The sequence below is a fragment of the Cryptomeria japonica genome, chromosome 10 (assembly GCF_030272615.1).
Source record: "Cryptomeria japonica chromosome 10, Sugi_1.0, whole genome shotgun sequence".
Classification (NCBI taxonomy): domain Eukaryota; kingdom Viridiplantae; phylum Streptophyta; class Pinopsida; order Cupressales; family Cupressaceae; genus Cryptomeria; species Cryptomeria japonica.
This window is the reverse complement of record NC_081414.1, coordinates 150,122,813-150,266,991: the sequence shown is the minus strand read 5'-3', so window position 1 is coordinate 150,266,991 and position 144,179 is coordinate 150,122,813.

Below are 144,179 nucleotides of genomic sequence, written 5' to 3'. Positions count from 1 at the left end.
AATTCCGAAAGGTTGCAGAAGGATTGAATCATATGTACAAATGATATTCGGAAGTTTCAGAAGGATCTGGTGCTTCGGTATGCAATTTCATAAAAATCATGATAACCGGTTGCTACATTTATTACAGTGGAAAATTAGGTTTTCGAAGGATAAAAGTGCATTTCAAGACTTCAGTTGTCACAATGCAATCAAGTAAATAGAGAAGAGAAGAGAGAAAAGCAATTTGGTGATTTCTACAGTGATTTTATTGACTCCATAGGAAATCTCATTACTCGGTTGTGAAGCAAGCTATTTATCTGTCCAGACTTTCAGTTTTTTGCAAACCCTAGCATTTGAAATGGCTTTAGTTTCTAGTATTGCGACTCCTCTGGTGTTTGAGATTAAGGATAGGACTCATCCAATCTTCAAGAAACACCCTTTTAAGTCAGTTGAGGATGATCTAGAAGATGCATTTCCATCGGTGCCCTACAATGTTCTACATAACGAAGATATCCAGGGCCTACATTCACTATGACCTTGAAGAGCTTGGAAACGCAGACATGTTGGACTTATAAACCAATCATTTGGCTGACGGTTTGGGAAATCTCAAATCTTAATTCAAGGTGCTTCAGGACAAGGGTTTCTCTCAATTCATGCATTTTTCATTGTTTGATGAGGCCGAATGAATCCACTACATTTTTAGTTGTGTTCATGATGAGTTCATATGGCTTGATAGATAACACAAAATCACCAAGCACATGATCTGTGCTATAACTGGTCTAGAAGAAACCGGTGATGTGCCCAGTTTGAGGAAAGTGTCAAATGACACCGTCATAGCTACCACAAGATCCAGATTTGACAGCAAAGCCATGACTGTTATCGATATTTTGGATAATGATGTGAAATTTACATCAATGGTAGTCGGATACAAAGTTTACTAGTCTAGCCGGTACAACTCTATCTCTGGTACTGCTATTTACTCTACGTACTAGATGCTAAAAGGAGATAAAATATATGATTTGTGTGCTGCACTTCTGAATGAATTGTTGAGTAATCTAAAGAAGATCAAGTAGGATAATAAGCACACATTTAAATATGGTACACTCCTTATTTTCCTAGCTTTGTACTTCTTGAATGAGATGCCCGGTATCAAAGGTAAGGTCCAATGGGCCTAAGATAGAGCGATGGCCATGCAGACCAAGGGAGAACTATGGGGAGTCAGGGATGCAACCATGAGGATATCTAGCCTCTAGGGATACTTCAAAACCTTCCAAGCTAAAATGAAGAGCAAAGAAAGGATTCCTAAGAAGGTAGTTGAAAAATATGAGGAAACCATTTGCTTCATGGTAAACAAGGATCAATGTCTAATGGAAGTAGTGGAGCCCCAGATAGTATGGATCATGCCCGTGGGGTATGCAGTTGACTCTGTTACACTTGATCTGTATACTCAACACCTTCTGAGTCAACTAGTGGATCCCAATGAAGGGAGATTTGTCACATACAAAGAAAAAGACCTTAGTTTGCATATGCAATTCACTGCTCTTGCTTGAAAGAGAAAAGTCAATAAGATGGTAGAAGAAAGATCTCCTCAGATGGGTTTCACCTAGGAGGAGGTGAAGAAATCAAGGGATAAATATGCACAAAAGGAGACCAAAGAGGAAACCAAGAAACCCAAGGTTGATCCGGTTCCCTCCAAGGACAAACCTAAAGAGACTAAGTCTCTTCTACTTTGATGGCACAACCTGCAAAACCTAATCCATCCGGAAAAGGTGTGTTGAAGTAGAAAAAAAAGCATAAAAGAATCTATGTTGTAGTATCTCCGGTGACCTCAAAAATTGACTCTAAGGAGGAGGCAGGAAAGGCAAAGAAGGGAAAATTTATCAGAGTGGTAAGGTGTTGGCATTATGGATGAATTGATTATGTGTTGCATTGATGTCAACACTAGCTGTTATGGTTAGTTACCGACAAAAAGTTTTTTGGTTACCGGAAGACAAGTTTTAGTTATTGGTAGAAGATCTAGTGTTACCGACAGAAAGGACTATATGTTGGACACTTCTGACATGTTTGGATCAATCGAGTATGTTTGATTTTAAGTGTTACATGCTTCTGGAGAGTGTTTTGGTCAGTTGGTATTGACCTGGTAATTGGATGCTACCATACACTCTTGTAAACCCTTATAGACATTGGTTTAGGGTTTAACCGGAAGAGATTTCATTGAGAAATCTTGATAGGATGCATAAGTGGTGTTGGTGAGGCTTCTAGATGGATTTCAGGATGCTGAAGATGTTCTTTGATCGTGCCTCAATTGAGTGAAGATATTGTGTCGACATGATGGACCGAGATTAGGTCCGGTGCTTATCTAGGTTATCGACCGGTATCATGTTAATGTGTTCTCTACACATTACCTGTATAGTTTATGGATTGGTTATTGTTATTTTGGTCTTAAGCTGACATGGCATATCATTGTAAAATGAATGTATGTAATGATCTTATTGTAATATCTTTTAGGTGGCCGACCTAATTGGTTTAGGCCTTAGGGTTGGTATAGAATGATGCCAGGTCTCATTGTAGATCAAGGGAAATATGTGTCGTGGTCTTGGAATGCAATATCATATGCAAAGGAGATTTGTTCGATAATAGGTGATCAAATTGGGATTAATGAAGAGGTCAAAGGTCTTTGGTATTGAGCTTAACCAAGACTGTAATCAAGCATGGTAGATGCTATCTCTGGAAATTTATTATTCTAGATTGTTGTCCATTTATCTTGAGGTGGTTATAAACTCTCTATAATTAGTGAGACTCTTTTGTAATGAGAAGTATGCTCTAGGTAGTGTGCCTTCCTACATGTGCAGGCCCCTCATTGTATCACATACTTTCTGCAGAAGTATCATCTATCGATGGGTAGGCTTCCCACCATGGTTTTTCCCTTTTCGGGTTTTCCACGTACAAATCATGGTGTTATGTGGTATGGTTGCATTGTGTTGATTATATGTTTCATTGTTAAGTTTAATTGCTTACCAGTATCTATTTTTGTTATTCTGGTACTTAATGTTTATGCGATCCAATTAAAGGTTATTAAGTGGATTAATTCATATAATCTGTGAACAACTGATTCACCCCCCCCCCCTTCTCATTTGTTCACCAATTATCCTAGCAATTGGTATTAGAGCTTTGGTCCTCTTTTATAGAAGCTGAACCGCTTGAGGTAGATCCTATGGTAGCTAACACTTGAAATCCACCGGCAACTTTTTTCAGAAGAGAAATCCCTAAGATTGATGGAACAAATTATGGGATATGGAAAATTCGAATGGAGACTCATCTTAGATGTCTTGGCAAGGATATTTGGGAGATCACTAAGAAAGGTTACACACCTTATGATTCAACATCTAGGAATCCTGCTCCTGCATACGTAGACAAGAATATTGAAAATGATTGCAGAGCTAGAAAAGCCCTCTTGTGTGCACTTACTGATTAGAAAATCATGGGATTAATTGATAAATAATCAGAAAAGGTTATGTGGGATAAATTGAAAACTTTGATTGAAAGTGATCCTACTGTCAAAATTGCTAAACTTGATGGTTACCGGGTAAGATATGAAAACTTGAAGATGGAAGATAATGAAAGAATTGTTGTGTTTATGGAAAGCCTAAATGAGATTGTCATGGGAATTCAATGTTGTGGAGGATCTCTGAGTGAAGATGAAATAGTTTCCAAAGTATTGAGAGCCCTTACACCATCTTACAAGATGAAGGCAACTGCAATTAATAAGTTGAGAACAATGGCTAACTCTTCAGTTAACAAAGACATTCTGATTGGGAAATTATATGCTTTTGAGCTTGAAGAATTTGGATCTTCTAGAGCTGTAAAATATGAACCTTCTTTTCATGCATCATCATCATCTACTAGTAAAAGTGATTGGAAAGCCCTATATGCAAAAGAATTGGAAGATATGAGAAAAGAAGATGAAGAATTTGAGCAACTTGAAGCCTTATTTGCTAGAAGAGTACCGAAAGGACCAACGTGAAGTAAGTATGAAGGAAAAACACCTTTTAAATGTTTTGCATGTAATAATATTGGTCATTTTGCATCTAGATGTCCTGAAAGGAATGCAAGATTTCAAGAGAGAGTTAAGAAATCATTTAAGCCTAATCAAAACAAATATAGATTCAAGAAAAGCAAACAATTCTACATAGTGGATGAGGAAGGAGTAAGTGATGACTCTGAGGATGAACTGACAACAGACTTTTCTAGTGGATATGACAATGGAAAGGAATGGGTGTTTTATGCTTTAAAGGAAGATGAACCAGAACTAGCTATCATGAATGAAGAAAAGGCCCTGGTAGAAAAAGTTGAAGATAAGGATGAATGGGTAATTGATAGTGGATGCTCACATCATATGATTGGAGATAAAAGATTTTTTTTGTCCCTGCAAGAATATAATGGCGGTCAATTCAGATTTGGAGAGGAAAAAGCATGTATGATCAAAGGTATAGGTATTATTTCTCTAGATGGCAAACATAATACTGATAATGTCTATTATGTAGAAGATTTAAAGAATAATATTTTAAGTGTTGGTCAATTGGTGGACAAGGGTTTTTAGCTTCAGTTTAAAGAGAAAATTCAAAATCATTAACAAAAATGGTTTGGAGATTGCAACCAGTACTCAGACTGGAGGTAATATTGATGAGATTTGGTTATGGCATAAGAGGATGTGTCATGTTAATTTTGATTGTATTTGTAGTCACATAAATCTGTCCACTTAATTAAATGAATACTTAGTATTTATTTGATTATTTAACCATCAATTAATAATTAATTAAATTAATATTTAATTAATTCATCTTAACCCTCTTCTCCTATTAATTAAATAAATTATTCAATTTATTTGATTTAATTCACTTAACCAAATTCAGACCATTAATTAAATAAATAAATCATATTTATTTAATTAAATCTTCTCTCACATTTAAATAAATTAATATTTATTTAAATCCCCCAAAATCCCACCTCTCACATTTAAATAAATAAATCATTTATTTAAATCACCTTTATCCTCCACCCACTTGTATTTTCCTACAAAAGCAAGTTGCACAACTATTTTAAATAAATTATTTATTTAAAATCCTATTTATCCTCACCCACTTGAAACCTTTAATGGTTTCCCTTAAAGTAGTCAAACTTGATGGCTTTAAAGTCTTCAAACTTGATGGCTTCCTTCTATAGTCTTCTTAAGACTTTAATGGTTTTCCTTAAAGTCTTCAAGCCTTTAATGGTTTCCCTCAAAGTCTTCAAGCATTTTAAATGCTTTATCTTCTTTTTCTCATTTAAATAAATTAATATTTATTTAAATATTTATCCAAATTCAACTTACACCATTTAATTGAAATAAATGATTTTATTTTAATTGAAAATACCAAAATTTCTCCCACTTGCATTTTCCTACAAAATCCACTTGTATGCCTAAACCCCTTCTAGATTCTTCTAAACCCTTCCTAATTAGCCTAATTCATCCCTTAAATATTGTCACATTCCTAAGCAAATTGGAGTCACTTCTCAAAGACTCCAAAGTCTTTGAAAAGCAATTAATGCTTTGTGTGTTCAACAAATTAACCCTCAAAGTCTTTGATAACCTTTGAAAGCTTTCAACCTTCAACCACTTAATCCCCAAAGTCTCCAATAACCATTAATGGTTAATTCAACCCTCCCACATGGTTAAAACATTTGTTTTGACTCAACCTCTACCCAACCCAAAGGTCTCATCAGGCCATTAATGCTTTGACCATGATTATCTCTTAAACATTTGCACAAAGGTTTATCCTTGGATTAACTCTTAATCCAATGGGTAATCTTAATTTAGACTTGACCCTTACCTTCTAGATAACCATGAGGTCTTCTCAGGCCTTTAATGCCTCCAACCTCTTCTCTCAACCCAATCCTATGTTGACACTTGTCACCATTTTATTGGTGCCAATTGTGCACATGGATCCCCAACTTTCAAACTTGGCCCTTGATTAAACCACTCAATCTTAACCCTTCATTTCCCCATTTCTTCTATAAATAGAACCCTTCTCCTCAAGCAAAGAAGAAGCATTTAGAGTATTGTTGTTATACTGGCATTAGCATAGAGCTTTTTCATAGCATCACTATCTACTCTTGCATAGTATTTGCTTATCATATTCAACCATCTTGAATCTCCATATGGCATCCATGGCTAGTGCTAAAAGCTGAGAGCTACACTCATTTGGGACTTGGAGAGGAGAGGAACAAGGGAGGAGCAACTATGAGCATCTTGATTAGCTATTTCATTCTATGTTTATATGCTTTCTATTTCATGCTTAATATCTCTCTTGATATGCCTGTTTAGGATAATCTTTTGTTGCTAACACTAACGTTTGTTTCTTGTGCTCTTGTGTGTGTTGCCATCAAACAGATTTTCTAATCCTTTTTGCAGAGCATCATTTGGTGAACCCGACGTGAATCCAAACACCAAAAAGTTCAATTTTTTTTTTAACCAATAACATGTTTGAATGTTGAAAATGTCACACAGGTTGCGATTTTGACACTGTTTTGGTGCGTTTGGCATTATTTTGGCGCTATTCCCCCTGTTTCAGTGCTTTTCCCTTCTCTGTCTTTCCCTTTCTTTTAATACGTTTGTGTTAAATAGTGCCTCTGTTCAAACGCAGACTAGCGCTATTGTAACAAAACGTTGTACAAATCACTTTGTAACCAAAAATAAAATAAAAAACCAAAAAAAATAAAATAAAATAAATTTAGGCTTGTAGAAGCCCACCAAATAGGCGGATTTTACTAACTATTTTTCTCTTTTGTGCAGATTTAAATTAGATTAAAGAGTAGATTTATATTTTTTTTACTAACTTGTTTTTGAAGTTGGTTTTAAAAATGAATTCACTTTTTATTTTGGTTTAAAATTAACTTCACATTTCAAATTTGGGCTTTTGAAAAAGAATCACACATTTGTTTGGGGCTATTAAAAAGAATTTCATTGTTCAAAGGTAAAAAGAACCACAAACTTATACAAAAACAAGTTTATTTTTTTTGCAAGTTAGAAAACAAACTTCGTTTTGGTGCTTAAAATCAACAAGGCAAATTTTATTTCTTGCATCAAGATAAAACTCACAATCCACACTTCCATTTTTGGTGCAAATAAAATTCACAATCAACTTGTCTCATTTTCAAAGCAATTTTACTTCATGCAAACGTGTTTTTCATTAAGTTGACCAGGATTTTCAAATTCTAGTTTACTCAAACAATTGCCTTTGAAAATTAAAAAGAACACCATGATTGTTGGAGCAACATCTCCAAATAGTTAGATCACATTGCAATGATAGATTAAAAAGAACAAGTGTTTTTCGTGCTTGGCACACTTGTGCAAAGAGTTGGTCGAGTGGTCCTACTTCTAACACACACTATCCTCTCCCTTGGCTTTCGTGGTCCTAGGTGCAAGAGAAAAGTGTTAGTAACACTCACATTTTATCTTTTTAAGAGAGGCCTGCCAAGGGATCGATACTCTTGGGAACGACCTCGAGCGGTAAATCCTTCGAGCCGCTATAGAAATCAGGTGAGAGCAAAAGCTGTAGCCTTGGGTATAGCTGTTCCTACAGTGTAACTGGCCGAAAGGACAAATGGGCCCCACCACCAGTTACAAGGCTCTTAAGTGAGTCACTGCAGAATGAACTTATGTCCAAAGCCATCGAACATGACTAAACACCTTTAAGTAGTAGCCCACCTGTTCTATTGATTGAGGATATTTGAGGTATAATTTAGTGCAAGAGCATAGATGGTTTTGCTCCCAAGATACTCACCATACATATTTCCTTGAGTAGAAACATAGCTTTTTGAAAGGTCACTTGTGGCTTGATAAAAGTGGTGACTCCCCCATCATAGGGATCATCTATTTGTTATGCTCGTGCAAGACTTAGTATATCACATCCTTACCTGCCACGGCGGGATTGATAAGGTATGTAGTACCAAAGTCGAAGAAATATCAAGATGTGGGCTAAATTTATCACAACTGGCCATTTGACCTTAGGGATAAAGAGTGTTTGAAGTGTGTTCGTTTTACAGACCTAGTGCAAATTGAGCCGACTTCAGGCTTTGGAATTACACCTTAAAATAAATCTAAAGGAAGGGTCAAAAACAAGTCCAAGGATTGGGTTGATCTAGACCCATACTCATTTGTGCCTTTTGAGGCAACATTCTTGTGTTTGTGTGCTTGCTTTGTTTTCTTGTCAAAGAAAAATCAGAAAATCAATCCCAAAAACAAAGTATTCATCCAACATCTGTCAACACAACCAAAAACATCAAAAACAAGGTACAAACAAACAAAGAATCAAAAATTTATGACCATTCTTCACATCTTGCGAAAGAAGAAGTGTCATCAGAATATTACCTTGAAAAGAAGACCATTAAGCTCAAAGGCTTTGATCAAAAGGAGGAAATTCTTCTATCTCAATAGACAAATCTTTGTCTCACATAGAGTCTTTCTACATCGCATGCGTCTCTATCTTCAAGGTAAAACAAACGAGTTTGATTCCGAATCATTGAACCGCAGAGCTTTTATGCAATATAGAGCTCTGAGTTATCACAAAAATCAAGGAGGAAAGATTAATCCCAACTTCTTCCCAAACATCTGTATCACCTACAACACAGCTCGAGAAGTGCCACCAACGCCCGAAAGGGAAGAAGTAGAGTTTGTCCCATTTGTGACACAGAGTTTTTATTGAAGTTGAAAACAAAAACATCCATCATCTCACTCATACATCATCACTTCATCATCAATCCATCCCAACTCTCAAAACATTAAGAGGTTCTTGTCCCAAGATTCTTTTTTAGATATTGCTTGAAATCAAAACACATCACATCACTTTTTAGATTGTTTCTACATCTAGGATAAGCTCATCCTAAGAGACACATCTACGCAGGTTAAAACTAGTTCATGAGTGAATCCTCTCATTGCTAGGTAGTTAAATCTGTAACACATCTCAGATTTCTCTGCACCTTATCACATCCAAACTTATCAAACAAACAAGCAAATCAAAGAAAGAATTTTGGTTACATCTACCTTAAAGTGCTAGAGATCCCCATACAACACAAATCACCAACCATCAATCTTTCATTTCATCACCAACTCATCATCATCTTCAATCAACTTCAACACAAACTTGCAAACAAAATGGCTCAAACCTGATCGCGATCAAGGCAACGAGAAATAGAAATTGAGGAAGAAGAGGACAACCTCAATGAATTTCAAGAGGCACTTGGAGGAAATGGGAATGACGAAAACCCAAGTAGTCCCACTCCTTCAACAATCGAAAGGGTTCAGCATAACCCTCACTTTAACAGATTATTTGATGAAATTCTCAGGAGCAATGCGGATGCTCACTTCTTAAGACTTTCTCAAGAAGGAGCCAAACTCCCCTCAGACTTTGATCTTGCCCAATTAAGACAAGCATCAGAAAGACAAAGTCGCGATGAGGAGGAAAGACGTAGAGATCCCATCAGATATAACATCCCTCGAGGTAACCCACCACCTCCTCCTCCAAATGAAATGGAGATGTTGCGGCAACAAGTCGCGAATCTCGCCCAACAACTTCATAGTGGTGTTAAGACCAATCAATTTTCACTTAACGACATCTGTCCCTATCCATTTGATAGGAATCTTTATATGCCACCCTTTCCACGCGGGTTTGAAACACCCAAATTTGAAAAATATAGAGGAAAGGGGGATCCCCGTGATCATGTCCGAGAATTTCATTCTGCTTGTCTTGAAGTAGCTTATGAGGACACATACCTAATGCGCCTTTTTCCCCAAAGCTTGGGAGGAACAACCACATCATGGTTTTCCCGACTACCAGGTGGCATAAGAACATTTGAGGAACTCATCCAGAAGTTCCTATCTCATTACTCTTATAATATTGAACGCGACATCACCATGGCTGATCTATGCAACACCAAACAAAAACCAGGTGAATTATTCTCAGTATTCCTGCAACGATGGTGTCAAATGTCTAGCAGACGTTCTCTTCAGTTACCTGAACGAGAACTAGTGGAAATTTTCATTTCCAACTTAAACGAAGAAATGGAATTTCACCTGGATGTCAAAGACACCGATTCTTTTAACGATATGATCACCAAGGGTATAAAATGTGAGCGGGCACTCATCAAAAAAGGACTCATCAAAATCTTTAATGAACCCAAAGATGGTCCTCGCCCGCGCTTCAATAGCGATAAACCGAACTTCTGGAACAAGAATAAGAATATCGTTAACGATGGGGTTGTGGATGCTCGGACTGTCCAAAATGCACAACCTGTGGTTCGGTTTGCAGGACAAAATCCTCCACCTCAAAATAACACAAATGTTCCTCTTAATCAAGGTCGCATCACATCTCATGATGAACCAAGACCTCGTCCACAAAAACAAAAACGCACATACACTCCCTTAGGGGAACCCATTGAAACAGTGATGCGACAACTCATTTCTCAGAATTTGATCACTTTACCTAAGTTATCAAATTATGAGCCTCAAGTCAAACCGGCATGGTGGAGAGATACTGAACATTGTGAGTTCCATCAAGGAAAAGGACATAAGACAAGTAATTGTCATCGATTGAAAGATCTCATTCAGGATCTTATTGACCGAGGAGAAATTGAAATTGAAGGACATGACCCAAAAACAACCAATAATGATCATCAGATGTTCAAGAATCCACTTCCATCACAAGATCAAAGGGGTCCTTCCACTTCCAGACGAGGTCCTGATACCACTGATTATACGCAGGCTGCGTATAATTACACTGTCAATCACCTGTATGATGCCAGTGAACAAATTGCAACTATCACCTTCAAAAATCCCACCTCAAATTGCAATGTTGTTACGCGTCGCGGCAAAGTTACCATCAAGGCAGCTCCACAAGGCACCACCTCCATCCCAAAGCAATACAATCTTGTGGAACAATTAGACAAAACCCCTGCGCTCATATCCATTTTAGAACTACTGCGCCTATCACCATCTCATAAAACTATCTTGGATCAAGCACTCCAAGAGGCGTCAGTCCCTGCAAACTTGAATACGGACCAGTTTCAAGCCATGGTTGGAAATCTAAAGTCATCACCTTGTCTCACTTTTTCCGAAAGTGACAACTCTTCTTTCCAACAACCTCATAATGCTTCGCTACACATTGAAGGCTTTGTCAACCAACACAGGATCAAGCGAGTCTTGATAGATAATGGAGCAGGCCTAAACATTTGTACACTACAGTTGGTCACAGCATTGGGATATGCAATAGAATCAGTGGATCCTCGTAAGAAGATCACCATCAAAGCCTATGATGATGCAGAGCGTTCATCTAAAGGAGCTGTGGTCCTACCAATCCGAGTGGGCCCTGTGGTAAAACACATAATTTGTCAGGTTCTGGACCTTCCTCTGCCATATAATCTATTATTAGGGAGACCTTGGATACATGCCATGCAAGCCGTTCCATCTACCTACCATCAATGTATCAAGTTCCCACATAACGGTACAGAGATCACAATCTTGGGCGATGCAAATCCCTTTGCATTTTGCCATAATATCAGCCATCAACCAGAAATTACTGTTCCTAATAATAGGGAAGCCATTTCCTCCACATCATATGTAAGTCCCGCCTCTCTTGCCAGTTCAAACACCACTATACCGAAGCAAGAAAAGCTTAAGATGAAGATCGCAGAGGAAGGTCCTAGGGAATACAACTTGAGTCAACTCTTTTGTGTGGGACAAATGCCCACTTCTCCTAGAACTCATGGTAAACCACAGCAGTTACTCCAGCAACCACTAATCACGCCTGCATGTGCCCTGACACCTTTTGTTCTTGGAAAGAGTCAAGAGGAAGAAACACAAGATGAGGACCTAACGGACTGGATCTATAAAGATCCCATCACCACTGACAAACCGCAAGTTACACTTCCTATGGAACAATATGGCAAAGGCCTCCTCATTATGCAAAGAATGGGATATGATGGTCAGAGTGCTTTGGGATATTGCAAACAAGGACGACATGAACCTCTGCTACCAGAATTCAAGCCCAAAGGTAATACAGGCCTAGGCTTTGAAAAAGAGATCCTTCCTAAACTCAAATTCAAAGGAAAACCCAGCAAACCATTTTGCCCACCTACTGCAAAGAGGACACCTTTTATAATCAAAGCACCATCAAGAACTATCCCCACTGCCCCCTCAAGGCTCAAAACTCCACCATCACCAATGTCACTCATCCCATCAAACGAACCAGTAATCCTATCAGCAACACCATTTGTAGCAGCAACTATATTGGAACCCGCAGCAGCATCTATGGCACCAGTAGTTCCAGCAGAAGCCACTGAGTCACCATTACCAATACTTCCAGTGACAAATCCATTAAACCCCATCACAATTCCTGCAGCACCTATCACTACAAGGATACATAAACCAATCACACCTGCCGTGTTTAACTCCAAAGACATCCCAGTATGGTATAGCAATCGGATGCTGGAGAGTGATTCAGAGACCGACTCACATGAGTGGGAATTCGATTCAGTGCAACTTAACACTTCAGATGAGGAAGACACATCACCACCTCCACCCCGCAAAGACATCCCTGTTTACGGAGAAGCACAGATAAAGACCACTTGGGTACCTGAGCTGGAAACATCTTCCACAGACCCTACGTCTCATCCTACGCCTGATTCTGACAGGGAGAGTACCATCAACGACCTTCACCACACCGTCTTAACCCTCACTGATACATCTCCCGCACTTAACTTAATCGATGAAGTAATGCCCATTATCCATCCTGAACTCATTGAATGGAACCAACCAAATCCCCCATGTCTTGACCTCTTCCAGAACGATGAGGCTATCATTGACTTTTTGGAATTAAGGGATAATCTACCAAGTGGGGATCACAAAGCTGGATTCGCCATTGAACTTAATAGCGCAGCATACTTCGGGGCGGATGCCAAATCCTTCAGCTGCAAAAATATAACAATAAAACATGGATCTTCCAGTGAAAACCACACTGTGGCACTATTTGATCCGACAAAAGTAAAAAGAAAGAGCGTATCCAATGGTGAAAACCTCTCTGAGGCGCCTGAGGATGAAGGGTTTGACATCCTCCCTGCTAGTACACAACAGGAACGATCAACGATTCTTATCGAGGAAACCAAAGAATACAATGTGGGGACTCCTGAAAACCCTCATATCATACATCTGGCATCTCTTCTCACTCCAGAGGAACAGCCTAAATTTATAGAGTTCTTCCAACAGCGTCAGATCAACTTTGCATGGTCATATGCAGACATGCCTGGGCTTGATCCTGATTTAGTCATGCATCATCTCACAGTAGCAAAAGGAGCCAAACCTGTCAAGCAGAAGCTTCGTAAGATGCATCCTCAGATTGCCGTGCTAGTCAAAACAGAACTCAAGAAACTCCTGGATGTTGGTTTCATTAGACCAATTGATTATGCAGAATGGATCTCCAATATTGTGCCAGTTGGCAAACCAAAAGGGGGCATCCGCATTTGTACAGACTTCAGAGATCTAAATAAAGCATGTCCTAAGGATGACTTCCCTCTACCAAATATTGACATCATAGTAGATTTGACAGCAGGACATGCCATGCTTTCACTCATGGATGGCTTTTCAGGATACAATCAAATAAAGATCGCACCAGAGGACCAACATAAGACAGCCTTCACATGTCCATGGGGCACATACTGCTGGAATGTAATGCCTTTTGGTCTAAAGAATGCAGGAGCAACCTATCAAAGAGCAATGACCACCATCTTCCATGACATGATGCATACTATGATGGAAGATTATGTGGATGATTTACTAGCAAAATCACTTACTAGAGAAGGACATCTTCACATCTTAGATAAAATCTTTGATAGACTGGAACAATACCATGTTCGACTCAACCCAAAGAAATGTGTCTTCGAAGTGACCTCCGGGAAGCTTCTAGGATACATTGTCTCAAGCAAAGGTATTGAGGTCGATCCAGCAAAGGTTAAGGCAATCATGGACATGCCACCTCCAAGGAATATCAGTCAGCTAAGGACACTACAAGGACGGCTTCAATCCATCCGCAGATTCATTGCACAATTGGCTGATAAGTGTCACCCCTTCACACACCTGCTACACAAGAACATCCGCTTTCAGTGGGATGCCCGATGCCAGCAAGCATTTCAGGCGCTTAAAGACTATCTCATGAATCCACCATTGTTGATGCCACCAGATCCAAGTAGACCGTTGTTACTTTATATCTCAGCGACAAGTACAGCATTGGGTGTACTACTGGCACAACATAATGCAGAAGGAAAAGAGTGTGCTATTTACTACATCTCTCGCACACTGGTGGGCTATGAACTCAATTACACACCTATTGAGCGAGCTTGCCTAGCAGTAATCTTGGCAGCCACTAAACTGAGGCACTATCTGTTAACACACAAGGTACAACTCATTGCAAAGATTGATCCACTCAAGTATTTACTTAGCAAAGCAGCATTGACAGGTCGCTTAGCCAAATGGGTGATGATTCTAAGTGAATTTGATATTGAGTATGTGGACTGTAAAGCTATCAAAGGTCAGGTTATTGCAGATCAGTTGGCCGATGCACCTCTCATAGGTGATCATCCTCTCATTTCCAATTTTCCAGATGAAGAGATATTCATGATTACAAAAGCACAGTCATGGAAATTATACTTTGATGGTTCATACACTAGGCACGGCTCGGGGGCAGGCATTCTGTTTATCACACCTCAAGGTGATAGCATCCCGAAGTCTTACAGGCTCACATTTCCATGCACAAACAACATAGCAGAGTATGAGGCCTTGATCACAGGACTCAGATTAGCCATACAATGGAAATTAAAAGAACTGCAAGTATATGGTGATTCCCAACTAGTCATTCGACAAGCAACAGATGAGTATCAGACCAAAGATGATAAACTCATGCCATACAAGCAAATGGTGGACAATCTAAAGACATCATTTACTACTATCACTTTTGAGCAGATACCAAGAGATCAGAATCGAGCTGCTGACGCTATGGCTACCATCGCATCTCTACTAGATCTTCCACAGAATTCAACATGCTACGAGTTCTTGGTAGAACAGCTTTGGATCCCCGCTTATGATATCCCCGAATCTGAAATGATATGTCGCCTTGTTGGTTCCGAATCCCCATGGTACAGTGAGTTCTACACCTATCTTCACGATCATACCCTTCCTCCCAACCAATCGAATAACCAACGAAAAACCTTCATCCGCCAAACTGCTCGATATACCATTATTGCTGAAACCCTATACCGACGTAGTCTTGATGGTACTCTCCTTCGATGTCTGGAACAAGATGAGATAACAAAGGTTTTGGAAGAGGTACATGAAGGAATTTGCGGGACTCACTCAAGTGGTCCATCACTAGCCAAGAAGATCATGCGAGCTGGATACTATTGGCCATCTATGGAAAAGGATTCCTACTACTTTGTCAGGAAATGCAAGAAATTTCAAGTTCACGGTGACCTGATACATGCACCAGCACAGGAACTGCAACCAATCACAACACCATGGCCTTTTTGTCAATGGGGCCTCGACCTTGTGGGTAAGATTCATCCATCTTCATCCAATGGCCATAAATTCATTATTACCGCCACCGAATATTTCACCAAGTGGATCGAAGCTGTTCCACTTACCCAAGTCACCGGCAAGCAGATCGCCTCATTCATCCTCAATTACATCATCTGTCGGTATGGTGTGCCCATGTCCATTGTCACAGATAACGGTCTTCCTTTCAAAAATCAGGATGTCCGTGAGCTTTGTGAGAAATTTCATATCCAACACCGCTTTTCCACTCCCTATTACCCACAAGGCAATGGTCAGGCCGAAGCATCCAATAAAAACATATTGAGAATCCTAAAGAAGACAGTCAATGATGCCGGTCGTGATTGGCATGTTCAATTGAATCCAGCATTATGGGCATATCGAACTAGCATTCGAACCCCTACAGGTGCAACTCCTTATTCATTGGTCTATGGTGCTGAAGCTATCTTACCTATTGAGGTCGAGATACCATCCTTACGAGTTTCCTTGCATAATCTCATCGATGATGAAGCCTACAGAGTATCCCGTCTTCAGGACTTAGAGTTACTTGATGAGAAGCGACAAGCTGCATACAATCACCTCAAAGCCTATCAGCAGCGCATGAGTAGAAGCTACAATCACCGAGTTAGATCTCGTACATTTGAGGTAGGTGATCTTGTTCTTCGAGAAAATCCTCACAACCAACCAAACAGAGAACATCAAGGAAAGTTTGAATCAAACTGGTTGGGCCCATATGTTGTCACTGCTGTATTCGGGTCCGGGGCATATCAATTGGCTACATCAGACGGAGAACCGCTCGCAGATCCAATCAATAGCATGCACCTCAAACGGTTTTATACCTAAGGTGTACAAGGCATCAGGCTCCCCTACATATCAGAAAAATACCAAAAACATTCAGAAAATTCCTGAAGAAAATACAAAAACATTCAAAAAAAGTAAAGAAAAATCATGCATCCAAACGGTGAACAACCACTCCGGTGGCACCTTGGGTAAGTACGATGGTGAAAACCTGGCAAACAGGCGCCACTCGTAAAGGCAATAGCTCCATTATCTTTCAGACTTGTTGCGATCACATTCATGCACACATACATCCATCCATCCAAACCATGGCTTGTTATTTGATCTGCAATTAAGAAAATACTCCATGCGTCTAGCATCCCACCTTTTCATAGTCAGGTCTACAAACTGGGGGCAATACCCTTACCCTCGTGAAGGAAGTGGATTCTACATTGTCTCATATGATTCATTACGCTCTTCATTCAGGCAATCATCAGAAAATATCAAAAACATTCAAAAATGACTCTCAAAATACCAAAAACATTCAAAAATATCTCACAAAAATACCAAAAACATTCAAAACAATTCAAAATCCAAAAACATCGACAAAACCATTGAAAAATCACACAAAAACATGGCAACACCTTGTACATACTCATCCATGCAGATACCAAAACAAACATTGCGACAAACTACTCACACAATGACCATTTACCAAACAACCACACAATCCACATCAACAATCCAAAACTGTCTTTAAAACAAGGATGCATCCTTCCTTACCAAAACAAAGACAAGATGACATTTTCTTTGACACGAAAATTATGTTAAGCTATCAAATACTTGGTTGATTTGTGAGTACAATCGTTCGTTTATCTGTATCGGGATCTTTCAGCATTGTTTTGTATCATTTGCGCATTATTTCCGATGAAGTTCTGGGGCATGTACTAATGGTGTCTATGTGGGAAGTTCACCAAGCTACGTGATCTTATGCCAAATGTAATCATAGATCACTACGGCTTGCTGACTACATCGTATACCTCGACCATATGAGCATGAACCATTACCAAGGATCCCTATTCTTTATTCTTTATGTATATATTGTTTGTTTGCAGGTACAATGCTCTTTCTTTGGTTCCTCCTACCTCATCCAAACTGGATAAAGATTTTATCTCTTATTACGGTATGCACTTGTCTCAGGATATGATCAACCTAAGATCAAGGAGGACGTTCCAAGTCATGCATGAAAGGAGATAATCCTTATCTGTTCCGCAAGCAATACTCAGGTCAACTTGATCCATTATATCAAGTTGCTTGTATTAACTTGCTATATCAAAATCCATGTAAGAAATACTCTGGTCATCTTGAATCTTTATGTCAAGTTGCTTGTATTTTCTTACAACATTTTAAAGCTCAATGATGAAAAATAAAGCACCATGGATCGTCATTCCATCTCATCTATATATATTGCATTTCGTTGCATTCCATCCATCCATACATTCATAATAGCTGCATATCATGCATACGTAGTCATAATAATGCATACTCTATTTTACTCATCTTCTTCCATAGGACTCGGTCCTAGTCCTCCATATCTTCTATCTAACATCAAATCCCCCCTCACCCTCCCTATCTTGATCATCAACATCATCCTAATCCCTTCATCGCTTCCCATCCTCACTCATCCACAAAATTAAGCCAGTTACTCTATCTACACAGATACATCGAGTCCCACACACCTAGACTATCAACAAATACTCTGATCAAGTATCTTCGGGTCTCAACAGGTAATCGATTATGGTAATCCTAGACTACATCAGACATTTATCACAATGACCTAGTCTCAACGGGGTTGCCATGATTCCCCACAACCATCCATCACACGCACACACTATCAATTGATCAACCAATCAAACACAATCCAACGGACAATTACATCAATTGTCTACGTCTCAACGAGTATTTTGCTTCATATACCTTGACTTCATCGGGCAATTACATCAATTGTCTAAGTCACATCAGGTCACTTTGATTCACTTACTCAGACTTTATCATGTTCAAGCGACCAACTGACATCAACTGTCACGCTTTGACTTGACCGGGGCAATTAAACTGATTGCACCAGATTGTCCAAACAATTTTGATCAATTGTATAGCATCAATCCAAACCCCACACTACATCTGCTATGTATCTCTTGCATGACCTCAGGGTACTCGTTGGCTTGTTGTTTCTTCATATTCACTCCATTTTCTCCCATTCTTTCATCATTAGTTCTAATTTCTTCTATTCTACCTCCCCTCCGCTTTTCATTCTTTTTCGAGAGATCGCTCGATTTTTCAAAAAAATTCGGCCCATCTCTCGAGGGGGCATACCACCCATTAAATTTACATTTTATGGGGCATTTCTTCACACCTATTTTTCTTTCTTTGAAACGACGCGATAAACTGCACCGTCTCAAAGAGGGGCAAATGTAGTCACATAAATCTGTCCACTTAATTAAATGAATACTTAGTATTTATTTGATTATTTAACCATCAATTAATAATTAATTAAATTAATATTTAATTAATTCATCTTAACCCTCTTCTCCTATTAATTAAATAAATTATTCAATTTATTTGATTTAATTCACTTAACCAAATTCAGACCATTAATTAAATAAATAAATCATATTTATTTAATTAAATCTTCTCTCACATTTAAATAAATTAATATTTATTTAAATCCCCCAAAATCCCACCTCTCACATTTAAATAAATAAATCATTTATTTAAATCACCTTTATCCTCCACCCACTTGTATTTTCCTACAAAAGCAAGTTGCACAACTATTTTAAATAAATTATTTATTTAAAATCCTATTTATCCTCACCCACTTGAAACCTTTAATGGTTTCCCTTAAAGTAGTCAAACTTGATGGCTTTAAAGTCTTCAAACTTGATGGCTTCCTTCTATAGTCTTCTTAAGACTTTAATGGTTTTCCTTAAAGTCTTCAAGCCTTTAATGGTTTCCCTCAAAGTCTTCAAGCATTTTAAATGCTTTATCTTCTTTTTCTCATTTAAATAAATTAATATTTATTTAAATATTTATCCAAATTCAACTTACACCATTTAATTGAAATAAATGATTTTATTTTAATTGAAAATACCAAAATTTCTCCCACTTGCATTTTCCTACAAAATCCACTTGTATGCCTAAACCCCTTCTAGATTCTTCTAAACCCTTCCTAATTAGCCTAATTCATCCCTTAAATATTGTCACATTCCTAAGCAAATTGGAGTCACTTCTCAAAGACTCCAAAGTCTTTGAAAAGCAATTAATGCTTTGTGTGTTCAACAAATTAACCCTCAAAGTCTTTGATAACCTTTGAAAGCTTTCAACCTTCAACCACTTAATCCCCAAAGTCTCCAATAACCATTAATGGTTAATTCAACCCTCCCACATGGTTAAAACATTTGTTTTGACTCAACCTCTACCCAACCCAAAGGTCTCATCAGGCCATTAATGCTTTGACCATGATTATCTCTTAAACATTTGCACAAAGGTTTATCCTTGGATTAACTCTTAATCCAATGGGTAATCTTAATTTAGACTTGACCCTTACCTTCTAGATAACCATGAGGTCTTCTCAGGCCTTTAATGCCTCCAACCTCTTCTCTCAACCCAATCCTATGTTGACACTTGTCACCATTTTATTGGTGCCAATTGTGCACATGGATCCCCAACTTTCAAACTTGGCCCTTGATTAAACCACTCAATCTTAACCCTTCATTTCCCCATTTCTTCTATAAATAGAACCCTTCTCCTCAAGCAAAGAAGAAGCATTTAGAGTATTGTTGTTATACTGGCATTAGCATAGAGCTTTTTCATAGCATCACTATCTACTCTTGCATAGTATTTGCTTATCATATTCAACCATCTTGAATCTCCATATGGCATCCATGGCTAGTGCTAAAAGCTGAGAGCTACACTCATTTGGGACTTGGAGAGGAGAGGAACAAGGGAGGAGCAACTATGAGCATCTTGATTAGCTATTTCATTCTATGTTTATATGCTTTCTATTTCATGCTTAATATCTCTCTTGATATGCCTGTTTAGGATAATCTTTTGTTGCTAACACTAACGTTTGTTTCTTGTGCTCTTGTGTGTGTTGCCATCAAACAGATTTTCTAATCCTTTTTGCAGAGCATCAGTATTGTTAAGATCAGTTCAACTAAGGCAGTTAGAGATATACCTAAGATTATGAAGCCTCATAATCCAATATGTAAGGAATGTCAATAGGGAAAGCAAGTTAGAACTTATTTTAAGAGCATACATGATAAATCTAAGGATGTACTTGATTTGATTCACACTAACTTATGTGGTCCAGCAAGGACTAGAAGAAGCTTTCAAGGTGATAGGTATTTCATGTTGATTATTGATGACTATTCTAGAATGATGTGGGTGACTTTTCTAAGGGAGAAGTTTGAAGGTTTTGATAAATTCAAGTTCTTTAAAGCAAAGGTTGAAACATAAACTAGATTGAAAATCAAATGTCTAAGATCAGATCAAGGCAGTGAGTTCACTTCTCATGAATTTAACAGTTATTGTGAGACGAATGGAATTAGGAGACAGTTATCTACACCTCAAACTCCTCAGCAGAATGGAGTAGTGGAAAGAAATAACGTAACCATTTTGGATGCAGCAAGATCTACGATGATGCAAGCCAAATTGCCTTACATCTACTGGAGAGAAGCAGTGAGTAGAACTATCTACACATTCAACAGAGTTCACATCAAAGGTGAAACCGGTAAGACCCCTTATGAATTATGGTTTGGACATAAACCTACTGTTAAATATTTTAAAATTTTTAGAAGTAAATTCTATATCAAAAGAGATGATTCAATTGGAAAGTTTGATCCTAGATGTGATGAAGGGATATTTATTGGTTATTCAATTCAAAAAAAAGCATATAGATGTTATAACAAAAGATTGTATAAAATTGTGGAGAGCGCTAATGTGAAAGTGGATGAGCAATACAAAAATCAATATATATCATATGACAGAGAACCGACAGTGGAAATGATCATAACTGAACTAACAATGCCTCAATCGGTATAGGAAACTGAGACAGTTACACCGACACAATCAAAAAATTCAACTGTGACTGATGATCAGAGCAGTGAACTTGAAGTTCAGAAGATACCAAGATATGTAAGATTAAATCATTTTAAAGATCAAATCATTGGAGATAGGAACAAGGGAGTTATGACAAGAAGAAGACTGACAAATGAAGAGGTATGTCTTATTTCTCAAATTGAACTGACCTATTATTGAAGCTTGTAAAGATAGACATTGGTTAAAGGCTATGGAAGATGAATTAGATCAGATAGAGAAGAATGCGACTTGGACTTTAGTTCCCTGACCTAAAAATAAGAATGTTATTGGAACTAAATGGGTTTTTAGGAATATACTAAATGAGGATGGTCAAGTTGTAAGAAACAAGGCTAGATTGCTTTGTAAAGGGTATTCTCAAATGGAACGAATTGATTATGGTGAGACATTTGCACCTATAGCTAGAATTGAAGCTGTTAGACTATTTCTTGCCTATGCAGCTTATAAGAACTATAAGGTTTATCAAATGGATGTTAACTGTGCATTTTTGAATGGTGAACTTGAAGAAGAAGTATACATTAAGCAACCTAATGGATTTTCACTGACAGATGATAAAGATATGCTTTGCAAATTGAAGAAATCTCTATATGGATTGAAACAAGCTCCTAGAGCTTGGTATGCAAGGTTGGATAAATATCTTTTGAAGCTTGGTTTTACTAAAGGCAGTGTTGATAGTAATTTATATTACAAGATCATTGATGATGATATTTTGATTATTGAAGTATTTGTTGATGATATCATTTTTGGAGGAGAAGATAAATTGTGCATGGAATTCTCTAATAATATGAAGAATGAATTTGAAATGTCCATGATTGGTGAGATGAGATTTTTGATAGGTTTGCAGATTACTCAAATTGACAAAGGAATTTTTATCTATCAAACTAAGTATCTGAGGGAATTGTTGAAGATGTTTGGTATGGATAATTTCAAATTGGTAAGTACTCCTATGGTGACAAGTGAGAAATTATCTATCAAGGATACTTCTACACCAGTAAATTTGACAAGGTATAAGTCTATGATTGGTGGTTTGTTATATCTAACTTAGACTAGACTAGATATTATGATTGTAGTAAGTATTGTTTCAAGATATCAAAGTAATCCTTAAGAAAATCATGAATGTGCAGTGAAGAAGATATTTCGGTATTTGCAAGGAACAACAGAATATGGCTTATGGTAATCTAGAGATGACGATTTCACTTTATGTGCATATACTGATTCAGATTGGGTAGGAGATACTGATGACAGGAAGAGCACTTCTGGTGGAGCTTTCTTTCTTGGAAAGAAACTGGTTTCATGGATCAATAAAAACAATCATGCATTTCTTTATCTACTGCAGAAGCTGAGTATGTTGCAATAGCAACTAATTGCACTCAAGTCTTGTGGATGAAGCAAATGTTGAAGGATATCAAGGTAAATTATAGTGAATTGGTAGTTATCTACTATGATAACTCTGTAGATATTGACATACCTAAGAATTTTGTATTTCACTCTAAGACTAAACATATATCAATAAAGTATAATTTTCTGAAGGACAAGGTAGAAGGAAAGGTAGTCAAATTAGTTTATGTGAACACTAAAGAACAAATTACAGATATATTCACTAAACCATTGTCTAAGAAATCATTTGAGTATTTGAGAGACAAGTTAGGGGTTTCTACCCCTTCGGCAAAGACTTGATTTATGCATTTTGTCATCAGCCTGACATGCATTATCAGAGATATTATTCATTTTGGCAGTGATGAGTGGTGCTACTACTCAGGGGGAGTAGTCATCTTTGAGATTCAGAGGTTTATATTCTTGCTTTGATATTTTTGTCAGATTTTTGGCATTGATGTCAAAGGGGGAGAGATAGTGTCATGCCCCACCAAGGAACCCAGTAGGACAAGAACAAAAGTTCCAAAATATGCTACAATATTTTTTTTTAATATAACATACATCTACCCCCTCTAGAAAGTAAACATACTTAATGCCCTTATAGGTTCCCTTTAATGTTCATCAACATAATTGAAAGATATAACCGCTTAACACATAACATAATGTGCATAAAATAAACATACAATGATCTTCTTAATTATGAGCATGATATAATAATTCACAACACATTAACTTTACTATCTATTGAATATGCTACAAATCTTTTATCATTTCACTTGAGACCAAAGTAAAAGTACATAACAATCCCATTTCCCATAATCCCATTCCCACTATAGAATGAATACTATCCTTTGCATCATTTTCCCCTTGATTATTATTTACAACATCCATACAATTAATACTTTTCATTTGATAACAACATATATAATAATGCAATTGCAATTTCTATTAATGCCTTCTACTCAATTTTCATAATAACACAATAAGATCATAAAGGGATAGATTAGGAAGGGTAACATAATTTTTAAAAACATTGTTTCAAATACAAAGTAATCATCCCTTATCATAGTTCCTATAAACTACCCTCCCTTTTACAATGCTTTTCATAAAATTACATGTTTATTATAAGGCCATTCATGGCTTACAAACAATATTTACAATATTTGAATGTACTAGCTCAAAAGAAAGGTCTTCAACATTTTCAATCAAGGATCAAGAAGCATCATCAAAAGAGATCATGAACACACCTCGAAAAAAAATATTTACCACTCAGCCACGTGGAACCACAAAGGTCCACTCCCCCATGCTAGGAGATAAAACCAAGGTCCACACAAGTACTAGGGAAATACTAAGGCCATGAGACATGTTTCCCCAAAACAATAAACAAGAACCACATATCACATAACAACATCAAATAAAATCACAAGAGAGAGAGAGAGAACCAGAACACCTACTAGGTGGGTGTCATCATACAACCTTAATGTTGGGATCCACCCTGCCTACCATGTACCGTGGTCCCCTTTCAAAAGAATCCACCCAGCCTGTAACAATGGTCACGGTACTCCAACAGGCCTATATGGACTAAAATAATCATTTATCTTGTATTAGTGTGTTATATCCTAACCCAACCCAAGTTCATTTTTAAAAAGTTATCACTTGAATTAAACCCATTCATAGGATCTCCTAGAAACCACTTTGGGTCTTGGCAACCTATAGTGAGCCACCCACCTAGGGTATCTAGTTACCCTACTCAAAACATTTATCAAATAAAAATAATAATAATTCATCTCACACAATAAGCATATAAGGTCAAGTACTCTCCCATGTACTTCAAACCATAGGGATGAGTTTGACCCATATCCCTAAGCCACAATCAAGCATGAGAAGGAGGTGGCCAATACATAACATATATAAAACATTTTATTTTATTTTTATCATGAACACCTCACATACATGAATTAGAGTCTTTAAAATAGAGGTACCTACTATAGAAAGCACCCAAACCCCTAAGAAGGAAAATAAACCCAAAGAACAACTCAAAAACCTATTAAAATTGAACCATGTTTCTTGTTGTTTAATAGATATTTATCTTGATAAATGGTTTGAGTGAAGACTGAAATATATTTGAGAAAATAGTATAATGATTTATATTTAATTTTAGCCTCAACCAAAGATTATAATAAAAGTTTAAATAAATTTTATTAAAACTATTTAAAACCCTCTTTGATAAGGTTGAGTAAAAGAGTATGTTCATAAATTAATTTTAAATCATTAAAAGATGATGGATTATTATAATATTTGGAGTGTTATTTCATATCCATTTATTTTATAATCATTTGGTTTTAGTTTGAGGAATATATTTGATGCCCTAGTGACACAAACAATGAATGATTTTTAGTTTTGATTGACAGAAAATAAGTTTTGGGACAGGGAACATAACTTTCAAACTAACTATTGGATTTTCCTAAATTTTGAATATGTTTTAGTACGCCTAGATTTCTACGTTTTCACTGAAGCGATTTTACAAATAATATCCGTAGTGAAAGTTATGAATAACAAAATCAGAACTAGCAAAACTGGGACAATTAAAAATTATAAAAATAAAACTAAAACAAATACAAGAGTTATTACTCCCAACTTGACACTCATTTTCTCCAGGTTGAATTTCCCAGCCAAGCATATCCCTTACACAAACAAAGAAAGAAGCAGAAGAAAGTATTTCAAGAATAACACTCAGATTTTTAAATTTAAATTTTCATCTAATGTTTATTTAAATTATGCAAGCATAGCACAAGCAAGCCACATGGATTCTTCCTGGAATGAGGCCTACCTTGGTTCCTACAGAGAAAATCCTTTGAGAAAGAACAAGCAAAAATCCAACCTCTTCTTGTGCAAATCTCTCTTCCTACTCCTAAACCTTCAAATTCCTTCTGATTACCTTCCCAGAAAATACCAACCCCCTTCTCCAAAAATACAAACTTCAATAAATAATACCAACTTGTATAGTTGGAGAGGTTGTTTTACGGGAAGCAACCGTTCCAGCCTCTATGGTTGGTATTATTTATTAACACTAACTATAATAGTTTATTTAAAATTTAATAGATACCCCACGTAAATAAGCATACTAAATACTAGATAGCTAAAAAAAATCTCAAATAACACATATAGCTCAATGGTAAGTATCAAGACTCATACAATAGAAGTCATAGGTTCAAAACTCATTGACTAATATAACATTATTTTAAACCTCGATCTTTTTATTTTATCCTTTTTTTTTATATATAGAATTAATAAAAAACAAATCTTATTTTACACATACATACAATATATATATATATATATACATATATATATATATATACATATATATATATATATATAGGCATATATGTGTGCACCCATATATGCGAATATATATATATATATATATATATATATATATATGTTCATAAATATAACATAATAAATCTATATTACTTTTGTTTCATCTTTTTAATGCAACATAACATAAACCACTTAAATCATTTAATGTGTAGGTATCCTATCAAAGAAATAATAATAAAAATACGAACAATATAAATCTGAACCAATCAAAATACTCAACCCAATACCCATCATAAACATGACATTGCCCAAACCTCAAGATAGGGTGATCTTTCTAAACAGGAGACCTACGTCCAATAGGTTCACTTGTGGGAACCTTGGTGTTATCTCCGCAACAACAACATTCAAGGATTTAGAGGCATGCTCAGACCTGTGTAGCCAGGTGGAGTCAATGCCCAGTACCTACAATCCTGCATCACCAGAATATATATCCATATACAAATGATAAACAAGGAGGGGGAGTACGACATCATGTGGGTCTCCATAGAGTAACTACGACTACCTCCCCTCATCCTACAGATATCTCATTTAGTAATCTATTCCAAGCATGGTTGGGTTAGCATTGTTAGCTCGAGATAATAAACATAAAATATAGCAGCCATATGAAAAGATTATCATAATGAAATCATGTACATAAACCAATGAAACCCCTAACTCACTAATGCATCAGATAACATACTGAACCATAAAGGTGCAAATATAACTAAATATGTCTCATCATCTACTCTAACAAGGAAATATAGAGTCCAACATCACCAAATATAACAAATAATGTCCATGCCAAGAAAAGTTGCTAGGGTGGGTATTACAGATAGTGATGTGAAATATAAATTCAGAGATATCATTCACAGGGGGAGAGTTATTGATAGTTAGGAGATTATTGGTCGTCTTCCACAGGGGGAGACTTGTTTGGCATTTCTTGGTACTTCCATGTTTTTCACATCTAGTGTTGTCATCAATGCCAAAGGGGGAGATTGTTGGCATTATGAATGAATTGATTATGTGTTGCATTGATGTTTTATCATTGATGTCAACACTAGCTATTATGGTTGGTTATCGACAGACAGGTTTTGGTTATCGATAGAAGATCTAGTGTTACCAACAGAAAAGACTATATGTTGGACACTTCTGGCATGTTTGGATCAATGGAGTATGTTTTATTTTATGTGTTACATGCTTCTAGAGAATGCTTTGGTCAGTTGGTATTGACCTGGTAATTGGATTCTATCATACACTCTTGTAACCCTTACCGACATTGGTTTAAGGTTTAACTGGTAGAGCTTTCACTAAGAAATCTTGACGGGATGCATAAGTGGTGTTTGTGCGGCTTCTAGATGGATTTCAGGATGCTGAAGATGTTATTTGATCATTCCTCAACTGAGTGAAGACATTTCTTTGCCGTGGTGGACCCAGATTAGGTCCGGTGCCTATCTAGGTTATGGACCGGTATCATGTTAATGTGTTCTCTACATGTTACCGGGATGATTTATGGATTGGTTATTGTTTTTTTGGTCTTAAGCCGACATGGCATATCATTGTAAAATGAATGTATGTAATGATCTTATTGTAATATCTTTTAGGTGGCCGACCTAATTGGTTTAGGAATTAGGGCTGATATAAAATGATGTAAGATCTCATTGTTGACCAGGGGAAATATGTGTCTTGGTCTTGGAATGCAATATCATATGCAAAGTAGATTTGGTTTATCATAGGTGATTGAATTGGGATTAAGGAAGAGGTCAAAGGCCTCCGGTAGTGAGCTTAACTGGGAATGTAATCAGGCATGGTATATGCTATCTCTGGCAGTTCATTATTTAGGATTGTTGTCCATTTATCTTGAGGTGGTTATAACCTCTCTGTAGTCAGTGAGACTCTTTTGTAATGAGAAGTTCACTCTACACAGTGTACCTTCCTGCATGTGCAGGCCCCTCATTGTATCACATACTTTCTATATAAGTATCATCTTACTGTGGGTAGGCTTCCCACTATGGGTTTTCCCTTTCCGGGTTTTCCCCGTACAAATCATGGTGTTATGTGGTATGGTTGCATTGTGTTGATTATATGTTTCATTTTTAAGTTTTATTGCTTACCGGTATCTGTTTATGTTATTCTCGTACTTAATATTTATGTGATCCGGTTAAAAGTTATTAAGTGGATTAATTGATATAATCTATCAACAACTGATTCACCCCCCCTCTTAGTTGTTCACCGGTTACCCTAACATAAGGAAGCCACAATCCACTGGAACTCAGTAAAGAAAAAAGGCAAAATCAAATATTGTTCCTACCGCAAGGCCCAAGAGAGGAAGGTAAGTCAAGACTCAATCGGAGTCTAGTGCACAAAAAGGTAAATCTGAATTTGTTCCCTCATTGCCAACAAATCAGTTGATAGATGAAATAATAGTTGGTGGCAATTTAAAGAGTATTGGATTTTGTTATGTAAATTTTGATGGAGATAAGAGGAAAGTTGAGGAAGTAGTTGTATTATATTTACATAATTTTAGTAAAACATTGATTGAATTACAAAATGCCATTCCAAAGGATTTGTATAGTTTGATAGAAGCTAGAAAGATGACTAGAAGCAAGATTGATAGGGAGATGAAGGAGAGAGAATTGATAAATGTTTGCACCTATATTTCACAAAGTGAAGCTAAAAGATTGATTGAAGAGGCAAAGAAAAGGAAATTTAAAAGTATAAAAAAGATTAATAGATAAATGATTGGAAATGTAGAGGAGGTGAGGAAAGAGACAAAGGAGATATGGAGGAAGATAATTGCAAATGACACTCTCTACAAAGATCTATTAAAACCATCTAAGTCAGAAGATAAGCAACGTGTTTCTGAAAGTCAGAACGTTGAGACTCAGTCTAAAGCTCAACTAGAAGAACAAGGTAATATCACACTTGATGCTGAGACCAGTGATGCCCCTCCAGTGGTAGATAGCTCTGCAGCCCCTAAGATTCAATAGGTCAATTTTGCACCAAGTGGCGACACTGGTGCAACAGATAAAGGGGATAAGGGAGAAAAGAAGGATGATAAGAAAACATAGGCTAAGGTTGTTGAGGCTGATAAAGACAAAGGCATAGTTGATCTGGCAATTGTCACTCCTTCGATTACAAGGACCCTGCCTCAGATTCTGATTAATCTTGATGGTTCTATTGATCTTGGGAAGATGTCTCTTACTGAGAAGCTTAAGCTTGCATATGTTGTGCAAGCCCAAGCCAATCAAGATCTAGTGAAATCAGAGACAAAAGATAAAAAGCTAATTTTGATGTGTATAGATGTTTTGCAGAAGGTGGCCCTAGTATATAGTTAGATTCAAATGGGAGCCCCTCCGGTAAATTATTGTAATTGATTAACAATGTAAATACCAATTTTGATTCTTTGGAGAAGATAGCTACACAACAAGTTTTGGATAAGTTTAAGGAGGTTAGAAAACAAACATTTTGGAAGATGATCAAAGATGATAGGGTGACACTGAATAAGAGATTGAAGATTATTTCTAACACATTATCATAAGCTGGTAAATTGTATAAATTTTTTCTTATTTTGCCTAAGTTCATTGTTGATATTGATAAGAAGATAGGTGTTTGCCAGGGCAAGCTTGCTGGCATCTCTCAGTCAATGTAACACTAACCAGAAGTATTGAAGGACACATTATAGCCTTAAATGATCAGATCTCAAGCCTTCAAGAGGATAAGGAGAAAAATTTGAGGAGAGTAGGTGAACTCCAGAACCTGATTGCCACTTAGTTGGACACTATACTAAGTAATAAGGTGGATTGTATGAAGGAGATGGCCTGACCTATATCATCAGATTTAAGAGAGCTAGAAATTCATGCTACTATATTTAATGCATTTATCACAGTTTTGGACAACTTGGAGAGTGGGTGGGATACTCACCTAGGATTTTTTAAGACTGTTTATCTTCAAGTATTTGTAAAGTGTTTGTCATATGTATATATTTGGATAAAACCCCATCTTTGGCATTGCTATCAAAGGGGGAGAGGAATGGTGAAAAACTTACAATATTGGAGAGTGGAATTCTTTGTCTAAGGGGGAGCCTTAGAGATTCTTTTGATTCTTTTGAACTAGTGTTCAGTGTTCAACATTTAGTCATTTTTCATGAGTGTTGTCATCAATGCCAAAGGGGGAGATTGTTGGCAATTGACACTAATTCGATAATTTCTGATGGTTTCCAATAACTGGTTTTTGGTTTAGGGTTGTCATTGATGGCAAATATTCATGGAGATTCGTTCCACTGGTCGTGATTCTTCCTATCAGGAAGTAGGTGTTAACCAATAGCGTGCTAATTGATATTTCAAGAAGAATGGAGCATTTTTTGGTCTGGATGCTTTCTGGTGATTGTGGTGCATTGAATCATGTTCTTGTTGATTGGGCCGACTTAGATACATCATTTTATCATCATTTTTGTGATCTGCATTTATCTTTTTGGATCTGGTCAAGCCGACATGTATCTACATGTTACAACTTCAGGCCGACATGATGTATGACCTATTTTGTGGTTACCGATATATATAAGTTTGGTGTGAATGATCTTTTTGGTGAATGATATTATTGTATGCAAGTGAGGGGTGATCAAGAATCCATTTTGGCGTAGTTTTACGTACACATTCTTGATCTGGTAGCTGACTAAGACAATGTATAGGGTAGAACATAGAAAAATAGAGAAGGTGATCTAGTTAGTCAATTTGCACTTAATCGGAACTCATCCAAGCATAGTAGATGCTATTTCAAAGTTCATACATTGTAAGTCATCACTGTAACAACAGTGTAAGTTAGTGAGACTTCCTTGAGGGTTGTAGCCTTCTAGGTTATTGTAATTGAGCAATGAGCTCTAGGTAGTGTTCCTGAATGTATGTGCATTCCCCATTTGTAATAGTGTTTTGCTTCTGGACATAATGGAATAATATTAGGGGTTCAAATCCCACCGTGTTTTTTTCCATTTTGTTTTCCACATAAAAATACTGGTGTTATGATCTTGTGGTTGTTTGTTATTTATTTCTGCATTTCAATTTTAAGTATTTGCTTCTAGTGGTTAAAAGTTAAGTTCGAAAATATCTTAATCGGTAGATCACTGATTCACCCTCGCCTCTCATGATCCTTGATTTCAACACTTTCCCCTTAAATTGATGTGAATAAATTAATTTTGTGGAGTTTATGTTGTTGATAGGATTAAAATAACCAATTTTGAGTGGACAAAGATCATCCACTCCTCTTGAAAAGAAAGAAAAAATACTCCAATATTTTGTTTAAGTTAGGTCTTGACCATGTTGGATAACTAAGTGGTCTATGTGATATTTTATATGATGGTCCTTTGCTGGTAATAGAATTTTATGTAGCCCTAGATATGTTCAAATATATTCAATTCCAATTCTTGCACATATAAATTCATGAAAAATTTATCTATCCTAGATCAATTCAATCAATTTTACTTATGCATGCTATGAAAATTATGGAAATCTAAACATGGTAATTTCTCTGTAGTGTTCTTAGATTATTTCAATATTTGAAATTTAAAGAAATGACAAAATAGTGGACAAAAAGAAGATCTAAAATAACTCTAATTCAATTAGGTAATGATATGGTATGTAGAGGATATTCACAAGTTGAGGGTATTGATATTGAGGAAACTTTGGCTCCTATAACTGGGATAGAAGATATAAGAATACATTTCTTTCCTTTTCTATGTTGAAGATTTTCAAGGTATATCAAATGAATGTTGAGTCAACCTTTCTAAACAAAGAACTTGAGGAATAAGTATGTATTAAGTAGCTAGATGTATTTAAATTGTTAGAATATCCAGATATGGTTTGCAGGTTAAAGGCATTGCATGGACTCAAAAAAGCACATAGAGCTTGGTATGCTAGATTGGATAGATATTTGTTACAACAAAAGTTCAAAAAAGGTACTATTGACAGTAATATTTATTTTAAGGTTGAAGGTAACATGTTATTGATTGTTTTTGTTTATGTTGATAATATCACATTTGGAGGAAGTGATGGTCTATGTAAAGAATTTTCAAAAGAGATATAGGAATTTCCGATGTCAATGATTGGTGATTTGTCATTCTTTCTTGGTGTACAAGTCACTCAATCAGAAGATAATTTTTTATTTCCCAAGATAAATATGTCAAAGAGATGTTAAAAAAGTTTGAAATGGATAATTATAAAATAGTTGCTATCCCTTGAACAATTTGTTGTAAATTGAGTAAAGATGATGTAACTCTAGATGTTGATTAGAATAAGTATATATCTATGATTGGAGGAGTATTATACTTAACTACCTAGGTTGGATATCATGCAATATGTTTATTTAGTTGTAATATTTCAGGCTAGTCGAAAGTAGTTACATGAGCAAGCTGTAAAGAGCATTTTCAGGTCTGTGGTATAAGAAGAATGTAGATTTTATGCTAAATAATTACACAGATGTAAATTGGGCTGGATGTGTTGATGATAGGAAAAGTAATATTTGTGGTGCATTATTGTTAGGAGATAGGTTGGTTTCTTGGTTAAGTAAGAAGTAAGATTCAGTATCTTTATATACAACAGAAGTAAAATGCATTACAATAACATCATGATGTACACAAGTTATATGGATGAAATAGACTCTTAAAGATATTAGAGTGGTATATAATCAAGCTATTTCTTATTTTGTTGGCATTATACACTTAGATGAGAATGGTTGATGTTGTCATTTGGTGCAGGAGGACCTAGGACTTAGGCTCATAGTCCTTCTACAATTTTGGCTTGTATTGACCTTAGCCAAGTCAAGTTTCTAATAAGGACTCCAGGAGGGTCCAACGTGTGTGTAAAGTTTGATTTGAGTCAAGTGTAGGCCTAGTTGTGGTAGTTTCCTGTTTAAGTTTACACTTTGTGAGTAGGTGGTAGTTTGAGTAGGTAAATGGAATTATTGATCGTTAAAAGAGGCATAACTTGGTGTGATAATTAGAGAGGTTTAGAATAGTCTTAGGAATGTTGAAAAAGACATGAATACTTGAAATAGGTTGCTTAAGTTGCAAAGACAAAATGTGTAAAGTTGTAAAAGTTGTCATGACAACCTTGGTCCTAAAAGAGCTTAGCGATGGAGTTAGGGTTATAACTTTGACCTAAGATCCCTCCACACATGGGGAAGACTATTTAAACCTCCTATTACATGGTTACCAAGGTTGGAAGTTTTAAATTTTATGAATGACAATCTGAAACTACTCATTTTTGGTCTGTTATGACTATTTTTGTCTTATTTTGCATAAAATGTGAACACAAATGGATTGAATCCATTGATCCAATTTTGGATTGTAGTTATTCGGTGTGTTCTAGTACTATTTGGTTTATTTCATGCTTTGTGGATAGTGTGTGTTAGTACTTTTACTGTTTTGTTTTCAAACATCCAGTTTTGGCTTATAAATAGCAAATTCATGTAAAATGGTTGCCCCATAAAATCCCTCCATGTTACCATCACAACCCATTGGGACATGGAATGAAACCCTATGTATAGTGTAAATATGTAGGGAGGAGTTCTATAAGTGGAGTTCATCATAGTTGCCACCTTGTTCTAGGTGAGTCCAGGAGCAACCCGACTAGAGAAAATAGGGTGTAACTTGAATGCATACTGCAGGGGTGAATACAAAACTTTAACCAAATAATTTCATATAGTTCATGAGATCCACACAAAGTTGCAACTGCAAGGAGAAGCCTTGACAAGCCTTTTAAATGCCCATTTCAAAAAGTTGGACAGAAACTACCTCTTAAGGCCTAAAAACCCTAGCAAACCCTCATTTTTGGGTTAGGGCATTGTATGGAAAGTTGTAAAGATAAAACCTACAAAATATCTTGAGTATGGGTGAGTGATTGAAGAAAAATAAACCTTGTTGTAGGGTCTTTTGGACTAATTCCCTCAAAACCCTTGAAAACCAGATTTAGGAGGCCTAATTGAGGCTCATCCTTGTAGCCCTATTTCGAGGCAAATTTATGAAATCAGTAAGGAAGATAGAGTTTGCAAAACCTCAAATGGACAAAATTGAATTCATTGCATGGTAAATTCCACCTCCACACCTCTGTAATGACTCACAACAGTATGGGGGAGAAATGTGAGAAATTGATAAGTTGTCAATATTGCAAGATTGAGCATATGGGAAACACATTGAAATGGTAGGGTTCTTAGTCAAACACTTGTTGCAAACACCTTGAGATTGGAAAGAATAAATTCCTAGTAGAGATTAGGAAGGACTTGGAGGTCTTGGAGCATAACTAGACCTGGTGAGGTTGGTGGAATTGGGCATCACCAACTAGGTGAAGTGTGAGCAAGCTCGGTAAACCCTATAAAATTGGTATTAGAGGCTATAAGATTTGGGCTAGGAGAGTAGATATCCTTAGTGGAATATATAGGAGACAACACCATGGTGACCAATGTAGAGTTGGCAAAGAAAGTGGATGATCAGGAGGGAGAGAATAGACTCCTGAAGGAAAAGTTGATAGAATTCGAAGGTAAGCTTGGTGAAATTGAAACCAAGGAAGATGAAGTGTTGGTAAAGGTTGAAGGAGCAGAAGGGAAGGGTAAAGAAGTGTCAGAGGTAGAAAAAGTACCTAAACCTGATCCTTTCTTAGAACAAGAACCTTTCCTAAAGGCATTGAAAGCCTTAAGTGGTAAATCACTAGAAGGATTGCCATTGTTTACTGGTAAGATAGAAGTAGAAGTGGTTCTAGAATGGATAGAGGGAATGGAGAACCATTTTGAATGTGAAGGAATAATTGAAGCTAAAAGATTCAAAGTGGTCAAGTCTAGGATGAGGGGAGCAGCTCTCAGATGGTGGAAATTTGTGTAGGATGAGATGAAGAAAGTGGGTAAAACACCCATCTCTTCTTGGAAAGAGATGTTGGTCAAGATCAAAGAAGTCTATCTCCTTGATGAGTGCGAAGTGGAGATCCATAGGAAAAGACAAAACCTAAGACAAAAAGACCTTGATGGAAGTGGTTATATAGAGCAGTTTCACAAACTTAGTCTTAGGTCTCATGTGGTGGAAGAAGAAATCCTTAAGGTTGCTAGGTACCTAAATGGACTAAGATGGAACATCAAGAGGAAATCAGTCTAATGAGCCCAAAGATAGTTCATCAAACCTATTAACTTTCCCTTAAAGTGGATGAAAACCTAAAAAGAAAACATGATTCAAGTAGTAATAGGGGCAGAGGTAGAGGAAAAGAAAATAGAGGCCATAGGGGAGGCTTTGGAGGAAGAAACTTAGAGCAAAGAACACAAGGTGAGTCTAAACTCACTGAGTAGCAAGAAGGAGCCACTAGTAAAGGAGGATTCAATAGAGGAAGGGGGTCAAACCATGGTTTTAGAGGAAGGTCTAGTGGACAAGGTAGAGGTTCCACATATTTTGCCTCAATGAAGTTTTTCCATTGCAATCAGCTTGGTCACCCAATATATAGGTGTCCGAAGAAGGGATCATCATCATAGAGTAGTGAAAGGAGAGTGAACTATCTTCAAGAAGAGACTTCAAGCAACAAGACTTCAGAGGTAGGTGACAACCTGATGATAAGAAGTACTTTGATAAAATAACTCGTCAAAGAAGAGCCTAGCCATAGGAGATCATTATTTATGATCAAATGCAAGATTATGAACAAAGTCTACAAAGTGATCATTGACTCAGGGTCAACAAACAACATTCTGATAGAAGTGGTAGTGAGTAAGCTCAAATTGCAAAGAATACCTCAAAACAACCCATATAGGGTCACTTGGTTGAACAAAGGCCAACATGTCCTAGTCAATGAGAAAGCATGGGTGGATTTTACCATTGGGAGGTATAAGGACAACATGTTATGTGATGTCCTACCAATGGATACATGCCATCTTCTATTAGGATGACCATGACAATTTGATAGACAATCTATCCATGATGCAGCCAAGAACGCATATTCATTCAAGAAAGATGGAGTCATATTCAAGATCCAATCTATCCTTGAGGAAGGTGAAAAGAGAGCAGCAGGTCCTAATGTCATTTTGGTGAGTGAAAAATAGTTCTTGAAGACACTCGAGGAATGTGAAGGAATAGGGTTTGCATTAGTGATGAAGCCTAAAGAGGAAGAGAAGAAAGAAAAACTAGATTTGCCAATAGAGGTTCAAGACCTATTGAAACAGTTCAAAGGGATAGTGAGTGATGGAAAACCAACAACCTTACCTCATAAAAGAGCCACAAGTCACCAAACAAACTTTTTACTCAGGGCATCCTTACCTAACAAGGCGACTTACAAGACGACTCCCCAACAAAATGTAAAAAATTGCTAGACAAATCCAAGAGCTTTTAGACCAAGGCCTAATTACAAAAGTCATTAGCCCTTGTGTTGTACCTACTATTTTAGCCCCAAAGAAAGGTGGTACTCAGAGATTGTGCACTAACTCTAGGGATACAAATAGGATCACCATTTGATATAGGCTTCAAATTCCTAGAATAGAAGACCTAATGGATTGTTTAAGGGAAGCCAAATACTTTACCAGGATTGACCTTAAAAGTGGATACCACCAAATTAGGATTAAGGAGGGTGATGAATGGAAAATAGCATTCAATACAACAAAGGGTCTTTATGAATGGCCTGTAATGCCATTTGTCTTATCTAATTCTCCAAACACCTTCATGAGGCTCATGAATGAGCTGATGAAGGACTTCATAGGTAAATTTGTGATGTTATATTTAGATGATATTCTCATTTTTAGTAAGGATAGGGCAGATCATTTTAATCATTTGCAAATTGTGCTACAAAGATTGTATGAAGAGAAGCTAACCATGAAATTGGACAAGTGTGAATTTTTTAAACACGAGTTGGTTTACCTTGGGTTTGTGTTGTCACATGGGAATATCAAGATGAATCCTAGCAAGGTTGAAGCCATAGTAAATTGGCCTACTCATAAGTTAGCAATAGAGGTGAGAAGCTTCCATGGAAAAGCTCAGCATTACAGGAAGTTCATTAGGCAATTCAGTGCTATATGTGCACCAATGTTGGACACTATTAGCGGTGGAATGAACAAGTAAATACAGGTTTTGAAACCTTGAAAGAAATGATAGCTACTCAACTAGTGTTAGTGTTGCCTAGTTTTGAGAAACTCTACACAGTGGAATATGATGCAAGCAATGTTGCAGTAGGTGCTATCCTAAGTCAAGAGGAAAGACCAGTAGCTTTCCATAGTGAGAAGATAAGTGAGGCAAAGAGGAAATACTCCTCATATGACTTGGAGTTATATGCTTCAGTACAGGATTTGAGGAAGAGGAGACATTATCTCCTTCCTAAGGAATTTGTAGTCTACACAGAGAATCAAGCTTTAAGCTTTCTAAACTCACAAGACAAACTTAGTCACAAACATATGAAGTGGGTTGAGTATATGCAAGTGTACACATTCAAAATCAAGAATAAAAAAGGTCAACTAAATAGGGTTGCTGATGCATTGAGCAGGAGACTCTTTACAGTCCAAGAAATTAAGTTAAGAAGCATAGGTGTTGATAGTTTTAGAGACCTATACTCGGATGATGAAGACTTCTCAAATGCCTACAAGGTATGAAAAGAGTATCAAAATCAGTTTCATGGTTAGTATTCTAATTTTACCCTGCAAGATGGGTTATTGTTTAGAGGAGGGCATTTTTGTGCACCTAGAGGGTCAATGAGAGAAAATATCATACAAGAGAAGCATAATGGTAGTCTTAGTGGTCATTTTGGAGTCAATAAGACTCAAGAGTTAGTTCAAAGGTATTATTATTCGCCTAGAATGAATCAAGATGTTAGGAAGTATGTGGAAACTTGTATCATTTGTCAAAAGGCCAAAGGCACTTCTTTAAATGCCGGTTTATACCAACCTCTTCCCATATCAAATAAACCTTGGGAGTGCATTAGTATGGACTTTGTAGAAGGTTTACCAAGGACAAAATGGGGATTTGACAACATTTATGTTATAGTGGACAAATTTAGTAAGATGACCCACTTTTTACCTTGCAAGACTACTCATGATGCATGTCATATAGCTCATGATACATGGTTTACCCATGAGCATTACTTCAAACAGGGACTCAAATTTTATGAGTCATTTTTGGAAGGCACTTTGGAAAAAGCTTGACACCAACCTATCTTTTGGATCAGCCTACCATCCACAAGAATATGGGCAAATCAAAGAGGTTAATAGGAGCTTAGGAAAGTTGTTAAGGTGCCTTAGCAAGGAGTATGGTCAGACATGAGATCAAGTGTTATCACAAGCTGAGTATGCTTACAATGAAACAGTAAATAGAACAATCGACAAGAGTCCTTTTAAAGTGGTCTATGGTCTTCATCCAAGGGGTATATTGGAGCTAAGGGATTCAAGAAATGTAGCAACAAGGAGTGGATATGCTGAGGATTTTGCTTAGTCAATGAAAGAGGTACATGAATCAGTCAAGCAAGAATTGATGGGGAACACAAGTAAAATCAAGCAATAGGTTGATGAGAGAAGGAAGAACCTACAATTCCAAGTAGGTGATATTTTCATGGTGCACCTTAAAAAGGCAAGGCTATAGAAAGGAGTACCTAATAAGTTGCAGATGAAGAGGTTGGGTCCATGTGCCATCCTAGCCGAGTATGGAGAAAATGCATACAAGGTGGACCTACCTAGTGAAATAGGACTGTCACCGTTTTTCAACATAACATACTTAGTTGCTTACAAAGGGCCAATTCTAGGTTCAGATTGTAGTCACTCAGAGGTATTAGATGATGTAAATAACCTTCAAATGCCAACAAAACCAAGTCCAAAGGCTGAAAAGTTATTGATTTCAAGGATTGCTAAGAAGACAAGACACCAAATTTATTGGGAGCACCTAATCAATTGGTAGGGTGAGGATGATGTTGAGGCTACATGGGTTCTTGAAACAAAGTTCAAGAAGTTAGGTATTGATTAGAATCTAATCCCCAAAAAAGTGACTTAATTTTCTTTTGTTTGGGAGAATGGTGCACGAGCACCTAGGACTTAGGCTCATAGTGCTTCTACAATTTTGGCTTGTACTAACCTTAGAAAAGCATGGTTTTTAATAAGGAATCTAGGAGGGTCCAAGGTGTGTGTGTAAAGTTTGATTTGAGTCAAGTTTAGGCCTAGTTGTGGTAGTTCCTTTCTAAGTTTACACTTCGTGAGTAGGTGGTAGTTTGAGTAGGTAAATGGCCTTCTTGATGGTCAGAAGAGGTATAAATTGGTGTGAGCATTAGAGAGGTTTAGAATAGTCTTAGGAATGTTGAAAAAGACATGAATAATGACTTGAAATAGGTTTCTTAAGTTGCAAAGACAAAATGTGTGAAGTTGTAAAAGTTGTCATGACAACCTTGGTCCTAAAAGAGCTTAGCGGTGGAGTTAGGGTTAGAAATTTGACCTAAGATGCCTCCACACATGGGGAAGACTATTTAAACCTCCTCTTGCATGATTACCAAGGTTGGAAGTTTTGAATTTTATGAATGACAATCTTAAACTACTCATTTTTGTTCTGTTATCACTGTTTTTGTCTTATTTTTCATAAAATATCTGAACACAAATGGATTGAATCCATTGATCCAGTTTTGGATTGTATTTCTTTTCTATGTTCCAGTACTATTTGGTTTATTTAATTCTTTGTGGATAGTGTGTGTTAGTACTTTTACTGTTTTGTTTTCAAACAACCAGGTTTGGCTTGTAAATAGAAAATTCATGTAAAATGGTTGCCCCATAAAATACTTCCATGTTACCATCACAGCCTCTTGGGACATGTAATGAAACCCTATGTACAATGTAAATATGTAGGGAGGAGTTCTGGAAGTGGAGTTCATCATAGTTGCCACCTTGTTCTAGGTGAGTCTAGGAGCAACCCAACTAGAGAAAATAGGGTGTAACTTGAATGCATATTGTAGGGGTGAATACAAAACATTAACCAAATAATTTCAGATAGTTCATGAGGTCCACATAGAGTTGCAACTACAAGGAGAAGCCTTGACAAGTCTTTTAAATGCCCATTTCACAAAGTTGGATAGAAAATGCCTCTTAAGGCCTAGAAACCCTAGCAAACCCTCATTTTTGGGTTAGGGCACTGTACGGCAAGTTGGAAAGCTAAAACCTACAAAATCTCTTCAGGATGGGTGAGTTATTGAAGAAAAATAAACCTTTTTGTAGGGGACCAATTCCCTCAAAACCCTTGAAAACTAGATTTAGGAGGCCTAATTGGGGCTCATCCTTGTATTCCTATTTCTAGGCAAATTAATGAAATCGGTAAGGAACATGGAGATTGCAAAATCTCAAATGGACCAAATTGCATTCATTGCATGGTAAATTCCACCTCCACAACTCTGCAATGACTCATAATAGTATGGGGGAGAAAAGTGAGAAATTGATAAGTGGTTGTCAATATTGCAGGATTGAGCATATGGGAAACACATTGAAATGGTAGGGTTCTTAGTCAAACACTTGTTGCAAACACCTTGAGATTGGCAAGAAGAAATTCCTAGTAGAGATTGGGAAGTACTTGGAGGTCTTGGAGCATAGCTAGACTTGGTGAGGTTAGTGGAATTGAGGATCACCAACTAGGTGAAGTGTGAGGAAGCTAGGTAAACCCTATCAAATTGGTATCAAAGCCTATAAGATTTGGGCTAGGAGAGTAGATGTCCTTAGTGGAATCTATAGGAGACAACACCATGGTGACCAATGTAGAGTTGGCAAAGAAAGTGGATGATCAGGAGGAAGAGAATAGACTCCTGAAGGAAAAGTTGATATAATTAGAAGGTAAGCTTGGTGAAATTGAAACCAAGGCAAATGAAGTGTTGGTAAAGGTTGAAGGAGAAGAAGTAAAGGGTAAATAAGTGTCAGAGGTAGACAGAGTACCTGAACCTAATCTTGTCTTAGAACAAGAACCTTTACTAAAGGCATTGAAAGCCTTAAGTGGTAAATCACTGGAAGGATTGCCATTGTTTACTGGTAAGATGGAAGCAGATGTGGTTCTAGAATGGATAGAGGGCATGGAGAACCATTTTGAATGTGAAGGCATAACTGAAGCTCAAAGAGTCAAAGTGGCCAAGACTAGGATGAGGGGAGCAACTCTCACATGTAGAAATTTGTGTAGGATGAGATGAAGAAAGTGGGTAAAACACCCATCTCTTCTTGGAAAGGGATGTTGGTCAATATCAAAGAACTCTTTCTCCTTGATGACTATGAAGTGAAGATCCATAGGAAAAGACAAAACCTAAGACAAAAAGACCTTGATGTAAGTGGTTATACAGAGGAGTTTCAAAAACTAAGCCTTAGATCTGATGCGGTGGAAGAAGAAAGCCTTAAGGTTGCTAGGTACCTAAATGGACTAAGATGGAACATCCAAGAGGAAATCAGTCTAATGAGCCCGGAGATAGTTCATCAAAACTATCAACTTGCCCTTAAAGTGGAAGAAAAACTGAAAAGAAAACATGATTCAAGTAGTTATAGGGGTAGAGGTAGAGGAAAAGAAAATAGAGGCCATAGGGGAGTCCTTTGAGTAAGAAACTCAAAGAAAAGAACATAAGGTGAGTCTAAACTCACTGAGCAACAAGAAGGAGCCACTGGTAAAGGAGGATTTCTTGGCAAATGCACACTCCAATGAGAAATTCTAGGTGATTGAAGGTGTTTTCATTGATGGCAACCTTACAATCCTATGACACCAACATAGGCATAGATACCAGTAGCGACAACAACAAAGATGTTTACCGACACCATGGCCGACAAAATTTTGTTTATTGTATTTTGTATTTAATTGTAAAATATTTTTGTAAGATGACAAGGAGAATTGTATTAGGACTTATATAAGTATGAGATATTGTAAATCATTTACAAGAGGAGAAGAATACATGGAAGGAATGTAATAGGCAGATGCGAATATTAAGCCAAACCTTGGAATAGGGTTTTGGAAGTTGTTGAGCTTAAACTGGTACTGAACCTCGCATATCAGATGCTGAACTGAAGTAGTACATGACATTGGATTTACATAATCCACTTTTATAAATCAGTGAGACTTCCTATTTTTGTACTTAAGCAGTGAGCTTTAGGAAGTTCTCCTTCCTGCATGTGTAGGCCCCTATTGTATTAGTAATATTCACTTATTGGCCAGTGAACGAATATTGTGGATCACAAATCCCACCGAAGTTTTTCCCACACCGGGTTTCCTCATTAAAAATATTTTGTTATGGTGTGCTTTCTATGTTGTGTTTACTGATCTTATTTACTGCATTATTTTTGGTTTATCGGTACAATGTTTTGGCATGCAATTCATTTAATAAGTTTAGAAAATCTAGTAACCGGTTATATACTAATTCACACCCCCCTCTCAGTATCTTTGGGAATCCTAATAATTGGTATCAGAGCTTGGTCCTGTATTTTCAAAAGCCTAACAACTTGAGGAAGATTCTGACACTGGTATAGATGAAAAACTTGAGAAAGCAATTGGAAATAGCTCTTGCAGAATATGATGCAGAAAAATTGAAGAATATGAAACTTGAACATGATCTAAAGGCTGCATAGAAAATCATTCAAGGACTTCAAGAAAATCTCACTATTGCTAGGAACAAAAGAAGAGAACTTCATGAGAAGATACACAGTGATGATGATGAAAAAGAAACTCTTAATAATCTTGTAAGAAAGATTAAGTGGGATAACATGGCCTTAAGGAATGAGATGCAAGATATGACTATGAGGTTTTGTAAAGACATTGAAGACAGAAAGAAGAATGAAGATGACTTGGCTAGGAGAATCAATGATGCTGGAAATGAAAATCTAAGACTCAGTCATGAAAAGGATATGTTGAAGACATATATAATTCACTTAGAGCATGATAAAATTGAACTCATGAGACATAAAGATTTATTAGAAAATGAGTTGGCTACTACAAATCAACACAAGGAGAAATTCAAGAAAAGTTCAGAGGAACTTGATGACATGGTGAAAAACCGGAAACCTAATGGAGATACTAATGGCCTTGGGTTTGAAGTTGGTGAAATCTCTGGTACTGCAAACAATCATGATCACAGTAAACCGATAAGACAAACTAATGCCTACAAATTTAATGGAAAATGATTTAACTATAACAAGTATGGTCATAGAGCAAATCAGTGTAGATCTAGAAACTATCAGAACACCAATGCACCAACCGGTCAATGTTCTAAATGCAACAAAATTGACATAATTCAGAAAACTGTAGAATGAATGTAAGATATTATGTTTGTGGAAGATTTGGACACCTATCTAATCAATCCAGAACACATATCGGCATAGGATATGGAAAAGCTATTCAGAAAAACAATGTGACTTGTTATGCTTGTAACAAGATTAGACATATTGCAAAATTTGGTAGAAGTAAGGCATCACTGACAAATAACAAAGAACCCAGTTTGAAAGGTAAAGAAAAGGTTGAAGAAGTAAAGCAAAAATTTTCAAAACAATGGATCAAAAAGTCAGATATGAATGTTAATGAAGCTATTCCTTCACCGGTAGAAAAGAGTATCACTCCACCAGCAGGAGATTATTAATCTAACTAAAAAGAAACCTTTTGGGGGTATGGCAACGAATTGAAAAACATGCTAATTTACCCTTGATTGATGGTGAGAAGTTGAAATACTTCTTTACTGGCAGAGGTGTTAAGTTTCACTTAACTGACAGTTATTTAATGTGGTAGTTGAAGGAAATTACATTATAAAGAAAGTATTTTTGGCTCTTTTTCATTCACCAAGCATTCAAATTTCCTAAGAGCACAAAAATCTCGAGCGAAGGCATCCATAGTGAGAAGTGAAGAAAATCATTCAAGCACTCATACCTAAAGGCAGATTAAGGTAGTTATAACAATGGCTTTCTCCTCTACACCTGAATTCATTACAAACCCTATTGTAATTTAAGTTGTTAAGCACCCTAGACCCGTATTTAAGATTATTCCCAAAATTGCAAAGAAAGATGATACCCTAGGAGCATTCTCAAAAATAACTAAAGGAGTTGTATATGCTGAGGATCCTAGAATCTACATACATTGTCACATAGAAGAACTAGGAGATGATGAAATTAAAAACATGTATAGGACTGTTATATTTGATGTAAATGGAAATGTTAAACCGAAACATAAGATAGTTGAAACCCTAAGTTTTTGTGGAGATTCTTAGTATCCCTAATTTTCCAAAGGATGTTATAAGGATTGTGTTAAGAAAAGTTCATGGGGAGTTCTTTTGGTTGGATTCCATTCACAAGATAATCAAAGAAGCAGTTAGGGAAGTGACAGGATTACCTTCCACTGGTAGAAGGCCCGACAAGACTAAAAAGGTTCCAAATGGCACTGTAATGACCCTAATCGGTGCAACCTTTGACAAGAGATCCTTCAGAGTAAATGATGATATCAATGTAAGGTTCATCAACATGATTCTTGGATACAAAGTTACACATGCCAACAGATTAAACTCTATTTCTAGCTTATGTATCAGGAGTGCCTATGACATGGTAAACAACAATGCAAATATTGACATATGTGAATGGTTGAAGGATGAATTGATAGATAATCTAAAGAAGATCAAAGGGGACAAGAAAGGGACTTTTAGATTTGGCAACTTACTTTTGTGTTTAATGATGTATATTACCAAGGAAGTACCCGGTATTGGTAGAAAGGCTTTTGGTTTTGACATACCGGTAGGAAAACAACTATTGGAAATTCTGAACAAAATGGGAGATGATAGGGAAAAGAACATAAATGAACATTTTCAGGCATTAAAGGCTAGAATGAAAACAAGGATAAGGCTATCTCAAGCTATTGTTGACAAATATCAAAAGGAGATATGCTTTGTAATTAAGAAGGATGAGATTTGGATGCAGGCAACAGTCCCAAGGACTATTTGGGTTACGAAAATGGGATATGGGGCATATGAGAACATAATTGAAACTTATGCAAAAGCCCTCCTAGAAGCTCCTAAAGAACCAACAAAAAAAGTATTTGGAAATGCGGAAATAATTGAAAGCAGTATTCAATCTCAGAAAAGAATAAAGAAAACTGATCAGATAGTTAGAAAAGGAACAAGGTAGGCAAAATCAATCAAGGAAGATGTATTGAATAAAACTAGTATTAAGGAGAGTGACTTGGAAGGACTACAACCGGAAGCACATCTTTCACCGATTGCTACCTCCTCTGATAGTGAAATACCAACAGAGTTTAAAAGGGTAGTAGGGAAAAGGAAACCTTCACCGGTACCCGCTCCTACACCTAAGAGAACAAGATAGAAACAACAGGCAGTTAGACCTCCGGCAAAGAAGTTAACACCAAAGAAAAGAAAAGAAAAACAAGTTGATCCTCCACTTGACAACCTTTTGAATGAGATAACGGAAAATGGTAACTTATCAAACATTAGCAAGTTGTATGACACTTTTAATAGTGATGAAAAGGAAAGCATTAAAAACAATGTTATCCTATACTTGGATATCTACAAGAAATTTTTGATTGAGGTTGTAGATGATTTACCCAATGAGTTGTATAGAAGATTAGAAGCAAGAAGGGTAGCAATTGTTGAAATGGATAAAAAGATCAAGATAGAAAAACTACTTGCAGTTCACCCAGTGAACTCAGCGCAAGAAATAGATGAATTAATAAGTGAGGCTAACTGAACTATATTTTCAACCAGTCACCGACATGTAGCACTCATGGCTAGCAGAGTTAATGAGATATCAAAAGAAACTATAGACAAGTGGGATATATTCTTTGTTGAGAAAGAGAAACAAGAAGAGCTTATGAGACCAAAGACTTTTAAAGTCTACCAAAAGGATAAGGATAAGGGGAAAGGTAAAGTAGGTGGTCCTCCGAGTATAATGATAATAGATAACTTACCCCCACCTCCTTCTGATACTCCACTAGCATAAAATGTTGATGCACCACTGGCAATAGAGAGTATGTAAACACCACATGAGGACACAAATCCTGACTCAGAGGTGATGTACACAATGAATATCGACACACAAGAAGTTAACATTGTGGTGGATAAGGAAACAAGTGAGAAGAGAGATGTGGCAACTGAGCCACCAGTAGAAGACACTACAGTTGAGACAAATATTGAGAATACAATTGGAAACATTGAAATTGGGACTGAACAATAAATTGAATAGGTAATTGATTCCCCAGTTACAGGAAAGGAAGATACCATTAGTATACATACTTATGTATCTACTGAGTCACTGGCAATGGACAGTATTGAGGTGCAAACAAAAAAAATAGCAGTGGATACCATTGTAAAATCATCAGAGGAACCATCAAAGAAACCATAAGTAGAGAGCACAAAGAAACATGCAGAGACACATATAGAGAAACATGTAGAGCAATTGGTTCATTCATAGGTACATACATAGATAGTGCCACTAACTACAACTGAAAAATCTAAACCTTTGGTAGTTGAAATGCAGACACAAATTGACCCTCCAGAGAAAGAGGAAAGCAAAGCTATTACTGCCACCGATGGATTACAAATTGTGAAGGTAGTTGGATAGTCATCCAGAACCTCCATGACTGAATTTAGACCAACTAATGTGACAGAGGTAATTATTAGATTCAATCAAGAAAATAATATATTGTAATGCACTCGCATATAAGGCTATTGATGACAACATACCAATTTTCAAGATGATTTCATCCAAAAGTAACATAGAGAATAAAGATTCTTTAGGCCAATTAGACACATTGTCTAAGTACATATCTGACAATCTTCTAACAATTAATCAAATCAATGAGGAGACTGTCAAAGAGAAAATGAATAAAGAGAAGGAAAAATTCTTTGAGGAGACAATAAAGAAGTGTAAGGAACATATAGACAAATTATTACTGGCACTAGGAAAGACAATTTTGGACTTCAAGAAATTGTACAGAGACACATGTAAGACAAACATATTGATAGAGGATTTAGATAAAGAGATCAGTAAAGCACAAAAGGAAATCAATGATATTGCTAACAATTTAATAGGTTCATCAGATTCAATATCAGTAGTAGAACAAGAAATTACTGGATTTGAAGAGAAAATTGAAAAATTTGAAAAAGATAAAGAGAGATTAAGGTTTAAGGCAAAGGAACTAAAATGCAGAATAGGTCCTAAACTAGATATCCTCATCTCTTTGAGAAAAGAAATTTATGAGGCTCTTGCTCTAGGACTTAAGACACTAGAAGAGAAAATCGACTTACTCACCGATACAATCCAGAGGATTGAAGCAAAACTAAAGGACATCGAAAGATTCTACAACAGTCTAAATGTTGCTTTTGTAAACCACCGGTTATAGGGATCATAACAAGAACTACACTCAATTGACATTGAATGACAACCTTTATCATTGATGCCAAAGGGGGAGTAGTAGAGGATGAGAAAAAGGAATAAGGATGAGAAAAATGTATGACAAAAGAGATCATCTTCTCAAGGGGAGCACACATTGACAGTTTTTGGTAAGATAGTTTTGGACAACACTTTTGGATATACTTTTTGGCTTTTTCTCACGAGTGTTGCCATCAATGCCAAAGGGGGAGATTGTTGGAAAATACACACTCCAATGAGAAATTTTAGGTGATTGAAGGTATTGTCATTGATGGCAACCTTACAATCCTATGACATCGACACAGGCACAGACACCGGCACCGGCAACAACAAAGATGTTTAATGGCACCATGGCTGACAAGATTTTGTTTAACGTGTTTTGTATTTAATTGTAAAATATTTTTGTAAGCCGATAAGGAAAATTGTATTAGGACTCATATAAGTATGAGATCTTGTAAATAATTTGCAAGAGGAGAGGAATAGATGGAAGGAATGTAATAGGTAGATGTGAATATTAAGGCAGACATTGGAATAGGGTTTTTGAAGTTGTTGAGCTTAAACTGGTACTGAATCTAGCATAGCAGACGCTGAACCAAAGCAGTACATGACATTGGATTTACGTAATCCACTTTTGTAAGTTAGTGAGACTTCCCTTTTTTGTACTTAAGCAGTGAGCTTGAGGCAGTTGGCCTTCCTCCATGTGCAGGCCCCTATTGTATCAATAGTATTCACTTATTGGCCAGTGAGCAAATATTGTGGGTCACAAATCCAACCGAGGTTTTTCCCACACCGGATTTCCTCGTTAAAAATATTGTGTTATGGTGTGCTTTCTATGTTGCGTTTACTGATCTTATTTACTGCATTATTTCTAGTTTATCGGTACACAATTTTGGCATGCAATTCATTTAATAAGTTTAGAAAATCCAAATACCGAACTATTCAGCCCCCCCCCTCTCAGTATCTTTGGGAATCCAAATGGGATTCAATAGAGGAAGGGGGTCAAACAATGGATTTAGAGGAAGGTCTAGTGGACAAGGTAGATGTTCCTCATATTTTGCCTCAAGGAAGTGCTACCATTGCAATCAGCTTGGTCAGCCAACATATAGGTGTCTGAAGAAGGGATCATCATCATAGAGTAGTGAAAGGAGAGTGAAATATCTTCAAGAAGAGACTTCAAGCAACAAGACTTCAGACGTTGCCTTAGAATCAGAGGTAGGTTACAACCTGATGATAAGAAGAACTTTAATAAAATTACTTGTCAGAGAAGAGCTTAGCCAAAGGAGATCATTATTTAGGCTCAAACGCAAGATTATGGAGAAAGTTTGGAAAGTGATCGTTGACTCAGCATGAACAGACAACATTGTATCAGAAGAGGCAGTGAGTAAGCTTAAATTGCAAAGGATACCTCACAACAACCCATATAGGGTCACTTGGTTGAACAAAGGCCAACATGTCCTAGTCAATGAGAAAGCATGGGTGGATTTTACCATTGGGAGGTAATGATAATGTGTTATGTGATGTCCTACCCATGGATGGATGCCATCTTCTATTAGGAAGACCATGGAAATTTGATAGACAAGATATCCATGATGGAGTAAAGAATTTATATTCATTCAAGAAAGATGGATTCACATTCAAGATCCAATCTATCCTAGAGGGAGGTGAAAAGAGAGACGCAGGTCTTAATGTCCTTTTGGTGAGTGAAAAATAGTTCTTGAAGACACTTGAGGAAGGTGAAGGAATAGGGTTTGCATTAGTGATGAAGCCTAAAGAGGAAGACAAGAAAGAAAAGCTAGATTTGCCAATAGAGGTTCAATACCTATTGAAACAGTTCAAAGGGATAGTGAGTGATCGACAACCAGCCACCTTGCCTCCTAAAAGAGCCATAAGCCATCAAACAAAGTTTATACCCAGGGAATCCTTACCTAACAAGGCAACTTACAAGATGACTCCCCAACAAAATGTAAAAATTGCTAAACAAATCCAAGAGATTTTAGACCAAGGCCTAATTAGGAAAAGCATTAGCCCTTGTGTTGTACCTACCGTTTTAGCCCCAAAGAAAGGTGGTACTTGGAGATTGTGCACTAAATCTAGGGCTATAAATAGGATCACCATTAGATATAGGTTTCAAATTCCTAGAATAGAAGACCTAATGGATTGTTTAGGGGAAGCCAAATACATTAGCAAGATTGACTTTAAAAGTGGATACCACCAAATTAGGATTAAGAAGGGTGATGAATGGAAAACATCATTCAAGACAACAAAGGGTATCTATGAATGGCTTGTAATTCCATTTGGCTTATCTAATGCTCTAAACACCTTCATGAGGCTCATGAATGAGGTGATGAAGGACTTCATAGGTAAATTTGTGGTGGTATATTTAGATGATATTCTCATTTTCAGTAAGGATAGGGCAGATCATGTTAATCATTTGCAAATTGTGCTACAAAGATTGTATGAAGAGAAGCTAACCATGAACTTGGACAATTGTTAATTTGTTAAAAAAGAGTTGGTTTACCTTGGGTTTGTGTTGTCACATGTGGGAATCTCAAGATGGATCCTACCAAGGTTGAAGCCATAGTAAATTGGCCTACTCCTAAGTCAACAACAAAGGTTAGAAACTTCAATGGACTAGCTCAGTATTATAGGAAGTTTATTAGGCAATTCAGTGTTATATGTGCACCAATGTTGGACACTATTAGAGGTGGAATGAAGTCAAAGTTTTAGTGGAATGAACAAGCAAATAGAGGTTTTGAAACCTTGAAAGAAAAGATAGCTACTCAACCAGTGTTAGTGTTGCCTAGTTTTGAGAAACTCTTCACAGTGGAATGTGATGCAAGCAATGTTGCAGTAGGTGCTATCCTAAGTCAAGAGGAAAGACTAGTAGCTTTCCATAGTGAGAAGCTAAGTGATGCAAAGAGGAAATACTCCTTATATGACTTAGAGTTATATGCTTTAGTGCAGGCTTTGAGGAAATGGAGACACTATCTCCTTCCAAAGGAATTTGTAGTCTACACAGACAATCAAGCTTTAAGCTTTCTAAACTCACAAGACAAACTCAGTCACAAAAACATAAAGTGGGTAGAGTATATGGAATCCTACACATTCACAATAAAGCATAAAAAAGGTCAACTAAATAGGGTTGCTAATGCATTGAGCAAGAGACTCTTGACAGTCCAAGAAATTTAGTTAAGAAGCATAGGTGTTGATAGTTTTAGAGACTTATACCTGGATGATGAAGAATTCTCAAATGCCTAGAAGGTATGCAAAGAGTATCAAAATCATTTTCATAGTGAGTATTCTAATTTCACCTTGCATGATGGGTTATTATTTAGAGGAGGGAAACTTTGTGTGCCTAGAGGGTCAATGAGAGAAAATCTCATACAAGAGAAGCATAATGGAAGTCTTATTGGTCATTTTGGAATCAACAAGACTCAAGAGTTAGTTCAAAGGTATTACTATTGGCCTATGATGAATCAAGATGTTAGGAAGTATGTGGAAACTTGTAACGTTTGTCAAAAGGTCAAGGGTACTTCAAATATCAGTTTATACCAACCTCTTCCCATACCCAATAGACCTAAGGAATGCATAAGTATGGACTTTGTAGAAGGTTTACGAAGGACAAAGAAGGGATTTGAAAATATATATGTCATAGTGGACAGATTTAGGAAGATGGCCCACTTTGTACCTTGCATTTATGTCATAGTGGAATTGATAAGGATACATGGTTTACCCATGAGCATTGTTTCAGATAGGGACTCAAAGTTCACGAGTCATTTTTGGACGACACTTTGGCAAAAGCTTGGCACCAACCTATCTTTTGGATCAGCCTTCCATCCACAAATGGATGGGCAAACCAAAGTGGTTAATAGGAGTTGAGGAAACTTGTTGAGGTGCCTTACCAAGGAGTATGGTCAGACATGGGATCAAGTGTTATCACAAGCTGAGTATGCTTACAATGAAACAATAAATAGAATGATTGGAAAGAGTCGTTTTGAAGTGGTCTATGGTCTTCACCCAAGGGGTATACTAGAGCTAAGGGATTTAGGAAATGCAGCAACAAGGAGTGAATATGCTAAGGATTTTTCTTAGTCAATGAAAGAGGTACATGAATCAATCAAGCAAGAATTGATGGAGAGCACAAGTAAAATCAAGCAAAAGGTTGATGAGAGAAGGAAGAACCTATAATTCCAAGTAGGTGATATTGTCATGGTGCACCTTAACAAGGCAAGGCTATAGCAAGGAGTACCTAATAAGTTATAGATGAGAAGGTTGGGTCCATGTGCCATCGTAGCCAAGTATGGAGAAAATGCATACAAGGTTGACCTACCTAGTGAAATAATACTGTCACCGGTTTTCAACATAGTAGACTTAGTTGCTTACAAAGGGCCAATTCCAGGTTCAGATTGTAGTCACTCAGAGGTATTAGATGATGTAAATAACCTTCAAATGCTAGCAAAACCTAGTCCAAAGGCTGAAAAGGTATTGATTTCAAGGATCGCTAAGAAGACAAGACACTAAATTTATTGGGAGCACCTAATCAAGTGGCAGGTTATGGATGATGTTCAGGCTACATGGGTTCTTGAGATAGAGTTCCAGAAGTTAGGCATTGATCAGAATCTGATCCCCAAAGAGGTGACTTAATTTTATTTTGTTTGGGAGAATGGTGCAGGAGCACCTAGGACTTAGGCTCATAGTGCTTCTACAATTTTGGCTTGTACGGACCTTAGCCAAGTCAAGTTTCTAATAAGGAATCAAGGAGGGTCCAAGATGATGAAAAATAAACTCTTAATAATCTTGTAAGCAAGATGAAGTAGGATAACATGGCCTTAAGGAATGAGATGTGTTAGAATATTTAATCTTTACTTGGCTTAGGTTTATTTGTATTTAGTTTAGGATATTCCTTTGGAATTCCTATATGTAATTTTTCCTCTAGTACATGTGTGAGGACAAGTCATTTCTTTTATTTTCCTTTATTAAGGAATATTAGATTTCCTCCATAAGAGGATGTGGACACATGGCACACACATTTTATGAATGGTGGCATTCATAGATTTGGGAGTTACTTTGTAACTCATCTCCTCATCTCTATTTAAGAGATGTCTCCTCTCTCATTTCTTCTTAATGAAAATATTGTAAAGAGCTTCTCTCTCTCTCTCTCTCTCTCTCTCTCTCTCATTTTAGGCTTTGCCTCATTCATAATATTACAAGGGGTTTTTCTTTTCTTTTCCCCTTTCAAAAGTTCTTGTGCCTCCTTCTTCACATTTGGGTGATTGCTCCAAGCTTTTTGCATTTCTCTTAGTAACATTTACTTCATCAATAAACTTACTTGGATTTTATTTTTCTTTCCTTGCTCTTGTATTTCCTTTCACGGTATCAGAGCAGGTTTCTAATCCTTATTTTAAGTTGACGTTGATGAAGGTTACCATTCTATGGAGTTCACCTTGTTGGAGGCATTCTTGAGAGGAGAAGAAGTTCTTTTTCTAATATTTTCTATTGTGTAGGTTTTGGTTTTAGATTTTAATTTTTTTTTCAAACTTGTTAACAAGTTTGCCTACAAGTTTAATCTTCTATTCTAGTTTTTTTATTAAAACAAAAAAAAACTTTGGAAGGCTTGCTGCCAAAGTTTCTGGTTTTTTTTAGTGTGAGTAGTTTGGAAGGTTTACCACCAAACTCAGCCTCCTTAATCTGTTTGGTCGGCTTGCCACCAAATCTGATTTATTATTACATTGCTTCTCTATTTGTTTGCAGGTTCTAAAATTTTATTTCACTTGCAAATTATTGTTGTTTATATATTTTCTTATAATTTATGTTTTGCAGATTCAAAACAAAAAAAACTATTTATGTTTCTCTACTGTAGTAATCTTGTTTTTTATATTATTTCAATCTTTTGTTAAATCTTTCATCTTTCTGTTTAAATTTGTTTAAAATAATTCTGTTAAATCTAAATTTATTTCATTTTAAATTTGAATCTATCTATTTCATTTACTTCAACCTCTATGTTTTCTAACTACTTCTTGTGCAGACTTTAATTTGAAATATCTTTGGTTTTGTTGTCTTCAAAACCTGATTCCCTTTAATATCCTCAAATTTATATGGTATAAAGCTTAGTGCACAAGGGATATCAAAGATAAGGAAATTCTCAAGACAACATATGACAAGGTTTGGATAGACCTTCTACACTTCGGGCTTCCTCGGAGCCCAGGTGGGTATACCTTTGTGAATTAAATTCACACTTTCGAACATAAACCCACAGCAAACCAGTCCAGAAAACCAGTGGATTTATTCACCTTGAAATCAACTAAAAACAAAGGATAGAAATTGTACTTAATCTCAGCATTTCGATCAACAAAGCATGCAATAAACAACTTCAGTTAATACCAGTGCCTTATCCAAGGTCACAAAGTCATCTAAACTTAGATAAAACTCCTTAAACAACACATCTTTATATTACCCATCGGTTTGGTTTCTATAAATCCTTATATATGCCTGACACATACGAGAATTCAAGCATTCCAAACTAAGCTATGGTCCTCAGAATTCGAAGTTCCTCCCAAAGAAATTACTGGTATGAGTGATCTTGCATATTTAATTTCCCTCCTAAAGAGAAAAGCTAACAAACACTTATACTAAAATTGCCTTGCAATTCCATTCAAACAGAACAACCCTTGATTATTCAGAATGAAAATAGTAAATAAAGTTATGAACAAACTTGAAGACAACACAAAGCTTTACTCAAAACTGATGGCCTGTATATTGATATTCAGTTCAAGAAAAATTACAATAAATTCTGATTCTCCATTAAACTTAGAAAAGCTCAGATAAATTTCTGCAGCGTTTTCTTACAAAATTTTTTGTGATCCACCTTCCTCTAGTCCTGGTATCCATTTATAACAACATGGATGCACAAAGCTTCGGACCTTTTTAGGAGAGTTTGTTACAAAATAAAGAAGTTACAAGCTTCTCGCAAAAGCTGTTACAAGCATTTTTCAGCCTCAGCAGTTATTTCAACCTGTTATTCTGTTGCAACCTCTTCTGTCTTTTCAGGGGCACTCTCCAACTGTTCTGGATCCTGGGTGGCATATTTAGTTGCCCACTCACCATATATTTCTTCTGTCGGCCATGAAAAATTAATCACATCATCTTTATTTTTAGTCAACCTTTTCCAAGAATTCCTCAGTTTGTTGACTTCTAAATTAAGAAAACCATAATGTGACTTAATTTTTTCTATCTCTTGTATTGTCACTACAAAGAAAGAAGTATCATCAAGATCAATGATTCCTTTGACTCTTGCTGACAATTTGGCTTCTATCTCCTTAAGCCATATCTGCTTGTCTTTTAACTGATCCGGATTAGCAAAAACTCTTGGGAGCAACTCAAAAACTTGATCAGTGTATTCCTTCTTACACAAATTAACCTTTCTATCCACATTATCCACTTCTGCTGCCAATTTTAATAAAGCTTTAGTGACATTAGAAGTGGATTTGATAATAGGATTGGCTCTCGCTTCATCACAGGATACACACATGAATTCTAGATTTTGCTCCCTAGGCCTCCATCTATCAAAAATGGGTGTCAAAATGGCCTTATCTCTCCTCAGCTCATTCCATATCTCCATAATTTTTCCCACATTGTTGTAAAGCAATGAGGCATTTATTGTCTCTGCAAAACTGGAGATTGTGGCCTTTACTTTCTCCTCATATTTCCCTGCATATAAGGCCTGAGCCTGCTTCAGGTTTTCTAGTTCTTGGGGTGTGATCTCAATCATTTGAGAAGTGGAGGGTGCTGGAGATGGTGGAAATTCAATAATAGGGCTAGTAGGCGGAGGTCTTGTAGGAGAAGAGGAAATCATCAATGTTGAAGACTCACCTTGTTGGTGCTGTCCCATCAGTTGGCTCTGCAACTTGGCAATGATGCTATCTTTGCCTCTTACCTCCTCCTTGGCACTGTTATAGGCCTTTAAAACTGTTTCCAACTTAATTTGGAGGGCCTCCTTCTCTTTGGCTTCCTTCTCCGCCACTGCAACACTGAATTTTGCAGTTTCTAACACAGTACTTGCAGCCTCTACTACCCCTGTACTCTGCACTCTTTTTACCATCATTCCACCAAGGTAACTTGACCCTGGGGTGTCTTTGCCTTTCTTGCTCTCATTTCTCTTGAGAGACCACATGACTAGTGCAGCATTATCCTTATTGAAGGTAACCCCTTCCATGGGTTTGGTCTCTTTCCTTACTGCATCTAGCACCAGGGCATCAACAATATCCCACTCTGGCAAGATAAGCACTCCAACTTGTGCTACTAGATCTCTTCCCTGCTCAAGAGTGATGGTTTTGAATTCTTCCATCATCTCCTATTTTATTTCTTCCTCCACTGAGGCTGGATCTTTATTAGGCTGCTCATCCTTTCTTGTCTTACATCTAGCATTATATCTATCTATATGCTATTTTCAAATGAATTGCATAAATGCTTCCGATGTGACAAAGTTGTCATCAGCTAAAAAGGCACTACTTGCCTTTTTTATCTCTGGATCCCACTCTTGGCCTTTGAGTTCAGTGGAGGTAATATCCATTTCAGCATCAATGGGCTCTTCTAGCATCCCTTCCTCCACCTCATCATAGGTGTATGCAATTTCCCCTAAGCTTCCCAACTGCAAGAGGTGTTCAGCCGCTGCTTGTTCATCTCCTATATGGATAGGGGATTGGGATGGGGAATACAAGGGTGTATCTGATTGTACTTCCTTCCCCACCCTTTGTCTCTTTGGGTTGTCTTGGATGTCAATGACATCTTGTATCTTCCTCTTTCCTTTGGATGTAGAGGGCTCCCCTGTTGTAGGCACCAACACACTATAACCTGATTTCTTATGCAATGTGTAATCACCAGGAGGAATTGCCTTGCTGGAAGTTGACCTGCTTAGGATCACTCTGGCCTTTTTAGGGTTGCTTTTAATCACAGCTTCCCTCTTCTCCTTTAGTGTTTGCATTACATCTTCAAAGCAAACAATCAAAAACTTTATTTTTTCTTCCAATGGGAAGAAGCTAGACAATGGGTCATAGCTAGCATCAAATTGATGCACAAAATCCAAGGCTTTCTTGTAAGCCACCCACTTTTCTTTCCTTAATTCCTGCTCATCTAAATCAAATTCATTTTTGATGAGGTCTTCAGGAAATTGGAATTGATGAGGCCTACCTCTGCATGCTACCTTCTTCCTAAATACACCGTTGAAGAAGTCCTCTGGATCAGCACACCTAGATACTGCAGTGGATAAATGATAAGGTTTGAGGAAATCCTCAAAACAATTCCAACCTCCCTTTGTTATTACGAATTGGTGGGCTATGGTAGCTACAGGGAAAATAGCCCCTTTACCTCTGCCTGTTAACTCTGCCTCTTGTAGGCCACCAATTTGTCTAAGGATCTCCGCTATTCCCACTTTGAGAGGGACCTGGTAAGGTAACAAAAATGGAGTACCCCTGAAACCAAAAACTTTGAAAACTGTAGAGACTGGATATAAATACATGTCACCCCAGTTATGAACAATTTTGATGTTCTCTGCGAATTCTTTTGGCCTTAGGAATTCCAAAAGAACCTTGGGGACCCTTGGGTTATCAGAGCAAAGGAGATTCCTTATTTTAGATGCAAAATATTTATCAAACTTTAGGAAACAAGCATCCTCTCTGTCCCATGACAACACAGTACTCCATAATTGTACTGGCATTTTCTCTCCTTCCTTCTCTTTAACCAGGTCTAGTCCACTGGCGAAATAATCACCACCTTTGAAGAGAAAAAGGTGCATTAAGAGTGAATACCATTCGAAAGGTCTATCCACGTTTCCATTTTTTATTCCTATCAACCCTCCATGGATAGCATCGGCAATGAAAGAAGCATAATCAAATGTGATAGCAAGAGAAGGATTCAAAATCTGAACAATCATTAGCAAGTAATGATTGGGCATATCTGCTTCAGTATCCTCTCCTAAAACTTGACAAAGTGCCTAATACATCCCTTTAGCCCTTAGGGTAAACATACTTAATGAGAAAGGCTCTTGCGTGTTGGGTCCTACAACTGCTAACCCTCCTATTTTCAGAAAAAGTTCCTTGAGAGGTCCATTCCTAAGATGACTCCTTTGTGCACCATAAACTTGGGCTAATGCTGTGAAATTTATGGGTTCCAAGAAATTTGTGAACTCATTAAGTCCAAATGCTGTCCTGAATTCCTCAGCATTAATTTCCACAAGGGTTTTCCCATTTACATCCCGGATGCATCTTGTTACTGGATCATAATTTAATGCCATTTGGGTTAGCAGGTCTGTATCCATGAATACCCCTGGGACTACTAACTTCCCAACATCTAGTTCCCAGATACTGTTTTAAGGAGTAGGAGAATTTCTCATTCTAAATCCGACTTTAAACAACCCCAACCCGGATAGCCCAACCTGTGGGTCTCTTAGCCAATTACCTTTGTCATACAATCCTTCTCCTATTTTCAGACGGGAAGCCCTGGGCACTAACTCCTTGGCCTTAGATGCCTGATTGGTTGATAATGTCAACTGTTCTAAAAAATCATCACATACGCTTCTTTCTAAATAGTTAACCTTGCCCAAAAATTCCCTTTTAGGAGCCATTTTGAAAATGCAACAAAACGAATATCACTCTTAAACAGTCTTGCAACAAAAGAATTATCTTACTGAGAACACCACACAAGAATTGCTACAAAAATATGAGAGAACCTGATCTTTGCTTGAAGGAATTTCTTTTTCTGCAACTGAACCGTCTTGCTCTGAATATGAAGGAAATAACTCTGCGTCTGCTCTTCTGCAAAATCTTTTAAAAGATATCTTCACTTGGTAGTTAGGAAATCACATATTTGTACTCAGGGCTTTAACTGTAACATTGATTCCGCATGCTCCGGCCGTCCCTTCGAAATTGAATTCATACGAGAATTCGTATTTTTCACTCCAACGGGTCACAACATTCCTGCAAGTGTTCCATTTTGCTCTTTCGCAACTTCGCAAAGCATAACCATCGGGCAGCTTGGTCCTATGAAATAGCGCCAACCGTTCGATCAAAAGAAACTTGATCGAACATTAGATTAACTGACGGCTTTAGCCTTTTTCTAGGTCCCACTTTTTTATTGGCTGCATAATACCACGTGGCATCGAATCATTGGCCTTAAAATTCCCTTCGTATTCTATTTGATACTAGCGGTGTGTCTTTTTTTTACACCAACGTTTCCACCTTGGCGGGCCCACACTTTCTTCTTTGACCACGTGTCATCATGACACATGGACGGTTCTTGTTCATTCTCGCTATTTCGTGGGCATAAGGAGTGAGCACTTAACCCTTGCAAAATAGCGCCAGCTGTTGGATCATCTCTGAAGTTAATCGGCATTTAATCCTCCGAGAAGGCTCTCAGGAATGGTGGGCCCGCTGACTTGTCACGAAAACCTGGCACCCAGTCACCTGCGGAGCTGACTTGTCACTCTGTCATTCGCCAGAAAGAAACCACGGGGGCCCCACTTTTGTCTCAATAGCCCTATAGTCCAGGTCATCATCATGACACGTGGACGGTTCTTGTTCATTCTCGCTATTTCACGGGCATAAGGAGTGAGCACTTAACCCTTGCGAAATAGCGCCAGCCGTTGGATCATCTCTGAAGTTAATCGGCATTTAATCCTCCAAGAAGGCTCTCAGGAATGGTGGGCCCGCTGACTTGTCACGAACACCTGGCACCCAGTCACCTGCGGAGTTGACTTGTCACTCTGTCATTCGCCAGAAAGAAACCACGAGGGCCCCACTTTCGTCTCAACAGCCCTATAGTCCAGGTCATCATCATGACACGTGGATGGTTCTTGTTCATTCTCGTTATTTCGCGGGCATAAGGAGTGAGCACTTAACCCTTGCGAAATAGCGCCAGCCGTTGGATCATCTCTGAAGTTGATCGGCATTTAATCCTCTGAGAAGGCTCTCAGGAATGGTGGGCCCGCTGACTTTAGAAGAAAAATACACAAGGCAAAAATTTTCAATTAACCAACATAACCTGCCTAGGAAAACAACAAGGGGGAACACATCTTACGACCCCACGACCCATCACTTAAGTGAATAAAGCAACGACAGATTAGAAACCAGAGGGTTTAAAACAAAAAGATAGGATCTTAAAATCAAAAACCCTTAAACCCTTAAAGGCTAGAATGAAGCTGAAGCACTTGGAACTACACCCTATTCGAAAATTCCAACAAACTATAGCCAATTATGGGAAAAGAAAAACCCAATTTTAATCAGTGATAACAGGTTTGAATTTCAGAATTAATTTTATTAGATCTCTGTTATTACCTGCCCTCAGTCTGTAGCAAAAAAAAACAGATTTCATATTGATATTGGCTTTTAACCAATCATTTCGTATATAATAATCATTTTTTATAAAATTTAGTTTCAAAAAATTCTTGCTTCTTTCTTATCTTGCGAACTGTTGTCTCAGTGTAACGTTTCCCTGCAGGTTCTCATAACGTCTCTGTATTCTTTTTGCATCGTATTATTATTATTTCATATTAGTCTCTATATTATTTCTGCATCATATTATTATTATTTCATATTACTTCAGCTTGATCTGTTTCATTTTCAGCTTGGTCTGTTTCATTTTCATATTACGTGGCTCTCATATCTCATTTGCTTGGTTAATAATATTCCCTTGGAGTATTTGTTTCTCCTTTTATTTTTAAATTATTGTTATTTATTTCGTATTGCCATAAAGTTTATGGCAAGACCAAGCTGCTCCATTCTCACATGGCCTTTTTTTAAAGTTTTTTTTAATATAATAAACTTCCTTCTTTTATGTAAACCCTTCTCTAGTTTACAAATAAACTTTTAAACCTTTTTTAATTAAGCACTATTAGATAAAAAGTTTAATTTCAAGTTTTCATATAAAGTTTAGGTTTTCTTTTCTTATATTCAAAAGAGAATTTTATAAAAGTTGTTAAATTTAAAGTTTTTAAGGTTTTTTCTTTAAATAAAAGATATTTTAGTTTCCTTTAAAATAAATATTGATTAAGGTTTATAAATTATTTTATGAATTAAAGAATTCATTTGAAATAAATTTATTTTATCATTTATTATTTTTTAATTGTTCAAATACGTGTGTTTTTTATCCAAAAAAATTCAAACTTGTTTAAGCAAAGGGGATATTTATTTATTTATTTCAAGCTAATCATTATTTGTTCTACTTTATTTTGCAAACATGTCTACTTTAATTCTGGAAATTAAATTAAATAGTTCCAATTATCATTCATGGAAAACACATATCTCGTTTATTTTTCGTTTCAAGCATCTTTTGGATGTTGCAACTGATAAAACCTTTGAGCCCGCTACAACTGCTCCTCAAGCCGACCAAGATAGATGGAAGGCTCAAAATGAGGAAGCACTTGGTTTAATTGGTATTTCAATGGTTCCTGATTTGTATGTTCTAATTGGAAATTGTACAAAAGCATATCAAGCTTGGGAAATTTTAAAAACAACTTATGATAGTTCAAATGAATCCCGAAAAATTCAACTTCAAGATCAACTTGAAGATCTCAGGTGTACAGATTTTAAAACCATGGATGAATTCTTATTAAAGTTTGATTCTGTTAATAGTCAATTAACTGGTTTAGGAGTTACTTTAGCTGATTTACATTTAATTCATCTTATTCTTAAAAAATGTATTCCTCGTCAATTTCAACAATTTATTACAAATATTCATGCTCAACTTGCTATTCCTAGCTTAGCTACTCAATTAACTTATGATATTTTTCATAATTTATTGCATCAAGAGGAAGCTAAATTAATTCAATTTGGTACTCTTAAAAGTAGTGAACATGCTTTTATGTCTAAAAATCAAAATCATAATAATAATTTTAGTCCAATAATCATAATCATAATCATAATCATAATCATAATCATAATCACAAATATTCTAATTATCAATCTCATTCTAAATCCTATCATAAAAATTCTCATAATAATAATAATAATAATAATAATACATACATACATACATACAATAATCAAAGGAATAATTCTCAAACAAGACCTCATTGCACATATTGTGGGAAAGATGGACATATTACTAATATTTGTTTTAAGAAGCAAAATGGTAAAAAGCCCATGAACCAAAATAATCAAAATAATCAACAACATAATCCTCATTATAAGAAAGGTAATAATAATGGTAATTCATCTCATCATGCATTTACATGTACTTATAAAGTTCTCAACCACTTGAGTGGATTATTGATTCTGGTGCATCTTAGCATGTTACTTCTCATAAAGAATGTTTTGAATCTTTGCATCCTGATACTTCTAATATTCCTATTCAATTAGCTAATAATCATAGTTGCAAAGTTGAAGCTATTGGTGATGTGAATGTTCCTAATGGGAAATTACATGATGTTCTTTATGTTCCTAAATTAAAATCAAACTTGATTTCAGTTCCTAAACTTTGTCAAGATTATAAGATTAAATTTTATAGGGGAATATGTTATATCATTGATCCAAATACTAATCATGTTATTGCTACTGCTAAAATGGATAGTGATAACTTATTCAAGTTCTATGAATTTGCTCCTCCAAAGTATTCTTTGCTTACTATTGTTGATTTTACTATATGGCATGAAAGACTTGGCCATCTCAATTCAGATTATATTTCATTGATGCAAAAAGCAAATATGGTTGATGGATTGCCTAGTATTGTTCCTTCTCAAATTGTTTGCAATGGTTGCATGAGTGGTAAGATGCATAGGGAACCCTTTCCTCATGGTCAATCTTGGAGGGCATATACTAAATTGCATCTAGTTCATAGTGATCTCTTGGGTCCCATGGAGAATCCCTCCATCCAAGGTTCAAGGTATGCTCTTACCTTTTTTGATGATTTTTCAAGGAGAACATGGATATATTTCCTTCATAGTAAGGATCAAGTGCTTGATGTGTTTACTGAATTTCATATGTTTGTAGAAAAACAATCTGGTTCTAAAATTAATATTCTTCGTACTGACAATGGAAGAGAATACGTCAATAATTCATTTAATTCTTATTTGAAATCTTTTGGAATTAAACATGAGCTTACCATTCCTTATACACCACAACAAAATGGTGTGGTGGAACGGAAGCATAGGACAATTGTTGAAATGGCTAGATGTTTATTGCATGCAAAAAATATGGATTACAAGTTTTGGGCTGAAGCTATGGCTTGTGCAACTTATTTAATTAATAGAACACCTACCAAAGCCTTAAAGGATAAAACTCCTAAATAAGCTTGGTCTAGTAGAAATCTCAATTTGCAGAATTTAAGAATTTTTGGTTCCATACCTTATGTTCACAAACCTAAGGAGAAAAGAAAAAAATTAGATGCTAAATCTTCTCCTTTTATTTTTGTTGGTTAAGATGAAAATACTAAAGGTTATAGAGTTTACAATCCTATTACTAACAAGGTAAAAGTTGCAAGAGATGTTTGTATTGCAGAAAAAGGCATTCATGATTGTTCTAAAGTGGAGGATGATGAACTTGCTCAAAGCAAAGTTGTGCTTGTGGAGGACCAACCTCCTTCTCTTAATCCTACTCCTAATGCATCTCTTTCTATTCCTTCTAGTGATAGTGATGATGATAATAATAACTCTACTCCTCATGAATCCTCTTCTAGTGATGAATCCATTACTTCTAAAAAAAGACCTAAATGGTTTAAATCTTTAATTCAAGATAGTGATGAATACTTAGCTAGAATGGATAGACTTCAAGCTAGAAGAGTTAATTATTGTAATTATGCTTTAATGACTACTATTATGAATTCAAATGATCCTAAAACATTTGATCAAGCTAAAAATCAACCACATTGGCAAAAAGCAATGAAGGAAGAATATGATACTTTAATTTCTAACCAAACTTGGGATTTAGTTCCCTTGCCTCATGGTAAAAATATTGTTTCTTGCAAGTGGCTTTATAAAACCAAATTGAATGCTAATAATCAAGTTAGTAAATTTAAAGCTAGATTAGTTGCTAGAGATTTTTCTCAAATTGAAGGCTTAGATTATACTGAAACTTTTGCTCCTATTGCTAAAATGCCTACAATTACACTTGTCCTTGCTTTAGCTTCTAGCATGATGGTTTTCCCACACCGGGTTTCCTCATTAAAAATATTGTGTTATGGTTTGCTTTCTATGTTGTGTTTACTGATCTTATTTACTGCATTATTTCTGGTTTACCGGTACACTATTTTGGCATGCAATTTGTTTAATAAGTTTAGAAAATAAAAATATTGAACTATTCACCCCCCGCCCTTAGTATCTTTGGGAATCTGAACGGGATTCAATAGAGGAAGGGGGTCAAACAATGGTTTTAGAGGAAGGTCTAGTGGACAAGGTAGATGTTCCTCATATTTTGCCTCAATGAAGTGTTACCATTGCAATCATCTTGGTCATCCAGCATATAGGTGTCTGAAGAAGGGATCATCATCATAGAGTAGTGAAAGGAGAGTGAAATATCTTCAAGAAGAGACTTCAAGAAACAAGAATTTAGAGGTTGCCTTAGAATCAAAGGCAGGTGACAACTTGATGATAAGAAGAACTTTGATAAAATTACGTGTCAAAGAAGAGCTTAGCCAAAGGAGATCATTATTTAGGATCAAATGCAAGATTATGGACAAAGTTTGCAAAGTGATCATTGACTCAGGGTGAACAGACAACATTGTATCAGAAGAGGCAGTGAGTAAGCTTAAATTGCAAAGGATACCTCACAACAACCCATATAGGGTCACTTGGTTGAACAAAGGCCAACATGTCCTAGTCAATGAGAAAGCATGGGTGGATTTTACCATTGGGAGGTAATGATAATGTGTTATGTGATGTCCTACCCATGGATGGATGCCATCTTCTATTAGGAAGACCATGGAAATTTGATAGACAAGATATCCATGATGGAGTAAAGAATTTATATTCATTCAAGAAAGATGGATTCACATTCAAGATCCAATCTATCCTAGAGGGAGGTGAAAAGAGAGATGCAGGTCTTAATGTCCTTTTGGTGAGTGAAAAATAGTTCTTGAAGACACTTGAGGAAGGTGAAGGAATAGGGTTTGCATTAGTGATGAAGCCTAAAGAGGAAGACAAGAAAGAAAAGCTAGATTTGCCAATAGAGGTTCAAGACCTATTGAAACAGTTCAAAGGGATAGTGAGTGATGGACAACCAACCACCTTGCCTCCTAAAAGAGCCATAAGCCATCAAACAAAGTTTATACCTAGGGAATCCTTACCTAACAAGGCAACTTACAAGATGACTCCCCAACAAAATGTAAAAATTGCTAAACAAATCCAAGAGCTTTTAGACCAGGGCCTAATTAGGAAAAGCATTAGCCCTTGTGTTGTACCTACCGTTTTAGCCCCAAAGAAAGGTGGTACTTGGAGATTGTGCACTAAGTATAGGGCTATAAATAGGATCACCATTAGATATAGGTTTCAAATTCCTAGAATAGAAGACCTAATGGATTGTTTAGGGGAAGCCAAATACATTAGCAAGATTGACCTTAAAAGTGGATACCACCAAATTAGTATTAAGGAGGGTGATGAATGGAAAACATCATTCAAGACAACAAAGGGTATTTATGAATGTCTTGTAATGCCATTTGGCTTATCTAACGCTCCAAACACCTTCATGAGGCTCATGAATGAGGTGATGAAGGACTTCATAGGTAAATTTATGGTGGTATATTTAGATGATATTCTCATTTTCAGTAAGGATAGGGCAGATCATGTTAATCATTTGCAAATTGTGCTAAAAAGATTGTATGAAGAGAAGCTAACCATGAACTTGGACAAGTGTGAATTTGTTAAAAAAGAGGTGGTTTACCTTGGGTTTTTGTTGTCACATGGGAATCTCAAGATGGATCCTACCAAGGTTGAAGCCATAGAAAATTAGCCTACTCCTAAGTTAGCAATAGAGGTGAGAAACTTCAATGGACAAGCTTAGTATTACAAGAAGTTCATTAGGCAATTCGGTGCTATATGTGCACCAATGTTGTTCAATATTAGAGGTGGAATGAAGGCAAAGTTTCAGTGGGATGAACAAGAAAATAGAGGTTTTGAAACCTTGAAAGAAAAGATAGCTACTCAATCGGTGTTAGTGCTGCCTAGTTTTGAGAAACTCTTTACAGTGGAATGTGATGCAAGCAATGTTGCAGTAGGTGCTATCCTAAGTCAAGAGGAAAGATTAGTAGCTTTCCATAGTGAGAAGCTAAGTGATGCAAAGAGGAAATACTCCTTATATGACTCGAAGTTATATACTTTAGTGCAGGCTTTGAGGAAGTGGAGACACTATCTCCTTCCTAATGAATTTGTAGTCTACACAGACAATCAAGCTTTAAGCTTTCTAAAATCACAAGACAAACTCAGTCACAAAAACATAAAGTGGGTAGAGTATATGAAAGCCTACGTATTCACAATCAAGCATAAAAAAGGTCAACTAAATAGGGTTGCTGATGCATTGAGCAGGAGACTCTTGGCAGTCCAAGAAATTTAGTTAAGAAGCATACGTGTTGATAGTTTTAGAGACCTATACCTAGATGATGAAGAATTCTCAAATACCTAGAAGGTATGCAAAAAGTATCAAAATCATTTTCATGGTGAGTATTCTAATTTTACCTTGCAAGATGGGTTATTGTTTAGAGGAGGGAAACTTTGTGTGCCTAGAGGGTCAATGAGAGAAAATCTCATACAAGAGAAGCATAATGGAAGTCTTATTGGTCATTTTGGAGTCAACAAGACTCAAGAGTAAGTTCAAAGGTATTACTATTGGCCTAGGATGAATCAAGATGTTAGGAAGTATGTGGAAACTTGTAACGTTTGTCAAAAGGTCAAGGGCACTTCTTCAAATATTAGTTTATACCAACCTCTTCCCATACCAAATAGACCTTGGGAATTTATTAGTATGGACTTTGTATAAGTTTTACCAAGGACAGAGAAGGGATTTGCAAACACTTATGTCATACTGGACAGATTTAGTAAGATGGCCCACTTTGTACCTTGCATTTATGTCATAGTAGAATTGATAAGGATACAAGGTTTACCCATGAGCATTTTTTCAGATAGGGACTCAAAGTTCATGAGTCATTTTTGGAAGACACTTGGCAAAAGCTTGGCACCAACCTATCTTTTGGATCAGCCTACCATCCACAAATAGATGGGCAAACCGAACTGGTTAATAGGAGTTTAGGAAACTTGTTGACATGCCTCACCAAGGAGTATGGTTAGACATGGGATCAAGTGTTATCACAAGCTGAGTATGATTACAATGAAACAATAAATATAATGATCGGCAAGAGTCCTTTTGAAGTGTTCTATGGTCTTCACCCAAGGGGTATACTGGAGCTAAGGGATTTAGGAAATGTAGCAACAAGGAGTGGATATGCTGAGGATTTGGCTTAGTCAATGAAAGAGGTACATGAATTAGTCAAACAAAAATTGATGGAGAACACAAGTAAAATCAAGAAAAAGGTTGATGAGAGAAGGAAGAACCTACAATTCCAAGTAGGTGATATTGTCATGGTGCACCTTAACAAGGAGAGGCTATAGCAAGGAGTACCTAATCGCCAAGTATGGAGAAAATGCATACAAGGTGGACCTACCTAGTGAAATAGGATTGTCACTAGTTTTCAACATAGCAGACTTAGTTGCTTACAAAGGGCCAATTCTAGGTTCAGTTTGTAGTCACTCAGAGGTATTAGATGATGTAAATAACCTTCAAATGCCAGCAAAACCAAGTCCAAAGGCTGAAAAGGTATTGATTTCAAGGATCGCTAAGAAGACAAGACATCAAATTTATTGGGAGCACCTAATCAATTGTCAGGGTATGGATGATACTGAGGCTACATGGGTTCTTGAGATAGAGTTCAAGAAGTTAGGCATTGATTAGAATCTGATCCCCAAAGAGGTGACTTGATTTTCTTTTGTTTGGGAGAATGGTACACGAGCACCTAGGACTTAGGCTCATAGTGCTTCTACAATTTTGGCTTGTATGAACCTTAGCCAAGTTAGGTTTCTAATAAGGAATCTAGGAGGGTCCAAGGTGTGTGTGTAAAGTTTTATTTGAGTCAAGTGGAGGCCTAGTTGTGGTAGTTCCTTTCTAAATTTACACTTTTTGAGTAGGTGGTAGTTTGAGTAGGTAAATGGCCTTCTTGATGGTCAAAAGAGGCATAAATTAGTGTGAGCATTAGAGAGGTTTAGAATAGTCTTAGGAATGTTGAAAAAGACATGAATAATGACTTGAAATAGGTTTCTTAAGTTGCAAAGACAAAATGTGTAAAGTTGTAAAAGTTGTCATGGCAACCTTGGTCCTAAAAGAGCTTAGTGGTGGAGTTAGGGTTAGAAATTTGACCTAAGATGCCTCCACATGTAGGGAAGACTATTAAAACCTCCTTTTGCATGATTACCAAGGTTGGAAGTTTTGAATTTAATGAATGACAATCTGTAACTACTCATTTTTGGTCTGTTATCACTATTTTTGACTTATTTTATGTAAAATCTGAACACAAATGGATTGAATCCATTGATCCAATTTTGGATTATAGTTCTTTCATGTTTTCCAGTACTATTTGGTTCATTTCATGCTTTGTGGATAGTGTGTGTTAGTACTTTTACTGTTTTGTTTTCAAACAACCAGTTTTGGCTTGTAAATAGCAAATTCATGTAAAATGGTTGCCCCATAAATTCCCTCCATGTTACCATCACAACCTATTGGGACATGGAATGAAACCCTATGTAAAATGTAAATATGTAGGGAGGCGTTTTGGAAGTGTAGTTCATCATAGTTGCCACCTTGTTCTAGGTGAGTCCAGGAGCAACCCGACTAGAGAAAATAGGGTGTAACTTGAATGCATACTATAGGGGTGAATACAAAACCTTAACAAAATAATTTTTGATAGTTCATGAGGTCCACACGAAGTTGCAATTGGAAGGAGAAGTTTTGACAAGTCTTTTAAATGCCCATTTCACAAAGTTGGACAGAAACTACATCTTAAGGCCTAGAAACCCTAGCAAACCCTCATTTTTGGGTTAGGGCACTATACGACAAGTTGGAAAGCTAAAATTGACTCCTTCAAAACCCTTGAAAACCAGATGTAGGAGGCCTAATTGGGGCTCATCCTTGTAGCCCTATTTCTTGGCAAATTTATGAAATCGGTAAGGAAGATAGAGATTGCAAAACCTCAAATGGACCAAATTGAATTCATTCCATAGTAAATGACACCTCCACACCTCTGCAATGACTCATAATAGTATGGGGGAGAAAAGTGAGAAATTGATAAGTTGTTGTCAATATTGCAAGATTGAGCATATGGGAAACACATTGAAATGGTAGGGTTCTTAGTCAAACACTTGTTGTAAACACCTTGAGATTGGCAAGAAGAAATTCCTAGTAGAGATTGGGAGGTACTTGGAGGTCTTGGAGCATAGCTAGACCTGGTGAGGTTAGTGGAATTGAGGATCACCAACTAGGTGAAGTGTGAGGAAGCTAGGTAAACCCTATCAAATTGGTATCAAAGTTTATAAGATTTAGGATAGGAGAGTAGATGTCCTCAGTGGAATCTGTAGGAGGCAACACCATGGTGACCAATGTAGAGTTGGCAAAGAAAGTGGATGATCAGGAGGAAGAGAATAGACTACTGAAGGAAAAGTTGATAGAATTAGAAGGTAAGCTTGGTGAAATTGAAACCAAGGCAAATGAAGTGTTGGTAAAGGTTGAAGGAGAAGAAGGGAAGGGTAAAGAAGTGTCAGAGGTAGACAAAGTACCTAAACCTAATCTTGTCCTAGAGCAAGAACCTTTACTAAAGGCATTGAAAGCCTTAAGTGGTAAATCACTAGAAGGATTGCCATTGTTTACTGGTAAGATGGAAGCAGATGTGGTTCTAGAATGGATAGAGGGCATGGTGAACCATTTTGAATGTGAAGGCATAACTGAAGCTCAAAGAGTCAAAGTGGCCAAGACTAAGATGAGGGGAGCAACTCTCACATGTAGAAATTTGTGCAGGATGAGATGAAGAAAGTGGGTAAAACACCCATCTCTTCTTGGAAAGGGATGTTGGTCAATATCAAAGAATTCTTTCTCCCCGATGACTATGAAGTGAAGATCCATAGGAAAAGACAAAACCTAAGACAAAAAGACCTTGATGTAAGTGGTTATACAGAGGAGTTTCAAAAACTAAGCCTTAGATCTGATGCGGTGGAAGAAGAAAGCCTTAAGGTTGCTAGGTACCTAAATGGACTAAGATGGAACATCCAAGAGGAAATCGGTCTAATGAGCCCGAAGATAGTTCATCAAAGCTATCAACTTGCCCTTAAAGTGGAAGAAAAACTGAAAAGAAAACATGATTCAAGTAGTAATAGGGGTAGAGGTAGAGGAAAAGAAAATAGAGGCCATAGAGGAGTCTTTTGAGTAAGAAACTTAAAGAAAAGAACACAAGGTGAGTCTAAACTCACTAAGCAACAAGGAGCCACTGGTAAAGGAGGATTTCTTGGAAAATGCACACTCCAATGAGAAATTCTAGGTGATTGAAGGTATTTTCATTGATGGGAACCTTACAATCCTATGACACCAGCATAGGCATAGATACCAGCAGCGGCAACAACAAAGATGTTTACCGACACCATGGCCGACAGAATTTTGTTTATTGTATTTTGTATTTAATTGTAAAATATTTTTGTAAGCTGACAAGGAGAATTGTATTAGGACTTATATAAGTATGAGATATTGTAAATAATTTGCAAGAGGAGAGGAATACATGGAAGGAATGTAATAGGCAGATGCGAATATTAAGCCAAACCTTGGAATAGGGTTTTGGAAGTTGTTGAGCTTAAACCGGTACTGAACCTCGCATATCAGATGTTGAACTGAAGTAGTACATGACATTGCATTTACATAATCCACTTTTGTAAGTCAGTGAGACTTCCCATTTTTGTACCTAAGCAGTGATCTTTAGGTAGTTGGCCTTCCTGCATGTGCAGGCCCCTATTGTATCAGTAATATTCACTTATTGGCTAGTGAGTGAATATTGTGGATCACAAACCCCACCGAGGTTTTTTCCACACCGAGTTTCCTCATTAAAAATATTGTGTTATGGTGTGCTTTCTATGTTGTGTTTACTGGTCTTATTTACTGCATTATTTCTGGTTTACCGGTACAGTGTTTTGGCATGCACTTCATTTAATAAGTTTAGAACATCTAGTAACCAGTTAGCTACTAATTCACGCCCCCCTCTCAGTATCTTTGGGAATCCTAAAAATTGTTATCAGAGCTTGGTCCTCTATTTTAAAAATCCTAACAACTTGAGAAAGATTCTGACACTGGTACAGATGGAAAACTTGAGAAAGCAATTGGAAACAGCTCTTGCAGATTATGATGCAGAAAAATTGAAGAATATGAAACTTGAAGATTATCTGAAGGCTGCATAGAAAATCATTCAAGGACTTTAGGAAAATCTCAATATTGCTAGGAATAAAAGAAGAGAACTTCATGAGAGGATACACAGTGATGATGATGAAAAAGAAACTCTTAATAATCTTGTAAGCAAGATGAAGTGGGATAACATGGCCTTAAGGAATGAGATGCAAGATATGACTATGAGGTTTTGTAAAGACATTGAAGATTGAAAGAAGAATGAAGATGACTTGGCTAGGAAAATCAATGATGCTGGAAATGAAAATCTAAGACTCAGTCATGAAAATGATATGTTGAAGACATATATAATTCACTTAGAGCATGATAAAACTGAACTCATGAGACAGAAAGATTTCTTAGAAGATGAGTTGGCTACTGCAAATCAACGCAAGGAGAAATTCAAGAAAAGTTCAGAGGAACTTGATGACATGTTGAAAAATCAGAAACCTAATGGAGATAATTCAAAGGTCAACCTCCCAGGGAAAATAACATTCCAACAAAGATAATCATCAACATGCCCTTTTAAAGTCAAATTAGGATGATACTCATAAGTTCTTATGCATTGAACCCATTTTGCATTGGACAATCCAAACCATTCTCTCACACAAGCAAGCATATATAATAGGTAGGAAGACATATAAAAGTTAGACATTCCAAGATATTTACTCAAACCTTCGTGTAACCTTTCTGCGATAATAGTTCCCCAGTTGATGAACCGATCTTTATCCAAAGTGGCCTAGATGAAGAAATACATCAAGTCCTCCCAATAGAAATAGTGGGAATTACCCTTTACTCTACTCAACAGTATTGCGAGGTCTCAGATTGTAGGAATCAAATGCTCGTGGGTTAGATGTCTCGGTAGCCTTGAGCCTCCTTTTTGGAATCTTAGAAGCCAATTCTGTGCAATAACAGTTCTGTAATACTGCTTTTTCTCAGAGAAAATTATATAGGATTTCCCAATCGTCCAATCTTCATAGGGTTCCCGGTGTGGGATACCCATGGCTACCATTATTGTCTGTCTATCAATGGATAATAAAACCTCACCATTGTTTTTCCTTATGCATCTATTACCCTTGTCATAATGATTCATACATTCTAAAACTAATTCAGGGCAAGGAGAAGCTATGGGAAATGCGGCTGCTTCTAATAATCCACTCTGTGCAATGTCTCTCATCATAGTATCTGCGGCTGGGTTCCTTACTCTTTCTAGAAAAACATCTAAATCTAGTTGAACTAATTCGGTGTCACCTAGTTCCGGTAAAGAGCTTACAAGGGAAGACGAGTTCACTAATTTGGGCAAAGTAGGCCTCATACTTAGCTCATGATTTTCCCTAATTACCTCAGGTAAAGAAGGAAAGGGAAAACAGAAACAAACAACTAACAAAATACCCAGATCTTTTAAATCAAACTACAACAATTGAGAAAGTTGTTGAACATACCTTCCTCTAACATCTGCAAATCCCTATCATAGTCTATCTCTCCCACTCCAAAAACTTCTTCTCAAAACTTTCCAAAGAAAATGATAATCTCGACATGACAACTACTTATTTTTAAAGCCAAGAAAATATTACCCATCATTACCAAAAACTGTCTTCATTACTCTTCGTTCGTGTGACCTTACTTTGAAATGATTGTGTTGGAGCATGCTTTAAATGCTAAGTCACTTCACTTCTGACACTACGGATCTTCACACATACTTGCTATAAATGATAGATTTCAAATCATTAAAGAAAGAATATTCCTCCCCTCTACGGCCATTTATCATATTCTAAAAGTCTGCGTCGTCACCTCGTGGCAAGTCACATGTCTTCCTAGAAGCCTATACATCAAACTCTGAACTTTGCGAAACAATCGTGACACAACATTAACATGACAAATCTTGAACCTTGAACCTTGAACCTAAAAGGTTCAAGTTCAAGGTTCAAAGAATGCAAAATGCTGACAAGGACTAGTAAAAACTTAAAACTGCACGGAAGAACAAGACATTCAAAACAACGCCCGTTGAACTTAGAACCTTGAACCAAAAGGTTCAAGTTCAATGTAGTGAAACTTAAATGACATAACAATGGCTGAGTTACATGAGGAAGGTTAAGGAAATGACTTGACCAATGGATTAGATAGGCATTACTTCAAACAAGGACACATATGGAATGAAAATTCTCTATGTGCCCATTAGTGGCTCTGCATGGGGACTAGAACTTGTAAAGTACCAAGCAATGAATCTCAAAATCTCTGGTTTCGCAAAACAATTTACTCCAAGGTTCGACTCACAACAAAAACCAACACACCTAGACTAACACAACAAAAATGTATGTACAAAGTGATAGGGGACGCCTATTTATGATTGATACAATTTTAAGTCCTACCCATTATAAGACAAGGGTAGTTCAAAACCATCTAGGTAAGCAAGTTCAAAAGAATTGGGTCCCATTACCTCGTGAATCATATAAGGCCCCTTCCACAGCGACTCAAATTTTACCACGAGCACCTTTCAACTCTCTCCTTTTATCCCATAATAACACCAGATCCCCTTTCATGAACTTTTTGGGCCTTGCTTTTTTATCAAAAATCTTTTTAACCCTCATCTGATGTTCTGTAATCTTGTCAACCAACTTTTCCCTTTCTTCTTCAATCTTGGTTAAGTACATAATTCATTTTTCAAGAGAGCTTTGAAAAAATGCATCTTCTATCATTGTCTGTAGTTTAGAAGCTGCTAATTCTAAAGGAAGAGAGAGTTGTGTGCCAATACCATATACCAGCTCAAATGGTGACATTCCTATGGCCCGTTTTGGTGAAGTTTGATCTGCCCATAGTGCTTCATGCAACTTCTTATGCCAATCCCTGAAATTCTCATTGACCAACTTTCTCATGATGTTGATCAAATTCTTGTTACTTGATTCTGCCTAACCATTACCCTGCGGATAATAATCAGTGGCATGTGCCAAAGAAATTTTGTGATCATAGCAAAATAAGCTTAACTCAGATGAAGAGAAATTTGATGCATTATCTGTGACTATTTTATGAGGGACTCCAAACCTGACAAGAATATTATCCTTAAGGAATGTACACATAATCTCTGAAGTGGTTTTTTTACAGGGATATCTTCCACCCACTTAGTGAAATAATCCATTGCTATTAATATGTGAGTGTGCCCAGCACTGGAAATGGGGTTCAAAGGACCAATGAAATCTAATCCCCATTGTTTAAACGGTTCTTCAATTACCACGAGTCTCAAAGGCAAGGTGGCTAACTAGGGTTTACCTGTAAACAACTTGCACTTCTCACACCTCACCACCCAGGTGTACGCATCCATCAACATTCTTAGCCAGTAGTAACAATTCCTCAAGATTTTATATGCAATAACCATAGAAGAGAAATGACCCGTGCATGATTCATTATGAAAAGTTTTCAATAGAGCTTCTTGGTGCGGTTTATCCACACATCAGAGGAAAGTGCCATCTAAGCCTTTCTTGTATAATATGTTATTAGAGATGACGTACTTTGTAGCTTTCAACCTTAAATTTCTTTTTTCCCTAGGATAAAGATGATCTGGGTAGTCTCCATACGTAAGATAATACACCACATTGGTGAACCAAGAATCCTGATGATTGACGAATAGGGTTAAAGGTAAACTATCCTCTTCTTTAAACTCATTCTCCGCTATCAATCTACAAAGGCCTTGTCCTCTAACCAGTTTAGTGGGCTTGATATCCAAATTGAATTCTTGAATCTTGGAGACCCAAGATGCTCTATTGTTGATGCCAACATCCTGTTGAGTTAAAACAACTTTTACTGCAGAATTGGGAACACAAACAATTGCATGTGAATGAAGTATGTAATACCTGAATTGCTTCACAGCTTTTACCATTGCATAGGCCTTCTTCTCTATCTATGAGTATTTTAACTCATGCTTCTTCAGGTGAATACTCATGAAAGAAATTGGCACCTCTTCATTATCCTTACCCTTTTGTACCAAAATCTCGGACATAGTATGCTCTGATGCATAACAATAAATAATAAATTCCTTATTAAAGTTTGGATTTACCAGGGTAGGCACATGTGCGATTGCCCTTTTAATCTCTTCAAAAGCCTTTTTGCCAGCTTCATTCCACTTAAAGGCTACCTTTTCACTCATCATATTCACAATGTATTTAGTAGTTTCAGCAAAATTAGGAATAAAACGCCTTAGGAAGTTCACCTGTCCAAAGAAGGACCTTACTCCATTTCTATTTGAGGGGAGATTGAGCTGCTGTATTTCTTTTACCCTCTGTGGATCAACCTTTACTCCCTCCTATGAAACGATATGTCCCATAAGTTTTCCTTCCATGACACCAAAAACAAACTTTTTAGGGTGTAATGATACCCCATGCTCTCTACATCTCACTATAACTTTTCTCAAATCCTGCACATGATGCTTTCCTTTTCTGGAGAAAACAGTTAAATCATCTAAATACAGCACAATAATCTTATCCCTCAAGTGTCTAAAAGAAAGATCCATCGCCCTTTGAAACGTTGCCCCTGCATTAATCAACCCAAAAGGCATTTTGTTATACACAAAGGTACCCCAGGGGGTTATAAAGGTTGTCTTGTGTTGATCCTGCTCTACCACACTAATTTGATTATACCCAGAGATGCCGTCCAGCATGGACATCATCTCAGACCCTGATATAGTTTGTAAAATATGATCCATTGCAGGTAGGGGGGTAATTGTCTTTCAAACTTGCTTGGTTTAAGTTTCTAAAATCAACACAGATTCGTATCTCACCATTTTTCTTCCGAACAGGAACTATGTTTGCAATCCAGGTAGAGTGATGTAGAGGATAAATAATTTGGGCCATCAACATCTTGTCATCCTCATGAAAAATTGCTTTTGCTACCTTTGGATTAAAATTTCTTAGCTTCTGCCGAAAAGGATTGACACCTGGTTTCAAAGGAATTTGATGTTGGAACTTACCATCCCTGAAATTCATCAAATCACCATAACTCCATGCAAAAACATCTTTAAACTCAACCAACAAATTGACGAACTTCCTTTTCTCCTCTACAGAACAACATTTTCCCAGATTAACAAATTTAGGGTCTTCATTGTTACCAATGTTAATTTGCTTATACTCACCAGAGTTTTGAATTGCAAGGGGTTCTTTTTCCTTTTGTTTAACATACTTGTCTTTCCTGTCAAAGAAGCATTCAAGAGAAACTAAACCTTTTGGGATATTATTCCCTTTTAACTGCAACATTCCATCATGTAGTTATTCAAGTGCATTGGGAGAAAACTCTTTACAACTCGCCTTTGACCCCTCATAAAACAAGGATGTCAAAATATCAGCACATTGTAGAAAGTTCTGAATCTGTTTATCATTTTCAAACACTTGTCAGGATTTAGAATTATCAAGCACACTGGGTCTATAAACTAGTTCAACCTTGTAAGTGTTGGTTGTGAAATCTGGGTGTGGTACCAGTAAGGCTGCAGATACCACCAAAGAATCAGCCTTTGAGTTAAACTCCCTAGAAATGGCCTCAATTGAAAAAGCATTGAAGGCTTCGATATCGTCCCAAACACGATTCCTATAATGTCTCAATCTCTCATTTTTGACAGCAAATAGGCCCCTCACTTGTTTAACAATAAGTTCAACGTCACCTCTCACCTTCAACTTTTTGATTTGCAATCTCCTCGCTTCAGCCAGACCTAATAACAAGGCCTCATATTTGGCTGTATTATTCATGTTTTGGAATTCCAATTTGAAAGAATAAGGAATGACCTTTCTGTGGGGAGGTATTAATACAAACCCGACCCCTGATTTAGAAGATGAACAACTCCCATCAAATTCCATAGACCAAAGTTCATCAGACATATCTGAATCCATTAAAATACTCTCATCTTGAGGATTAGTTGATATCATGTAATTACCAAAGCCACAGTCTTGATACAAAATTTGAGCTTTCAGATCATCTGAGGCAAAAACTGTGTACTTAGCCTTCATTTCAGGGTGCAAAAAGACTCTCTGTTTTCCAACTGTGATCATTGCTTGAGACCAATCCATCCTAATTTCCCATCCCATGTCTTTACAAAAGGTGTGACTCAAGAACATACCATAACTAGCAGGGATGTCGGCCACCAAGATTGTCAATTTGATTCTCTTAGCAGGGTGTGCTACTAAAGCGACCTATGCATCCTTAATTTGCCCTAATAAAGGAACCTGCGTGGAGTCCATGGAGTAACACTTGCCAAAGGTCTTTGTTAGGGTTAAACCTAAAGATTTTTCTATGGCTGAGGGCATGACATTGTTAGATGCTCATGAATCTATTATACAATTACTCAACTTGTGCCCATTAATATATAAGGACATGTAGAAAGGTTCTGGTTTATTTTTAAAGTTGGGTTCAAGCAAATTGGCTTGTAGAGGGATAGTCTCTGATGAGCTTTCAGGGATTACTAAAGAAGGACTGACATTATCATGTGCTTGAGAATTAGTACTCATGGGTGTTTGGGTTTCACTTGCTAAAGCATGGGCATCATTCCCTTTGACAAATTCAACCAATCTATCTAGCTCCTTCCGATTTAATTTCAAATACTCAGCCGAAGTAATCTGAATACAAGATATCTTGCAAAATTCAATGATATCAAAAGGGTTAGTAAAAGAATCAAAATTCAAAGAAGCAACCTCTTGAACAAATTTTGATATACCTCCATGATGGGTCAAAATTTCCTTTCCTTTCACAGTGCTATGGATGGGTGTTACAACATCTTGAGGTTTCAAATTCTATTGAGTTCTTGTAAGAATTGCGTATGAGGAATCTTCCAAAGAGACCAACATGTTTCCTCCCCTTTCTGAATTGGAGACATATTCCATATGATGAATTTCAGAGTCGCAAGGCATACTTTGGGAACTTCCTTCATCAGCTTCTAAAATTGTTTCTCCTTTACTAATCATTTGGGAAAAATGAACCATCTCTAGACACAAAGAACCATCGTGTTCGTCAGTTAAACGAAACACACAAGAGTTTGCCTTGATGGGTGGTGCTTCAATAGCAAGTCTTTGCTGTACAAGGGGTAGTTGTAATTATCTTCCTCCACCTCCTCCCTGTTGATTAGGATATCTCCTAGGAAAGTTTTGATATGGTTGGGAATAGAAAGTACTTGCTTTAGGAGTTTGCCTCTTTAGGGCAATTACATCATTCATTAACCGTTAGATAATACGATCTGAGGAAGTAGTTGGTTGGGCATTAGATGTTTGTACTTCTCTTTTCCATTTGCCTGCAGTGATCAAATCATCCTCTAATTCAACTATGAGAGTTTTAGCAGCATTCAAATCTGCAACCCTTTGCCTACGAATCAAGAAACTTATTTTAGAGGGCATAGAATTAATAAAAAAACATTTGAGATTATCATTTGAAGGTTTTTGGTTAACTGGAATCTTGTGTAGGATCTTATCAGATCTCGCTATGAAGTCCCTCATGGACTCAGGAAGCTCCTTTTTCAACTAGGATAACTGAGCTAGGAGGGAGTGTTCGTCTTCAGCTACCTTAAATCTAGCTTCAAATCCCGTCTTCAAATCCTATCAGGTCGTTATCATACTATTCAACAAGTGATAAAACCAATCAGCCACCACTCCTATCAATGTTTGGATAAACAGCCTGATAGCCACATCTTCATGTTGAACCGCTATTACTCCATAGGCTACACTAAAAGCATTCAGGTGCTCATCTATAGTGACCATCCCATCCCTACTAAATTTAGGTAAATGATCTCTAGTAGCTTTTGACAAGGGATTAAGGTTCAAACCTAAATTCAACGGGCCTACAGCTACCCCCCATGGGTTATTGGCTGCCATTGGGAGTATGATATTAAGAGGAGTAGGGTTAAATGAAATTGGTAAGGCAACACCGTGTAGGACCAAAGCTTGGCAAACTGGAGACGCAAGTGATGATGGTAATGAGGATGGAGGTCTACTTCTTGCCCTTTGTTGAGACGAGAAGGTAGGTTGGTAAGTTAAATTCTGTAGTTCTTCAAAGATGAGATCAGAAACCCCCCACTTCTTTGGGATCTAGTATACAGCCTGGAGTCCAGTGTGGAACAATCAGGGTAACAAACGTCTAGGAATCTAGAATTGATTATTAGGGATGTGAATAAAGAAAACCCTAGGTATAACTACCCTTTCACAGATTAATACAGGTTGATCTACTTGTCTTTCAATTTCACTAAGAAGAGCACTTATTCTGTCATATTTTGTTTGACTTCTTCTATGTCTCCAAGCTAGAGTATCCAGCTCAGAGGTAATGTTACTTTACTCTTCTTGTACCCAGTTTAAATTTGGTTGCAAAATAGGCAAAAACCCTTCAAGAGGCAATACCATTTATGAAGAACAAAGCATAACTATAATGATGACCTTGTTTTAAAAACAATTGTTTTGTTTCCTCCCGATCAGAGTCACCAAAAATCTGTTGGTAAACAGATTTGTCTCTCTTTATTTGTTTAATCTTCTTGCATTATGGGTCGAGGAAAGAAAGACAAATTTTCTACCAAACAGTTTGAAAATCATTATATTGATTAACCTCTGAATTAAGGTACAACTCCCTCTAATAAATATTCAATCAGCTCCAAATTACACACAATTAATTGAATGCTTTTCACCAGAAAGCACTAAAAGGTAATTGCATCCACCGGTCAGTACAAAATTAATGCAAGCACTGACTCATATATAACTCTTTACACAAAGCCGATAGACTTCACATGTACACTAAAACAAAATGAAAATCTCTTAAAGATGAAATTTGTCAATAATTTTCAGCACATATAGAAAGTATAACAGCGCCTTCTTTGAAACAGATTTTCATAGAGACCAAACTCCAAAAATTAAACACACAGATTTGAAATTGAAGATAGCTGTTAACAAGATTTTCATTCGTTGATGATCATCCACTTTCTACATACACAAAGTGTTTAGCCAATCTTAAAGATAGTCTTTTCAAAAACTTAGTGAACCCCAATAAAGTCATTATGAAACATATATATAGGTCGCCAGACCAAAAGTTTTTTAAACCAAAGTAAAATTAACTCAAATGAGTTAATAGAAAACTACCCTAACTGTATAACCAAAATTTAAATGGACTAGACTCACTGGCAAACAACTGCCAGCAGTGCTAGTCATGCCGTCTGATCCATCTCAATGTGATCGCTCAGGTTGGTGTTTTGGACGGACACCATCACTTCCTTTTACGCACTCCACTCTCAATGCACCTTCGAAAATTCCTGAATTACAGTTACATGTGGCAAACTGATGTGAATTATTCTCTGCTTCCAGAGTTCCTTCTTTCTCTTTACCATCTGCACTTTGTCCCTGTTCAATAATCTGATTACACCACTCAATGCTCTCTTTGTAAATAAACATTACGTCTTCATTTAACCCTTGCACTTGCCTTTCAACAAGAAAATTCATCAAACCATAACGCTAAATGTCGTGCATCTGTTTTGAAATCACTGCCCATTTAGCCTTCTCTTTCTGCCACGAGATTAAATCAAAATACAATTCTTTGGTGACTATATTAGCATCTTAAAAAATTTAGACTAAATCCATTATGTAATTGGTCCCTTGGTGCATGATTGAGGTGAGCCATTCTGAGAAGACCTCAACGATCATCCTATTTCACTAAACTTCATCAAAGAATTTCAGATTACCAGGTGATTTTGGGGTAAATGGCCGTGAACTTTTGGACAATGGTAATGGGTTGTTCTGCAATGCATGAATATACTGAGCCATTTGTATTAAATTCTTCTTTAACTCAACCTTGTCTCTTTCGTCCTTCCAAGTACGAGAGATAATTTGTTTGGTTGAAGTCTCCAGGTGTTTCACATCCATGGCTCTAGTTTCGACCCCCAAATCAACTCATTCAATAGCATAGTCTTCTTCTGAAATAGTAACAACATCTTTGTCATCTGCAGGTTTAGTAATGTCTGCAGTCCAATGCTTCGTATTTTCATCAAAACCAATCATCACCTCCATTTTTAGCTTTTTGAGCTTCGTGGACTTTTCTAGACATTTAATCATAGCATCCTCCATTGATACTGAAATAGGGACCACATTCCTTTTTCGGGTAATTGATTCACTCAACCACTTGGGTGGCAGAGTTAGTTCCTAAGATGGTATGGGTGGAGATCTTGCTGAGGGTGGTAGTGTGGCACTGTCTACATGAGACCGGATATCAAGCACCCTTGAATCCTGGAAGGCAGTATCTATGCCAGTCAAAACCTTGTCTATATCAGAAACAGGGGATGCCATATTGCAAACTGTTTCCTCTGTGTCCAAATCAAGAATGAGATGAGGAGCTGATAGCTGAAAACTCTTCTTAGACCTTGACCTGGTAACCCAACCCCCAATAGAAAGTTTAGCCTCAGTGTCAATTTTCTCTTCTTTAATCTTTGCCTGCCTTTTTCCTGCAACAAAAATGGGAGTGTTAGTTAAAATAGAAGTTTTTCTTGTGGTATTCCTCTTCCCACTTTTTCTTCTTGAATTGGTTGCTCGTGTCGGATGAAATCGGCAACTCCTAAGCCAATTTTTTGTCCTACAAATTACATTGAAGGTGCGTGTCTGAATACTATCCTCCATCTTTTTTCTCCAATCCACCTCTGGAAGAGGTTCCTTATGTACCCACTTCATAAACTCAGAATCAAGTATATCTTCATCATCAGTGGTGACACCTGAAGTATCCATTGGCAATTTCATGTCATGAATTTGTTTCAAGGTTAACCTGGACCAACTCCTTTTCCTTACTTTGAATTCATCCTAGCAACCCTCCCAATAATCCTCCAACTAAGGAACATGTTGATCAGGAACCATCTTCTTCACATATTGAGCAATGAAACCTTTACTATCAAAATTATCTCTTTTCACAAAGGTCTTCAAATGAAATCTTTTAAATTCTAGCTCAAGATTTAGTGCATCAGAGACAAACCTACAACTGTAATGGCCTAAATCAATGGGGAAAATTCCACTTGTGTCAGAGTCCTCACCATAATCCTTTGCGACATAAGTAAGATGCCTAGAAATTTTGATCAAAATACAGGAGTTTGAAACATACTTGGGTAGCCTAAAAGGTTCACCTTTAAATCCTCCAACCCTTAGGTAAGTGAACTGACTAAACTGTGTAAATAAACTACCGTAGATGTTAACAAGTTCAACAGCCTCTACAGACATCCTTCTATGCAAGTTACCTTGTAATTCAAAGGTCAACCTCCCAGCGAAAATATCATTCCAATGGAGACAATCATCAACATGCCCTTTTAAAGTCAAATTAGGATGATACTCATAAATTCTTATGCCTTGAACCCATTTTGCATGGGACAATCCAGACCATTCTCTCACACAGGAAAGCATATATAACAGGTAGGAAGACATAAAAGTTAGACATCCCAAGATAATTACTCAAACCTTCATGTAACCTTTCTGTGATAACAGTTCCCCAGTAGATGAACTGATCTTTATCCAAAGTGACCTGGATGAAGAAATACATCCAGTCCTCCCAATGGAAAGAGTGGGAATTACCCTTTACTCTGCTCAACAATATTACCAAGTCTTGGATTGTGGGAATTAAATGCTAGTGGGTTAGAGGTCTCGGCAGCCTTGAGCCTCCTTTTTGGAATCTTAGAAGCCAATTCTGTGCAATAACAGTTCTGTAATACTACTTTTTCTCAGAGAAAATTCCATAGGATTTCCCAATCGTCCAATACTCATAGGGTTCCTGGTGTGGGATACCCATGGCTACTATTACTGTCTATCTATCAATGGATAACAAAACCTCACCATTGTTTTTCCTTATGCATCTATTACCCTTGTCATAATGATTCATACATTCTAAAACTAATTTAGGGCTAGTTGCAGCTGTGGGAAGTGCGGCTGCTTCTAATAATCCACTCTGTGCAATATCTCTCATCATAGGATCTGTGGCTGGGTTCCTTACTCTTTCTAGAAAAACATCCAAATCTAGTTGAACTAATGTTGTGTCACCTAGTTCCGGTAAAGAGCTTACAAGGGAAGATGAGTTCACTAATTTGGGCAAAGTAGGCCTCATGTTTAGCTCGTGATTTTCCCCAATTACCTTAGGCAAAGAAGGAAAGGGAAAATGAAAACAAACAACTAACAAAATACCCCAATCTTTTAAAGCAAACTACAACAATTGAGAAAGTTGTTGAACATACCTTCCTCTGACATCTGCAAATCCCTATCGTAGTCTATTTATCCTGCTCCAAAAACTTCTTCTCAAAACTTTCCAAAGAAAATGATAATCTCGATGTGACAACTACTTATTTTTAAAGCTGAGAAAATCCTACCCATCATTACCAAAAACTGTCTTCATTACTCTTCGTTCGCGTGACCTTACTTTGAAATGATTGTGCTAGAGCATGCTTTAAATGCCAAGTCACTTCACTTCTGACACTATGGATCTTCACACATACTTGCTATAAATGATAGATTTCAAATCATTGAAGAAAGAGTATTCCTCCCCTCTACAACCATTTATCATATCCTAAAAGTTTGTGTCGTCACCTCATGGCAAGTTACATGTCTTCCTAGAAGCCTATACATCAAACTCTAAACTTTGTGAAAGAATCATGAAACAACATTAGCATGACAAATCTTGAACCTTGAACCTAAAAGGTTCAAGTTCAAGGTTCATTGAATGCAAAATATCGACAAGGACTAGTAAAGACTTAAAATTGCACGGAGAGAACAAGACATTCAAAACAACGCCCGTTGAACTTTGAAGTTCAAGGTTCAAGTTCAACGCAGTGAAAGTTAAACGACATAACAATGGCCGAGTTACATGAGGAAGGTTAAGGAAATGACTTGACCAATGGATTAGATGGGCATTACTTCAAACAAGGACACATATGGAATGGAAATTCTCTATGGGCCCAACAAATAGTCTTAGGAATGTTGAAAAATACATAAATAATTAGTTGAAATAGGTTTCTTAAGTTGCAAAGACAAAATGTGTAAAGTTGTAAAAGTTGTCATGATAACCTTGGTTCTAAAAGAGCTTAGCGGTGGAGTTAGGGTTAGCACTTTGACCTAAGATGCCTCCACATGTGGGGAAGTCTATTTAAACCTCCTCTTGTATGGTTACCAAGGTTGGAAGTTTTGAATTTTATGAATGACAATCTGAAACTAGTCATTTTTGGTGTATTATCACTATTTTTGTCTTATTTTGCATAAAATGTGAACATAAATGGATTGAATCCATTGATCTAGTTTTGGATTGTAGTTCTTTGGTGTGTTCTAGTACTATTTGGTTCATTTCATGCTTTGTGGATAGTGCGTGTTAGTACTTTTACTATTTTGTTTTCAAACAACCATTTTTGGCTTGTAAATAGCAAATTTATGTAAAATGGTTGCCACATAAAATCCCTCCATGTTACCATCATGACCTATTGGTAAATGGAAGGAAACCCTATACAGTGTAAATATGTAGGGAGGAGTTATGGAAGTGGAGTTCATCATAGTTGCCACCTTGTTCTAGGCGAGTCCAGGAGCAACCCGACTAGAGAAAACAAGGTGTAACTTGAATGCATATTGCAGGGGTGAATACAAAACATTAACCAAATCATTTGGGATAGTTCATGAGGTCCACACAGAGTTGCAACTACAAGGAGAAGCCTTGACAAGTCCTTTAGATGCCCATTTCACAAAGTTGGACACACACTATTGGTTAAGGCCTAGAAACCCTATCAAACCCTCATTTTTGGGTTAGGGCACTGTACGACAAGTTAGAAAGCTAAAACCTACAAAATCTCTTGAGGATGGGTGAGTGATTGAAGAAAATTAAACCTTGTTGTAGGGTCTTTTGGATTGATTCTCTCAAAACCCTTGAAAATTGGATTTAGGAGGCCTAATTGGGGGTCATCCTTGTAGCCCTATTTCTAGGCAAATTTATGAAATCGATAAGGAAGATAGAGATTGCCAAACCTCAAATGGACCAAACTAAATTCATTCCATGGTAAATGCCACCTCCATGCCTCTACAATGAATCACAATAGTATGGGGGATAAAAGTGAGAAATTGATAAGTTGTTGTCAATATTGCAAGATTGAGCATATGGGAAACACATTGAAATGGTAGGGTTCTTAGTCAAACACTTCTTGCAAACACCTTGAGATTGGCCAGAAGAAAGTCTAGTAGAGATTGGGAAGGACTTGGAGGTCTTGGAGCCTAGCTAGACTTGGTGAGGCTGGTGGAATTGAGCATCACCAACTAGGTGAAGTGTGAGAAAGCTAGGTAAACCCTATCATCATTGATGGCAACCAACTGGTAACATGTTTTACAGGCTATACTGGCAATAGATTTCACCTACCATCACTTGTAGTCACAATAAAGGTTATTCACAATGGCATTTAGTTACACTAGCAATAGATTATACCGATAGTACAAACCGAATTGTAAATAATATTGTTTTGTATTGTAAATATATTTGTATAGCCGACATGATGTATTGTAAAGTCTCATATATGTATGAGATCTTGTAGGTCATTTTGAAAAGTAATTAGGTAATGTAAGGAAGCGATATATGAGATGTGATAGGTTATGATAGCAAATAATTGTATAGCACTTTGATGTATATATTTTGAGAGAAAATAAGAGCAGAGCAAAGCGAAGCAAGGTTTATGGGATAGGTGTCAGATAGAGATTAAACCGGTATTGAATCTAGCATTGCAGATGCTATTTTGAGCAGTACATTGTCATTGGATTTAACCATCCAATTGTTGTCAGTGGGACTCCCTTTTGTTGTTGAGTAGTGAGCTCTAGGTAGTTGGCCTTTCTGCATGTGCAGGCCCCTATTATACTAAGTAATATTTATTCGTATTGGCTAGTGAGTAGATATTGTGGGTCACAAATCTCACTGAGGTTTTACCCCTACTGGGTTTCCTTGCCAAAAAATATCTATGTTATGGTGTGCATTGATGCTTATTCTTGTGTTTCTCTTTACTACATTATTATTTGCTTACTGAAATATTAATTTGGGTAACTATAAAGTTACAAACAAGTTTAAATCTTTCATCTACCAGTTAGACACTTATTCACCCACCCACCCCTCTCAGTGTCTTTGGGACTAACCTAGTATCTAACAATTGGTATCAGAGCCTAGTTGTAGTACCCCTACTCATTTGAACTCTTTATACTCATACTTTATTATTTTTTTTTTTTCAATGGATACGTTACCATGATGTGTTATTCAGATTTTTATGACATTATTTCATGCTTTATCTGGATATGAGATGCATAATTTATTTGCAGTATTTTAGTACTTGCGATTTATGGCATTTTATGGATTATTGCTATGTACTGACTTTTTACTTTATTTATGCAATGTAGAATTATATGTTGTGTGTTTGCGAGTGTATTGGATGCAAGGGGATGATTTTCCTTCACTCATTTCGGTGAGACAGGGAACGTCACGATTCTCCTTCATTGGTGTGTATATCGTGTTTTCTATATTGTATATATGCATATGTCATTCGATGATGTAGGATATTGTAGGTACAAGTACTGGGTAGGTATGGGGTATCGTCTCCACCTAGCTTCACAGGTCTGAGCGTGCCTTATATTTTTTGATGGAAGTGGAGGAGATAGTAGTTGACCCTATTTTACTCAGTTACACTCGTATGAGTGTTGTTAGTTGGTCGTCCTATCAGTTTGTTCGGCCTTCGTATTTTGTCATTTGATCTTTTTATGAGTATTTGCTTGAGGTTTGTTCAGTTGTGTGTGTTTAGTGGTTTTAATTAATTAATTAAATTTATGGATTTATCTTATAGTTGGTATTCTTGTGAATTATGTATTTTATGTAGTGAGATTATAAATTTAGTTAATTAAAAAGAAACTATTAAATTAAGTTGCAAGCTGCATGATGTTAGAAATATATTTTCTTTAAATTTTAGTGGAAAAATAAATTAGATTAATTGCATTTATTGTTTCCTAGAATTTTAAATAAATAAAGGAATAAATAGAATAAAAGAATAAATAAATAAATGAATAAAATAATTAATTAGAATTGTACTATTGCTTTAATTTCTTTATTGAGAAAATTAATTGCATGAGAAAAGAAAAGAAAGAAAAATGATTTTTAATTATTGCATGTTAACTTATCCTTTGTTAGGAAATTAGAAAATAAAATAAAATTGCTTTTATTACTAAATTTAGGTTTTTGGGAAAAAGATATTCAACCTAGAATTTTAATTTAAAAACAAGAATAGGTCATTATTTTAGGATACACAGGAAACATGTCAGGAATTTAGGTGAAGAAATTTATTTGTAAGCTTGTTGAAGGATTGGTTCTCTTCTACAAATTTTCTTCCAGGAAAGCTATACCAGGTTGGGTGGCTTCTTTTGATTGTTTGTTTTAAAGAAAATATTTTATTTCTTTTATCTTTCTGAATGATGTGTGTTAAGATGTTTCACAAATTTAAAATCATGTCTGATTATTTCTTGTTCTTGGCTAAAGATAATTCTTGAAGTTAATTTCTAGTTTATGTAAAGAAGTTATTTCCTGGGTGTTTGTAGATTAAATTTTAAGAAAATAGGAAAAAGTTATTATGGCAAATTTTGCCAAGATTTTTAATATTTGTGTAACTCTGTGATATAATTAGTAACTATACAAATTAATTTAATTTTTTTTTTTTATGTTTCATATAAGGGGATAAGACTATTACAAAAAAATAGTTACAGATTCACCAGTATATCTCAATCTGGACAGTAGGTCCAGCCATCACCAGTTTAACAGTTTTACCTAAAATATAAATAGAGATATAAAAGTTTATACATATAGTACGATAGTATTTATGCCAAAAATGGAACAACCATCCATGAGGTACAAAAGGGTGCATCCATCCATGTCACTTATCCTTGAAGGATTTGATCCTACAGAGTTTCCATCCATGTGGTCCAACCCCTGGGGCCCTCCATCCAAATGGCTTGTTTTCCATCAAGGAGCTCTGTAAGAATCTGGATCTGGTCTCTGATAGGGTCTCTCACTCTGGCTACCTCTGCTTGCAGGGTCTCCAAAGCCAAGTCCACTTCTTTCTTCCCTTTGAATGTATTTTTCCATTTATACCCGTTCTCCATCTCATGAAGGAACATCCTTGCATTTCCATCCTTCATGAATCTGAAGAATTTGTTCTTTTCCACATTCATTGTTACTACTACCTGCAAGAGAATTTGATAAAGGGTGAGTCCACAAAAAGACTCAGTAAGGGCCCTACTTGAGCCCTGAAATTTATCTTCATTTCTTAAATTTCAAATGTGCCATAAAATCTCAGATGTAAGAACATACCAGAAAAGGTTAGTGTCCTTTTTTAGATCTTTAATGTATCCAATTATAACATCTAAAATAGTAAATGGAACAGGAAATTGAATACCAAATTATAACCAGATTTCTTTAGCAATGCTACACTCAAAAAAAATATGTCTAATTGATTCAGAAACCCTGCAAATGTTACAGATGTCATTGCTATTATGATCTTTTCTGATTGGTAACCTGTTTAAAATCAGCAGCCATTTAAAACATTTTTCCTTAGGAGTGACAGGACTACTCCAAAGCCTATTGAACACCTTCTGTGACTGTTTAACTGTAAAAATGCAAACCACAGCTTGTTAGCATGGGAAATTATTGATTCATCATAAGTTAGGGTCTTATAAATAATGCTAGTTTTAACATTACACACTGGGATGGTATTATTCCACAAAAGGTCCTTACAGCAGTTTGCATCATTATTACATTTTTTGGGCAAAAGCTTCTCACAAGCTTTCTGTAACAAAGTATATGTGCGCTTATGGGAACTCAGCAGGTTAAATTTAGCTCGAAGAGTATCCCAATCCAGCAGCGCATCATTCTCAATGATATCTTTAAAGCAACATATGCCTTTTACCGCCCATGCTTTGGCAGAGCACCCCTAAGTAAGGGCCAAGGGTTTGGATGAGTGTAGAAGGTTCCACCAAATGGATCTAGACCCGTAAATAAATTCATTGTTGCTGACTCTATAATTGCTGATAAAGGGCTTCACACTACTCCAGGCCTTCCAGATAGATTTGAAGACATTGGACCCCTGAACTGAGACCTCGAAGTCTCTAGCCACAAGGTCATAGAAAGGGAGGGATTTCCAAGTTTTGGCCTTCTTTGGCACGACTTTTAGAATATTATTCCTAACTAGCACTTTCCATGGTTCATTCCCATCTATAGCCTATAAAATCCACTTTGCTGCAAGAGCAATTCCTTGGAGTCTCAAGTCCATAAGTTCTAGGCCTCCCAGGCTCTTATGCTTATGGCACCACTCCCATTTAATAGAGTACATTTTCTTTTTACCTTTTCCATTAGACCACAGGAAGTTCCTAATGGTTTTCTATATTTCTAGGATCTGGTAATTAGAGAACATCCATACTGAAGAGTAATAAATATTGTAGGAAGAAAGAATTTTCTGACAAACCTGCATTCTCCCGGCAAGTGAAAGATATTTATTATCCCATCTGTTGAGCTTATTTTCTATTTTGGTTCTAACCCATTGCCACATATCTTTAAGAGAAGGGGATATTACAAATGGAATTCCTAAGTACCTGACTATCTTGTTAGGTCCTCCCCATTGGATCCCAAACTGCTGCAACCAGCCCGGAGCCTGCTCCTCCCATCCAAGCATGATAGATTTGCTTTGTGAGATTTTAGCTCCTGAAATCTCCCCTAGAAACTTTATTTTTCCTTCTAAAGAATTCAAGTTGTGCTTACTAATATCTAGAAAGAGTTTTGTGTCATCAGCAAATTGTGCATTGATCAACTCTTCTCCATTTGGAAGTTGGATCCCCTGAACTTTAGGAGAGATGGTAGAGTCTCTAAGAATGTAGAACAGGGCATCGACTGCAATAATGAAGAGAGCAAGGGCTAAGGGGCATCCCTATCTAATAGACCTGCCTAGAGAGATACTTTGAGTCAAGGATCCGTTAACTTCAACCTGAGCTGAGGCATCTTTGAGCAAGACCATAATCCATTTGTAGAATTCTGTTGGGAAACCAAAAGCTTCTAACATAGTCAAGATAAAGTCCCATTCTACCTTGTCATATGCTTTTTTGAAGTCTAGGAGGAACATGGCTGCATTTTGTTTCGAGGTCCTCACCCATTCCATGGCCTCCCAACTAGTAATTAAATTTTCTAGTATATATCTTCCTTTGATGAAGCCTGTTTGTGTAGAATAGATGAATTTGGGGAGAATGTTTTCTAGTTTGATCGCTAGAGATTTGGCCTAAATTTTGTAGGACACATTAAGAAGTGTTACTGGTCTCCTATTTTTGATCAGGGATTTGTCCCCATCTTTGGGAAGTAATTTGATAATCCCACTGTTAATTCTTTTTCCTAGAGAGACAGTGTTAAAAGCTTCAGTGTAGAGTTCATGTAGGTCATGACTCACCCAATCCTCATTGGCTTTGTAGAATTCTATCATCAGCCCATCCGGGCCTGGAGCTTTGTCATTATTCAAGGTCTCGATGGCATTCTTTACCTCTTGTAGAGTGATAGGTCCTCTTAATGTCTGAGCATCTACCTCTGAGATTTTAGGAGGAATAATCTTTCTGCACTTTTCTCTTGCTTTCCAGTAGGTAGCAGATTCTTCAGATGCGAAGAGACTTTAATAGAAATGGAAGAATGCCTCTTTGATATCCTCCAATTCTTTAACTTCTCTGTTTTCTACCCAGATCCTACCAATCTGCTCTCTACATTGTTTTTGTTTTAGCATATTAAAGAAAAATTTGGATCCTTTGTCTCCAACTTGCATCCAATGTGCTTGAGCCCTAATTATGGCCCCTTTGGTCTTAGCCTACTGATGTTTTCTGAGTCTATCCCTAGCCAAGGCTACTTCATGGGTAAGTTCAATACTACTTGGGTTGTCTTGAATCTTAGCTTCACACAAGTGGAAATTTTCAGCTAGAGTTTTCTCTTTCCATCTAAAATCCCTTGCTTTCTTTTGTCCTATGGTTTGGAGCAGCACTTGCCAGCTATCCACATTCTGGTTCCATCTTTCCACACAAGAGTTCAATAATCTATTCCTTATATTAAATATTCTAACAATCTTGACCGCACTCAACACATCTATATCTAAGAGAAGGCTGGAATTCAGAAGGAATTTATCCTTTGGGGTCCCCTACTTCTCTGGGTAGTCCCTGAGTCTAACTTGACATATGATAGGATGGTGGTCTATAAGAGTGGTCGGAAGAACTGATACAGGACTGCCATTATCACCTAGGTTGAAGGTGAAATGGTTCTTATTAGCATAGAACCTATCCAACCTACAAAAGATCCTGTGTTTCCCACTCTGGAAATTGCACCATGTGTACCAAATATCAAAGACATCTTTCTTTTTGTAGAACAGAGGGTCAAATAATCTCTTCCGGTTCTTCAATCTTTCCCAGTGAATTTTCTCCGTCCCTTTCCATTCCAATGGTATACCTCCATACTTGTCCTCCTGATTTTCAATCATGTTAAAATCACCTCCCACCAACTAGGGGATCTCTAGAAATGTGACGATCCAGTCCCATAGTGTAGTTCTATCCTTGTAATCGTTAGAGGCATAAATAGAGCAAATTCCAAATCTAGATCCATTATCATCTAGGGATACCCATACTGCTCTATTACAGGGTGAGCATCCTTGGCTTACAATACACTCTTTCCATCTGGGGTTGATAAGAATGTTGGCATATGGACACTCCAATGAGACATTGTATGTGATTGAAGCCTTTGTCATTGATGCCAAAGGGGGGGTAGTGGGATGAGAAAATTCAAAACACAGGAATCATATGCTCAGGGAGAGCTCTCACATTTTTGGTAACATTTTTGGACTACACATTTTTGGATACTTTTTGAAATTTCTCATGAGTGTTGCCATCAATGCAAAAGGGGGAGATTGTTGGCATATGGACATTCCAATGAGACATTGTATGTGATTGAAGGTTTTGTCATTGATGGCAACCTTCCAATCCTATGGCACCGACAAGACATCATACCAGCAAAGCATTACACAGGCAACCTTGCAATCCTATGACACCGGCAAGACATCATACTGGCAAAGCATTACACAGGCAACCTTGCAATCCTATGGCACCGGCAAGACATCATACCGACAAAGCATTACACCAAAAAGACAGTGCACCGACATCAACAAATTACTCAGGACACCGACACCAGCATAGAAGAAAAGATGTATACCGGCATAGAGGCCGATAGGATTTTTGTTATGTAATATTTTGTTTATTATTGTAAGCTGACTTGGAAAATTGTAAAATGACTCTTATATATAAAGGAGATCATTGTAGACATTTGAAGAAGTGAGGTAGAAGCAGAAAGGAAAATATTAGGCAGACCTAATGTGCGAAATATAGGTCAAGGGTATATGTAAAGAACAGAGCAGGAACCGGTACTGAATCTGGCATTGAAGATGCTATTGTAAAGCAGTACAAGTCATTGGATTAGTATAATCCTTATTGTAAGTCAGTGTGAATTCTCATTGAGTAGTGAGCTCTAGGCAGTTGGCCTTCCTCCATGTGCAGGCCCCTATTGTAAGTAATATTCTCTTATTGGCCAGTGAGTGAATATTGTGGGTCACAAATCCCACCGAGGTTTTTCCCACACTGGGTTTCCTCATTAAACATCTTGTGTTATGGTGTACTTTTCATGTGGATGTTCTTGATTCTGTTTATTGCATTATTTCTTGCATACTGGTACACTGTTATATTATGTTCTGCATGTTTTAACATAGGAAATTCTTATTATCAGTTAGATACTGATTCAACCCCCCCTCTCAGTATCTGTGGGACCCCTAACAAAGAATCCCAACACCTCCTCTACCTCTGTCATGGTTTGAGGAGATTTTAATAGAATCTTTCTGTATGAATTCTAGGGTGACTTCTAGGGTAAATTTTATAGCCTTGAGTTCTTGAAGCATAAAAAAGTCTGCATTCTTATGTTGGTTAACAAACCTTCTAATCATTTTCTTCCTATCTGGAGATTCCAAACCCCTGATATTCCAAGAGATGCACTTCATATAGGTTCAGATTATTGATTTATTCTTTGGATGCTTTAAACTTGTTAAAGCATCTCGGGAGGTCTTTCTTCTCCTCATTATTCTTTCTGTTAATGGTGCCCTTGTTTTTGGATCCCAGAGGCCTACCCCTTCTTCTTCTAGGGATTACCTCAGGATTTTTAGTATCCGAAGTCCAATTTCCTTCTTCTCCTAGACATTCCTCTCCCTAGTCTTCTTCATCTAGCTCAGACTCTTTTCTAGTGATCCCCTGATTGGGGGGCTCTGGGGTCTCAGCATCGGATGCCAAAGCCATCAAACTATCTGAAAGGTCTAGAGTAGCACCAACACTAGATATTGGATTGGATCTACCAGCCTTAGGGTCAGCAACAATGACCTCAATAACACATGACTCTTCAAGTTCTACAAACTTCTTAGGGGGGATGACAGAACTCGAGTCAGGAGTGAGTTCAGTTTGAGAGGGGAGTTCAGCCTCGGTAGTGAAAGGAGGATCCTTTGTTAGAGTCTCCTCAAATGAGACATCCATGTCTGCCGAGCTTCTGTGAGAAGTAGCATTCACTAACCCAACTTGGCTCCCTCCCAAGCTCAACACACTACTCACTTCGACTCTATCCTTAGGGTTAAGAGCACCAGAATTACCACCATTAGGGACTAGGTTAGAGAATTTCATCTCTGGGGGGACCTCAAGACCATCATCCTCCATAGGAGATGTTAACATGCAGTCCAGATTAGTCTTATTAGTTAAATTACTAGGACCATTTGCCCTAATTTTTTCGAATGCTAGTTGCTGAGCATTTTTCCTCCTCTTCTTTGGGTTTTTCCCTAGACTTTGAAATTCCTCCTGTGGATTTTCATTCTTTTGTTTAAGAGCAATTGAGATTGCAGAATGGGGGGTGGGGGGAACACCAGAGCTCTCAGAGTCGAGACTTTTCCTCCCCTCCAAGGTTTTAGAATTTTCCCCTTTTAACAAGTTCTTGATTTTATTGCTAGTGTTGTTAAGTTTATCCATGTTCGGGATAATTTTATTAACAGGTGGTGGGTTATTGGATTGACTGCGAGGTCTATCTGAGCCCTTAGATTTATTAATAATTGGGCAATTCCTGTAGATATGCCCTTCTTTCCTACAGAGAAAGCACGCGTTCACCCCACCGAGGATTTCAATAGGGCAAACCACAATTCCAGTTTCAAGATTAATATTAATCATTTTGGGGAAGTCACGCCCAGGATTAAGTGATAACAAAACCCTAGCATCTAAATGAGGTATAAGCGAGGATGAGTTGTCCATCCGAATAGTTTTGCCTATCGGTTCCAGAATTTGGGGTAAGAATTTCCATAATAGTGGAGCCACTTCTCGAATTAAAACCCATCTAGGGCATGAGAGTGCAAGAATTCCTTCATTAACTACCTTCGGTGTCCATTCAAGGGCACGAAATGTGCATTTCCCAATAGACCAGTATTGTTTACTAAGCACTTCTTTCTACATTTTATTATCTTTAAAAAAATTAACAAACAATCCTTTTTGAATGAGTCTACAGAATGAAACCAAATACCCTAGTTTAGTATTCTACACATTCCTAATCCAATCATCAATGAATTTACGAGCAGGGCATTTATCCAAATCCACAGTGGCAAAGAAAATTGCAGTATCCCTAAGTCTATCCTTTTCCAAATTGATTTCTTTACACATTAATTCGTTAGGAGATATGGAGATAGACTCTCGGGTCAAGTGAGGGTCCTTACCTTCTCCACAGGGGCTGCCATTAGGGTTTGTGACAAACCTCGCACCTTCGACGACAGCGGGAGAAGACCAAGTGACCGCATCTTTGAAGGATTTCGTTTGAAATGGGGTATTAGTGTTGGTTTTTGTAGTGCCTCTAGAAGAGTCATCCATTGCCCGATATTAAATGCCCACAAAAGGGAAGGTAAAGAGAGCCGACGGCGAAGAAGAACTGGTTCACTTTGCCCGTTGTTAAACTCTTCCTGATTTAAAAGACCTTCCTTTTTTTAACCGCTGCAACTAACTGTAATACACTTTACGCTGCTGTGTTTGAAAATTGGATGTGCCTGTAAAGTGTGATTACAATGATCGATCTTGCCATCAAAGGAATCTGTAGGGTTTCTTTATCTGCTGATTTCTTCAGTTATTTCTGACTGAGGCAGCTGAATCTCTCATCTTTTCCAAAATTAATTTAATTATTAATTAAATTTATTGTATTATTAAAAGTTAAGCGAAATTATTTTATTATATTATTTTGGAGAAATTATGTATTAATTAGTTTCCCTGTAAATAAATTTTATTGGAAATAAATTTTGGGTCAAAATAGAATTTACTTGTTTTAGATTATTGTATTAAAATTTTATTTAAAAAAATAAAATAATAATAATAAAAAAAAATAATTAAAAAAAAAATATTAATTTAAAAAAAATTAATTAAAAAATTTTAAAAAAAATAATTATTAAAAAAAAATTAATTAATAAAAAATAAAATAAAATAAAATAATATTATATATATATATTGTAAAATTAAATCATCTTTTATTATATATTTTAACGTGATATAATTATATAAATATTATATTTGTAGAATATATATATTTATGTAATTATATTATATTATTATATATAATTTTTAAATTAGAATTTAATTTAGATTATTGATACAATCTAATCGGGTTTATTTGTAAAGTAATCATGAACATATAATTAGGGGGTTAATTTTTATGTGATTGATTTAACCTTAATGGACAAATGGCAGATTGATTTCTTTGTATTAAAATAGTTGTATTTTCTTATTAACTGGAAAATCTTTATTTGCAAATAATTTATGCTTTGGCTGTTTTAAGAAAAGATTGCTTGTATTAGGATCTTGTGTAATGGTGTTCTTAGTCAAGTTTAAATTCATTGCAATTCTGGTTGAATTGTTGTTGTGTCCTATGTTACTATTTCTCCTTAGTCAGGTGTTGTTGTATAACCTTATTGATGTGAGCCATTGTGTGTGTTTGTCCAAGTGGTCAATCTTGGGTTAGTGATTATGTATCCTTCACCTGTGCTTTGTCAGGATTGTTTATGGTTGTTTGTTTCACCATAGATTTCTCATAGAGAGAGACATTTCCTGTTAGTGTCCTATGAGAGAGAGTGGCTTTCAAGTGGGGGCCGTGCCCAAAGTGGATGACAGGATAACCCGTCAAAAGTCAGTTAAAAAGTGACAACCTAATAATATATTGGGCGGGTGAGATAAATATTAATTTTACCTCATGCATAGGTGTAGTGCTTGTACAGGGCTCATAATGCTACGAGAAGGCCTGGAATGGCAAACTTACCACCTTGTCTTCACGAAAGGATTGGTAGGGTCCACATGAGACTTAGTTGGAATCGGAGGCTTGGGAGAGGTTACCAGGAGAAACCCAGGATGGGGGCCGGGACCTATGGAGGCTGTACCATAGTATCCACCGTAAGACATGTGATGACACTCTCTCCTTAGAGTCACTTGTGTTTTGTGAGTTGAGTTACATGGATGTTTGCGGAGTCTTGTAGTCCTTTCGTACTTGTCTTACTTTTCTTGCTTGAGGGTTTTCTACTATCTCCTAGCACGGTGGGGTGGTTCCATTTCAGGATCACATGGTCAGGTGGTAGTGCCACTTCCCATTGGATGTTTTAGATTGTATCTTCAAGCGAGGAAAGGCTTCGCTGGTGTTTCTTGGTTCATGGTTCATGTACCAGCTCTTGTTCGAGATCATTGTTCAGTTGAGACCTTGTGGTCATTGTATCAGACTTTTATGTAACCTTGATATTGTAACTTTGTAATCTGTGGCATAATTGGAAGCCATGTATTTATGGATATTGTAATATTATGTCAGTGGAATGTATGTTAATTCAGTTGCTTTGATCTTGTGTATAAATAATTTATGGAAAATTGAATGCATGGAATACTTTGATTCTTTCATTTCGGAGTTTAAATGTATGTGTAGCTTTGAACTTAAGTATTTACCTTATCTAATTAAATGGCAAATTGGATTAATCATGGTGTTAATATAATCTATGATTAATCTTCGTTGGTAACCCTTAGGAAATCATGTGTTAGCCTTCCACTATGTTATTAGACGTGCGATGGTTATAATTAATGCACTTAATCTTTTAAAAAAAATTATTTCACCCTTTAGTTGCCTAGTTCTATTGTTTTCCTTTAGGGTTCCTGGTGGGGCATTACACTAGTCCTCTATTTGCATAAGCCTAACAGCTTGAGGAAGATTATGAAACCAGTACCGTTGGAAAGTTTGAGACAATAGTTGGAAGGAGCTCTTAAAGATTTTGATGTAGAAAAATTGAAGAATATCAAACTGGAAGATGAACTTAGAACTGCTCAAGAATTTATCAAAGCACTTCAAGGTAACCTGGTTATAGCAAAGAATAAGAGAAAATAATTACATGTGCAACTACAAAACCAAGATGATGAAGAAAAGGAAGCTCTCAGAGATATTATAGAGAAACTGAGACAAGAGAACTGTAACATGAAGAATGAGATGCAAGATTTAACCATGAGATTATGCAAGGATATTGAAGATAGAAAGATGAATGAAGAAGATTTGGCCATAAGACTTAATGAAAGATTAGATGAATCTCTAAGGCTTAGTTATGAAAATGATATGCTTAAAACAAATTTAATTCACATGCAACATGACAAAGAGGAACTTATGAGACAAGTTAGCACTTTGGAAGGTGAATTGGTCACTACAAATGAATACAAAGATAAATTCAAGAAGAGTTCAGACAAGCTTGATGGTATGCTGAAAAGTCATAAACCTGATGGAGAAACAGTTGGACTTGGATTTGAACATGGAGAAAGTTCTAGAACTACAAACAATCATGATCACAACAAACCAGTAAGGCAACCTAATGCTTATAAATTTAATGGGAAATGTTCTAATTGCAACAAATTTGGTCATAGAGAAAATCAGTGCACGTTTAGGAATAATCAGAATACAAACTCATCCACCGGTCAATATTCTAAATGCAATAAAAATGGTCATAACTCAGACAATTGCAGAATGAATGTGAAATTCTATGTTTGTGGTAGATTTGGACACTTATCTAATCAATGCAGAACTCAAACTAGTCAGGGTTATGGAAAAGTTATTCCGAGAAATAATGTAACTTGTTATGCATGTAACAAGATTGGGATTATTGCAAAATTTTGTAGAAGCAAGAATGTACTGGTGAAAAATAAAGGATCTAATGAAAAAAGCAAGGAAAAAGTAAATAAAATCAAGCAAGAATTCACTAAACAATTGATCAGGAAGAGAGATTAGAGAAATGATGAATCTGTCTCTGCACCGACAGAACAGAGCAATCCTACACCGATAGGAGATTCTTCATCTAACTAAGGAATAATCCTTAGGGGTAAGGCAACTAATTGAAGATCATGCATTTACCCTTAGTTGGTGGTAAGAAGTTGTATTTCTTCTTTACCGGCAGATATGTTGAGTTACAATGAAAATTTACTTCATCGACAAAGCATTTAATGCGGTTGTAAGTTAACTTGTTGTTATAAAACATGATAATTTCTCATTTCAACTTACCAAAGCATTCAAGCATTTAAAGAGTGCGAAAGTTGAGCATCAACATTCAGGAAGCAAAGCAACAAAGGATTTTCAAGGCATCCAAGGTTTTTCAGTTAAAAGGTATTTATCTTATGACATGGCATCTTCGTTTTCTGTTCCCAAATTCATTGCAAACCCTACTATTGTGGAAAATGTCAAACGACCTCGACCTGTCTTCAAAATTGTCCCTAAGATAGCTAAGCTGGATGACTCCATTGGTGCATTTTCAAAAATTCCGAAGGGAGTCGCATTTGTTGAAGACCCTAGGGCATACATTCACTATAACATCCAAGATTTAGGGTTCGAAGATTTAAAGAATATGTTCATAAATGTTATTGCTGACAACAAGGGCATAGTCAAACCGGAACATAAGATTGTTGAAGATTTAGGCTTCACTAACATCCTTCACATGCCTGAATTTTTAGATGAAATTATCTGTTATGTTCTTAGCAGAGTTCAAAGAGAATTTTTATGGTTAGATTTAGTTTTCAAGATAACTAAGGAAGAAATTAAGGTTGTTACTGGTTTACCTTCTACCGGCACTAGGCCTGATAAGAAAAAGAAAATTCCAAACAAAAAGGTTATGAACTTAACCAGAGCTACATTTGCCAATAGATCACTTAGGGTTAGTTATATAACTGACAACAATGTTAAATATGCAAGTACGGTTATTGGATACAAAGTTTCTCATACTAATAGGTTGAACTCTGTATCAAGTTTATGCATTCATAGTGCCTATAAGATGATTATGAATAATTCTAAAATTGACATTTGTGAATGGTTGAAAGATGAATTGTTGGAAAATTTGCACAAGATCAAAGGTGACAAGAAGGGAACTTTCAAGTTTGGGAATCTGATTGTGTGCTTAATGTTGTATTTCTCAAAGGTGATTCCTGGTATTGGACATAAGGACTTTGCCTATGATATTTCTGTTGGAAAACAGATAAAGGAGGCAATTATTGGCATGGGCTCAGATAGTAACAAACTAGTAAAAGAGTACTTCAAGGATTTTCAAGAAAAATAAGCAAAGGGAAAGGATTCCCCAAAGCATTGTAGACAAATATGACAAATAAATATTCTTTGTGATTAAAAGAGATGAAGTATGGATGGAGGTAGTTAGACCTATAAATTTTTGGATAACAAAGATGGGCTATGAGGTGGATTCACAAATCTTGGATTCATATGCTAAAATACTCCTAGATGCTCCACCGGAACTGACAAAGAAGATATTTGATAATGCTGAAACTATAGAGAGTGGTGTTGCTATGCAGAAGCAAAGGAAGAAAAGAGAAAAAGAAATAAAAGATGCTTCTAAGTTTGTAGAAATTGTTAAGAAGGGCTTATTGAAAGTAGATCCGATGAAAGGTGTTGCTGAAAAAGAAAGAAAATCAGAACAACAACTGGTAGCACATATTTCTCCTGTGGCTACCTCATCCGATTCTGATAGTGGTAAGGCAACAAAATTCAAAAGCGTGGACAAAAAGAAAAGAAAACCCTCACTGACACCTACTCCATCTCTGAAGAAAGCAAGAACACTCAGAAAGAAACAATAGGCTATGAGAGAGCCTAGTGATCAAAAGAAGAAAGTCACACCAAAGAAGAAACAATCGAAACAAAAGGAATCAAATACTCTTTCACTAGAAGAACTGGTAAATGAAATTACTTAGGAAGGAAATATTAGTAATGTTAATAAGTTTTATCATTCTTTTAAGGATTATGATAAGGATACTATTGAGGAAAGCATTATTTTGTATCTGGATATATATAAAAAGGTTCTTATTGAATTTGTAGATGTTCTTATTAATTATTTATACTTAAGACTTGAAGCAAAGAGAATGTCTATTATGGAGTTAGACAAGAAATTGAAGGTTGAGTCTCTATTAGCCGTTCATCTTGTTAATCCAAAGAAAGAAATAGATGACTTAATATCTAAAGCTAACAAGACTATTTTTGTGAGTGGTTACCAGCAAGTCAGTCTTATGGTCGACAAAGTTAAAGAGATTGCAGATAAAACAACTGATAAATGGGATATATTCTTTGTTGAGAAGGAGAAGAAAGAAGAGAAAGATAGATAGAATATTGATAAATCATTTACTAAAGTATATCAAAAGACAAATAAGGGTAAGGGTAAGGTTGGCAATATACCAGATATTATAGTTAAGGACAACTTACTGCCACCAGCTCAGGACACCCCACTGGTAGTAGCAGAGGCACTGACATAAATGCAAAATGAGCCTGGAGAAGATAAGTCAGAGGAAGTAAAGATAGATAATGTTGATTCTAAGTCAGACATTCTATTCACAATAAATGTTGACACCTAGGACATCAGTATTGTGTTGGATAAGGAAACTATAGAGGAAAAGAAAGTTGAAGCTATAAATGTTGAGATCTCTGAGTCACCAGTCAACACTGTTGACAATCAGCAAAACATTGGGATACTAGTAGAAGTAGAAAAGGAACAAGAACAAAATGTATCTGAACTAGCAGGGAATGAAAATAGGAATGAGAATAAGGAAGAAAAAGTGGATAAAGAAGAGGTTAAGGATGGAATCAAGGAAGCAGAAGTGGTTAAGGTAACTGGACAGATATCTGGAGAAGAGAAGAAAATTATTGTAGTACCTAGCACTTCTCCCAGTACATCAACCGCAGATTACAAACCGACAAATGTCACTGATGTATTATTGGATTCCATTAAGAAGATAACAAAATGCAATGCCTTAGCATTTAAGGATATTGTTGATTCCTTACTAATTTTGTAGATGATTGCACCAGCGTGCAAGGTTGATCACATTATTGGGTCTATAGGTAAATTGGACACATTGTCCAAATTCATTTCTTCTAATATTCAAACTGTAGATAAGATAAATGAGGAGACCATTCAGGAAAGGGTAAATAAGAAGAAGGACAATTTCTTTAACAAAACAATAAAGGATTGTACATGATAGATTGATTCTTTGTTACCAACACTTAATTTCACCATTCTGGAATACAAGGTATTGTACAGGGAAGCATGCAAACCACACCATTTAATAGAAGATATTGATGAGTAAATAAAGAAGACACAGAAAGAAATTGATGACATTGCTGATAATATGATTGGTTCTTGGGAACTCACATCAGTTTTAGATCAAGAGATGGAAATTTATGAAGAGAAGATTGAGAAGTTGGAAAGAGAAAAGGCAAGGCTAAGAATAAAAACCCAGGAGTTAAAAAACAAACTTGGTCCTAGATTGGAAAATTTATTAATAGACCGGAATGAGTTATCTAAGGCAACTATTCAAGGGGACAAATCACTGGAGCAACAAATGTATTATCTCACCGCTATGATCCGACAAACATAGACTATAATTTCTAATAGCACTAAGTTTTTGCAAGGTCTTAACTTAGTTTTGGTAGACATTTTCCAGATTGTACATAACCGGCTACAAGTCTCTAGGTAAATTTTGACTTTTTGATACTTTTGACATCCTTTGTCATTGATATCAAAGGGGGAGTAGTGTAATGAGAAAAATGTACAGAAGGAGATCATTTTCTCAGGGGGAGCACTCTTAGTTTTTGGACTTTATTTTGGATTATTCTGATAGTGTTGCAATCAATGCCAAAGGGGGAGATCGTTGGCATTATACACTCAAATGAGAATGGTTGATATTGTCATTGATGGCAACCAACTGGTAACATGGTTCACAGGCTATACTGGTAATATATTTCACCTACCGACACTGATAGTCACAACAAAGGTTATTTATACTAGCATCCATTTACACCGGTAGTAGATTATACTGACAGTCCAAGCCGACTTGGAAATAATATTGTTTTGTATTGTAAATATATTTGTATAGACAAAATGATGTATTGTAAAGAATCATATATGTATGAGATATTGTAGGTCATTTTGAAAAGTAATTAGGTAATGTAAGAAACCGATATATGAGATGTGATAGGTTATGATAGCGAATAATTGTATATGCACTTTGATGTATTTATTTTGAGAGCAAATAAGAGTAGAGCAGAGTGAAGAAAGGTTTATGATAGAGATATCAAATAGAGCTTAAACTGGTACTGAATCCAGCACTGCAAATGCTATTTTGAGCAGTACATTGTCATTGGATTTAATCATCCAATTGTAGTTAGCTGGACTCTCTTTTATTGTTGAGTAGTGAGCTCTAGGTAGTTGGCCTTCCTATATGTGTAGGCCCCTATTGTATTAAGTAATATTTATTCATATTGGGCAGTGAGTAAATATTATGGGTCACAAATCCCACCGAAGTTTCTCCCCTACCGGGTTTCCTCACAAAAAATATATGTGTTATGGTGTGCATTGATGCTTATTCTTTTTTTCTCTTTACTACATTATTATTTGCTTACCGGTATATTAATTTAGTCTATAAAGTTGAAAACAAAATTAAATCTTTCATCTACTGATTAGACACTAATTCAGCCCCACCCTCTTAGTGTCTTTGGGACTAACCTAGTATCTAACAATTTTGTGTGATAATATCAGTGCTATAAACATCTCAAAGAATCCAGTAATACATTCAAGGAAAAAACATATCTCAATCTGTTACCATTTCTTAAGGGAGAATGTTGTAGAAAAGGAAGTTAGATTGGAGTATATTTCTACAGAATAATAGGTTGCAAATATTTTTACTAAGGTTTTAGTGAAGGATACCTTTGAGCATCTCAAGGGGGTCAGTGCCCCTTATTTTTCAAACTAGATGCATTTTAGTGGTGCATCTTTCTACAGGAATATTCAAAGCTTATCCTTTATCTCCTGGATTGATGTTGGTATTTCTCTCAGAGGGAGCAATGGAGTATGTGTTGGAAGATTAGTATACTATGTTTCACCCTTTGTCTTTGATGCCAAAGGGGGAGAAAACTTGTTGATAGAGAGATGAATTGACGTGCTCAAGTATTGTCATTCAAGTGTTGTTATCAATGACAAATAGGAAGATGATAACTCAATGATGAACGAATAGTACCAAACTAGTACTGAGAGGGGGGGGTGAATCAGTACAGACAAAAACACAATCCTAAAACCGGTTTGTCAGGAGACACTGTGCACAGGCAGACAAATAGGAACTCTAGTCTTAAATAGAGTACAACTAGCAAAGCCCAGAATAACTGAGACAAGCATAAACTAGCTGGCACTTATCTTCTCATACAATCCAATACTTCATTTCCATTTCACCCTAGTGCATGAACAGGTAATCTATCATAAAAAGATATATAAACAGCTAGATCAACATGATTTACCTTCAGACATAAATTACTCAAACCATCACGTGAATAACACCACACATGACACACAGATTTTTCATGTGGAAACCCAACTAGGAAAAGCAACGGTCGGGATGAATACCCACAAACTATTTTTCAACTCTTTAGAAGTCCGCTATGTTAGGAGCCTTGTTCGGTTAAAGATTGATACAATAGGTTCTGTTAGGAACTGATCCTATTAGGGATCACTCGGTTAAGGGATGGCTAGAATACTTGGTTAAGAGTTAAACCCTGTTAAAGGTTACCTTGTTAGAGGATTTCAAGAACTCAATGGTTTTGAGTTACCTTGTTAAAGGATTTACAGTGAGTCAGTTAAAGCTACCCTATTAAGGGATTTCCTAGTTGTTGAAGTGGTTAGAGATCAACAGGTTTTACAATGATCTAGTAACAACACTCAATGCCAATGCAGATCCGCTTTAGCTCCTCTTCATCTTCTGCACTTACACTCTATAGGTATCACTTTTCTCTTCTGGTCTAGCAAGAATCACGTATCCTTTCACTTGGATACACACACACAACTTTTGCCAACAACCTCAAAAAGAAACACAACATCGACCTTATAGGAAACAGATAGGTCGGTAGCATAAACCCTAAACCCTAAACCTATTAAGTTAAGCAATTCAAACGGTTCAATCCTAACCGTTGAGCACATTACATTAAATGAAAGAGTCTTGAACCAATCTCAAGATGTTCTCCATCATTTATTTTTCACTGATTTCATGGTGGTTGATAACCCATCACATGTTATCACCATTTATAGACTTTGCACATTGCCAAGGTAGATAGGAACAATCTCCTTCATGCAAGATCCTTCACGCGCATAAGGCTGACATCACAACATGATCTGTTCTTTGTTACAATGCTAACTCATCACACAAAGTCACCGATTGAGTCACACAGGCTTGAGGCACTTCAACTGGAAACCCTAAAGTTGAGACTACCAATCGGTAGTCATACAAAGCTTCCATGTGTCGGTTCCCATTACCACATACCGGTTCACCTTAAACAAACACACCACTTCATTTTGGCACAAATGTCAGTTCACAGTGTTATACCGGTTCTCACATATACCGGTTCTTGGTAACATACTGGTTCTCACATATACCGGTTCTCTCCTCTTCAGCATATTGACATCAATGAAAACATACAATGTCATCATGTCCTCATACCAGTTCACATAATGCCAACAATCTCCCCCTTTAGCATTGATGGCAATATACAAAGATATCTCTCCGCTTCACATCTTCTCCCCCGATTTCTGCAGATATCTTCTCTGCTTCTCTTCTTCTCCCCCTTTGACAACAATGCCAAAGTGGAGGCACAAGCTTCCCTGTTCCATTATGATGCTCCCCCTAAGGAGTAGCATCCTTCAACACATCAATCCTAAAGAAAAATTTGACTATGCAATACTTGACTGATGTGGAGCATATACCTTTAGTTTATCTCCTGAAGGGGCAGCACCCCTAATTCACCTCTCAAGTACATAAATGTAGCCTTTGGGAGAGGCTTGGTGAATAAGTTTGCTAACTGCTCCTTACTAGACACATGTTCCAGTGCAATCTCTTTGTTCTGAACCTTTTCCCTCAAGAAATGATATTTAAGCTCAAAGTGCCTGGTTCTAGAATGTAAAACCGGATTCTTGGAGATGTTAATTGCACTAGTATTGTCACAAAATATACTTACCAGTTCAGATACAAGAACTTTGAAGCCATTTAATACATGCTTCATCCAAATTGTTTGAGTGTAGTTCATGAAAACTGCAACATACTCTGCTTCTACTATAGACTGAGAGATAAAACTCTGCTTCTTACTCATCCATGAGACTAGTCTACTACCAAGAAAGAATGCACCACCGATTGTGCTCTTCTGGTCATCCATATTACCTGCCCAATCAGCATCTGTGAATACTTTCAAGTTGAAATCCTTGCTATATGGATACCATAATTCATAATCAATAGTTCCCTTCAAATACCTAAGAATCCACTTGACTGCAACCAAGTGGCATTCTCTTGGGCTTTTCTGGAACCTTGCAGTAATGCTAATTGTATGTGCAATATCTGGTCTTCTATGCACTACATAATGCAAATTACTAATCATTGATCGATATTCCTTCTCATCAACCAATGCTGAGTCATCCTCTTTGGATAGTTTACAACAGGTCACCATCAATGTACCAGCCAGTTTGCTATCTTCCATGCCAAAGGTCTTCAACACCTCTTTGACATACTTGGACTGAGTGATAAAGATTCCATCTTTCATCTGCTGAATCTGTAGTCCAATCAAGAACTTAATCTCCCCTATGAGTGACATCTCAAACTCTTTCTTCATCTCATCTACAAACTCATGACTCATCTTGTCATCTCCACCAAAGATAATGTCATCAACAAATACCTCACAGATCAGGATCTGATCTCCTTCAGACTTCAAGTAGATATTTCTATCTTTGCTTGTTCTCTCAAATCCAATCTTCATAAGATGGGAGTGCAGGCTTTCATACCATGCTCTAGGTGCCTACTTTAGACCATATAAGGCTTTATGTAGCCTACATACCATGTCACTGTCTTCAGATAGGGAAAACCCATCTGGTTTCTCTATATACACCTCCTCTTGAACTACACCATTTAGGAATGCAGATTTTACATCCATTTGGTATACTTTGAATCCTTTAAAAGCTGCATATGCAAGAAGCATACGAACTCCTTCCAATTTGGATACAAGAGAAAAGGTTTCTCCATAGTCTTCTCCTTCTTCTTGGGCATATACTTTGCACACCAGTTTGGACTTGTTTCTAATCACTATGCCATCCTCATTCAGTTTATTTCTAAAAACCCATTTGGTGCCAATGACATTTTTATGCTCTGGTCTGGGTACCAAAGACCATGTACCATTTTTCTCTATTTGGTCAAGTTCCTCTTCCATTGCCTTGATCTAGTCTTCATCTTTATGTGCCTCTTTGAATGATTTAGGCTCAAATTCAGAGATCATACATGAGTTTTCTCTGACCTTTCTTCTTGTAAGAATTCCTGCATCCTTATCTCCTATGATCTGCTTAGGATCATGATTCAGCTTGACATACCGAGGAATGGTCTTGATAGATTCCTCTTTCTTTTCTTCTTCATCCTTATCTCCATCAGTATCAACATCTACATCTACCAATGTAGGAACACTGTTACTGGTACTTGGTTGACTGACAACCAGTTCCCAGAAGGTTACAATCGGTTCATTTACTACTTGCTCACTGCCCATTTCCTTAGTTTTCTCAGAGGTTTCATCAACTCTAACATTGATGCTTTCCATAATTCTCTAAGTCCTATTATTGAAACACTTGAGAGATTTTCTCTTGGTGGAATACCCTAGGAATATTCCCTCATCACATTTCGTATCATATTTGCTTTGGTGTTCGCTTCTCTTGATGTAACATTTTCTACCAAACACTCTAAAGTAGCTAACCACGGCTGTCTTACCAGTCCAATACTCATAAGGAGTTTTATCCTTACCTTTTTTAATGAGTACCCAGTTCATTATGTAGATTGCAGTGCTCACCGCTTCTCTCCAAAAGGTGTGAACTACCTTTCCTTGAATCAACATAGTTCTAGCTGCTTCACCCATAGTTTGGTTATTGATCTCTGCTAGGCCATTCTGTTGTGGAGTCCGGGGGGCAGACAGTTGTCTCTTGATGCCATGTTCTTCCCAGTACTTGTTGAATTCACTAGGAGTGAATTCCGCTCCTTGATCAGTTCTCAGGCACTTGATCCTTTTACCGCTTTCCTTCTCCACTAATGCTCTGAAAGCTTTGAACTTTACAAAAGATTCAGACTTGTCTTTCAAGAATGTGACCCACGTCATTCTTGAGCAGTTATCGGTGAGAATCATGAAGTACCTATCACTGTGCATACTCCTAGTTTTCATAGGACCACACAAATCAGTATGCACAAGATCAAGCAAATTGTCAGTAGTGAAAGGTTTACCTTTACAGCTTGAGGAAGACATATTCCCTAGTTGACACTCTTTGCACAAGGTATTTTCTGGTTTGCTCAGCACCGACAACCCTCTAACTACCTTGATCTTACTGGCCTTCACAGTGTTATCAAAGTTTACATGGCAGAGTCTCCTATGCTATATCCAGCTATCATCAAATTTAGCCATAAGACATGTACTTATATTTGCATTCAGCTAAAATAGGTTACCTTTGGTCTAAATGCTGGTGGCCACCAATTCACCTTTCTTTCCTTTGATTCTGCACACTCCATTCTTGAATTCCAGAGTGAGACCTCTATCATTCAACTGGGCAACACTCAGAAGGTTGTGTCAGACCATCAACCCAATACACATTGTCAACACTACTCTTTCCATTCAGAGAGATGGACCCTCTTCCTTTGACCATACATGGTGCATCATTACTAAAGCGAACCACACCACCATCATACTCTTCCAAGGATAGAAACTTGCTCTGGTCACCAGTCATATAGTGAGAACAGCCACTATCAATAATCCACTCATTGGAATTATCAAAGTGGGAGACAAGAGCCTTCTTGTCTAACACATCTTCCTTGACAACAACAAACACAATATCTTCATTTTCTTCATCTTCTAATTCCTCATCTGTGACACCTTCATCAACTGCCACAAAATAGTTTCTCCGGTTTCCTCCTTTGAATTTCTTGAACCTTTCCGGTTTGTCCTTGTTGTCACCATTAGGATAGTTTACAGTAATATGTCCTATCCGGTTACAAGAAAAGCATTTCAAAGGGAGCTTGCCTCTGTATTTGCCGGTTCCTTTAGGAAGTTTCCTAGCAAGAAGAGTTTCAAATGCCATCAGAATCTTCTCATCATCCATTTCTCTACTCTATGTTGGTTTACCACTAGTGCTAGCTTCTTTTCCTTTTCTGGATGGTAGAACATAAGCTTTAAAAGCTGATTCAGTCTTTTGAACACTACCATCAAAACTATTTAGCTCATAGGTTGTCAACTTTGCAATGATGGAGTCTAGGGATACCTTAGTCTTGTCTATTGATGTCAACTCCTGAATAGAAGCAACCCTTATTGCATAGGTTGGTAATAAGGATCTCAGGACTTTTCTTACCACAGTGGAATCTTCCATTTTACCTCCTGCACTCTTGATATCTCTGACAATAGTTTTGATTCTTATTCCTTACTATTGAATAGTCTCACCTTCAACCATCCACATGTCTTCAAACTTCCCTCTAAGGATTTCTTCCTTAGCTTGTTTTAAATGCTCATCACTGCCATAGATATTTTCAAGAGTATCCCATACCTCTTTGGGATTTACCTTATCTTGGACATCAATAAACTCAATGTTAGATAAACTACTAATTAGGGCTTCCATGACTTGCCCATTCTCCTGCATCTCTCTCTTTTGGTCATCGGTGAGAGTACTGGTAGGGGCAACATAGGCATTCTCAACATAGCTCCAGTGTTGAGCACCCATGCTTCTGATGTATATCTTCATTCTATCTTTCCATATACTAAAATTTTCTCTTTTGAACTTTGGACCTTCCCTCTTCATCATTAGACTAGGATCTTTACCTCAAGCGGTTAAGCTTATAACACAGAGGACCTGGAGGATGCTCTGATACCAATTGATAACTCAATGATGAACGGATAGTACCAAACCAGTACTGAGAGGGGGGGGTGAATTAGTACAGAAAAAAACACAATCCTAAAATCGGTTTGTCAGCAGACACTGTGCATAGGCAGACAGACAGGAACTCCAGTCTTAAATAGAGTACAACTAGCAAAGCCCAAAATAACTGAGACAAGCATAAACTGGGTGGCACTTATCTTCTCATGCAATCTAATACTTTATTTCCATTTCACCCTAGTGCATGAATAGGTAATCTATCATCAAAATATATATAAACAGCTAGATCAACATGATTTACCTTTAGACACAAATTACTCAAACCATCACATCAATAACACCACACATGACACACATATTTTTCATGTGGAAACCCAACTGGGAAAAACCATGGTGGGGATGAATACCCACAAACTATTTTTGAACTCTTTAGAAGTCCACTCTGTTAGGAGCCTTGTCCGGTTAAAGACTGATACAACAGGTTCTGTTAGGAACCGATCTTGTTAGGGATCACCCGGTTAAGGGATGGCTAGCATACCTGGTTAAGGATTAAACCCTGTTAAAAATTACCTTGTTAGAGGATTTCAAGAACTCAATGGTTTTGAGTCACCCTGTTAAACAATTTATAGTGAGTCGATTAAAGCTACCCTATTAAGGGATTTCTGAACTGTTGAAGTGGTTAGAGATCAACAGTATTACAATGATTTGGTAACAACACTCAATGCCAATGTAGATCTTCTTTAGCTCCTCTTCACCTTCTGCACTTACACTCTATAGGTATCCCTTTTCTCTTCTGTTCTAGCAAGAATCACATATCCCTTCACTTGGATACACACACACAACTTTTGCCAACAACCTTAGAAAGAAACACAACATCAACCTTATAGGAAACATATAGGTCGGTAGCATAAACTCTAAACCCTAAACCTGTTAGGTTAAGCAATTCAAATGGTTCAATCCTAACCTTTGAGAACATTGCATTAAATGCAACAATCTTGAACCAATCTCAAGACATTCTCCATCATTCATTTTCCACCGATTTCATGGCGGCTAATAACCCATCACGCATTATCACTATTTATAGACTTTGCACATTCCCGAGGTAGATAGGAACAATATACTTCATGCAGGATCCTTCACACGCACAAGGTTGACATGGCAACATGATCTGTTCTTCATTACAATGCTAACTCATCACACAAAGTCACCGATTGAGTCACACAGGCTTGAGGCACTTCAACCGGAAACCCTAAAGTTGAGACTACCAATCGGTAGTCATACAAAGCTTCCATATGCCAGTTCCCATAACCACATGCCAGTTCACCTTAAACAAACACACTGCTTCACTTTGGCACAAATGCCGGTTCATAGTGTTATACTGGTTCTCTCATATGCCGGTTCTCTCCTCTTCAACATATTGACATCAATGACAACATACAATGTCATCATGTCCTCATACTGGTTCACATAATGCCAACAAATTATTGGAAAAATGAGTTTGAATGATTATGATTAATGCCAAACTTGGTTGTCTATATGGGTTTCATTCTCGATATGATCTTGATTGTTGTAGTTGTGTTTTGGGTTGTATATTGAGTTTAATATTTTAATGCTGGTTGTGGTATTTTGTTTCTAGTTTATAGAAGGTAGTTGTTTCTATTTTTTGGTAGTAAGAGTGTATGTTAAGCTAGTCTGAAAAGTCTTTAGTGGCCTTTGAATGTGTTGCACTTTATCTTGCAGTTTAGTGGACATGATTTTATGGCTCACATGGTATTCTTAGTGTACTTATCTAGTGGATTGTCTATTCTACAAGAGAGCTATGTTGATTTGTGTTTGGGATATTATGTTGTGTTATAGTTTGATCTTTTGGATTGGGATATCTTGACTAGATCTTGTTCTTTGGTCTAGATATGCATTAGAGAATGAGTGAGGGTATTGTTATGGGTCTAACCATGATGTGTGGATATCCACATGGAATAATATAAATCAAAATATGTCTTTTAACTGAGTATTTGATGAATTCTATTGTCTATCTACACATTACATGTGATGGTGACTTTTGAGGATGAGTTAGTGTGTGTGGATCATTGGATGCATTTTGGAAGGATGTGTTTGGGTCCCCTCTTTCTCCCAAAGTGGACTACTTTGAGTATTTTTTGTCGAGGTGGTTTATTGTGTGTAATATTGTTTATTTCAATTGTGGTCGATCCTCAGTTAAATTTTTTCATGATCTATCACTGTTGCAAGGTGTGCACCCTTGGTCTCCTTCTGCTATGTAACACAATGCTCAAGTTTGTGACATGGCTTAATTGCCTCCTATGCATTCTATAAGTCTAGTGATTGTATCAAGAATTAACAATTCAATATTTTGGTGCAACAACAATCATACTTATAACAAGTGGTATCAGATTCTAGGTCACAGGTTCAAACCCCCTCGCTTGCACTGGGGAGGATTGTTGCAAGTTGTGCACCCTTGGTCTCCTTGTGCTATGCAACATAATTCTCAAGTTTGTGACATTGATTAACTACCTCTTATGGATTATATTTAAGTCATATGAGTTGTATGGTGGAATATGTGTGAGTTCATGAGAAGTCTATGTGAATGATATGCAAGAAAATTTGAGATTCTTAATGTGTGAAAGTCAATTGGTGAAGCGCTTTTAATGTGAATTGTTTAGGAAGACTATGTACAAAGATAGTGATAGAGTTCAAAGATGTTTTTCATGATATTGGTCACTTGATCTTGATGTTCAAGGATAATTTCATGTTCAAGAGATCCTTCTCATATTAGTTCTACAATTTTATCAGTTGTTGAATGACAGTGGGTCCTTTAGCAGCATTTTTGTATCTTACCCTAAAGTAGTGTGCCTCAGCTGTGCAAGTCCATGTATCTTCTGCTAAGGTAGTATTCTAAAAGTCCTTTAGGTTCTATTTCTCCTTGGTAGTGATCCTAAAACATTGTAATAATTCATATTTATATTATGAGTTAGATTCTCTCTATGGTTTTTCCTTGGTTGGGTTTTCCACGTAAATATGGTGTTCTTTTGTTGATGGTTGATGTGTTTTAAGAATTCTTGTTGAAAGGTTGAATATTGTTTATAATTTATCTATTTTGAAGTTTGGTACTAATTCACCCCCCTCTAAATCCTATCGTGTGTTCAACAAGTATGTCAGGTTTGTTGGACATTTGGTGGAATTTATTATGTGTTGCATTGATGTTTTGTCATTGATGTCAATACTAGTTGTTTGGATACTTTACCGCCACCCTTCTGGTCCCGCTAGGATGAGTGGTTTCTGGTTAACTTGGATCTGGTATAGTCGGGTGATGGAATTGGCTTGTTCATGATACTAATACTCATATTTGATCAGTTGGTTTTGGTCTGGTGATTGGATGCTATCCTTCTTGCTTAGGAGATTGGTTTTTGGTTTTGGTGAGGGTTTCACCGACAGAGCTTTTGGTGGAGATCCTTGATGAATTGCATAAGTGGTGTTGGTACAACTTCTGATGGAGTTTCAAGATGTTGTTGGTGATCATGTTCGAGACTTGGTGGCTGGAGATCATTGCTGAAGCTTGTAGACCTATACTTGGTCCCGGTTGTTCTAGGTTATGAATTGACTTTAATGTAATGTGTGGATAGGACCAATTGTTATATTTTCAGGATGTCTTATGTGTTTATATTACTTGTTTGGTCTAAGGACGAAATGGTTTGTAATTATGTAATTCATTTATTGTCTGGTGGCCGACCTAATTGTTTATAGTCAAGGGTTTGTATAAATAGATGTAAGATCTCATTGTAGATCATCATGGTTAATGTAAGAGGTCATGGTCAAGGAATATAATGTGCGAATAATGTAATATCATTCAGGAAGAGGAGTTGGTCGATCATTGGAGATCGAATTGGGTTTATGTAAGAGGATTTTGTCCTCTCGTATTGAGCTTAACCCAAACTGTACTCAGGCATAGTAGATGCTATCTTTTGCATTTCAACACTTCTCCAGATTGTAGTCTAGATTTATATGTAGTCAGTGAGGCTCCTTTGTGATGAGCAGTGTGCTCTAAGCTATTGGCCTTCATGTAAGTGCAGGCCCCTTCATTGTAATTCACATACTTACTACATAAGTATTATCTGACTATGGGTAGGCTTCCCATTATTGTTTTTCTCTTTACTGGGTTTTCCACTTACAAATCTTGGTGTTGTGTGGATGACTTTTATTATGTGATTACTATTTATGATTAATTGGATTAATTGATATTCTGGTATTAAAGTCTTAATTGTTGAAAGCTCCTATAATCTGTGACAATTGATTCACCCCGCCCCCTCTTAGTTGTCTTCTGGTTATCTGAACTATCTAACAGTTGGTATAAGAGATTTGGTCCTCTCTGTAGAAAGCTTAAATGCTAGAGGAAGATCCTATGACAACTAATAGTTCAAGTTCATCCAGTTCTTCTGGAGCTATCTTTTGGAGGGATATTCTGAGGCTTGATGGAACAAATTACATAGTATAGAAGATTCAGATAGAGACTCATCTAATATGTGTTGGCAAAGAGATTTGGGAGATCACACAAAATGGTGTCACACCCTTTAATCTGGGATCTAGAAATCCTTCTCCAAAAAACCTAGACAAGGAGCTTCAGAATGATTGTAGAGAAAAAGAAGCCCTCTTGTGTGCACTTTCTGATCAACAAATAATGAGATTAATAGACAAATTATTTGGGAAGGCTATATGGGATAAGTTGGAGACTCTTAATGAAGGTTACCCTATAGTGAAGATTGCTAAACTTGATGGTTATTAGGTGAGATATGAAAAATTGAAGACGGAAGAAGATGAAAGGATTATTGCATTCATGGAAAGGGTAAATGAGATTTTTATGGGAATTTAGTATTGTGGTGGAACTCTGAGTGAAGATGAAATTGTTTCTAAAGTCCTGAGAGCCCTACCACGGGCTTACAAAATGAAGGCTACTGTTATTAATGAGTTGAGAACAATGGCTAATACATCTATCAACATAGATACTTTGTTTGGGAGACTATTTGCTTTTGAGCTTGAGGAATTTGGACCTTCTAGAGCTGTGAAGACTAAACCTACTTTTCATGCATCTACATCTGCAACCAATAAGCAAGATTGGAAAGCTTTATATGCAAAAGAGTTGGAAGATATGAAGAGAGAGGATGATGAGTTTGAGAAACTTGAAGCACTATTTTCTATAAGAGTACCGAAAGGACCGGTAGGAAATATGTATGAAGTAAAACTACCTTTTAAATGTTTTGCATGTAATAAGATTAGTCATTTTGCATCTAGATGTCTTGGAAGGAATTCAAGATTTGAAGAAAGGGTTAAAAGATCATTTAAGCCTAACCCTGGATATCAGAACAAATATAAATGCAAGAAAAACATAGACAAACCATGCTACATAGAGGATGAGGAAGGCATTATTGATTCTGATGATGAACCAATAGAAGAATCTGCTAGTGGATCCGGCAATGGGAAGGAATTGGTGTTCCTAGATATCAAGGAAAATGATCTGGCACTAGAAGAGAATGTACCTAGGGAGAAGACACTTGCTGCTAAAATTGATGACAAAGATGAATGGGTAATTGATAGTGGTTATTCACATCATATGACTGGAGATGAAGTGGAGTTTCTATCTTTGCGAGAATTTGATGGTGGACTAGTTAGATTTGGAGATGACAAGGCATGTATGATCAAAGGAAAAGAAACTATATCATTGGATGGTAAGAATAATACTGACAATGTTTATTATGTTGAAGGTTTGAAGCATAATCTTTTGAGTGTAGGACAATTAGTAGATAAGGGATTTCAATTACAATTCAAGGATGAAAAATGCAAAATCATTAACAGGTCTGGCTTGGAGATTGCAACCGGTAAATAGACAAAAGGTAATATATTTCATTTGAACTCCGGTGAGAGGACATGTTTGATTACATAGATTGATGAGAGTTGGTTATGGCATAAAAGGTTGTGTCATGTAAATTTTGATTATATTGTGAAGAACAGTTCAACTAAGGCAGTTAGGGATATACCTAAGATTGTGAAGCCGTATAATCTGGTATGTAAAGAATGTCAAATGGGTAATTAGGTCAGAACCTCTTTTAGGAGTGTACAAGATAAATCTAATGATGTTCTTGATCTTATTCATATTGATTTGTTTGGCCCTTCTAGAGTTAAAAGTTTTTATGGTGATAGATATTTCATGCTAATCTTTGATGATTATTCTAGAATGATGTGGGTTACTTTTTTGAGAAAAAAATGTGAAGCATTTGAAAAGTTTAAAATCTTTAAGGATAAAGTGGAAATTGAGACAAGAGTGAAGATTAAATGTTTGAGACCAGATCTGGTGGAGAATTTACATCTGGTGAGTTTAATAACTTTTGTGACAAGCATGGTATAAGAAGACAATTTTTTGTTCCCTGGACACCTCAGTAGAATGGAGTTGTGGAAAGGAAGAACAAAACTATCTTGGATGCTACTAGAACAATGATGATGGAAGATAATATACCTCATATCTATTGGAGAGAAGTAGTGAGTACAATGGTTTATACATTCAACAAAGTACATATCAAAGGAGAAACCTGTAAGACAGCTTATGAATTATGGTTTGGCAATACAAGTATAGTTAAGTATTTTTGAATTTTTGGTAGTAAATGTTATGTCAGGAGAAATGATACTATTGGGAAATTTGATCCTAGAAGTGATGAAGGCATATTTCTTGGTTATTCTTATGAAATCAAAGCATATAGATGTTATAACAAGAGATTGCAGAGAATTGTGGAGAGTGTTGATGTCAAAGTAGATGAGCTGAACATAAGTCAAAATAGAGTTAATGAGAAGGAACCAACAGTGGAAATTATTATATCTAAACTGGTAGCACCTTTACTGGAATAGAGAGTTGAACCAGTTACTTCGGCAACATCATAGAATTCTATAGTAACTGAAGAACAAAGAAGGGGAATAGAGATTTAGAAGATTCCTAGGTATGTGAGACAAAATCATTCTGAAGATCAAATCATTGGGGACAAGAGCAATGGAGTGATGACAAAAAGAAGACTGGCAACTAATGAGGTATGTTTAGTTTTACAAGTTGAACTGGTATCAGTAATTGAAGCATGTAAAGATGAACATTGGTTGAAAGATATGAAAGAAGAATTAGATCAGATTGAGAAAAATAACACATGGACTTTGGTTCCCTGGCCTAAAAATAAAAATGTTATTGGAACTAAATGGTTTCTTAGGAATAAATTGAATGAGGATGGTCAAGTTATAAGGAATAAGGCTAGATTGTTTTGTGTCATGCCTCTGAAGTGTGATACCCGCAGCTGCAACACAAAACACTCAATAGATCATTAGAAGCATGGTTAGCAAATTTAAAACAAATAAAGATAAAACCATGGCTAATCAATCTATCACCTCCTAAGAGATGCGAGTGTAGATTTGCTCTCAGATTTGGATAAGAAAATTCCAATGACTTGACTACACTTAGATGGAGGATTTAAAATGATAATGATGCATTTAAGCTAGAAAAGAGAATGATTAAGCTACATGATTCAACAATTACATTAGAAAATAAGCTAGATCTAAGAATGCAATTGCCTATAATAACAATGCACAAATGATATGCTAAGAGATATTATGCCTATAGTAATAATGCATAAGATGCAAATGAGATGGGATGATTATTGCTCCAAAATGGGGTCTATTTATAGGATTTCCAAGGCTAGGGGTGAGGTGGCAGGAATCAACGGTCAAGATTGAGTCTGAAGATATCAATGGTGAAATTGGAGGAGGTTGGAAAAGAGGTTGGATGAAAGGGAACATTTGCCATCTCTATGGTGACAAGTATCAAGAGGATTCCAAGAGAGGGGACATGTGGTCCAAAATTGCCATGTGTCTCAAGGGGAGAGTATCCACACCATAGGAGATTAGGATGTGCAAGCTAAGCTAGGTTTAATTAAACCCACGGTTAGACGGAATGGGTTAGGTTTAGAAGTTAGGAGGCATGTGGGTAATTTGAATTTAGAAATTCAAATAATAGGAAAATACTAATTAACTCTCAACAACTCATAAATTGATTTGTTTTAATTAATTAAGAGATTATAAGAAGTGAATTTAAATGGGGAGGGACTAATTAATTTGAATAAATTAATCAAAGGGGATTATTGAAATGAACCTATTAAATAAATCCTTAGAGTTATTAATAAGTAGATGAGTGGAAGAATTTAATCAAATTGTTGATGAATTCAATTAAATTGGGAAGGGGGATTAATCAAATAATTGCTTATTCAATTAATTATCTTCAGACCATTTTTAGGTGTATACATTTTGCCCCTCTTTGAAGCGAGGTGTGATGATGCGTTGATTCAAAGAATAATCTCATTTTGATGATGATATTGGTTCGATAGGATGCCCCAGCTATTGATTCATAAATTCTGATACGAGGATGCCCCCTCGGGAGATCAATTGAGATAATTGATCTTTGGAGTTTTGCGATTTTTTTGAGAAATTGATATCCTGATAGATTATTGAATGAATCCTGCAACTGTGGTTGATGAAAGTGCGAGTTCTATAATCATGGTGATGTGGTTCTTGATTATTGATAAAGCTTAATTGGTTAGATTGATAAGATCGAGATTCAGTCTGGTTTCAGGAATGATACCTCCTGTATAAGACAAAGATGATCAAAGTGTCTGGTTTTAGGAATGATATATCTTGTATAAGACATGATCAGAACATCTGGTTTTAGGAAAGATACATCCTGTATAAGACATGATCAGAACATCTGGTTTTAGGAAAGATACATCCTGTATAAGACTGTTGGTATTTCAATTAGGATATTGAGAAGGTTGTTGATAATTATGGATATAACTGATTAAGGATGTTTACTGTCTTCACAATATTATTTTGTCATTGATGTCAAGAAATTGATTTTCTGATTTAGTATGATGTTTCCATATCTTAAGAAGTATGTTTTTAAGATATTTAAGATGTCGGTAAAAGACACAGAAAGAATATGATGAATAAGGGGAGGAATAAGTTATTCAATGGGCAATTGTTACCGAGTTAGATAATGATGAGATCATGTTGTTTAGATTGTTTTGATATCCTACATATGCTATTGTTTGTAAGGTTAATACTATACTATGTTACCGAGTAAGGAACCTAGTCGGTAAACCCTAAGGTTACCACTATCGGTTAATGAAGGTGGAATGTCTACCGAGTGAAGTTTAGTATTTATCGAGTTGCAATCGAGTAATAACATAATGCATTGGATGTATACATGCATTATTTAATGATTGAAGCTGATGAGCTGGTTACGATTAAATGATTGATACAATGTGTATGAATTTTGTTAAGGATCTACGGCAATGGAAGATCGGCAGGAAGATCTACAGCTCAGATTGAACCGCAATACCCTAGCACAAGTTCCAAGAAATGTATGCAAGTTCCAAGGCAAGGTAAAACATTTTTCGATCGAAGGATACATTGAACCTGGTCAAGATTGAAGATCTGATGGCTATGCTTGATCAAAGAGATTAAGCGGTTAGCAAATTGTTTATAAATAAGGAACTGTTGATAAACAATGCATGCGAGCAAGTGTAAGCACAGGGATGCTACATAGTGATTACCGAGCACAAAAGCTTGAAGACCTGTTTGAATAACAGAGTAAGGAGCCCAGCAGAGGGACAAAATAAGTCCTATGACTAGATTGTATTGAGCAAATAAGAATCTACTTTAGCATTTTAGATGCAAAGTTGCAGACATACTCATTACTATTATTTATTTGTAAGTGACAGAAAATCTCTTAACCGAGTGGACTTAACAGTCTTATTTGTAAACCCTATAGCAAGGTGACATTATGATTGAGTGTTTAAAACCCTTTAACAAGGTCACCTCTAACAAGGTGAAGATCCTAACAGATCTGAGGGAAATCCCTTAACTGGGTCACATCTAGCAATAGGTTTGTAATCTTTAACAGGATTTTCTTTGAACCAAGCATACTCTAGAAGAGTATATTTCTTAGTGGGTCCGAAATCCCACAGTGGTTTTTCCCTATTTGGATCTCCACATTAAATCTGGAGTTATGAGTGTTGTTATGATTATGTGTTCTTAAGTTTGCATGTTTTACATTTTTGGCTACATATATCTGTTAAAGCTATCGAGGTTGAATCTGATGAATATATTGAAGATTAAGTTTGTATGATTCGCCCCCCCCTCTCATCTTATTAACAATTGGCATCAGAGTTATCAAAGACATGATAGAATCAATTAGGTTGGATTGATAGGATTGATAAGATTGATTAGATAAAGAACTGATAGTTTGTTGATATCAAGTTGCAGGAAGATTTGGATATGTTGATGTTGATTCTGTTGAGTGGGTAGCATAAGATTTTCGCTGGGTCGACAATATCTGGAGAGATATGAATCATCAGTCTACATTGATGATTCCTACGATAGATTTAACCTTGGATTAAATGAGCATGTGAGATTCCATGCAAGAATGAAATGCTAGCTAAATGCAAATGCAAAGCTATGATCAGACCAGTCACTTGATTATTGCATTTTTGTTATCATTGAGCTTTTGAAATGTGGGAAGTGAGTGCAAACATCGATGGTATAATTACACCATGATGACTTGAGCACTTCTTTCATGGATTTTGATATGGCAAGTTATCACAAGCATCGAGGTATAATTGAAGCAAAATGACCTGAGTGTTGCTTGCGTAAAACAAGCAGTATTAATCATTTCAATATGAAAATCAAAAATGTCTTCGATGATACTCTGATGATCATGTCCCGAGACAAATTTGCACATATTAATGATTAATGTACAGATAGCTGACAAGAAAAATAATCATGCTCCTTCCTTGTTCCTCTAGTCAAAGACATCCTGGAGTCACTCAGAAATCATGATAGCGAAAATCAATATAGAAATAAAGTTGAACAATCATGTTAAAATCATATCATCTTTGTGTTTAGACTGACTTTGTGATAGTTTGATGGTTTATAATTTGATCTCATGTTCAACGTTGGATGTGTCACAATTTTCGCTTGTTAAAAGTTGTCTAACTATTGTCCTACTTGTTTGATTAAGTTCAAAATGATCAAGAAGTTTTCCCCAAGCTAAGTGCAGGATTTTGCCCCAAGCCTAGAAACAAATTCGTTATGATATACTCAATGGTCCAAACCATGGCCAGAGATTAGTTGGGATGCCTGCGTATGTACAAAGGCTTCATGATGGATAATGAACAATGCCAATGGAAAATGAATGCAAGCGGAAAGATGCATGAACTAATATATGAAAGAGCTAGCAGACAGATAGTGCCTATTCGCCAGGTTTTCACCATCTGTTTTTATTGCACTTTTTCTCATATTTGATTTTTTTTTTGTATTTTCTGTTTTTCCACTGTTTTTTATTTGTCTGCTTTTTCACTTTTTTTCTTTTTTTCTTTTTTTTTTTTTTCTGCTTTTTCACTTTTTTTGATTTTTCTGCTTTTTCACGCATAAAATTTCTTCAAATGCATGCTTGATGGGTTCGTCAAGCTAATCTCCATCTTGTGTTGATAGTTGATATGCTCCCGATCCAAATACTATTGTGACCACAAATGGACCTAACTAGTTTGGTTCAAACTTTCCTTTCTTTTCTCGATCTGCCTGGTTGCATGGATTTTCCTTTAGTACTAGTTCCCCAACTTGAAAGATTCATGGTTTGACTCTGTTATTATAACTCTGGCACATTCTTTAATAATATACCTTTAAATGATCAAAGACATTTTTTCTTCATTTGTGGATTAATTCTAACTCTTGTAACCTAGATACTTGATGTTCTTCATCTGGGATGAGACCTTTTAATGATACTCGTAGAGAAGGTATCTCTACTTCTATTGCTAGTATTGCTTCTGATTCATAAACAAGAGAGAAAGGTGTGGCACCTATTGGTGTGTGGATACTGGTATGGTAGGCCTAGAGAGCAGGGTTTAATTGAATATGCCAATCTCTTCCAGCATCATTCACTGTCTTTCTGAGGATTTTCATAATAGTTTTGTTTGATGCTTTTGCTTGCCCATTTCCTTATGGATAGTAGGGTGTGGAGAATTTGTGTTGGATCTTGAATTTCTCACATATCTCTTGTACATCCTGATTCTTGAACAGTCGCCCATTATCAGTGATAATGGTCATTGGTATTCCATAGTGACAGATGATGTAATTCAAGATTGTTAGGTCCCAGAGACAACTGAGAGGGGAGGGTGAATCAGTTGTCAAATAAATTCAAACCAAAAACCAACTAACCAACTTGATGCTTAATACTAGTAAACCAGTTAAGTATGCTGGTAGACAGTGTTAACAGTAAATTGTTATACCGATAGAGATTAATGCGTGAAACATAAACATAAAGTCATCCACAACACATAACACCAATATTTGTAGGTGGAAACCCTGTAAGGGGAAAAACCATGGTGGGAAACCTTACCCACAATTAGATGATACTACTACAGATAGTAAGTGTACATAAATGGGGTCTGCACATGCAGAAAGGCCAACAACCTAGAGCTCACTGCTCAATCACAAAATGGGAGTCACACTGACTACAGTTGGATGGTTAAATCCAATAAGAATGTATTGCACATAATAACATCTTCATATGCTGGATTCAATACCGGTGTAATGCTGATATGCTTATACAAAAACCTAGCTTCACCGTCAAATGATGTCTTCGTGTATACCTCTGCTTAATCTTGCATATACCTTTACTTAATTCTTTTTCGCATTCCACACTTGATCTTACAAATAAGATCTTACATTTATACCATAACCTAAGACCAATTTTAGTAGGTCGGCTCTACAAGATATTACAATAAACATTTTACATACAATATAATATCCGATGCAATAACTGATTAAACATGTTGGCTTAATGCATTTACATCAATAATAAATCATCTTCATAGCATGCTATGTTGATCTGGAAAAGATAAACCTACCAGTGTAACCCTAGATAACCCTGGACCTATTTGCTGGTAAAAGCAAATATGCAAATATGAATATACCAATGATTAATTCTTCAAAACAAAGTGTCCACATAATGTCTTCGACATTACCAAGTGTCTTCCATATCATTCCAGGTACCGGTGAACATTATATCCTACTGGTGAACCATATACCAGTAACTATGCAATAGTTACTTGCTTGCCGGTGAATGTTGCTGGATCTCCAAAGTGCTTGTTTTCAGTAGGTGTTGACATCAATGACAAAACCATACCAAAATACCAGCAAAGATAAATTCAACAATTTGTTATCCTGTGATATTTGTGAGAGGTACTGCCTCAATCCATTTTGTGAAATATTTTGTAGCTACAAGAATGAATTTGTGACCATTAGATGAAGAAGGATTTATCTTTCCTACTAGATCAAGACCCCATTGGCAAAAAGGCCAAGATTTTGCTAAAGCATGAAGTTCTTGTGCTGGTGCATGAATCAAATTCCCATATTTTTGACATTGTTTCCATGTTCTAGCTATTTGAAAAGAATCTCATTCCATAGTTGACCAATAATAGCCCAAGCGTATGATTTTTTTTGAAAGGGCAAGACCACTTGAATGAGTGCCACAAATGTCGTTATGGACTTCATGTAAGGCCTACTTAGATTCTTCTTGTTCGAGACATCTTAAAAGAGTACCATCTAGACCTTGTTTAAACAGGGTATCCGTGACAAGAGTAAAATGGGAGGATTGGTGAATAAAGTTTCTCTTTTGATTTTTTGATAAGTCAGGAGGTAAGCTATTATCTTTTAGGTATGTGTAAGTTTGGCCATAGCGTGAGGAATCATGCTCCACAAGGTGATAGATAGTTTGGGAATCAGGACAATTATGAGTAGGGTAAAACAACTCTTCCACCAGGAATTCATAATGTTGTTGATTTTCCTATGTCTGAAGGAGAGAAGCAAGTGTTTCCATGACATCTGCTACTTTGTTGTCATTTCTTAGAATCTGCTCGAAAGTTATTTCTACAAAGTATTTCTTGATATCATCAACCATATTTTTATAAGGCATTAAATTTTTGTCCTTTGTTTGATAATCATCATTGATTTGATTAATGATGAGCTGAGAGTCTCCAAAGACTTGAAGTTGTGTAATGTTCCATTCTATACCCATTTTGATAGATGTTACCAAAGCTTCATACTCTGCTATGTTGTTGGTGCATGGAAAGCTTAATTTGTATGCTTTTGGAATTGTATGACCTTGTTGTGTGATGAATAGAATACCTTCTCCTGATCCATGCTGTGTATATGAACCATCAAAGTATAATTGCCATGTTTTTGTGGTGAGTGTTAGGATATTAGCATCAGGAAACTCAATCTGTAAAGGATGATCATCTTGAAGTGGTACCTCTACTAGTTGGTCTACAATGACTTGTCCTTTATAGCTTTTCTATCAACATACTCAATATCAAACTCACTTAGAATCATGATCCATTTTGCTAGTCGTCCTGTTAATGTTGCCTTGCTAAGAAAATACTTCAATGGATCAATTTTAGCAATCAACTTGATGGAGTGAGATAGTAGATAATGTCATAATTTTTGAGAAGCAAAAACTACTGCCAAGCATGCTTTTTCTGTTGGTGAATAGTTGATCTCGTATCCTACTAGTGTTCTGTTGATGTAGTAGATAGCTTGTTCTTTTACTTCATTATCCTGTTGTGCAAGCAAAACTCCTAATGATGCTTTGGTGGTTGATACATAAAGTATCAATGGTTTTCCTAGAATTGGTGACATTAGGACAAGTGGTTGCATGAGATATGCCTTGATCTTGTTGAATGCATCCTCACATTGATGGTCCCACTTGAAATGAACATTTTTGTGCAATAGATGAGTAAATGGTTGACATTTATCTGCTAGTTGAGCAACAAATCTTTTGATTGATTGGAGTCTTCCTTGGAGTGATCTAAGTTGACTTATATTCTTGGGAGATGCCATTTCCATGATTTCTTTAACCTTTGCTGGATCCACTTTGATACCTCTAGCTAAAACAATGTATCCCAATAGCTTTCTGGAAGTGACACAAAAGACACATTTCTTAGGGTTTAGCCATAGCTTGTATTGTTCTAACCGATCAAAGATCTTTTCCAGTATCCCTATATGTTCTTCTTTGTTGTATGATTTAGCCAATATATCATCCACATAGTCTTCCATGAATGTATGCATCATGTCATGAAATATAGTTTTTATAGCTCTTTGATATGTAGCATCTACATTCTTTAATCCAAAAGGCATGACGTTCCAGCAGAAAGTACCCCATGGACATGTTAAAGTTGTATTTTTTTAATCTTCGGGTGTTATTTTTGATCTGATTGTATCCGAAGAAACCATCCATTAGAGAAAACATGGAGTGTCTAGTAGTTAAATCTACAATTATGTTGATGTTAGGCAAAGGAAAATCATCCTTTGGACATGTGTTATTAGGATCTTTGAAGTCTGTGCATATTCTGATACTTTTCTCTAGTTTTGAAATAGGAACAATGTTGGATACCCATTGAGGATAAGCTACAGGTTTGATTAATCTGACATCCAATAATTATTTTAGTTCTACTTTGACTAGAAGGGCAATATGGGGATGCATTTTCCTTAACTTCTGTTTGACTAGTTTGACTCCTCGACTAACATTTAAGTGATGCATAATAACCTTTGGATCTAACTCGGGCATGTCTACATATGACCAAGCAAAATTGATTTGTTGTCGTTTGAAGAATTCCACATATTATTGCATTTCTTTCTCATACAGAGAAGTCGTTGGATGAAGAATATTTTCTTTTTACCTTTTTATGATCTAATGTTGCCAAAAAATGGTTTTCAGCATTAGACTTGATATTCTTTTCTTTATTTTTCTTTTTGCGACTAGGAGATTTGGCACCCACTTGACTAGAAGATGCCTTGCTAAAATTCCTAGTGAAAGTTGTTACAGGTTCAATTGCATTAAGATATATAGATATGGCATGGTCATTCAGAAAGGTATCAATGGCGGTATGTCCTTCATTTTCCCAATCAATAAACTCAGGGTAGATTAGAGGTAAGAGGTCTTTAGGTTGGGATGTTTCAAGGGTATCAAGGGTCATGATAGATGTATCAAATTTTTCAATATGTATGTTGATGTCTAGAATGGTACTCTCATTAGAATGACCTTGCATAAGAAACTCTTGATCATCCTCGGTTAAGTCCAAGTCAGTCGAATGTGATTCTGATTCAAGTGAACTAGTTCCTGACGTTTATTCTGCATACGTGTAAACTACATCGACTCCTAAATCTCCTTTAAAGCAATTTTCTTCAGTTAATTCTTCAAAGTGATAGGAATCCCATTCCCATTTATTAGAATCTGTATCACTTGGAGCCTGCAATCTACAGATTTACTCATATAGTATTTGATTTGTTTCTTAACCTTTTCTTGTTATATCTTTTCTTCTTTCATATTCAACCTCTTTAGGACTGAGATTGAGTTCTGTCAATTTTTCTATGAGCTCTCCTTGACTTATATTAGCTTCTTTCTTGTTTTGATTGAGATTTAATTTTGCTTGAGAGGTTCTTTTAGTCTGTTTCTCTTGTTGATTTAAAGCCTGCTTCTTTTCCCATTTTGTGTTTGCTTGTGCTTGTTGCTTAGCTGATGTTTCTTTTGTTGAAATGTGGCGACTGATCAGCATAGTACTGTACACTCAGCACGTATCCTCGCCGGGGTCCGGGGCCGGGCCGAGCCCCGGGCAGGGGTTCAGGGGCAGCAGCCCCCGAGAAAGCAGGGGTTCGGGGGCGGCAGCCCCCGAGAAATTTTTTTTTGCCATTTTTTGTTGATGAAAACCGACATTGTAATAAAACCCTAAAAAAGGCCGACTTTGTTTGTTGCCCTAAAAACGCATGTTATAAGTGGCTGGGATGCTTAAGGCATTGTAAGGTTGATGTACTGTTTTTGCTGGATAATAAGAAAGATTGGACGGCTGTGTATGGTGGACGTAACCCGTTCTGGGTGAACCACATTAAATCTCTGTGTTATCTGTGTCCTATTTTATTTCTTTATCTTTTGTATTTAAATCTGCATATAATTGTTAGTTCATATTTGCTTCGGATCTACTTGAAACCCTAACAATTGGTATCAGAGCAAGGTTTTTTGTAAATTGGCAGGACTTTCAGATTTGAGTGAGAGCAATGGAGGATTCCAAATTCAAGGTCGAAAAGTTTAATGGCCAGAATTATTAGTTATGGAAAATGCAGATGGAGGATTACCTGTATCAAAAGGATTTGTGGCGGCCATTGGAAGGAAAGGCAAAGAAACCAACCACAATATCAGATGAAGAGTGGGACATTTTAGATAGAAAGGCACTGGGATCCATTTGATTGTGCCTTGCGGCGTCTATAGCATTCAATATAACAGAAGCAAAAATGACTGTAGATTTGATGACAACATTGGCTAAGCTGTATGAGAAACCCTCGGCTTCGAATAAGGTATTTCTTATGAAGCGTTTGTTTAATTTGAAAATGAGTGAGGGAGGATCTGTAGCGGAGCACTTAAATGAATTTAATACAATTACCAGTCAATTGTCTTCGGTAAAAATTACCTTTGCAGAAGAGGTTTAGGGCTCTCTTGATTTTATGTTCTTTGCCAGAAAGCTGGAATAGCTTGGTTATGGCTGTAAGTAACTCTGTCTCTGGTAAAAATACTTTGGTATTTGATGATATTGTTGGTGTTATCCTAAGCGAGGAAATGTGAAGGAAAAGCACAGGTGAGACTCCAACATCATCGGGTAGTGTTTTGAATGTGGAGAACAGAGGAAGATCAAAGGAAAGAGGAAAAGGCCCTGGGAATGAGAAGTCATGAGGGAAGTCAAAGAAAGGACGCTCTCAATCTAGAGGAAAGAAAGATTGCTGGTACTGCGGAAAGCCTGGTCATCTAAAGAAAGACTGTTGGTCTTGGAAAAACAAAGAAGGAGACAAAAATGAAAATGACAGTAAGGAAGCTAATATTGCAAGTAATACTTTACAAGATGCTTTAATCTTATGTTTGGATAATGTTAATGATTCCTGGGTAATAGATTCTGGGGCTTCATTTCATGCTACACCCCATAGAAAATATTTTCTAGATTATGTTCAAGGTGATTTTGGACAGGTATATTTGGGTGATGATGAGCCCTATCAAATTGTTGGAAAAGGAAAGATAAAGATCAAGTTGCAGAATGGTAATGACTGGTTTCTGTAGGAGGTAAGACATGTTCCTAATTTAAGAAGAAATTTAATTTCTGCAGGGCAACTAGGTAGTGAAGGTTGCATAGTTACCTTCTTAGACAGTATGTGGAAGGTCACTAAAGGATCATTAGTAGTAGCTAAAGGTGCGAAGGTAGGCACATTATATCTGTGTACTGGTAACACTTACTCTACCTTAGCTGCTACAGATAAAGTTACTGCAGGGACAACAACAATAAATGTTGCAAGAACGGATTCGATAATGTGGCACCATAGGCTTGGGCACATGAGTGAGAAAGGGATGAAAATCCTTCACTCTAAAAATCTATTGCCAGGACTAAAGAAGATTGATTTAGAGTTCTGTGAAAATTGTGTTTATGGTAAACAGAAAAGAGTCAGATTTCTCAAGGTTGGGAAAGAGAAGAAGAGTGAGAAGTTAGAGCTTGTACATTCAAATGTATGGGGACCGGCTCAGGTATCATTTCTTAGTGGCTCTTGTTATTATGTTATTTTTATTGATGACTCAACTAGAAAAACATGGGTATATTTCCTAAAACAAAAATCAGATGTTTTTGAAACTTTTAAGAAATGGAAAGCTTTGGTTGAGAATGAGACAGGAAAAAAGTTGAAGTGTCTCAGATCGGATAATGGAGGTGAGTATTGCAGCAAAGCATTTGAAGATTACTGTTCCTTAAATGGGATTTGAAAGCAGAAGACAGTTCTAGGAACTCCACAGGAAAATGGTGTGTCAGAGAGAATGAATAGGACCATCATGGAACGTGCGAGGAGCATGAGATTGCATGCTGGATTGCCCTTACATTTTTGGGCAGATGCTGTACATACTGCTGTCTATTTGATAAATAGAGGACCTTCAACCCCTTTGGATGGTGGTATTCTAGAGGAGGCATGGACTGGTAAAAAGGTAAATTATTCTTTTCTAAAAAACTTTTGGTTGTGAAGCTTTTGTCCATGTTGATAAAGAAAACAAAACCAAGCTTGATGCTAAATCTCAGAAATGTACCTTCATTGGATATGGGATAGATGAATATGGCTATCGGTTATGGGATTTTGAAAATAAGAAAATAATTAGAAGTAGAGATGTTATATTCAATGAGAAGGTTATGTATAAAGAAAAGATGTAGGAAAAGAAGCATGAACAGGACAAACAAGAATATGTGGTGTTGGATGAGATTCTTGAAAATGAAATGCCACAGGTACCTGATGCTCAGCAACAACAGATTGTCCCACAAACTCCTGCAAGTGTTAGATGTTCTACGAGGACAAGTAGACCCCCTGAAAGATTTTCTCCTTCTTTGTATTCTATTTTATTAACAGATTCTGGTGAACCAGAAGAATATGAAGAAGCAATGCAGGTGGATGCTAAACAACAGTGGCAGGTAGGCATGAAAGAGGAGATGGACTCCCTAATGAAAAATAAGACTTGGGACTTAGTTCCTTTACTTGCAGAAAAAAGAGCCTTGCCTAACAAATGGGTTTATCAACTGAAGGAGGAGGAAGGAGGTCAGAAAAGATATAAGGCCAGACTTGTGGTAAAAGGTTTTGCACAGAAAAAGGGTATAGATTATGATGAAATATTTTCTCTAGTTGTAAAAATGACTTCAATTAGAACTGTACTTAGTCTTGTGGCTATAGATGATTTACATCTTGAACAATTAGATGTCAAAATAGCTTTTCTCCATGGAGATTTGGAGGAGGAAATTTACATGTTGCAACCACAGGGGTATGAGGTCAAAGGTAAGGAGAACTTGGTGTGCAGGTTGAAGAAAAGTCTGTATGGCCTAAAGCAAGCACCCCAACAATGGTATATAAAATTTGATAGTTTCATGGCTGAACACGGTTATCATAGATGTCATTCTGATCATTGTGTATATTTTAAGAGATTTGATAATGGTAGTTATATTATCCTGTTGTTTTATGTTGATGACATGCTTGTTGCTGGGTCTAACATGCAACATATAAATGATCTTAAACAGAAATTAGCCAGGTCATTTGCTATGAAGGATTTGGGTGCAGCTAAGCAAATTCTCGGTATGAGGATTACACGGGACAGGAAAAATAGAACCTTGAATTTGTCCCAAAGTGAGTATATAAAGAAGGTGTTGAAAAGATTTAACATGCAGGATGCAAAAGCAGTTAGTACACCTTTGGCTAGTCATTTCAAATTGACTAAGGAGATGTGCCCAAAGGCACAGGAAGAGGTTAATAAAATGTCTAACATCCCGTATTCATCAGCTACTGGTAGTCTGATGTATGCAATGGTATGCACAAGGCCAGATATTGCACATGCAGTGGGAGTTGTGAGCAGGTTTATGAGTAATCCGGGTATGGAACATTGGAATGCTGTGAAATGGATTCTTCGGTATTTGAAAGGAACTACTACGAAGGCATTATGTTTCAAAGGATCTAATGCTTCTCTAAGTGGATTTGTTGACTCTGATCTGGCGGGTGATATTGATTCACGGAGGAGTACTACAGGGTATGTTTTTACTATAGGGGGAACTGCAGTCAGTTGGATTTCTAGGCTGCAAAAGGTTGTTGCACTTTCAACCACTGAAGCTGAGTATGTTGCTGCTACAGAAGCCAGCAAAGAGATGATTTGGTTGCAATATTTTCTGAAGGAATTAGGTCAGACACAAGAGGATAGCCCATTGTTTACTGATAGCCAGAGTGGCAGTCATCTTGTGAAGAACTCTGCTTTTCATTCAAGGACAAAGCACATTCAGGTCAGGTACCACTTCATCCGGACTATTTTGGAGGAGGGTCAGTTACGGCTTGAGAAGATTCACACAAGTGAGAATCCTGCCGATATGTTCACAAAGGCAGTTTCACAGGAGAAGCTGATTTCTTCATCAGTTTCTGTTGGTCTTCTTCATTGATAATTGTGGAATTTATACCAGTCAAGTCCTAGTGTTTTATCCAGCGGATGTTGCATGTACAGTGGTGTTGTGTAGTATTAGTCTCCAAGTGGGAGATTGTTCGATGTGGAGCCTGATCAGTCTCCAAGTGGGAGATTGTTGAAATGTGGCGACTGATCAGCATAGTACTGTACACTCAGCACATATCCTCACGGGGGTCCGGGGCTGGGCCAGGCCCCGGGAAGGGGTTCGGGGGCAGCAGCCCCCGAGAAAGCGGGGGTTCGGGGGCGGTAGCCCTCGAGAAAATTTTTTTTGCCATTTTTTGTTGATGAAAACCGATATTGTAATAAAACCCTAAAAAAGGCCGACTTTGTTTGTTGCCCTAAAAACGCATGTTATAAGCGGCTGGGATGCTTAAGGCATTGTAAGGTTGATGTACTGTTTTTGCTGGATAATAAGAAAGATTGGACGACTGTGTATGGTGGACGTAACCCGTTCAGGGTGAACCACATTAAATATCTATGTTATCTGTGTCCTATTTTATTTCTTTATCTTTTGTATTTAAATCTGCATATAATTGTTAGTTCATATTTGCTTCGGATCTGCTTGAAACCCTAACATCTTCCCTTTCAATTGCAAGTTGTTCTTGTCTTTTTTCATATTCCTCTTGTTGTTGACTAAAAGATGTGTTTTTTGGTAGAGTGACTTGTCCATACCCTAAGCGTGTTTTTTCTGTAGTCTGTTGAGTGTAAGGTTGGATAGGTTCTGAGATACCTTCTTTTCTTTTTACTATAGGACCTGTTCTAGTGTATCCTCTTTTTCTGAGAATGTTAAATCCTTTTCCATACTTTTCTGTAGGTATGCAGACATTGTTGATCTTTTGTTGAAATTCTTCATCCTTGTATAGCCATTGTAGCACATCTTTGTCTATTGTTTCCTCTGATAAGGTTCCAACACTAACAAATGTTCCATGAAATATTGGAAGATGTTTTGCAATTGGTTTTTGTTTAGAGTTTGATTTTTTTCCAAAGGATTTAGGAGAAAGTGGTAATTGTGATATTGAATATTCTCCGTTCCCTTGATCTCTTAGCTGCATTTGTTTTTCCCATACTTGACAAGATAGAGGCAAATGATTGTTCCTTGGATTGTGTGTTCAAAGATGATGCCTCCCTATTATGAGGAACAATGACTTCTTGAATTGGTTTAAGATTACTACAATACTAAAATGGATTTGAATATGCTGAGATCATGCTTTCCTACCCATTGTAGGGAAACTTTAAGCACTTATGGTATGTTGATGGAACAACTTGTATGTCATGTATCCAGGGTCTTCCCAAGAGTATGTTGTATGATAAATCTAAATCTAGAACTTAGCATGTTGTGTCTTTCTGCAAAGGTCCCACTTTGATGGGTAACATCACAATTCCTTTAGAAGAACGTTCTTCTTCATCATAGGCTTTAATGGTGATCTTTTTCCAGGGATCAACTGCATCTTCTGAATAACCTAGAGCATAGACAAGACTCAAAGAGAAGATGTTTAAGCCAACTCCTCCATCTATTAGGACATGTTTAACTCACGTCTTATGAATGATGACTTCGATATGCAAGGGAGAATTATGGGGATGTTGCAGTGACATGTCTTCTTCTTCAATGAATGATAAGCAATGAGGGGTTGTGAGGTGTCCCACCATGGTTTGGAATTAATTGATGTCAACATCTTTGGACACCATTGTATCTACTAATGCTCGTTCAAGAATTTCTTTGTGTGCAAGTGAAAGCTTTAAAATTTCTAAGATAGATATTTGTGTAGGTGTTTTTGCAATTGATCCACTAGACTATATTGTTTTGCAGTAGTGGATGATGCATTTGTCAGAGGACTCGACAAATTTTTTTTATCTTTGCTTCTTGTGATAGCATGAGCATGTTCTTGATTTTTGTTTTTAACTACAATCAAATTTATCACATTATCATATGTATGAGCATAATTTACCTTCGATTTACCCTTACCATTGTTTGTTGCTGATGATTCACCTTTCTCATAGTTTGGAAGTGGAGTTTTAAAAGATGTATGAGATTCATTTTTTGTATGTCCATCCATAGTTATTACTCCATTATCAATCAAATATTGGATGACATGTTTCAACCACTGACAATTATCTGTGTGATGTCCCTTGTTTTGATGGAAATCGCAATAATGGTTATCATTCCACCAAGGTGGTTTTATTTGTGGTTCGTAGTTCCTTTCTTCTAGCAAAGTGATCAATTTGTCTGTGAGAAGTGTCTTTAGTGCTGACCCAAGGGGTTCACCAATGATTGTAAATTGCCTTTGAAAGAAATTTTTAATAGTTTCTTTTTGGTGATGGTTGTTTTGCTGAGCTGCTACTGAGTGAGTGGATAAATAAAAAACCGGTTGCTTTGGTTTCACATTTTTGTTATCAACTATTCCATCGTTGATGACATTTCAATTTCTATTCCAAAACTTTGGCTTATCATTGTGATTGTTGTTATTAGTGTTGTTAGGAGGATGGACTCCTTCTTTGTATATTTTCAACTCACCTTTCTTTATCATGGCTTCCTCCATTCTGATACCATTATCAATCATTTTTCTGAAACTTTGATTTCCTTTCATTTTTAAATAATAACTCATTTGATCATTTAAGTTGTCAATGAATATGTCCATTTTTTATACTCTGGCACTATACGAGGATACCGTGAAGCTAACCATCTCCATCGTTGTAAAAATGTCATGAAAGATTCTCCACTTTTTTGTTTGGCATTACATAGGTATAGCATTGTTATTTCATGTTGTATCTTGTAAGAGTATTGTGAAACAAACTTATCCACCAACTTTGAGAATGATCAGATTCTAGGTGAAAGTTTGGAGAACCATTCCATAGCTAGTCCAATTAAGCTTTTCGGAAATAATTTCATTAAGTAGGTATCCTCATGTGCAAACTCCATACTCATTGGGCAAAATTCTCTTATATGATCTTGAGGGTCAATGTTTCCATTTTATTTTTTGTATCTAGGAGTTTCAAAACCTATAGGAAATGGTATCATGTTTAGATTTATGTCAAATGGATAAGGACAAATTTCTTGAAGTGAGTATCGTCTAACATTTCCTCTTTGCATATCTTGAATTTATGTTTGCAGTGTTTGTATGTGTTGTGTGAGAGTTGTGATAGGATTATCAACATGATTTGTTCTTGCATGACCATGATTTTGTATTCTAGGAGGATCTGGATCTCTTCTTGTTTCATACCTAATCTTTCTTGTATCTTCATCGGATTGAACATTATTTAGAATTTCTACTTCATCTCTTTTGGGTATGTAATATTCTTCATTGGTTTTGGTATTAGTGGGAATTGACGTGTCATTCATATGGAGACCAAAGATATCCTCATATTGTTCAGTATTAGGGGGAGGGTCACTTTTCTTTTGTGTCAATTTGTTCACATCAAAATCTTCGGGGAGTGTAGCACTGGATTTTGCTAACATTAGAAAATATTTTTCTTTTTCCCCTTCCAATAATTTTTGTATAAATTTATCAAATTGAGGATCTTTTTTGATGTCTTTGATATTTTGTTCTGTTATTTTGCCTTCAAATTATATTTCATCTTCATGTTCCATGGTTATATGCTCTTTAGTTGTTTCCAATGTTTTGATTTCCATCTCTACGATTCTTTGTCTCTGAGCTCTATTTAGAATGGGCATACACGTGTGTTAGATATTATGCTAGAATTCGATTGTCCAAAAGTTTTTTTGATAAGTGATCAACTGTCAATGTAAATGTGATAGCACGATATGACATGAAAAAATGATTCAAGTGTTTGAAAGTTTGCAAGTTTTTTGATCTTCAGTTTTGGAGTGCAATGGTGATGATTTGATAAAAATCAAGTCCAATAGGAATGATATATCCTACGACATGGGACAATATTATCCTGACCAAACATTTCAATTTCATGATTGAGGATGATATATCCTGATGAGAAACTATGTTTTGGGTGATCAGTTGATCAAATAGGGTTATAATGCACTTTGGGATGTTTAGATCTTGAACTTGTTGAGGGTGAGCACTTGAAAATATTGTGGTGTTTATGTTCTAAAGTCTGATTTCAATGGATGATAACTTGACCAAGCAAACAAAGGAGACAATCCAAGCACAGAGCGATAGATAACCAGTGTTTATAATCATTGCAAATTGATCAAGCAAAAATGACAGATCTGAAAAATGCATGCAATACACAGCTCTGGACTGCCAAATACAGAGATTCGTATGACAGACTATACAATCCCAAATGACAAAAGATACAAGACCATATGAAAAACTAGGATTTTCATATGAAAAAGAACACGCTCGTATGACAATTACTACTGAGCCATACAAATAAAGATTAATCTCATACAACAAATGACCAGTCAGTACGACAAATTTTTCTCAACCATATGACAAGATAAATGCCTCGTACGACAGAGAACAAAACAGAGGTAAATGTGTTTGTTTGATCGAATTTTGATCAATAAAGTTTGATGTTTTGCTTATGTTTTCCAGTTTTAGATGTCTGATTTTTCAATTTAAGGATGAATACACAACAAACACATGATATGTTAAGTGACCTCAAGCATTCTAAACCCTAAGGAAGTTGGTTGAGAGAGAAAACCTTTGCTTGCAAGCATAGGTACACACCCAATAGCTAATCAAAATACGGTTGATGAGTCTCATGCAATGGATTCTCAACACCGTATTATCTGACTCCAAAAGCTAATGGGGGCATGATATGGCAAGTGTCTTGGGAGAGTTACTATCTCTCTTGCACAAAGATTATCACCCTTTCGAAGGTGAATCAAGTAGCTTCTAATTTAACTAGAACTAGTAAGGGATCCATTTGGCGCATTGGGGTGTAGACTCAATTAAGAGGTCTCCCAGCCTTGAAAACCAAGGTTTTCTATACCCGAAGGTACGAAGGAGAGATATTCCTGAGCACTACCATTGACTTGATTTTCATCAAATCACATTTATTTTATAGTGGGTTGGATTACTTGGCGTTAGCCATTCCCACTTAGGTCATTCCCCTCTCACTGACCTTAATGGCTAAGAGTTATTAGCTCCTCGGGAGGACAGACTTGCTAAAGAAATGCAGTAATGAAAGCAAAGGATGAGTCTAGCTTTCTGATCACCTATGAAAGGTGAGAGCATACTCGCCTATCATCAAAATATGCAAAACATGATTGTTCATTTCCATTACCAAAATCAAGTGTGCCTAGAAAGATTTAAGAAAATACACAAAGTTTTGCTGAATTCATTTAGCCAACCTGCAAAATAGATCCATTAGTAGTCATGATGTGTTTTTATGCAATGAGTATTTGACAAGCATAATCTTTGAAAATCGTCCTGAAAAAACCAGTTAGGCTGCCAAAAATCTCACAAACAAATTAGGGTTAGCATTAGTATATATCGAATAAAATCATGAAAACCCTAAAATGCAGTCAATTTTAAAACCACAAAAGTAGAAAGTCGTACGACATGATTTACTAGCTCATACGATAGAACTTTAGATCTCATGAGAATGAAGAAACATGCTCATACAACATAAAAATGAGCTAATACGAGTAAGAAATGATTTTCACCCCAACTCACAAATTAGTTCGTACGAGCTAGCAAAGGAGCTCATACGATTTTCTGAACCAAACCCGAGCAGAGATAAATGTTGATGAAGGTTAGGAGGCCAAAAATGATAATTATGGCCCCATGGTGGGTGCCAAAATGTCGTGCCTATGAAGTGTGATACCTGCAGCTGCAACACAAAACACTCAATATATCATTACAAGCATGGTTAGAAAATTTAAAACAAATAAAAATAAAACCATGGCTAATCGATCTATCGCCTCCTAAGAGATGTGAGTGTAGATTTGCTCTCAGATCTGGATAAGAAAATTCTAGTGACTTGACTACACCTAGATACAGGATTTAAGATGATAATGATGCATTTAAGCTAGAAAAGAGAATGATTAAGCTACATGATTGAACAATTAGGCTAGAAAATAAACTAGATCTAATAATACAATGGCCTATAATAACAATGCTCAAATGATATACTAAGAGATATCATGCCTATAGTAACAATGCATAAGATGCAAATAAGATGGGATGATTATTGTTCCAAAATGGGGTCTATTTATAGGATTTCCAAGGCCAGGGGTGAGGTGGCAGGAATCAATGATCAAGATTGAGTCTGAAGATATCAATGGTGAATTTGGAGGAGGCTGGAAAAGAGGTTGGATGAAAGGGAATATTTTCCATCTCTATGGTGACAAGTGTAAGGAGGCTTCCAAGAAAGGGGACATGTGGCCCAAGAATTCCATGTGTCTCAAGGGGAGAGTATCCACACCATAGGACGTTAGAATGTGCAAGCTAAGGTAGGTTTAATTAAACCCAGGGTTAGATGGAATGGGTTAGGTTTAGAAGTTAGGAGGCATGTGGGTAATTTGAATTTAGAAATTCAAATAATAAGAAAATACTAATTAATTCTCAACAACTTATAAATTGATTTTTTTTAATTAATTAAGAGATTAGAAGAAATGAATTTAAATGGGGAGGGATTAATTAATTTGAATTAATTAATCAAAGGGGATTATTCAAATGAACCTATTAAATAAATCCTTAGATTTATTAATAAGTAGATGAGTGGAAGAATTTAATCAAATTGTTGATGAATTCAATTAAATTGGGAAGGGGGATTAATTAAATAATTGCTTATTCAATTAATTATCTTCAGACTAGTTTTAGGTGTATATAGTTTGTAAAGGATATTCTCAAAAGGAAGGAATTGATTATGGAGAGATTTTTGCACCTGTAGCTAGGATTGAAGCTGTAAGATTATTTCATGCCTATGTTGCTTATAAAAACTACAAGGTTTATTAGATGGATATTAAATGTGCATTTTTGAATGGGGTTCTTGATGAGGAAGTTTATATTGAGCAACTTGATGGTTTTTTACTATCAGATGATACAGATATGGTTTGTAGGTTAAGGACAGATTTATATGGATTGAAACAAGAACCTAAAGCTTGGTATGCAAGGTTGGATAAATATCTTTTGAAGCTTGGTTTTACTAAGGGCAGTGCTGACAGTAATTTATATTATAAAATCAATGATGATGATATACTGATTGTTGAAGTATTTGTTCATGACATTACTTTTGGAGGTGAAGATAAGTTATGCATAGAATTTTCTAAGAACATGGAGAAAGAATTTGAGATGTGTATGATTGGTGAGATGAAATTTTTCTTAGATCTGCAGATTGCTTAGACTGACAAAGGTGTTTTTATCTATCAAACTAAATATGCTAAGGAATTGTTGAAGAAATTTGGTATGGGAGATTCTAAACTAGTCAGTACTCGTATGGTTACAAGTGAGAAATTGACAAGAAAAGATGTTTCTACACCAGTAAATCCTACAAGATAAAAATCTATAATAGCAAGTCTTCTTTATTTGACTCATACTAAGCCTAACATTATGAATGTTGTTTGTATTGTTTCAAGATTGCAGAGTGATCCTAGAGAAAATCATGAGATGGAGGTGAAAAGGATTTTTAGACACTTATAAGGTACATCAAAATATGGCTTATGGTACCCTAAGGATGATAACTTTACTTTATGTGCATATACAGATGTTGATTGGGATGGAGATGTTGATGACTAGAAAAGTGCTTCTAGTGGAGCTTTATTTCTTGGAAAGAAGTTGGTTTCATGGATCAGTAAGAAACAGTCATGCACTTCTTTATAAACTATTGAAGCTGAGTATGTTGTTGTTGCTACTAACTATACACAATTTTTATGGATGAAGCAAATGTTGAAGAATATAAAAGTGGATTATGATGCACCGGTAGTTGTTCACTATGATAACTCTGCTGCTATTGATATATCAAAGAATCCGGTATTTCATTGTAAGACAGATCACATATCTATCAAGTATAACTTTTTGAAGGAGAAGGTGGAAGCAAATGAAGTTAGACTAGTTTATGTGAGCACTAAAGAACAGATTGCAGATATTTTCACTAAACCATTATCCAAGGAATCATTTGAGTACCTGAAAGATAGATTAGGAGTTTCTGCCCCTCTGGTAGAGACTTGATTGGTGCAGTTTGGCATCAGTTTGACATGCATTATCTGAGATACTATTCATTTCGGCACTGATGTGGGATGCTACTGCTCAGGGGGAGTAGTCAACTTTGTGATTCAGAGGCTTATGTTTTTACTTTGATATTTTTATAAGACTTTTGGCATTAATGTCAAAGGGGGAGTGATATTGATATGAAAAAGAAAGAGAAATTCAAAGCTTTACATAGATATTATTCATAGGGGGAGAGAGAGTGGTATTCAGAGCTATATGTAGGAGATTGTTGGTTATCTTCCATAGGGGGAGACTTGTTTGGCTTTTTCTGGTACTTAGATGTTTTTCACATCTAGTGTTGCCATCAATGCTAAAGGGGGAGATTGTTGGTCATTTGGTGGAATTGATTATGTGCTGCATTGATGTTTTGTCATGTGAGGACACATGACAAAGTCCTATATTAACATGTATCATTCACACCTGCATTTGGGTGGTTTAATTTTACACCCTCTTTTGGACTCATTTTCCACCTCCCCATAACCATTTGTTTGTCCCTACCTGAGTTTGTTTGCCACATGTTTGGCATTTTCCATGAAGGCACAACTCCCACCTAATTTGTTTATTTGGGAGTTATTATTCCTCTTGGAACTATATGCCCACATTTTTCTATATAATAAGCACTTACCTCTCCCTTATGAGATAATTCAAAGATAACTCATATGAGTTCATGTCAGCTCAATCAGTACAAGGGAGTGTTGATCCTTATTGTATCATTTGGAGAGTGATAATATCATTATTTTGGTTATTGCACTATATTTCAGCATTTCATCCTCTTTGTTGTTCTTGTGTAGAGGGCTGATCTTGGTTTTTGTAGGTGATCTTGGGAGATTGAGTCCATCGGTGACTCTTACATGATATCAGAGCTTCCAGATCTGCAAGCCCCTTCTCGAATTTGGGAGAAATTAGCAGCAGTTAGCTTTGGACTGGGTATATCTTCAGTCAAAAAGGACATAAAGATCAAGTCCAAAAGGCTAATTAGATGAATTTTGATATAAAATTATCAATAATTTTGTGAAAATCTATTTTATGAGCAAATCTGATGGACAATCCTAGTTTTTTCAACTTCAAATGGCTATAACTTTCACATACAACCTCGGATTGAGGTGCTTCTTTTTTTGAAAGTTAATATTTTTTTAAGAGATATCCATTGGTGGTAATTTGAGGTTGTAATTTTGAAATTCTATTGTACTTTCAATATTTGGGTCCAATTTTGGATATTATAAAACACTGGAAAAACTCCATAATTATAAACATACTAATTTATAAAGTGCCAACATCATATTATTCTAGGGGAGATCATTGATTTAGTGAATTTGAAGGGGTGATCTTGTCATGTTCTGATTACTTTCATTTTTTATTGTGATAGTACAATGGGGAAAAATCAAATTGAATTCCTAACTCCATATAATTATGAAATATGGAAAAATTAATATGGAATTATCTAAGGGAAAGAGGTTGCACTAGCTATGTCAAAGAAACTATTCTTGCACCTACTGATTCTAATATTTTTCAAGCATAAGAGATCAATTGTGAGAGAGCTCTTGGTTATATTTGTTCACTAGTGTCTTTTGATTTACAATTTCATCTTGAATCATGCAAGACACCAAATGAGGCTTGGGATACTCTTGAAAATTTGTATGGTAAAACTAACAAGATTAGGGGTTATCAAATTGATAATTATTTGATGAATCTTGATCCGATAAGTCTCAACAACATCCAAGACTATATCTCCAAGATAAAACAACTAAGAACATAGTTAATAGATTGCAAGATTACAAAGGAGGATTTACAATTGATTTTGAATGTGTTATCCAAGCTTGCTCCTGAGTATTCAACCCACTTTTGATGCATCTCAGATCTTCTAATTCAAGAGGAGGCAAAGATAATTCAAATGGGCATCATCAAGACTTCCAAGTCATAATCATTGATTGCTAGTGATCCCAAGGTACCGAAAGAATCAGGGTATCCTTATCAGAAAAAAAAGAAGAAAAAAAAGAAGTCATAGAAAGAATCAAAACCATCTTCCTCAAAAAGGGAATCATCCAAAAAGGAGAATCCCACTTGTGGATATTGCAAGAAATCTAGGCATGATGAACATCAATGTTATTTAAAATAAATTAATGAGTTGAAACATATTTTGGAAAAGAATAAAATCAATTTACCTTGAACTATGTCAAAGGATTGAACATCTTCAGATTCATCTAATTCAAAGTTAGAGAAAAAAAAGGGGAAAACACTTGTTGCAATGACATATTATGAGTCAAGGAGATGGATCCTTGACTCTGGAGCTTCACATCATATGGCTTCATGACAAGATATGTTCTCTTCATTTGAAACTTGTTCATCACCAAACATTCTGATGGCTAACAACACATATATGCGTGTTCGTGGGAAATGGTCTATTGACACAGATGAAGGATCATTCAATGATGTCCTTTGTGTGCCCTCATTGTCAATAAATATCCTTTCTATCTATCATATCACACATGGTGGTAAAGAGAAAAGTGTCGAGTTCACTCCATATTTTATGATTATTCGAGATTTGTATAATAGAGATATTGTTACAGTTGGGGAGGTAGATCATAAATCTCGAGTATACGCCTTCTCACATTTATCCTCTGTAGTTCCTTCGATTGACGTACACACTCAAGTATCTAGTGTGGACAATTTACGGGATATTCAGGATGGTCAAGTGAATCTTGGTATTCTTTCAACTAAGATTCAAGAGACATGTGTTTGATCTCCTACATAAATTGTTGTTTCTAATGATACTAGTACTGTTACATCCATAGCTCCTATTGATTCAGTTCAACATGATATTCATTGTCTTCCAGATATAGCTACCTGGGATGATTACTTGACAAACATTGTATGTTTGTTTTATAAGTCCTATCTTTCATACTTGGAGGACACTATTGAGTACATACATCTTCTCTTTCATGAAGTCACTTTGTATTTTTCAGATGTTGAGGGGGAACCTTTCAACCCTCTTGTTCTTTATCCACATGATCATTCTTCAAAGTTTGACATGACTATGGCCACTATTGAGTAGCATTTGGAGGAGGCACCTTTGTCTTTGGAGGGGATACCTTTGTCTCTAGATTTTGTTCTACATCCATCTCCACTAGGTTATGGATTGTCATCTTCTGCAGTGTGGCTTAGAACACCTAATTTAATGATGACAAATTTTGGCATCAATAGTGGGCCGCTTGAGAATATTTTAGAGACAACATACATCTTCATCATTCTTCCTACATATTCGATTCAAGGATGGGAAAATAATCTTCGGACACCTTTGGTTTTGTTTCTTCCTAAGGGGAGGAATGTTGTTCAATGATTGTGGTCCATCCTCTACATCCAGTTTCGAGCATCAACTACTAGTACAGTTTATTACTTTTGGGAAGGCTACATAATCTTTCTTATCCTTTCTATTTCAAAGAGGGCTTCTTTCTTGCATGAGATTCTTCCTTGTGTTAGGAAATTTGTTTTCTTTTCTCTCTTTTGGGGATGAGTTTTGTCAAACTGGGTTTTCTCCTTTACTCTATTTGTGAGAGATTGTTTTGTACATGAGTACCTAACATGGCCTTATAGTCGGGACCTATATTTGCATCTTTACAATTGTTACATCTTTTCACCCACCTAAGATATGCTTAAGAGAGGGTGTTAGTGTAGATTTTTTATATTTATTTTTCCTACACATTATTAAGCATACTTAGGTTATATTAGGATGTTTTATGTGAGGAAACACAACATAGTCCTACATTCACATGTTTCATTCACACCCATATTTGGGTGGTTGAATGTCACACCCTATTTTGGACTCATTTGCCACCTCCCCATAACCATTTGTTTGTCCATACCTGAGTTTGTTTGCCACATGTTTGGTATTTCCCAAGTAAGCACAACTCCCACCTAATTTGGTTATTTGGGAGTTATTATTCTTCTTGGAATTATATGCTCACATTTTTCTATATAATCAACACTCACCTCTCCCTTATGAGCTAATTCAGAGCTAACTCATATGAGTTCATGCCATCTCAATCAGTACAAGGGGGTGTTGACCCTTATTGTATCATTTGGAGTGTGATAATATCATTATTTTGGTTATTGCATCATATTTCAGCATTCCATCCTCTCTATTCCTCTCATGTAGAAGGTTAATCTTGGTTTTGTAGGTGATCCTGGGAGATTGAGTCCATTAGTGACTCTAACACTCACCCTAATCTTTATGGAGAAATGTGCTAGATTCCCTAGTCCTAGTGGATAAAGACACTATGCACTCTAATCTAGGTGTTTTTTCATCAAATTTGTAGTGGGTCCCTATCTCTAGGTCTCAAGAAATTTCCTATCTTCAATCTTTGTCAAAATCCTATAGTTGAACCCACAAAATAGAGACAAGGTGTGATTGTGTCTATATAGGGATTTGTCTTAGTCAAGCCTTAGATTTTGTGATTTCCACCTCCACAAATGGCCAAGTTGAATATGAAAACATTGTGTTTACTTTGAATCTTAAGTGTGTCTAAGATTGCTATGAGCTAAGATACATAAATGTAAACTAGACTCTTACTCAAGTGTGTAAGAGCAAATCTTAAATGAAATGATCAAATGTAAAATATGAATTAACTTAAGAATGCATGAATCAAATAACTTGAATGATGAAACTTAGATATGAAGCTTAATTGTGTAAATGTGAGAATAACATGAAATCATACCTAACCTCTTAGGGAGAGGGACAAGCCAATCATCAATTGATGAATCCCTATCATTCTCCAACATACCTTGAAACTTCCATCATGATGAATAAATGTTGATGAAGAATTGAATATTATTGATATTTCCTTGAATTTGCAAACTTTGGAACTTCACGTAAGGCAAGTCCTTCACATCATAAGGATATCTCTAATTTGCATAATTGATTGATGGCACAAATGATAAGGGTAACTTGCTTATATATGAAATTATAACTTTAGATTGATATAACTTGAAATAATCATTTAAAAAAAATTGAATATATATCTAGAAATCGTAAGATTGATGTATTACCCTCCCAAAATTTTGGTCAAAAAGCATCAAACACTATTTGTTGATTGACAATGTCTTGATAAAATAGGCCCAAATTTTAAGGGTCACAAGATAATAGGATCCTGATTCTAGAATTATAATTTATATGAAATGTTGCAATATTTAAGTGGAAAAAAAGGAGTTTTAAAAATTAAAAAGGGGTACGACTTACAATGAATTATAATGATAAAATATAAAGGATGTGCCTTAAAATAAGGGTCCAAATAAGAGTATGATAAGA